The sequence below is a fragment of the Neltuma alba genome, unplaced genomic scaffold (assembly GCF_004799145.2).
Source record: "Neltuma alba isolate B1F8T4 unplaced genomic scaffold, ASM479914v2 tig00011847_pilon, whole genome shotgun sequence".
In the NCBI taxonomy this organism is placed as follows: Eukaryota; Viridiplantae; Streptophyta; class Magnoliopsida; order Fabales; family Fabaceae; genus Neltuma; species Neltuma alba.
Window position 1 is genome coordinate 21,788 of NW_021636452.1, and position 144,179 is coordinate 165,966.

Genomic DNA, 144,179 nt, shown 5'->3' on the forward strand with positions numbered 1-144,179 from the left:
ACAGTGACATGGTTTGTATATGAGAGAAGCTTATGACTTAACCCATGCAGCTCTCTCATAGCGGGTCGGTCCAACACCTTGTACTCTTACATGTGCCTATGACTTTAATTTATATCTCTATATATCTTTAAAGTCATACTGGTCTTATTTCATCTTTGCTCCCACATAGATGACCGACCAGGGACATTTAGGATAAACCATGAGTTATCCAAGGATAGTCATCATAGTAAACATGCAAATAATATGATAACGTAATTAATAAATTCATAAATGAACAATGTTCAAAACATAATGATTGGCCCCTATGGCACAATTTCCAACAGGATTTAATATAAACCGTATTTATTTAATTGTTCTCTTATCTAATTATGCAATATTTGATATTGTATTAATTTCGGAATTAATTTGGGATTAATTTCGAAATTAAAATATCACTCATAATACCTATAGCATCCTATATATTCGATATTAGGGAGCTAGGGTTTGAGAGTGAGAGTGAAAGCACTAAGGAGATAAGGGACGGCCAAAAGTGAGGAGAGAGGACGGATTTTCAAAACCCTAGACGGACATAGATGCTAGCACGCCGTTCGAGGTTGAGGGCTACTCGTGTGGATACCGGTAGAGGAAGCCGACCGGAGTTGTCGACTTCGAACGACAAAGGAGGCGAGCAGAAGCATCCTGAACGGCCGAATCATCGAGTCACCAGGAAATCGAACACCGAAGGTAATGCTTCTTACTACCTGACTTAAACGCGATCGGTAGATCCGGGCAAGGGATTGAAAGTTTTAAAATTTTAAGTTGATTTCCGCTACGCGTCGTCTTTCAATTCCCTACACTTCCAACCACCCAAATTCTTCCTTCTTAATAAATGTTTTCCTTTTCCACCGAATTCGGTGAAAAGGTGTGTGTGGGGTTTTTTCAATTTTTTAATAAAGTATGATTATTTTATTATAATAATAAATATTATTATTTTACATTTTTTTTATTTTTTTTTGCATAAATCTTAAATAAGATTTAGGATATTACACTATTAATGTATGTGATGATAAATAATGATGATGGGATGTATAATTGACTATAATATTGTATGAGAATAGTTATAGATTGATGAAATGAGATTATGCATGGAAATAATTAATTATGAATTGTTAACGTAGGTAAAAAAGATAAATCATCCCTAAAGGAGCCACGAAATGTTGCCAGTGTGGAAGGAAAACAAATGGACGATTTTGCCTATGTAATTTAGCATAATTAAAGTACACATCTGAAGCTTTAAAACAAGTGGTAGATCACTTAAAATGATCATGTATGCTAAGAGTTGCGCTTGATCAAAGTTAGGGCAGAGAAATTAGAAAGTACAGTTTTGACCAAATGAACAATAAAATTCAACAAATAAATTGTATGAATTAGCAAATGTTAGGTTTAGTTTTATAGATTTTTTCCCTATAGAGAATTGAAAGAGCTTCAAATAAAAATTTTGAACAACCTTAATACGATTTTTCTATAATTAGTTATGATTTTTCAAAGTTAGACAAAAAATCTGGAATTTAACTATTAAATAGTAACCCGAAAACTAATTGCAAATTTTTAATCTACGGGCTTGCTTCGTGAATCGCTTGAACCATAATACTTCCAAAATGTGTACTTTGAGGGGTTAAAGGAAAGATTTTTCAGTGTGTCTATATATCTGAAAGTGAAATTAAAAGTACAAAATGCCAAAAAAAAACAAAGCGTAGAAATAAGGTTTTTGGTTTCTGAGGCAATAGAAAGAGAGAAATTGAATAAGAGAGAAATTGAATGAGTACTTAGGAATCCCGATACAACACGCTGGGTCTTTGCAACAGGAGAGAGTAAGAAGATCTAGTAAACTGTAACAAATCACCAGCAGGAAAAGTTTGTATTGCTCTGGGTTGCCACATTCAAAGCTCATTCTTTGGGGGGAAAAAAGAAAATTTAAGGAAGGTACTAAGAACTGAGGGCAAACGGTCTTAAGTGTTGAGGCTTTGAGTGAATCCTGGTGAAACATGCTTAGAACTCGATGGATTGGACCTAATGAACAAGATATAAGTTTTGTCCTTTGATATATTAGCATTTAATTATAAATTTACATGAAATAAAAAAATTTGATGTAATGGATATATAAATTGACGTAAGTCTTTTCCTTAAAAAATAATATGAGGTACCTGCCATAATTTTGACTCATATTCTATGGGCAATTAAACAACTAATATTTTATTATTTATTTAATTGGAAAAAGGTGTACTTGAGTCTTTTATTTGTAAAAAAAATAACTAAAACATATTATATCATTTATTTTAAATTTTTGAACACATATATATCGGGAAAATCAAGCTAAATGGAAATGTTTTAGAAAAAGACATGGAGAAACTAATATGGAAAGTTAACAACAAATATTATATAATTTATTTAAGTGGAAAAAGAGGGTATTCTATTTAAAAAAACAATTAAAAATTTGTCAATCCATCTCGTTCCTCGTTGCGCTACTTGTTGCACTTCTAGATGGCCTTGCTGCAACCTCTTCCTTGTCATATTATTAGATTAGATATGTTCATTTATCTCCTTGTGGTTGCACCACTTGTCGCGCTTCTAGATGATCCTATTGTAATATCTTTCTTATTATACTATTAGATTAGATATGTCTAAAACACTAATGTTCATATTTTTTTAAAGATGATAAAAACTTGTCTTTTAGACATGCTCTAGCATATAAGTATTTTTTGTTGGTGCTAATAACGTTGAAATAAAAAGAAGAAAAAATAGCAAATAAATACCTCCCAATATGTAAAATTGTTAAATGGGTTCTTTAATATGAAAAATGGTTTCAAGAGACCTAGTCCTATATTGCAAATATAAAATGATAGTGAAATATCCAAAATGCCCTTCTTCTTTTTTCTCTTTCTTCCTCTCCAGATCTCCTTTCTTTCCTTATTCTTTTCCTCTCTCTCTTTATCCTCTCTTTCCTCTTGATCTTCCATCATTAACTTCACCCCTCACTCCTTCCCAAAGCATATGGAACTCACAATGTCCTTCGATAATCTTCTCTTCGTTGTCATCCCCTGTCACTTTCTTCTTGTCTTGCCTAGTTGTTCTTTCATTGGCAATGAAACCTCTTCCATCATTCTCTCTGTTGCTACAGAAGGAGAGGAGAGTCGAGGAACTTGAGGGAGAGTTGCAGTCATTTGCGATGCTTATGATGCTTGCTTGGAATGTGTGCGATGATGGCTTGGTGCTAAGACAATACCCAACAAATCTGGATTTTTATTCTTCATTTCTATTTTGATTTTCAGCTTGTGTTCATAATTAAAATAACAAGTTTGGTAAGTTGTTTAAAAATAACAAGTTGATAAGTTTTGATATCTAGTTCATAACAAGTTCAGTAAGACGAATGACAAGCTTAGCAAGGCGAATGACAACTTCTATAAGCAATTCATAGAAATTTGAGTTTCTGTGTTAAAATGATAGAATTTTCAGATTTCTTTAGCAGATGACAAGTTTTGATAAGCAATTCATGACAAGTTCAGTAAGGCGAATGACAAGTTTAGTAAGGCGAATGATAATTCTGATAAACAATTCATAGGAATTTAAGATTCTGTGTTAAAATGACAATGTGCACAATTCCTTGGCAAATGATAAGTTTAATTTGCCTTACTGAACTTCATAGAATTAATTATCAGAACTTGTCATCTGCTAAAGAAATTTAGAAATTCTGTCATTTTTTTAACACAAAAACTTAAATTTCTATGAATTGCTTATCAAAAGTTGTTATTCGCCTTACTGAACTTGTCACGAATTGGGTATCAGAACTTGTTAACTTGTTATTTTCAACAACTTACCAAACTTGTTATTTTCCATTATAAATACAAGATGAAAATCAAAATAGAAATGAAGAAAAAAATCCAAATTTGTTGGGCATTGTCTCAGCACCAAGTAATCATCGCACACATTCCAAGCAAACATCACAAGCATGCAAATGACTGCAACTCTCCCTCAAACTCCCCGACTCTACTCTCCTTTCATAGCAACAGAGAGAATGATAGAAGATGTTTCATTGCCGATGAAAGAACAGCTAGTCAAGACAAGAAGAAAGTGACATCGGATGACAATGAAGAGAGGAGTGCCGAAGGACATTGTGAGTTCCATATATTTTGGAAAGGAGTGAGAGGTGAAGTTAATAATGGAAGATCAAGAGGAAAGAGAGGACGAAGAGAGAGAGGAAAAGAAAAGGGAAAGGGAAGGAGATCTGAAGAGGAAGAAAGAGAAAAAAAGAAGGGCATTTTAGACATTTCACCATTATTTTATATTTGCAATATAGGAGCAAGTCTCTTGAAGCCATTTTTCATATTGAGGAAGCCATTTAGCAATTTTACATATTAGGGGATTTTTATTTGCTATTTTTCCTAAAAAAAAAGGTAATCCACTTTCATCTTTTTTTTTTTTTAAAGTGAAGGAAGGTAATCCACTTTTAATTCACATATAATCTTCCCCGTGAGCCCAATAAAACAAGTTGGCATTTATATCTCTTACCGTAATTGTATGGTGGAACTTGCTTTTTATTAACTCACCGACGCTCTTAACCACCCCACGTCACGTCATCACGTATCTCCGATCTGGCGTTCCCTCTTTCGCTGCGGTGTCCGGAGTCTCTTTTCCGGCTCTTCTTTCGTGCAATCCGTCAGCCTTCCTTCTTCGTCTCTTCTTGTGCTGCTCACTCGCTTCGATCTGCATTTCTATCTTATTTTGCTGCTCCCCTGGTTCGCTGTCTCGTCGTCAGGTTCAATCTGCTCACCTGGTCTCGTCTTTTCCCCCCTGTTTTTTAATTTGGATGTTTGTATCCATTGGATGTGCATGCTGAACCCAAAGGAAGGCTGACATTCTTCTTTGTGCTGTTAGATTTATTTATATATTTTCAGAATTCATAGTAGTTTTCTTGGGTTGAAGGCGCACTCGTGCACACGCTTAAATGAAAATATGTTATAATATATATGCCTTTCTTTGCCTGTTACCCTTTTCAGTTAAGAGTATGTTGAAGGCGCTTCTTGCTTTGTTCTTGATGATCAAGGAAACCGATTTTGTAAACTGAATATATAGATGACTGGAACATATATTGATTAATTGGTGAATACCACAGCAGTTGTTCCCCCCCCCCCGGGGGGAATGACGCCAATATGGACAAGTCAATAATTAATATTTAATTATGTCATATAACTTAATAATTCAGGTAGAGATCATATAACTTAATAATTAATGCAACTAAGAAATTGATTTTGTTAGTTCAATAGGAGAGGAGGACACCGCAGTAGCCCTGGGGAAAGGTCATGTGTTTGATTAATTGATTCTTCTAAGAAGGATTTTGTTAATTTAGTAAATAAAAGGAGACAGTATATTCCTTGATAAATCTTGGTTTGATTCTTGTGCGAAGAATCTCCTTATGTGAGAGATTTTGTTTTGAGTAGATTACATACTACCCATGTTCTGTTATATGGCAACAAAAGAAAACTACAAATTTGTCATAGGAAAACGGAAAGGTATTACATTTTGAAAAAGCAAAGGTCTATTGTATTGATTTTAAACTTGTTATTGGGCTGACTTTTGGTGAAGAAACTTTCATATTGCAAGACACCAAGGAGTTACCTTTTACAACCGATCACATGACAGTTACAAGAATGACCAAAGAATTATGGCTTCTTGTTACTGTGTAAATGACAATGCCAAATTTATTGCCTTTGCATTTATGTAAATATCAACAAAAGCAGGTTATACCATTTAACTTGCTACAAGTCTGGAACACCCTTAAGCCTTATATGAAAATATATTAAATTTCCTTTCTTTTGCTCTACTGCATGTTGTCTGCATAGCTGAAAAGTATTTAAATTTGAAGAAAACGTAGAAATTGTGCATTTTATTCATAGGGTAATGCTGTTTAAATATATACAAGTAAGAGGAAAGATCATTCCATATCAGAGTGATTAGCTGAGATCCTTGGGATCTCAAATAGGAAAAAGTAATAAATATAAAATCACTAAAAATCGGGGATACTAATCAGAATTCAAACTAGGGTGATGGCTGGGAAGAAACCTAGATTATTAACCTTGGGTTTTGGGCCCAACATCCCAACAGTAGTGGCGCTAACAAAAATTGATTTGTTATCTTCTCAAAGAGAGGGGCTGCATTTTGACTATGCTATACCCCAACCCCCTCCCCCACCCAAAAAGGAAAAATTTAATCTTATTTTTGATAGGCACATGCGAAAAAAGTTATTCTTACAAGCTAAAGCATTCTGTCACCATCTATGACATTTCATCCATGCATCATTCTTATTCTTGCTGAAATACCTTTGCATGTTATCAGTTGTGATGTTGCCATGATCATTTTGAGGTCTGTCTTGTTTGTTTTTTTTACCTTCTCTCTTTTGCTTTGGTGGTATATGAGATTCCACTTGTTGGGTACAGAAATTGTGTTTTGGATCTACTGCTCACTGTACCTACTTGTCCCTTCATGTAACATTTTTGTACACTAAGTTATAACTAATTTTTGTGGGTGCTTGAAGTTATGAATTAAAAAGTTGTGCTTATGGTTTGGCTTGTGTTTTGTTGGTTATACACACTGGTTGTCACATATAATTTTGGTATGACGTAATGAGTAACAAATCAAAGGCTACATGAGATAGGAAGGCTAGTATGATTTTTATCAACTTATGCTAAAAATGAGGATTTAAACAAAGTGGTGCTACCTTTACAAAAAATGCTCGGAAAGCTATACAATCTACATTCAATGAGAAAACTGTCAAAGCCCAAGACAATTGAAAAACCAAGTGGGGCAACCTCAAAAAGGAATGGTAAGTGATAGGGTCCAGCGTCCAATGTTAGTATATTCTAGGAAGAATGTAAGGACTAAGGGTAGTTAATGTCGGTTTATGTTTCAGTTTTATGTGTGTTGTCTTATTTTAAGTTATTAGTAATTATTAGGGAGTTCTAGACAGTTATGCAGTTAGTTATTTGTGTTGGTTGTTTAAGTATTGTACGATCAGACAATTATGATATGACAAGTATTATTCAGACAACTTAGCTCTCTTCCTTCTCTTGAGTTTCAGATTCTGATTCTAGAGATTCCCACCTTCCCCCTCTTCCTGTTTCTCCTGTTCTCTTCCACCCTATTCTTCTCTTTTTCACTCTAAATTCTTCCTGGCCCTATCAGCCAGCACGGGATAAGATTTTTTGGTCATGAAATAGGTTTAGGATGGAACTATAAAAAGAATACGGTAGATGCTCTAGATGAGTGGTGACAGAAAACACAATCAATATGAGTTGTGAAGATAAAAATGTAATTGAGCCTAAGGATGAAGATCATGTTGATAAGAATTCATCGTTAGAGATAGATTGTGTTCTTCATTCAATATGAGATCAAATTATAAAGTATATGCAAGACAAGTTGTCACGTACTATCAAAAATTCATGATTAACTTCTTTATATTGGAAATTTTCCTATTTGTAATTTATATATATTTATTAAATAGATCAAATTATATATGCTATGTAGTTTAATTAGTCATGAAGTGTTATAAAATTCATATAATTTCTAATAATCACACATCCAAAAGTTTTTATGATTAAAAACCATCCAAACATCTTTATTTCCTTAAAGTCAATTCTGAAAAAACATCTAAGCACAAGTCTCATTATAATAAAATTAATTTTATCTAAAATCAAGTTTGCATTTCAATTTCGCCCAATCCATTTTGACTGACCTCAATCCAAACACAAGTAATATGTTTGGTGCTATGCTTCATTTATTGTTCAGATCTCTTCACGCATTGCAAGGAAACTGATATAGAATCATAATTCTGTTGAGAGAAAAAGACGGAGAAAGGAGGAGAATAAGATGGAAAGATAGAGCAGTGGGGAAAAAGAAAGATAGAGAGGAAGAGAGGAGACAAGAAGAGAAAGAGGAATGGGGCAATGCGCTAATTCATATCATGTTATCATCTGCCATACAAATGGTTGCTTAATATCTATTTGTAGATAACCATACTTTTAACTACCTCTCATATGCCTCACTCCTATAACCACCCATTGTGTTATTCTGTTATTTATTTATTATGATTGCATAACAGAGACTTCTAGAGGGCACAGATCTGGAGACTATCAAATACACAGAGATGGGTTGCAGAAGAAAATTGTTCTCAGATGACTCTTCTTCCTCTTCTTCACTGTGTGAGGCTTTGTTATTTGCCACATTGTGCATCATTGGCCTTCCTGTCGATGTGTACGTTAAGGATGGTTCTGTCTATTCTGGAATTTTCCACACTGCTTCTGTTGACAAGGATTATGGTGAGTTTTTGTTTTAGGAACACCATCGAATTTTCTACTTATTAATTTTTTTTCCAATTTTTTCGCTGTGGAAACTCCTTTGAATTGATATTTTGTTGGAAGCTTATATCGGTTTTAATGGAATGGGAAATTCCAATGATCCTGCGTGTGCCTGTTTACTATCATATGTGTCATATATTTTGTGTTGCTTGTTTTCTTTTGCCTATTTTCTTAGCTTTTTCCTGTGCCGTAGTCTGTTTACTGAAACATGACTGCGGGATCATGCGTAGATAGATTTTGGTTTTTACATCAAATGTGGGAGTGATCTGATTGGCGACATAAAGTTGGTTTGTGCTGCACTTTCTCTGACTTGCGATTGCTAAATGATATAAAGAAAGGAATTGAATTTAGAATTCAACTACAATACTTTATTTTATATGGGTGCTTCTACCATTGGATCTGGGGTTTTATTATTGGGTCCCATGCAGATAGTTGTGTACAAGAAGTTTCGTTTTCTGGTGGAAACTCAAAAACATGGGGGTCTAATCTCATATTTTAATATTTACATATTATAGATAGACACATTAAAATGATGCTTAGAAAGATCTGATCTGACGTTCTAATAAATTGGAATGTCGAACTACTTGACAGCATTGTTCTTCTTCCCATGACGTTCAGGTATCATTTTGAAGAAAGCAAGGATGACCAAGAAGGGAAAAGGTGACGCAAATGTTGGAAAGGAGGGGTTAATAGATACTCTAGTAATCCAATCAGGTGACCTTGTGCAAGTTGTTGCCAAGGTTAGCCATTTTAGTTTCTCACCATTCATTTTCTAATGTATGTGCCTAAGGCCATACATGTAGAATTTAACTATGGATTTAATGTAAACGTGTTTGTGTAGGGTGTAATGCTTCCCACAGATGGTGTTAATGGAAATATGACTGGTGATGATGAAGAGGCAGCTGAGCATACTGCTTTTAAAGCAGAGAAACCAAAAGGGTCCCTAAAGGATGATAAAGTGCCCGTTAATCAATCAAGGTAACCTTACATTAAGTCCATTCACATGGATACACATGCATCAAGTTAACTGAAGTTGATGGATTGTTATATATTGCAATACTGTGGAGCATTCTTAACTTCCCTGTTGGCATTTCAGATTAACATGTGGTTTATAGGGTAGGCTTTAGATAGAAGCTAAATAGGAGTTTGGTAGTCAAGGGTTTTGGATGGCAGTCGATTTAATGGGTAAGCTGCTGTAAGAATTGCTTCTCCCTAGTAGGTTTTAGGGACATTGTGTGTAAGCATAATGGTTTGGGTTATTTCGAGAAGGTGTCTGTTTTTCCTTTCAGCTGTTCCATTTTGTTGAGATGTGTTGACACAACTGGTTTGATGGATGATACCGTGCTCTTTTAGGTAGGTCTGGGGTGTAGAACTCGTGTTCTGTTCCATTGTTACTGCGAAGGACTTTGATTGAGGCATTGAATTGATTTTGGATCATTTTGTGAAAGTTAATAAAGTTGTTGGTTAAATCAGATTTATCTTTCAAGAGAGAGACCCAGGTAACTCGTGTGTGATTGTCAATTAGTGTAACGAACCATTTTGCATGTGAGATGTTAGGGATACGGGCAGGCCCCCAAATGTCACTATGTATCAATGAGAAAGGTTGAGAATACATATGTGGGTGTGACCGATAAGTGCTTTGGTATGTTTTGATGATTGACAAAACTCATAAGGAATCAAAGATAAATTTTTATTCAACATGGTATTGTTCATGAGATTGAGTGGCCTTGCTAACAGACACAAGACTACATTTTAAATATGGCGCATATAACACTTTTCTGATAGGTTTTTCCCAGAGAACACCAGTAACAAATCGAAATATAAAAGATACGCAAGCAAGTAAAAGGGAAATGTTGAGATTTTTGGTATTAAATCAAAATATCTGAATCAGAGCTACAAATGTTCCAGCGGTGATTCAGTTCAAAAATCCTATTCCCTCACAATAGATAACTGAATATGCAAATAACTAACCAAGCCGGAGCAAGGTCCTACTGGCCTCCCGCGAGAACCAGTCCCAACAGGTATAACCCGCATCAAAAGAAAAACCTCGTACCCCCACAAAAGAAAGCTGGTCCTAATATAAGCAGCAGCGAACAATACAAAAAGTACCTAACGAAACATCAACGTCTACAGCCACCCTAACTGTCATCCCTCTAGCGCTAGTGTCCCTAGACTTTCCTTTTATAGGTCTGAGCAAAAGTGTTGACTCTATCATTTTCTCAAAATGATATTTCCAAATAAGCATGCTTTACCAATCCCCTGAACTCTAAGGTATTTACCATTTGCCACTTTAATAAACATTGGAAAAAGACATGATTTCGAATTCTAATCAAATTCACATTCCCAGTAATATGGTCGGTGGCTATTGAATTAACTATCGACATGTTCTTATGATGTACACTAGTTTTAAGTGCTAGAATTGCATTACCTGTGTATGCAATGTTACCAGAAGATATTTGTTGGTCAGGAGTAGTGTGCTTATCTAGAATTTCTTGGAGTATCTCTAGCTCTTCTCTTGTAAGCTTCAACTCCTCCTTAGTTGTAACATCTGCAGCAAGAACTTTTGCATTTGGTCTGCCCTTTCCTTTTATGTTTGCTAGTTTTCCATGGAGTTTCCAACAAACATCTTTTGTGTGACCTGATTTCTAGCAATGTTCTCACCATTAACCATTCTTCCTATTTTTAGTGTTAGGGCCTTGAGCGCCTTCAGCTGAAATGGCGCTATTTTCTGTTTCCCTTGGAACTAAAGGAAGAGAATTTGGCAATTTCTTCCTGCTTTCCTCATGTTTGATCGTGAAGAACACCTCTCTCAAATATAGAAGAACCTCAAGGCTCATGATCTGGCCCCTAGCTTATATAGGGTTTGGAGCCCCAGGAGGAACTTATAGATCCTTTGCTCTTCCTTGATCTTGTTATATAGTTTGGCATTTGTAAGACAGGACCATTTGTGTGAATGATAGAGGTCCTACTGTTGCCATATGACATTTAGATTAGTCCAATATTCAGTCACATTCAAGGTGCCCTATCTAAGGTTGTCTAGTCGTTCCTCAATTTCGAATGGTTGCCCGGTTCTTGATTGAAGCAAACAGGTCTCAAGTTGCATCCTACACGTCTTTGGCTGATTGGAATAGCAAAAAACTTACACTGATCTTGGGTATCATCGAGTTCACTAGCTAGGATTGAATCATGAAATCCTCGGCTTCCTATTTGGTGTAAGTAGGGTCAGTGCTCGATAGCTGCTTCATTGCTCCATTGAGATGTCCGAATTTGCCTTTGCTGGCAGCTCATTGTAGATAGTTTTGACCGTTTAGTCTATGGATGGTAATTGCCGAAGGGCTCACATCAATCTGGGGCACTTGGTGAGTCGTTGTAAAAAGCCAAATTCCGATCCTCTTTGCTAATTAACAAGTCCTCCAAGTTCTGAGTCGCACATTCACTTCCGTGTAGAGCTGGGAATCAGGGCCGGCCCGGATTGATGTGAGCCCGCGGGTCGTTGTAAAAAGCCCGCAGGTCGGCCCTGGCCCTGTAGCTTAAGGGCCGGGCCTAGTAAATTGGGGTATTTTTAAAATTTCAGCCCTGGAGGGCCGGCCCTTTTAAGCCCTCGGCCCTCCAGGGTTTATTTCTCATTTTAAAAGAAAAATATCAAGCCCGGCCCTCATAATTTCAGGGCCTAAACGGACCGGCCCAACGGGCTCGGCCCGTTTTCCCGGCTCTACTTCTGTGATTAAACAACTTGTAAAAGTGAGTATCTCATCTATCGTTAATATCTCCATCAGTAACTAGAACTTTACCTTCTTCGTCCTTTATACATCTCACACTTGGTTCAAATATCTCTTTTGCCTCTTTTTTGCTTGTAATCTTGTAAATATTTCTTTTCCCCACCTTTGTTCCTAACTCTTATAAAACTCTTCATACACTTTAGAACATGTTTTACTCACTGCTCTCTTCATCTCTTTTTTAGCCACACAATACTTTTTCTAGTTTTCTGCATTATTGCACAAATGTATGACCTTAAAACAATTTCTTTTTTGTTTGACTTTTTTTTATACAATCTTATCCCACCGCCAAGTCTCATCTCTTTGATCACGACCTTTGAATTCTTCCAAAATTGCTTTAGCCATCTCCTAGCCATCTCCTCTCACATGATGTTAGTATTTCCTTGCAACTCCTAGATCCATTTCCCCAAAAGAATATTTTAACTGCCACCACCTAACTCTGGGGTTAACCACTTAATGATACTTTTGTTGGGCAGTCACCCATCCCCAGTGATCACTTTACAATTAGTACAAGGTCTTCTGTTTGGTTTTTTAACCAGAAATAAATCAATCTGTGATCTTGAGATTGTACGCAAGAGAAAAGTCAAAAATAGATTGTCCTCCTTTGTTAAGCTCCTCAAAACCAAAACTAGCAAAGCCCCAATAAATTGTCCTGTCTTCTTGCAGACATGTCCATTAAAATCCCCATCAATAAAAATCTTTTCTTCAAGTGGCATGCTTTGAACCAACCCCTCTATATGATAGAATATAAGAATACCTATATTAGAAGAAAATTTTAAATTTATTATTTGAGATAATTAATCCACAGCTCCTTATAGTTTCAACTAATTTTGAATTAGGTTCTTATAGTTTTTTTTTATCAGGTCCTTATACTTTCACCTATTTTTAATTAGGTCCTTATATTTATTTTTCTTTTTATCAAGTCCTTATAAGTTCACCTTATTTTTAATTAAGTCCCTGAATTTTTATTCTTTATTTTATAAATTCTAATAGTACTATTATATAAACATAAAATAGTATATATTATTTAATATTAGTTTATAAACAATAATATTCTAAAGATATTGAATTATTATAATGATTTTAATTTTTTCAGCAAAAAAATTAATTGTTCTAAAAAATTTTCCTGAATTAATTAATTCTATTACCTTTTTATTACATAATTATTAATTTAATTTAATTATTAATATTTTATATTTCAGTATTAATTTATTTAATTAAGCTTATATTTAATTAATAAATAAAAATTAAAACTACATGGACTTGATTAAAAATTTAGTGAAATTATAAGGAATTAATTAAAAGAAAAATAAATACAAAGACCTAATTAAAAAAAGGTAAAAGTATAAGGACCTAATAAAAAGTAAAAAAACTATGGGGACTTGATTCAAAATTCGTTGAAACTATAAGGACTTGCGGATTAATTAATTCTTATTATTTCTATGCAAGTTGGCTTTTCTTAGTGGTTAAGTTTTAGCAAGTTGTCATTAAGTTTCCGGCTAGTAAAAGAAATCAACTTGGATTTTGCTTTTATATTTTATTAGAAAGTTGTCATTAAGTTTCCTTCTAGTGGAGGAAGTTTGATTTTGCTTCTATATCTTACTAGGAAGTTTTCATTAGGTTTTTTTCTAGTGGAGAAAGCCAAATTTGATTTTACTTCTAATAGCAAGTTGTTATCAAGATTACTTCATAAAGAAGGAAATCTTGATTTGTGAATAAGAAGGGTAGGAAGCATATGTAGAAGAAGACGTTGGATGGAATGAAAATTTGAGTTTATGAATTTAGATTCTCCTTCCCTCCCTAAATTTTGTTCTATTCTCCCTCAATTTCTATTCTCTTCCCCTTGATTTTGTTCCTCACTCTCTATTTCTTCCTCTTCCTTCTTTGTTCTACATCTCCCTCCCTTGTAATCTCTCTACTTTTCTATTTCCTTCACCTAAATCACCTCTATTTGCATAAAAGTTGAGTGTGTGTGGGTGTCTTGCATCAGTTTGGTTTTATTGCAAGGCTTAGAATGCTCCAAGGCTGCTTTTGTTGCCGGAAAACCCTAAAGCACGCTTACTAGAGACTCCATACACTGTGTTTCATGGTACGCAACCCGAAACCCCTATTTCTAGTCACTAACCCCAAAAACCACCACCATTACCACGTTCACAAGGGAAAATCTGGCCTACCACAGGCTCCGCTACTCTGTTTCCACATGCCGCCATGCAAAAACATCTATAGTCCTGATTTTTTGCGTTTCTAGAGTTGTTTTGCAAGGTTTTCTCTGTTCTAGTCTGTCTTAGGGGATCATCAACTAGAAGCTTCATTTTTGGTAAAGTTTAAACCCTTTGCTCTTGAATCTATATTATGACTCATGTAAAGGGACAATGGATGGTAGGCTTGAGAAAATCATAAATAGGCGTCGAAAAGAGAAAGCAACAAGAGTTTTAGAAAGACCAAGGAATATAATAGGTCAAGTTGTAATTATGAGCAATCATATATCCATGATCAACCTAAGAGTGGTCATGCTCTTGGAATCAATGATTATGAGCCTAGTAGACTACTTCCTTGTAAGTTTATTAATCACAATTAGTTTGAGGATGCGGGTGACACTTGGTATGATCAAGACTTGATGGAGCATCGTTACAGGTTATATGAACCAACCTTTAGGAATGGTCACGGAAACTTTAAAAGGTCGGCTAAGGACACCCTAGAATTTGAAGACTAAATCCTAGTGCCTTCCTAGACTAGTTAGCAAGTACGGAAGACGACTTTAAGTGGTATGACATGAATGATGCTCAAAGAGTTTGATTTACAAAGATGAAGCTTGTAGGGTTTGCAAGAAAGTACTAGCAGAATGTAGAAAGAAACATTGAACGGTTAGAAATGAAGGCAAAGTTAAAAGAGAAGTATGTCCTAGTTCATTATTGGAACCAATTGTGTGACAAGTTTCTCAGTTAATAGCATAGCATAAGGAGAATCAATATCATTGATATGAGTATGGTAATTGTGGCCGATATGAATATGACAATGGAGATCATTATTCTAATTGTCCTCGGAATGAATATGTAGATCATTGTCATGAGTATGCCACCCATCACTATGATGGATATGCTAATTATTATCAACATGAGGAAGAAGTTGATGAGCAAAGCAACGATGACTCGTGGAAAGAGCAATTCATGGCTATGATGGATTGTATTCGACAAAGATGGAATTAAGAACAGGATGAATGGAATCATTGATGGGATGCCTCGAAGAATGTCCATCGACAACTAGTGAAGACTATTGACAGTACAGTGACAGGATATTATCCAATAGACAAAAAGGCATCAAAGGAGTCAACAAAGGTAGAAGCTCCTTTCTCGCATCTAGAAGTGATAGGAGCCCAGTCATTATAATTCAATGTAGCTACTAGCATCTTCCTCACAATAGGCTTCCATGAACACTTCAATAATGACTCTCATCTTTTTTTCAATCACAAGAAAGATCCTCCAAGCAATGATCAGGTTGTTGCTATCACACCAATGAAAGTGTCACCATCCCACATTTTGAGCATCAAATGTCAACTTTAGCATGCATCCCTTTTAATACAGGTTGCATTACCTAAGGTTGTCTCATCATCTAACAAGTCTCTCTTTGAATATCTTGCTTGTTGGAAAGGCTTTCTAAATGTTATCAATGAAGCTAACAAAGAAGTTATTAATAAAAGAAGAGAATGAGGCTAAATTGGAAGAAATTTCTATGAAATGTGAAAGCAAAAGTTCTGAATTGATTCAAGATTTTGGATTGATGGCCAAAGACATTGAGTCACAAGTTGTAGATATTCATCATGTTGGAAATCTTGACAAGATGGGTGTCCAAATTCATCATATTTCTCTTGCACATTACACTCCTATTCTTCAAATTCATGATAATCATGCTAGTCATTGTCCTAAAGAAGTTGTGGTTATGGAAGAGCATATATTGTTTTTCCATTTGATGAAAGCCTCTATAATTACCTTGTTCATTGGAAAGGTTTTCCAAATTGACACAATCATAATGCTCACTCTCTGCAATATCTCATTTTTCACTGCCTTATTTGCTGGTAAGGATTTCCGAAGTAGATGCCACTTGGAGGAATTTCCTGCTTTGTGTTCCATTGGAGTTATATCATCAACTTACTCTTTGGAGGAGAGTTCCTTCAAACGGAGAAGAAATGATAGAACATAAGAATACCTATATTAGAAGAAAGTTTCAAATTCATTATTTCTATGTAAGTTGGCTTTTCTCAATGGTTAAGTATTACCAAGTTGTCATTAACTTCCCTTCCAGTAAAGAAAATGATGGAAATTGCTCCAGATTTACTGTATTATTCAGCAAAATAGGAACTGATCCACAGGGAAAATCCTAATGGAGAGGATACAACCACCAGGGAACCCCGTAGCCTGGTGTATTCGAGAACACCACTCTCCTCACAATCCACTCATAATTTCCGTGCCCCCCTCCCATACAACTAACGGAGTCATATATGCATTCCCCATCCTAACTGTCTGTCAGATAATACCACAATTACGCTCGTCATGCAACTCACGCACACACCCTTATAAAATGGGCTACATTTGGTTTTGGGCTTTCTTTCTCACATATGTATACTTGGGTCCGCATTCAACAATACCCCCCCATGAAGGTTAGCCTTGTCCTCAAGGCGGAAATCGAGAAACTGTTGCTGGATTTCATCATATGATTCCCAAGTACTATCGCTGTCCGAGAGGTTGGCCCACCGAATAAGTAACTCAATCTGACCATCGGTAAGACGATGGTGCTTCAGGACAGCAACTGGGTAAACCTGAAGTTCCAGGTCGTTGGTCAAAGATGTCGGCATGGGCTGAGGAACCACTGAGGACGCAAGGGACTTCTTGAGCTGCAAGATGTGAAAAACAGGATGTATCTGTGCTTCGGCCGGCAGTTGCAAGCGATAGGCCATAGAACCCACACGTTCGACAATAGGATATGGACCAAAGAATCGAGGACTCAGTTTCTCGTTGGGTTTCCGAGCCAATGATTTATGGCGATAAGGCTGTAGTCTCAAGTAGACCATATCAAAGAGGGCCATTAACATCTCATAGGTGTTCCCATAATGTGATGGATGGAAACGGAGAATCAGGTCCCGCTTTAGTTCTTTCCAGTTGGCCATCGGTGATCGAGCCTCCTTCCACTGGAACCAGTTCAGGGCCCGTCCTTCAAAACACAAAACTGCAGCGTCCAACTTGTCACATTCCTGTACTTTGTGTACCTTGAAATATCGTTCGATTTTGAAAATCTAGCCCATTGGTTCATCCTCTGAAAACAGAGGCATATCGAGTTTTCTGTAAGATGAAGGAAATGATTCATCGTTACTGTCCTTATCGTCAATCTCAACGACCTTGATTTTCTGCTCCGAACCGCCATCTTTCGAGATAGCTAAACCACTTGGTTCGATGGAATCATCCGGTTGATTGCTCTGATTGCTCTGACCGTCTGGGCGTTTGCTCGAACGTAACTCGGTCAAAACCTCTGACATCATCGTCTTGAGGATTGCTACCTCATCACATAATTGCTCTGCCTTTTATTCGTTCGAAGTTATATGGGAGGTGACGTCTTCCATTTGATTGTCCCGTCGTGTGTAGGACTCGCGATGCTCTGATACCTTTGATGGAAATTGCTCCAGATTTACTGTATCATTCAACAAAATAGGAACTGATCCACAGGGAAAATCCTAATGGAGAGGATACAAATACCAGGGAACCCCGTAGCCTAGTGTATTCGAGAACACCACTCTCCTCACAATCCACTCATAATTTCCGTGCCCCCCTCCCATACAACTAACAGAGCCATATATGCATTCCCCATCCTAACCGTCTGTCAGATAATACCACAATTACCCTCGTCATGCAACTCACGCGCACACCCTTATAAAATGGGCTACATTTGGTTTTGGGCTTTCTTTCTCACATATGTATACTTGGGTCCGCGTTCAACAGAAAATTAACTTGGATTTTGCTTCTATATTTTATTATTAAGAAGTTGTCATCAAGTTTCCTTCTAGTGGAGGAAGCCAAGTTTGATTTTGCTTCTATATCTTGTTAAGAAGTTGTTATCAAGTTTCATTCTAGTGGAGGAAGCCAAATTTGATTTTATTTCTATCAAGTTGTCATCAAGATTACTTCACAAAGAAGGAAATCTTGATTTATGAATAAGAAGAGTAGGAAGCATATGTAGAAGAAGACGTTGGATGGAATGAAAATTTGAGTTTACTAAATCTCTCTCTCTCTCTCTAGATTCTCTCACTTCCTCCCTAAATTTTATTCTATTCTCCCTCAACTTCTATTCTCTCCCCCTTGATTCTGTTCCTCCCTCTCTACTCCTTCTCCCGTCTTTGTTCTACATTTCTCTCTCCCATAATCTCTTTACTTTTCTTTTCCCTTCATCTAAATTACCTCTGTTTGCATTAAATCTGAGTGTGTGTGTGTGTGTTGCATCACCATATCTTCTCAAAACTTATCTTTAAGATGTGCTACTGTCACTACCTAAGGTGCATAGGCGCCAATGATATCGATAATATCCTTTTCAACAATTAATCTTAAAGATATTATTCTGTCTTCAGTCCTTTTATCCTCCACCATATTCTTCTTTCATGCTCCATCAATGATAATACCAATGACATTTCTTGTACTCATTTTTCCTGTGTATCAAAGTTTAAACTCTCCAAATTCCTTAGAAACTCCTCCAACCCATTTACTTTCTTAGAGGCATAAGATGTTAATCCTTCTGTTCTTCATAACTCTTACTACCTCCATAGATTTCTCATTCCAAGTCCCAATATTCTAATTGCCAAATGTAGTCTTGCTCTCATGAACTAACTTTTTTATCCACCTTCGTCCAAAAGATTGCGGCAGCCCTTGTCCATTTAACACTATATTCGGGCAATAATGTAGTGGCTCTAACTCACTTCTCACTGTACTCGAGTTAGACAGTATGTTACTTCCAGGCAACGACCTAGCAATAACACAATTACTTTGTTGATCCATCTTCATAGAATTCGACAGAGTTTTCCTTTATTCGGGCTTGGGACCTACTATACCACATAGGCGGAGTTATAATCAAATAGGAGAGAGAGGAAGGATATTAAGAAAGATGATTATGGTGTTTTAGGAAAAACATATCATATTTCTTATAACTAACTAACTTACCTAACTTTCTTAATCTAATTAAATTAATTAAGTAGGTTTTACATTAAGGACTAGAAGAGTACTTTAGATAAGTGATATTTCATTAGGCTTTTTATAAAACTCATGTTATCTATGGATTTTAAGATTCAACTTTGATGAATATTTGACTTTGGTGGGTACAATTGTTATTAAAAATTTAGTGACAACTAATCCATGAGATTATTTCTTTTTGTACCTGGATGGATGTGTGTCAACTGGTTTTATTAACAGACAGGATGGAGATGACATGGTGAAAAGGCACACTGGTGATTGCAGAGAGAAGTTTGAGTTTGCTGAAGGCAAAATTGTATGTCAACATCAACCTTGTTGACACTTCAATGCTGGATATCTTGTTTCCACAGCATTGATGCATTGTATTTTTGCCTACATAATGTCATTATTTTCTGCAGGTAGAAAAGGTTCAAGGCCATTCTTTGTGCCCTGAAAGTGAGTTGAATATTTATTATTCATACTGGATGTAAAATTATCTGAGACAACATCAATAAAAATATATGTAGCTATTCCTGATGATGGATATTTTGTTTAGTATGTACAAATTCATTTGTATATTTTGTACTGTACAATGGTATACAATATGCTGGGTTCCTTGGTGGAATTTTTATGTCATGCTATTTTTCTAGCCTGACATTGGGAGAGAGATTCTTCTGAGGAAAAAATTTGGTTCAGTGCTTTCTCAATTTATCTCTCAATTTTTATCACTGGACATGAATATAATAAAGGGGAACATAATCATTTAGTCCTTATAGTTTTGACCAAGTTAAAAGTCATTTAGTCCTTATAGTTTTGATCAAGTTAAAAGTCAGTCTCTAAACTGACTTGGTGCAACTCAATCCTATAGTTGTAACCATTTGAAATGTTAGTCCCTAATTTTTAGAAAATAAAATGATAGAACCCTCTCTTAAACAGAGCTGATAACAAGACTAAAACTTGAAATAGACAATAAAGAGTGGACAATAACTCGAGACTGATAACACTATACTGCATAGCTAAATCAGATTACAAGGGATATGATGATTTAAGACAGACCATATAATCAAAATAATGATTTCAAATTAATGACAAACAACACAGACACACAACACAATGGCTCTGGACTTTTGACTACACTCAACTTTATTTTGACTACACTCAACACAGACATACAATTAATTCCCAGTCCTCCCTACACTCACGTCTCAAAGATCCCCCATCCTCCAAAAAGTGACTCTCATAGTCCCCAACTTAACCCTTTCCTAGACTTTGACTACAACAACGCTATAGGTACCCTACTCTATTTCTCTATCCAAAATAGTAGGAATCCGCAAGTCAAAGTTCTGCCTAGCAGAAAGTGGTTTTCCTCTAGGTACCCAACTTCTCTATTTCTTTACCAAAAATAGTAGGAATCTCCAAGTCAAAGTTCTGACTAGCAGAAAGTGGTTTTCATTTTTCATGTATCTCCTGAAGTTTCCTTTTTCATATCTGAGCATCAAAAGCAATTCTATCATAAAACTATAAGGACTAAGGTTATTCCTTAAATATTAGGGACCAATGAATTAAACAGTTAAAGCTATAGAGGCTAAGTTGCATTGATGTAAAGTTCAAGGTCTGAATTTTAATTAGGTCAAAACTATAGACATTGAATTGCATTAAGTCACAGTTCAAGGTAATTTTCTCCACAATAAATTATATGTGCGCAAGTGTCTCTATTTTCTTTTCTTTTCTTTTGTTCTTTTTTTTTTTTTTTTTGGTTTTTTTCGCCAGTACCAACTGTAATTAAAGGCCTGGTGCATGGTATCTTGTATTATTTTAATTTTTTTGTCCTAGAATGAACATGAGCGTAATGCTTTCTTAGTTCTGTTTTTCTTGCTTATTTAACTCCTTGCTATTTATGTTGCAGTGGATGCATGTCCTGGACAAATAGAGTTTGCTGATCATGGACAAGCATACATGACGTTGAAACCTTCTGGGAATGGATCATACTGTGCTCCAGAATCTGTCAAAGCTAATGATCAGCGTCTTGAGAAGTCTAATTTAGCCAACTCTGCTGCTACTGATACCACTAAAGTTGCGGATCATGTCTCAGGGTCGCGTAATATGTCACCAAAATCTGTACCAAGTAGTACAGAATCAATGAAGAATGCTAAGGTAAGTAAGTCAATATGATTTCTGCCTTCATCTGCTGGTTGAAAGGCTCCCCAGGTTGGAGATGCGAGGTCTAATTATGTGTGCAAAAGGTATCAAGTGCATTTCCTTGTCATATCAACCAATAGATCATCAATCAAATTACATTATATCACCTACTTTCTCACTTATGCTATTTCTGGAGACACTTGGATAAATGATCCATTGCCTTCTTGTTTTCATTTTGATACTTCAACATCTTTTAGCCAATTAAGTAACCTTTTTGAAGATTGTAGCTTTAGTGGACAAAGTAGCACAACAGAGTTTCTTGTTAAAAATAATATGACAATTGTTTGCGGCTTGTCAATGAACTCCTAACTATGTTTCGTTTCTGAAATTCTTTTAGGAATTCAAGCTGAACCCAGCTGCCAAAGTTTTCTCTCCATCCTTTGTAAATCCTACTTCAGTTACTCCTACTGGGCCAACTGTACCAGCAGTTGCAAACATGGCTTACTTACCAAATTCCTCTTCCGTTGTACCTATTGGTGCTATTCAATCAGAAGTTGGATTCAATACTCTTTTGTCTCGGCCTTCTTTGCCTGTTAAAGTGGCTCAGTATAGTAATGTGACAGCTGGCAGTGGCTCTCAATTCACCCAGCCTGTATGTTTTGTTTTTTTTTTTTGGTTAATGTTTATGTGCATCAAAATGTGCCTGCAAGGGCGTTTATTTTTCATGTCTAGTGTCACAAGTGCTGGTACGGTTAGAAATCATATGTTACTTATTGTTTCTATTTTTCATCCTTATTTGTCTTCAGATTTTTGAACAACTGACACATCGGACACAACCACTGAGATATGCTGCACATTATAATCCTGTTTTTTCTGAACCAACTTATATGCAACCAAGCTCTCCTGCTGTAAGTAGAAAATTTATCTGCCATCTAACTTTAACTTGTCCTGCTTATTCCTTTGCTCAAGACCATCTATATTCATTTGTTGAACAATTGGCCATCAACAAGATACCCCCTTTCTATTTGCAGGTTGTGGTTGGGCGTTCAGGGCAGTTTGTCTATGTCCATCCTGTTACTCATGTAAGAAAGAATGGCTGGATAACTATAACCCTTTTCAGTTGGAACTTTCATCAATTTAATTAACAAAGCTAAGGTTAAGTCAAGAGGACAAAAAAAGAAACATTGAGAAATTACAAAAAGGATTAGAATATTATCGATAATGAGTGCTTCCCCTGCTAAAACACAAATATGAATCGTTTATAGAGTTTTATCATTTTCCATCATTCCATATGTCAATAATTCAATTCAATATATCATATAAAATCTCTAGGAAGCCAAGGGCAGGAATAGCGTCCGTATGGAGATGGGGCCAGCATCTAGTTTCTTAAAACATTAATTTTCCTTCAGAATTGTTTGATTGTATTATTTAATCATCCTGTGCTACTTTTATTTTTGTGATTGAAGGATCTGGTTCATGGTGGTACGGCTATCTCACCCGTCTCACCACGCACTGTGTTAAATATGAATCATGTTCAATTTCCAAAGCAACAAGGTAAAAACGTCATGGTTTTGTTCAATTAGGAAAATATATCTTTTAAATCAAATAATATCTAACTGCAGTATCTTTATTGCCGTTTTCATTATCATTAACTTCATCTTTTCTGTTAAATGACCCTCAACCACCATATCACTTGAAAAAATGTTTAAAATTTAAGGCTGGTTCATACAGCTATTACAAAACACTTTAATCACGCTGCCGATTAGTGAAACTAAATATTCTGCTCCCGCAAGAAGGACATAAGTATAATTTCTTTCGGAATTGTGGGTATCTTCTAGGTTGTAGTGTGTTGGTAGGAGGATGAAGGGGGTGTGTTTGAACCTTTGTTACATGGGTTATTCACCTAGTTCAACATCTGGAATATTACTACTAATTAAGCAGAAGATTCAAAATGGCTAAAACTCTTGGACACTCGAGATAGCTGGCTTATGTTGATAATCAAGTGATGTTCCTTTTGTACTCATAGCTGAAGAGATTCCAAATTTTGTGCTACTTACCCCTGTTAGATTGCGTCTTTATGCCATTGCAGGTCACTATTTTTTGGGGGCTTTTTCCAATATTTTCCCGCCCATTTTTGTATTGTGCATATGAAAGTAGCAGTTCATCTAATTGTCTGCAAGTCTCGTGGAAAATTTTCAGATTTAGAGGCCATGACATTGACAAGACATGTAGAAAATAACGCATTTGTACAACTTTTGCATCCTTATTGGAAAAGATAAAATCCGCTTTTGTTCTAATTGTTCTATTTTTGAAGCAGGAGGCACAGGGGGTCAAGTGATGCCGCTTTGTGTTCCCTCGCCTGTCCTAGCAACTGGGCAGCAGCCCTTCGCATTACAAAACCACATTCCAGTTTTGCAACCTTCCCTTCCGGCAACTCGACCTGTTCCAGTCGTGGGGCCGAATGGTTTCTACGGCACTAAATTTTGATGAAAATTTGGATTTTCTTTCGCTGTGTTAGTGATCCTATCACTTCCACTTATTTGTTTCTTTTTAACTTTTTCTTTGATTTAAGCTCTTCATAGATTCAAATGTGGCTTCGTTCCTCCTCTTATAGTATCAAATTTTGTTCCTTTCTTTCCACGTCCTCTCTTTATTAGAAGTGTACAGTTTGCTTGTCCTAGCCATATTATGAGATATATTGTGAGAGGAAAAGCTGTATTGAGGCCTGAATTTAAGGGGTGAGGTTTTAATTTGTCTATGAAATTGAGTAAAGCTTCTCCGTATGACATAACATGTTTCCCAATTGAATTAGAATGAGTCGATCACAAACGAAAGTATGTTCTATTTTCAGCAGATTGATCTTAATGTCATATTTTAATTCATTTTTTTTTGGGAGTAAAAGATCTTAGTGTCATATTTTAATTCATGTGAATTCATCATGGCTGTTTATTTCTTGGTGGTTTTATTTTGTTTATCATCTCATCTTATGCACTTGATCGTTTGAAACAGATTGATTGAAAGTACATCCATAACACCTGTTTAGATATTTAATTCTAGTTTTTTTTTTATTCAATATTTATTGGAAACATATCGAACGATAGGCCACATTGCCGTGACACACTTCTGATCATTACTTTAATAAGTGACTAAATTATATAAAAATTTAAACTGTATGTAAATAATCTTTAACATTTGAAACGTCATTAAAAAAAAAGTTCAATGAATTTTTATATTGCTGCCGATAATTTCTATATTATTTGTTATCTTCTTGATTTATTTGTAAATGTGTTAAATTTTAAGAGGTTTATCTGTGTGTAACTCAAAAGTTTGAAAGGGTTGCATGTGTATAACACAAATAAGTTTTTGAAAGGTTAATGAGGTTATTTACATGTAGTTATAAATTCATGGAAGTTTCATGTAATTTAGCATTTATGATCAAGTTTAAACCAAATTTGTCGGCACTCACTTTTTGGTATTTTTATGCTCTAATTTGATGGGGATACAAAATGTGATGGTTCTAGTTTGCTTTGTGTAATTTTATTTCTAGTTTCCAATATTGACCCTCTTCTTGCATGTAATTGAAAACAACGACCGAATATGACCCTCGTTTGACCATTTCTCTATTATTTTAACGTTTAAAATGATTTTTTTTTAACCAACGGATACTGTGGAAGAGGCAAGTTCTTCACAATGTAATGAATTAATATTTGAATTTCTAGTGGCAATGTCTAATAGTGTCTCAAACAGGTCTCCAATAAGAAGATACTTGTGTCCAAAAATTTTTTTGTGTGACTAAATTAGATATTTTTGTGTATGATATTTTTCCACATAGATAGCAAAATGAAATAAATGGAAAAGGTTTGATGACTAATGAACAAATAACATAGTAGAAGATCGTCATGCTTTTCGTCGACTTTGCTTTAACAAGACAATGCTTGAGGTTCTACTAAGTCCTTTCAAGTGTTGTTTTTTTCTTTTCAAATGAAGGCAAAAATATTAATGATAAAATGAAGGGAAAAAAACAAGAGATAAAAACAGAACAAAACAAGTCTGACAAAGCTAATATTAATACTACTTAAAAAAAAAAAAAAGGAAAGAAAGAAAGCATGGAGACATATACGATGCAAACTCAGTCTTGCACCTCCTGTTCGATGACTATTGTCCGTAACCCCATTTCAAAGCAATACGGAGGCATTGTGGACTGAAGAGCTCGTCGTCAGAGCAGCATTGAAGTCCTGTGAATATTAGTGGAGAGGGTGACCGTAAGAAGGCCTTCCCTCCTCGCTTCTTGGACAATGTAACATCCTAACTTTTGAGCTTAGAAGTACTAGAAATAGCCTGAATAGGTCCCAAAGATGAGAAAGGAAGTCAAAGCAGTTTCAGGGACTAAACTGCAAAGTAAAAGTTTTCAACGGTTAAAGTATAATCAAAGATAGAGGCTCTAGTAAAGTCTCAAAGGTCCAAAAAGAGAAGAAAAAAGAAGAAGCTAGAGACAGGTCAAAGGTTAAGTTAGAAACTTCAAAGAGATGGTTTTATGAGGTTGATAGTGATACAGAGATTACAGAGAAAAAGCCCAGATGGAGTTGATAGTTGATAGTGATATATCCTCTATCAATGGTATTAGAAATGTTGGGCAGACAATTGTTCTGGTACGAGCAATGTATTCTCCCACGAGGATAAATCCTAACATGAGGATAGAGAGAAGCAGCTGAGGTAAGGCAGGGGATAGACCTTACCTTAAGGAGAGTGAAACTAGTTAAGAAAACAGAAGTGTGATATGCAAACAGATGCTTCTCGAGCTTAACAGGGTAATATAGGATAGTGAAGGATAATGAGAATATAATGATATAAGTCCTCTCCCGATGCTATCCAAATTATTAAGAGATAGCAAGGACTGCAGAGTCCTAAGGCAAGATAGGTTGGCATTGATACAATGACAAGTTAATAGGCTATAGAGATGAGTCAGTGCCTAGGGATTTAAAAGGCACAAGGAAGAGAAAGTGGCCTAAGGAATTTAAAACTAAGGGCTAAGGAAATATGGAAAGGCTAAGACATCCAGGAATTAACGGAAAGGATTGAGTAAAGCCTAAGAAGACAATATTGATATTTGTGCTCAGTCTTGGAGAATAATCAATCAAGTTACTAACTAAGTGGAGGTGACTTATTTTATTACTCAATCCTATGATCTAAAGTCTCCTGGGGATGGGAACATGGCTCGAGTCGAGGGAAATTCCAGGGTCACGATGGATCCTAAAGAGGCTTACAGTAGAGCGTAGTAGCTCCCGAGGTCATGGTAGACCAAGCGTAAGAGAAAGTGGCTGAGTTGTAAAAGTAAGAGTACAGTACCTCTTTGGGAAGACAATGACCAGGGATTAGTTTAAGATACAGAAATCTCCTTCAGTAGTAGACCAATACAGAGAGAGTACCCTTGAACTGTTTCCAGACACCTTTATTGTTGATTGGATTGAGTTCAATTCCGTTCTAATCAATGAAGGAAAGTGAGAAAAGTAAGAATTAAGAGAACTATGGGCCATAAGTCTTGAATGGTACGTACGTATTCAAGCAAGCTAAATTTGAAATGAGAAGGGAAAAGAAAGGAGACATGCCCTTAAAGTAAAGAGGAATGGTAGGATATACCAAAAAGAACAGATAAAGGCAGTATTAAAAAAAACTCGAAATGCCATGGTATAGTAGAATACCATGAGGACAAGTACATTGTCTTGGCTTTATTATGAAAGAATAAGCCTAAAGTATAGAACAACAAGTTATGCAGAAATGAATTTCAGGATTTGAAACCTGGCAATGAGGTATAATGAAAAGTTGAAGAGGCTAAAGTTAAGTATAAGTGGGACTATTCTCCTCAGTCAACCTCTTATTAAGGGTAAGAATAGAGGTTTGACTCGGAATTTCAAGGACGAAATTCTTTTAAGAGGAGGAGAATCGTAACATCCTGAATTTAGGGCCTAGAAGTAACAGAAATAGCCTAAATTGGATAGGCTACTAGACCCTTTTTAGCAGAGGTCCCAAAGATGAAAAGAGAGGTCAAAGTAGTTTCAGGGACTAAACTGTAAAGTAAAAGTTTTCAGGGGCTAAAGTGTAATCAAAGACAGAGGCTCTAGTAAAGCCTCAAAGGCCCAGAAAGAGAAAAGAGACTAGAGAGGCAGGCCAAATGTTAAGTTAAAAGCCTCAAAGAGATAGTTTTATGAGTTTGAGCTCAAGTAGGAGTAAAACTATAAATTCAGGATACAAGGTTAGTTTTATGTTCTACTTTGTATTTTTGAGTTTGATGGCTAAAAAATGTCGAATCCCCTAAGGGGAGGTGCTTGCCAAAATTTATAAGAAGTAAGGAAGGATGCTTTTGATGTTAAACTTAGTTAGAACACATTGATTACAGGTTGTTTCAAGTGGATCTATGTTGAAATTGGAAAAATTGTATGATATGGTTGTGGGTGTAGTGTTTGGCCAGGTCTAGTTATGCACCCTAGGATGTGATTTTGATGATTCTAAGGCTTCCAATTGGTTTAAAATGAAAAATGGTGTAGGCTAAACCTAAAGAACAAGCATTGGAAGCATTAGAATTAGATTTTTATTAATCTAAGCTCATATTTGGATTCCTTGGGTAAAATTGTGTAGGATTGGCCTAAGAGAATAATTTTTACAAAGTTAGAACATTAATCCAAAAATTAAGAGAAAGAGGTTAAGTTCAAGAAAGCTAGTCTTGAACTTTATGTAATCTCTTAGTCCTAATGGATTGTGTGATCATTATGACTATGTTTAGGTACTTGGAACATCTAAAAAGTTGTTTGGTGATATTGAACGAAAGCCCTTATGGTTGGAAAGTCGAGGGAGTCAAAGGAAAAGCAAAAAGAAAGCTTGAAGTATAAGGTAGTGAACTTACCCTTTATGTGCTTGATGTGGTATGCTTATGTGTTGGTTTGTATTTGTTCACTTTATGATATTGTGACATAATGATTGTTGCTGGAAATGTTGCCCTTAATATGTTTCCATGGCCATGTATTTTTATACGAAGCATAAAGCATGATGGCATGTCACTAGTTAACCTAAGTTTATGGAAAAATTACATACCATACATTAGCATCCATCTTGTGCATGTATGTGGTAATGTTTGCTACTGAGATTCTTTCAAATCTCACCCCTCCCTAACCAACCATTTAAATCAATCAATGATGGGTAACAATGGCATGAGAAGGAAGGAGAAAAAGGTGGTGAATTATTAACGTTAATGAATGAAGTTAATGTTCAATGTATAATTCTCCTATTTTGTAATTTATGCTTATAAATGCCAACAATGCAATGTGTTTAATTGTAATATTGATGGCATGAATGGAAATGTATGAGAATGATGGGAAAAGTAAAGCCATGTATACCAAATTAATAGAAAGAATCAAAGTAAGAAAAGGTAAAGAGGAAACGTAGGTTCTAGAGCAGTTAGTTTCGGATTTCAATTTGACCTACCAAATGAATGAATCAAGTCACAAAATTTGGCAGACTTATAGTACACATCCCCAGCTTTAAAATAAGAGGAAGATCACCTCAATTGGATGTGTACACGAGTTACGAATTTCCAAAATTGAGGTACAGAATCTAAAAGTTTCAAAATTTACTAAATGAATAGTAACGTTTAAGGAATAAACTATATGAATTGGCAAGGGATAAGTCCCATTTGATATTTTTTCCCTATATAGAATCGAAATAGCTTTGAGTAGAATTTTAGAGCACCTTAATGCGATTTTTTTAGAATTAGTTATGATTTTTTGAAGTTGGACCTATAATTTGAAATTTAAACAATGAATATTAATCCACATAATTATGTGTTAATTTTCAATCCACGGGCTTGTTTGGTGATTCGGTTGAACCATAATGCTTATGAATTCATACTCTAAGGGGTAAAAGTAGGGATGGTACAGATAAGAATCATCCAGCCTTTCTTAGGGAGTTGTTGGGAAGGAGAAGGTTTTTTTTGGGGGGGGCTTATGTAAGGATGGAAGGTTGGCACTCTTTAGTGTGAAATACTAGTTGAAACAATAGCCAGTAGAGTATTTCTAAAATAAGAGAACTTTTTTTTGTGATGAGATAAATTTGAGGAGCATAAATTGGATATGACATGATAAAATTAGAAAGACTTCTTTTTTTTGAAAAGAAAGTTGTGAATAATAACTTTGGTGATATAATTCTGAAAATGTTTTGTGTGATGTTAAGGCAGAGTTCTTTGCACAGTTCTCTCCGGCATGTGATAACTTGTTATTTCAAACAAGCTTAACTTGTTAATCATATACTGAACCTGTTATTTTCAGGTCAATACTTGTTATTTCAAATAATTTGACATGTTATTTTTAATTATAAACCTATTAAATGCACATAGTGAACTTGTTATTTTTAAGTTAATAATTGTTATTTGAAATTACAAAATAGGAGCATGAGTATTCACTTCCCTAAAAACAAAGTCAAATGTGAATAGTCACATTTAAGAGCCAAAAAGAATAAGGAAAAATAGAAGATTTATGGTAGAAAATAATTATTATGATTTTTCAAGTCAATTATGAAAATTTTGACTAATTAAGGAAAATTGGTCAAGAATAGTTATGGAAAAATATGAGGTTATATAATTGGTTTTATAACCAAATTGCCCTTACAGAAATTACAAAGGAATTTAAGGTTGATTTAGCTTGGTCTTTTATTTGGAAAATACCAAATAAATATTTGGAAGAAAAATAAAATCCCAAGAAAATTTTTATAATGCCCCAAGAAATTATAGGAGATTATAAAATTAAAAAGAGACCCTCAATTATCCAGGATTTTTCCTACTTATTTAGAAAAGTGAAAAAATCACTAAATAGGAGGAAATTAGTTTTCCTTTTTATTTAATTATTAAGAAATTGATTTTGAGACAAAGAGTGCATCTTGGAAAGAGAAAAATGAGAAGAATAATTTATGGATTTGACAGAAAATAATTACAGAGACCAGAGTACTGTAATTATAGAAAAGAAATTAAACCCGGAGTAAAAGTATACCAATAAAGTGAAAACTTCTAATATTGCACTTTACTTGGCTCACAAGTTGCCACTTGTCAAGCCACTAATGGAGAGGATTTAAAGTTGCCAAGTGTCAAGCCTTGATTAGAGAGGATCTTCACTTTTGAAAATTAATTATGTTTGAGTCTATTTAATTAAGAGAGGGGTTGCAAGATTAATTAGGCAAGTGACACATGGCATCTCATTAAATGGTGGTGGTTGAGATATTTGTGTTGGCATTAAATGAAGTTCATCCTCCCCCTTTCAAGACTCCCTCATTCGGCCAAAGAAGAAAAGAAGAGCAAGTTGGAGTTCTTGAAGAGTGATCAAGAGAAAGACAAACTATTTTGATCCACCAAGTTAAGATCTAAGGTTAGTAAGTGGTTCTATGTTATAGCTTGCTTGTTTTCCTTGAGATTGATGGTTGAAAACCCTTCTTTTTCCTCTTGTTCGTGCTGGCCAAATTGGTTAATGTTAGGGGAGAAAAGTTTTGAAGTTAAATATAGCTAGAACACTATGATTTAAGATGATTTCAAGTGGTTTGGTGTTGTTTTGAAAAGATTTCATGGTTGAACTTTAAGAGGGTGTGGTTCGGCCAAGATGAAAGCTGTAACCTAGGATGAGATTTTCAAAGTTTTGATACTTCTATTGTGTTCAAAATGGAAAATAGTGTAGGATAAACCTAAAGAACAAATGTTGGAAGCATTAAAATCAAAGTTAAAATTTTTGGAAAAACCTAGACCCTATTCGGCCACCCTTGGTTCTTAAGGGAGAAAGTTTCTTTTCTTAAATCCAAGTAGATATTTGGAATCTACATGAAAAATCATGTAGGAATGGGTCAAGAGAGAATTTTTAGGGTTAAGGAAACAAACTCTAAAACTTCAAAGAACAAAGATGGAAGCTTTAAGGGGTTTAGGAGTTACTTGAGCTATGTTGTTCATTTTTATATGAAATTGTTAGTAATCTTGCTGCTTTTTTTGTGATTTATCATGATTAGGGTTTGTTAATTGTGAGAAGACGAAGAAGGTCAGAGAATCAAGGAACATTGGATTAAGGTAGTGGGATCTAATTAGCTACTAATGTTAACTTTGCATTGTTATTTATGGCATGAATGCTTGCTATTGTATGGTTGAACTATGATGATTGTGATATGGTTGCTCCTTGCATTTGTTGTCATGGCCTTGCATATTGAGGTTTCCTATTTATAAGAAGATTAGTTCTCCTATGATAGCTAATGTTGAAATGCTTTATAATGATGTAAGTTGATGTTTTGGTTGATTGATCTTGCTACTGGGATTTCATTGAAATCTCATCCCCCATATGTAACCTAACATTTTAGGGGCTGACTCATCAAAAAGAGGCTACAAATCCAAGGATAAAATGGTGATGAACCATGAGGAAACAATTATGTTTTGGTTATGTATAAGTATGTATGTTTGGTGCTATGACCCTATGCAGGATGCTAAGTTGGAGCTACGTTTTATTAAGTTCCTAGATGAATTTCTTCATGAAATTTGGTATGCTTATAGTTCACATCATGGGCTTCATTTTGATAGGAAGAACATTAAAAATAGCCAACTATATGATTTTTGGTGATTTTTCAAAATTAAGGTCCAGAATCTGGAAAAAGGGTTTTTACCAAAATGATAGAGTTGACTTTCACAAAAATCTGGTACTTTATCATAAGGAATTAAATTCTAATATTATTTTTCATTGAAAGAGAATTCAAAGAGCTTTTCACAAAATTTTGAACCACTCCATTTTGAGTTTTCTAGATTAAGTTATGATTTTTCAAATTTGGACTATAAAACTGGATTTTTATCAAATGAACAATAAAAATCCGAAAAGTAGCGTCCTCAACATCCTAAATGAGATTTTTGAGCCCAAGACCATTCAATGTGGTCTAAAATGATTCTAATTGAACTCTAAGTTGTTCTAGAAGTGAGGTGTAACATGAATGACAGAAGCATGCATGTACACCAATGGTGACAGGACATAGCTATTTCCTAATCTTTCTCATTTCCATGCCTTTATCTTCTTTTCCTCTGTTACCATCTTTGATTAATATCACCATTAACATGTGCTCTTATTGTCACAACTTACTGTTATACCACATTTTATTCCAATTAGAACTATTTGGAATCATTTCTTATGGCTTTAAGTTAGAAAAATTGATGCGATACAGCAAGCTAACTCCTCAACTTCCAATGATCCATTGCAAATCCCAACTGGACCAATCACAAGAGCAAGAGCTAAAAGAATTAAGGAAGCTTTGAGTGGGCTAGTGCAAGACACCTTGACAAAGCAAATGGCATTTATTGGAGTATCAAATCTGGATAAAAATGCTGAGGACGTCACTAATGTCATTTGGGCTGAAAATGGAGCTACTGATCATATCTTGGGCTTGGAGACTTCAATTTAAGGAGCTTGGATCAAGTACAACACATGAGAAGACTCATTTGGGCCTAATTAATCATATTTTGGGCTTGATATGCTGATTATATTTCATTAAATGCATTTGAGCGAAAATTCATAATTAGTTGGTAGATTTGACTTTTGAATTTCCAAGTTACCTAAATCAAGTCCTTATGAATTTATTATATTTTGATTTTCTAGATTACATTTAATGCTTTTTAGGTCAGATCTTGAATGTATCCTCTATAAGATATTGTAACCCTCATTTTGGGAGGCAATTTGGAATTTGAATGAAAAACTTGCATTTTGTAATTTCTGACTTGAGAGGGGTTCTCTCTAGGGTTCTTCATTGAACTAATAGACTTATCAAGGCTTGATCAACATTGTGGCGTCTTTCAACACTTCGGGTCCTTGTTCTCCCGTGTTCAAGGGTTCAAGTGGATCACCAGACCTTTGTTTACGTTCTCGGGGTGCGTATATTCAGATCGGCTGTGGGTTCGTGGGACTTTTTTCTTGTGGGTTCTCACTAAAAATTCAAACTTTAAAATTTCTTAAATTTAAGTTACTATTCATTATAACTGTAATGAAGGCCAAACTTTGAAAATTCATAACTAATTCTAAGAAATTAAAATGAGGTGGTTTCAAGTTTTATTTGAAGATCTTAATATGATCTTTAGAGAGAAATATTCACTCGTATCCAGACTTCACCAATTAATCCCAGATTAAATGCAAAATGATACTATTCATATGGTCATTTTTTAATTTTCTAGAATTTATGCCTAATTTTGGGTAGGCATAATTTTTTGCACAAAACTCCAAATTTGGTGAAATACCAAGTTTCAGCTCAAAACTCAACCAATTGTACAGAATTTTGTTGGTGCCAAATTGTGATATTTTTAGGGTTATTTTATCCCTTTTTCTTGCATTTTCTTAGTTATTCTCCTATTCTAATCTCATATGACCATTCCATACACATACCATAATCTCATATTTTTAGATGATTCCTTTGTCCATTATTCACATGCATGTCACTTTGGTCAATATTACAAATATCCAACATAATTCACAATAATTGATAATAATTCATACAAAATTACAAAGTGTTCATAAAGAGGAATTAAAATTACTTATCTCCCAAGATGATCTCCTTTCCTTTATTCTTGTATGGTCTAACCCCTATTTGGTGAATTTTGAATATAAAGGAATGAGATTTCATAGAAATCTCTGTAGCAATGAATCATAATTTTTATACTAATCATGCTATGTAAAATGTGCTATGTTATCATGAAGCTAACATTGTTATGCAACATTTCATGTGCATACCATTTGCCATGGAAAGAGAAGAACCAGTCAAGCCATTAAACCATTTTACAATACATTTTGCCAAGGCATATTTGACATAAAATTCTGCACATAATGACATAAATTGCTTAATCACATTATGGCAATATAAGTCAAATAACACAGAATTGTTTTCTCTTTGTTTAAATCAATCTCTTGGGTCATTCCTACATAATTTTTCATGTAAAATCTAAATACCAAATTAGATTCAATGAAATCACACTTCTTTTCCTTCAAACTGATTTGGCTGAATAGGGTAGGTTTAGGGTCCAAAATTTTTAATTTTGATTCCAACGATTTTAAGCACTTTTTTTTGGTGTTTTCCTACATAAAAACACCTTTTAAACTCATTAGAATTGTCAAATCACATTGAAACAATCTCTAACATCAAAATTCCTTAGTGGCCAAATAGGCTGCTCAAAACCCTAACTTTGGTTTTCTTTCAAAATTCGATCCAAACATCAATTAAACATACCATTTTAAGCTTATATTCATGGTTTCTATCCTTCCCTAATCCATTCTCAACTTGACCAAAAATTAGCAGCATGTGGACTTAGGATTTGCCATGAAATTTCAACCAAAATAACCCTTAAATCTAACCAAAATCAAGCTTAGACATACCTTAATGGATCCTTGCTTGAAGCTTAATGATTTTCCTTTGATTTGGAAGGTTTTAGGTGTTAAGGGTGAGATTTTAATTGGACAGAATTTCCCCTCTTTTTACTATTTTTAACTGAAATATGCAAATTAAGAGGGTATTTGTAGAGCTCAAAATCTGACCTTAACCTCCTCCAAATAGCCTTATTTTTTGCCACATAAGAGGCCATGTGTCCCTCTTCTTAACCTTTAAATTTTAGCTCATGCCAAGTGTCCCTTCTTCCTGATTTTTCTTTTGGATTTTGGACTTAAATTGGGCTTAAGTTCTGTCTACATAATAGGCCATGGCTACAAGAAAATTTTGGGCTTTCTTCGCCCAACATGAACCCAAAAACTATTTAGAAATGAAGAACAAGTGTGGCCCAATCACAATTATTAATTTCTAACCAAAATTCACTATTTCGATTACTAATTTTAAAATAGTTTTGGGCATCCAAAAATTTATTTCTCTTCATCAAAAAAATCCTCTTTTAATATAGGAAAGTCCCTTGAAATTTTTTTAATTTCTCTCATCCTCTAACTATTTGTTTTGAATTTTCTTCAAACTTTATCGATAAGATTTTGGTAATAAATATTCTAAAATTAATTCCTGTGCTTTCAGGGACTAAAAATAATTTTATAAACTCAAATAAATCCTTAAATAATTTTTTTTGAATTATTGAGGCCTCTACATATTTAAAATAATTATTTCTACTCAATTCCCACTATTTTTTCAAAAAAACCTCTGTTTTCATGAAATTTTGTACTAAGTTGTTTTCGTGCTATTTCCACCTCCTGGCCCTCAAATAAGGTTCTAAACCTTTAATTTACCTTTTTATCATTTTTTTTTTTGGAAATTTTCTAGAATTTTTCTCAAATTTTCCCATTTTGTCATTTCTAGACCGATAATTTAAAAAATATCAGTCTGGACCCAAGTTGGATTTTATGCCTTGCCTGGCTTTATCAGCCAGTCTACTTTGCTTATTGGCCCTTGACTTAATTTTTTGTTCCTATTGTCAGGGTTAAATTTTATAGGATGTGACATTTCCTCCCCCCTAAATAAATTTTATCCTCAAAATTTAAAACGTACCTTATTTGAAGAGCTCTGGGTAACTACTCTTTATGTCGTCTTCCTTCTCCCACATTGCTTCTTCTTGTGTTAAGCCTTTCCAGATCACCTTGACCATTAGAATGGTCTTATTTCGCAGCTGATTGATCTGTCGATCTACGATCTTTAACAGCTTTACTTCGAACGTCAAGTTGTCTTGCAATGCGATATCCTCATATTTCAAAATATGAGAGGGATCTAGCTAGTACTTCTTCAGTTGAGAAAATGGAAGAAGTCATGTATTTGACTGAGGATAAGGAGTAGGGCAAATTTATAAGCTGTCAGTCTTATCTTTAAGAGAATTTGGAAGGGTTTGATGAACTTAGGTGTCAACTTCCTTGCCTTCAATGACCTTACTCTTGTTGTTGGAAATACTTTTAAGAATACACAATCTCCAACCTCAAGTTCTAGAGGCTTCTACTGGACATCAACGTAACTCCTATGCACTGCTTTGGGTTGTAAGTAGCCTCTGTCTAATCATCTTTATTTGTTGTGTCATTTGTTCTACCATGTTTGGTCCATAAATCTTTCTCTCCCCTAATTCTATCTAGCATAGTAGGGATCTGCAGTTATGGCCATTCAATGCTTCATACATAGCCATTTGTATATTGGAACGGTAGCCATTGTTATATGCAAATTTAGCTAACGGCAGGTACTCATCCCAATTTCTTTTGAAGTCCAATACACACATTCTCAGCATATCTTCTAGTATTTGTATTGTACGCTCTGTTTGCCCATACATTTGTGGATGATAGGCCCACCACCTATGTATTGCTTTCCAAAATCTAAAGAGAAATTGAGAGTATCCCATGTAATCTCACAATCTCCTTAATATACAACCTTGCAAGTTTTTCTGGTTGGTATTTTTTTCTTATTGCTAGAAAATGAGCTGATTTTGTTAATCGATCAACTATCACCTAGATCGCATCATATTCTGATAATGTGCAAGGTAATCCCATGATGAAATCTATAGAGATACTATCCCATTTCCATTTAGGGATAATCAAAGGTTATAGAGTTCCTGACGGTTTTTGATGTTTCGTCTTGATTTTCTAACAAGTGAGGCACCTAAACACATACTCTATGATGTCTCTTTTTATATCAGGCTACTGAAATAACTTTCTAATGTCTTGCTACATTTTTTCCATGCCTGGATGCATAGTATACTTGCTTTTATGTGCCTCTTCTAGAATTTGTTCCTTAATATCAGTCATAGAAGGAATATATACTCTCTCTTTTTAAGTATTCCTTTTGGAGAGATCTCAAAATCTAGAGTTTCATTCCTTAATACTTTAGCTCTGAAGATGTCTGCTGACTGATCTTTCCTCTGAGCTTCTTCTATTTTCTTCATCAATTATGCCTCTACCTTTACCACCTTAACTTTTTCTGTCATCAATTGCATCTAACAAATGGGATTCCAATCGCTGATGCCTCTGACGAACTTTTGCTCTGTTATCATTAACGATGCTACCGGCACCACCTTCCAACATAATGTGTTGGCTACTATATTAGCCTTCCTTAAATGGTACTTTATTTGGTAGTCATAATCCTTGAGTAGCTCCGTCCACCTTCTCTGTCCTATGTTCAGTTCTTTCTGGTCCTACAGGTACTTGATATGACACCTTATGTTTAGGATACCTTAGAGTCCAATTAGAACTATCTTTGTCCACATTGGATGGCCTTAAACTCAAAAATATTCATTTTGGATGCTGATTTTTGTAAAACTACTGTTCATTTAGTAAAAATCCAGTATTTCTGTTCAACTTTGAAAATTCATAACTTATTCTAACAAAAAAAATCAAAATAGAGTCCTTCCAAGTTCTATAGAAAGCTCATTGAATTCTCTTTGAAGAAAAAATAATCTTGTGAACCAAAACCTTTTAAATTAGTGCTAGAAATTTTGGAATGTTACCATTGTTGCTTTGGTAAAAACCCTTTTTCCAGATTTCAATACTTAATTTTGAAAAATCACTATAAATAGTACTGATGTCCAATTTTAATGTGATACCTATTGATTTGAAGCTCAGGACATGAACTATTAACATTCTAAATTTTGTGATTAAATTTGTTTGGTAACACAGTCAGAATGCAGCTCCAAGTCAATGGTCTACTTACGGTTACAGCATCTAAACAACCATATTTATACATAACCAAAAGAGAATTGTTTCCATAGTTCATCACCCCATTTACCCTTGAATTTGTAGTTTCCTCTTGGATGACTCGGCCCCTAAAAGGTCAGATTACAGTTGGAAGGAATGAGATTTCAAAGAAATCCTAATAGCAAGATTAACCAACTATAACATCAAGCATGCATAATCATTATCCATATCAATAATAGCTACCATTGGAGAACTAATCCTCTTATAATTAGGAAATCTCTAACATGCAAAAGCCAAGAAAATAAAATGTAAGGAGCAGCCATATCACAATCATCATAGTTCACCCACATAATAGCAAGCATCTATGATGGCATACAATATGGAGGTCATGAAGCCCAAGTAGCACTCATCCAATTAGAGGCCCAACAAGCCCTCCAGAGTATTCAAGAAATTTATAACTCAAGAATGCTTACATGGAGGAGGACATGGATCATTTCTTAGATGATGACATGGACACGTGCGGAGCTTGATGTGACATATGGAAGGCCACCCCGAAAGCCACCATGGCATGTGAGTCGTTGGAGTATAAATACTTGGACCTTGAGCAAGACAAGAGCACGTGTTCTAAGAGCCCAAAAGGAGCATTTGAAGCCAATTCTCATGTTATTAAAGGCCCAACACAATTATATGTGCTTGGAGGAATCCATTAGAGCTATAATCTTTTAAATTGGGGCCCAAATGCATTTTGTTATGGACCATGGGAGTTTCAGAACGTGATTCAAATATATTCAAGCCCAAATGGATGCCTAAAAGGCCCATGCATGCTTATGGACGTGAATAGTAATTATGAAGATCCATTTGGAAGGTCCAAGAATATTCAAGAAGGCGTCTTTATGTATTAGTTATGGTTTAATTTCGTTTTTTTAAGTTTCCATTTTTATTTGCATTAAATAAGGCCTTTTGGTCAAAGATTGCATAAGACTATTTTAGGTTAGTTTCCTATTTTTAGGTAGCAGCCTTTTTCTTCAAGAAAAGGTAATTTCCTATTTCCTTTAGCCTTAATTGGTGCCAACCAAGATAGTCAATCATCATTAAGGCACATTTATGGCATTTATGACCTAGGGTTTTTTGATTCTAGATTGTTCTTTTGCTGCCTATGTAAGGCTACGCTTTTTGTAATTTGATGTGATACAGCAAGCTAACTCCTCAACTTCCAATGATCCATTGGAAATTCCAGCTGGACCAATCACAAGAGCAAGGGCTAAAAGAATTAAGGAAGCTTTGAGCAGGCTAGTGCAAGACACCTTGACAAAGCAAATGGCATTTGTTGGAGCATCAAATCTGGATGAAAATGTTGAGGACGTCTCTAATGTCATTTGGGCTGAAAAAGAAGGCTGCTGATCATATCTTGGGCTTGGAGACTTCAATCTAAGGAGCTTGGATCAAGTATAACACATGAGAAGACTCATTTGGGCCTAATTAATCATATTTTGGGCATGATATGCTGATTATATTTCATTAAATGCATTTGAGCGAAAATTCATAATTAGTTGGCATATTTGAATTTTGAGTTTCCAAGTTACCTAAATCAAGTCCTTATGATTTTATTTAAGTTAGTATTTTATATTTTGATTTTCAAGATTGCATTTAATGCTTTTTAGGTCAGATTTCTAAATGTATCCTCTATAAGATATTGTAACCCTCATTTTGGAGGCACATTGGAATTTGAATGAAAAACTTGCATTTTGCAATTTTTGACTTGAGAGGGGTTCTCTCTAGGGTTCTTCATTGAACTAATAGACTTATCAAGGCTTGATCAACCTTGTGGCGTCTTTCAACACTTCGGGTCCTTGTTCTCCCGTGTTCAAGGGTTCAAGTGGATCACCAGACCTTTGTTTACGTTCTTGGGGTGCGTATATTCAGATCGGTTGTGGGTTCGTGGGATTTTTCCCTTGTGGGTTCTCACCATCTTGGTATCAGAGCCTTGGATCTAAACTCAGGTCATATTTTTCTGTTAGTTTACCTTCATTTTCGTCCTTCATTTGGTGCCTTTTCTTGTGTCTGTTCGTCTTCTGCGTTTCTGTTCGTCACTGAAATTGTCGTCCCTGTTCATTCACTTTCTCGTTGAGTTTTGTAATGTTTAATAGATAATTTTCATAGTTCGGAATCCCTTCTTTCGTCTCGTTTTAGTTTCATCTAAATCTGACCTTTTTAGGGCATGTTATACCCATTTGAAAAAGACGCATTTTCTGGAATTTCTGGGTTCAGATTGCTTGTTCTGTTTTGTTTATGGTATTTTCGTGATTCTCTTTGCATTATTCAGTGAAAACAAAAAAACAAAAAAAAAAAGGGAAAGACAAGAGAAAGAAAAAAAAAAAGGAAAAAAAAAAAGGAACAGAAAAAAAACAAAAAAATTACAGTGCTGGAAGTGTTTTGAGCAAATCATCTTCATATCCAAATTCTGTTTTGGCTTTTGCAATACTTGTGTCAATTGAATTTCTGATTTTCTTGGAAGTCCATATTCAATACTCTTAATTTCTCAAAGTTCCCAAGTGTTGGCTGATTCTACATATTGTGATTGCTTTGTTTAAATTGCTTAGTTCTTTAAAGAGCCTCAAGAGGGATTTCAGAGTGGAAAAAGGCAAGAGTGACATACCTTAATTTAAAAGCCAAGTTTGAGTGAAACACGAGTGTTGAGTGTCATTCTTGAGGGAAACACGTGAGGAAATTTGTGAGGAACTTTACTTCACTAACATAATTAATTTCCCTTGAAGTCACAATGTCTAATGCAGATGGGACATCCGGTGGTCGTGGAAATCCAATGAATATTGAAGACACCCTTAGGGCAATGCAGCAACATTTTCAACGGATGAATGTGGTTTATGGAGAGATAAGGGATAGAATGGATAGACAAGATGAAAGGATTGCAAATCTGCAAAGAGCCCGACCTAAACCTAGAAGGCATGGAAGGCAAAGGGAGGTTTCTATGGATGACTTTGAATCTGAAAATAACAAAGTTGGTGGTAGTGAGGATGAATCCAATTCTGAATCTGAAGTTGAACTGATAAGGAATATGATAGCATACGAAGAGGCATTGAATATGAAGGTCATAAAGCCCAAATAACACTCCCTCTGTTAGAAACCCAGCAAAGGATTTATAGCTCTAGAATGCTTACATGGAGGAGGACATGGATCATTCCTTGGATGATGACACGGATACATACGGAGCTTAACGTGACATATGGAAGGCCACCCCGAAAACCACCATGGCATATAAGTCATTGGAGTATGAACACTTGGATCTTGAGAAAGATAAGAGCACGTTCTAAGAGCCCAAAAGGAGCATTTAAAGCCAGTTTTCATGTTGTTGAAGGCCCAACACAATTATATATGCATGGAGGAGTCCATTGGAGCTATAATCTTTTAAATTGGAGCCCAAATGCATTATGCTATGGACCATGGGAATTCCAGAACGTGATTCAACCACATTCAAGCCCAAATGGATGTCTACAAGGCCCATTTATGGTTTTGGACGTGAATAGCAATGAAGGTCCGTTTGGAAGGTCCAAGAAGATTCAAGAAGCATCAAGAGTGATATTATTAATGTTAATTAGGATTCTGTTTGTTTTAATTAGTTTCCTATTTTACAGTTTCCTATTTTCAAATAGCAGATTTATTCTTGAAGTTTAAGTTATTTCCTTTTATTTCTATGTAAGAAATGATGCCTCCCATAGTCAAATAATCATTAATGAGACATCATCCCTAGCATTTATGTCTTAAGATGCTGATTCTAGAGTGTTCTATGGTTGCCTATATACAGGCTACGTTTTTGTACTTAAAATGAAGATTTGAATGAATGAATTTTAGAGAATTTTATTTCTCTTGAGTGAGCTTTGCTTGCCGCCTCGTATTCTCGTGGGAATACTCGACTGTATCAAGGACTGATCATCCTTGTGGTGTCTCCATGGCTAGGGTTGTAAGAGACAGGTTCTTTTAAGGTCATACCTTCGATCGTTCGTTTAGTTTCCTAACTTGTTTCTAGCCGATCCATATACGTACCTTATATCAGAATAGGCATATAGGGGATAGGTATGGGAGAAGACATGGGAGAAATAACCCAAGGGAGAGAGATAGAGTAGACGGGAACCTTGGGAGCATCAAAATGAAGATACCATCATTCCAAGGTAGAAATGATCCTGAAGCCTATTTAGAGTGGGAAAAGAAAATAGAAATGATTTTTGAGTGCCACAATTATTCTGAAGCTAAAAAGGTGAAGTTGGCAGCAATAGAATTCACTGATTATGCCATTGTTTGGTGGGATAAATTGGGTATTAATAGGAGGAATAATGGAGAGAGGCCCGTAACAACTTGGAGAGAAATGAAAGCTCTAATGAGGAAGAGATTTGTTCCCAACCATTATTTTAGAGAGCTTTATCAAAAGTTGCAGACCCTTACACAAGGTCCTAGGAGTGTGGAGGAGTCCAATAAGGAGATGGAACTGGCCATGATAAGAGCTAATGTGCAAGAAGATAGAGAAGCAACAATGGTCCGATTTCTAAGTGGGTTGAACAAAGATATAGCTGACATAGTTGAATTGCATCATTATGTGGAACTAGAAGAGATGGTGCATATAGCTATTAAGGTGGAAAAGCAACTCAAGCGAAAAGGTGCTTCAAAATTTCATTCTGGATCAACTTCTTCTTTCAAACAGAATTGGAAGAAAGGAGAAAAAGCTATCCAAAAGGAGACCACTAAAGGCAAAGAAGAAGCTTCATCAAAGAGCAAAGGTAAATCTGATTCCCAAACTTCTAGAAATAGGGATATAAAATGTTTCAAGTGTCTGGGTATAGGTCATATTGCTTCTCAATGCCCCAACAAGAGAGTCATGATTCTGAAAAATGATGAAGTTGTGACTGAAAGTGAGAGTGAAAGTGATGACTCCATGCCCCTACTTGAAGACGCTAGTGATGATGGGATTGAGTATGCTGTGGAAGGAGAATGCCTTGTGGTTAGAATTGTCAAGTGAAGGAAGATGACTTGAATGAGCAAAGGGAAAATATTTTCCATACTCGCTGCCTCATTAATAAGAAGGTATGTAGTTTGATAATTGATGGTGGGAGTGTTACAAATGTTGCAAGCACTATAATGGTTGAGAAATTGAATTTGCCTACTGTTAGACACCCTAGACCATACAAGCTGCAATGGTTGAATGAATATGGGGAAATTAAAGTTGATAAGCAAGTTCTTGTTTCTTTCTCAATTGGGAAGTATTGTGATGTGATGTTGTTCCTATGCATGCTAGACATATACTTTTGGGGAGACCTTGGGAATTTAATAGAAAGGTAAAGAAAGATGGGCTTACAAATAGATATTCTTTTGTAATAAGCAATAGACCTATTACTCTTGTACCGTTGACCCCAAAGCAAGTGTATGAGGATCAACTTAAGATGAAAAAAGAGAGAGATAAAAAAGAGTGTGATATGAAAAATAAGAAAAATGTGAGAGAGACATAAAAAAGAAATGAGAGTGAAAAAGAGAGAAAAGATGAGAGTTCAAAAAAAAGAATTTCAGAAAAAAAATGAAGAGAGAAAAGAGAAGAAGAAATTGAGTTTTTATGCAAAAGAAAGTGAAGTGAGGAGTGCCTTTTTGGCCGAACAACACCTGCTTCTCCTTGTTTACAAGGAATCCTTTTTGAGTACTAATGGCATTAACTCTTCCTTTCCAAGTGTTGTTGGTTCTTTATTGCAGGAATATGATGATGTGTTCCCAAGAGAAATTCCACCTGGATTACCACCCAGTAGAGGAATTGAACATCAAATTGATTTCATTCCAGGGGCAACAATTCCTAATAGGCCAGCCTATAGAAGCAATCCAGAAGAGACAAAGGAACTTCAAAAGCAAGTGGAAGAGCTCATGGCAAGGGGATATGTTAGAGAAAGCTTGAGTCCTTGTGCTGTTCCGGTACTTTTGGTCCCAAAGAAAGATGGAACTTGGAGGATGTGCATTGATTGCAGAGCTGTGAATAACATCACTGTAAAGTATCGCCATCCTATTCCTAGATTAGATGATATGCTTGATGAATTGCATGGTTCTATTGTCTTTTCTAAGATTGATTTGAAATCTGGATACCATCAAATTAGAATGAGGGAAGGGGATGAATGGAAAACTGCTTTCAAAACAAAACATGGTTTGTATGAATGGTTAGTTATGCCATTTGGGTTAACTAATGCACCTAGCACTTTCATGAGATTAATGAATCATGTTTTGCGTGCTTTCATTGGGAAATTTGTTGTGGTTTATTTTGATGACATTCTGATTTACAGCAAGAATCTTGATGATCATTTGAATCATTTGCATTGTGTGCTTGATGTTTTGAGAAAGGAAAAATCGTTTGCAAATCTGAAGAAGTGTGATTTTTGTATGAATAAAATTGTCTTTCTTGGCTTTGTGGTGAGTGCTAAAGGGATAGAAGTTGATGAAGAAAAGATAAGAGCTATAAAAGAATGGCCAACACCCAAAAGCATAACTGAGGTGAGGAGTTTTCATGGTCTGGCTAGATTTTATAGGCGCTTTGTGAAGGATTTTAGCATATTTGCTGCACCACTCACTGAGGTCATTAAAAAATCTATTGGTTTCAAATGGGATAAAGCACAAGATGATGCATTCAATAAACTTAAGAAAAAAATTGTGTTCCGCACCTGTGCTAATATTGCCTGACTTTAATAAAACTTTTGAGATTGAATGTGATGCATCTGGAGTTGGAATAGGAGCTGTTTTAATGCAGGAAGGAAAGCCACTAGCATATTTTAGTGAAAAGCTAAACGGAGCAGCCTTGAAATATCCAACTTATGACAAGGAGCTTTATGCACTCAAAAGAGCATTGGAGAATTGGCAACACTACCTTTGGCCTAAACAATTTGTTATTCACACTGATCATCAGTCTTTGAAGCACATCAAGGGTCAAGGTAAGCTGAACAAAAGACATGAAAGGTGGCTGGAATTTATTGAGACATTTCCATATGTCATCAAATACAAGAAAGGTAAAGAAAATGTGGTGGTTGATGCATTGTCAAGAAGGTATACTCTTCTTACTACTCTAAATGCTAGGTTGCTTGGTTTTGAATATATCAAGGAATTGTATGCCACTGATGCTGACTTTGCTAAAGTGTTTCTTGCTTGTGAAAAGAAAGCATTTGAAAAGTTTTATAGGATTGATGGGTACTTGTTTAAAGAAGACAGATTGTGTGCGCCTCAATGTTCTTTACGAGAATTACTTGTAAGAGAAGCACATGGGGGAGGATTAATGGGTCACTTTGGTGTGAAAAAGACATTGGATGTTCTGCATGAACATTTCTTTTGGCCTAAAATGAAATGTGATGTGGAAAGAATGTGTGCTAAATGCATAACTTGTAAAAGGGCTAAATCTAGAGTCTTGCCACATGGTTTGTATACCCCATTACCTGTGCCTAGTGAACCTTGGGTAGATATATCAATGGATTTTGTTTTGGGTTTACCTAGGTCGAGAAAGGGAATGGATTCCATATTTGTGGTTGTTGACAAATTTTCTAAAATGGCACATTTCATTTCTTGCCATAAAACTGATGATGCCACATATATTGCTGACTTGTTCTTTAAAGAAATTGTAAGACTTCATGGTGTTCCTAAAAGTATTGTTTTTGATAGGGATACAAAATTCTTGAGTCATTTTTGGAGGGTTTTGTGGGGTAAGCTTGGTACTAAATTATTGTTTTCTACTGCTTGTCATCCACAAACTGATGGACAAACTGAAGTAGTTAATAGAACTTTAACTCAATTGCTTAGAACTGTGATTCAAAAGAACTTAAAGAATTGGGAAAATTGCTTGTCATTCATTGAATTTGCTTACAATAGGAGTGTGCATTCATCTACTGATTATTCTCCTTTTGAAATAGTGTATGGTTTTAATCCACTAACTCCTTTGGATTTATTACCATTGCCTATTGATGAGAGGGCAAGTCTTGATGGGACAAAGAAAGCTGAAACAGTGAAACAACTTCATCAAAAAGTGAAACAACAAATCGAGAAGAAAAATGAGCAATATGCATCCAAGGCTAACAAAGGAAGAAGGCGTGTTCTCTTTGAACCTGGTGATTGGGTGTGGGTGCATATGAGGAAAGAAAAATTTTCAGCTCAAAGAAAGTCTAAATTAGCTCCAAGAGGAGATGGTCCATTTCAAGTGCTTGAAAGAATGAATGACAATGCTTACAAAATTGATTTACTTGGTGAGTATGATGTTAGTGCTACTTTTAATGTGGCTGATTTATCTCCTTTTGATGCAGGTGATGATTCGAGGTCGAATCCTTTTCAGGAGAGAGGGAATGATGTGATACAGCAAGCTAACTCCTCAACTTCCAATGATCCATTGCAAATTCCAACTGGACCAATCACAAGAGCAAGGGCTAAAAGAATTAAGGAAGCTTTGAGCAGGCTAGTGCAAGACACCTTGACAAAGCAAATGGCATTTGTTGGAGCATCAAATCTGGATGAAAATGCTGAGGACGTCTCTAATGTCATTTGGGCTGAAAAAGAAGGCTGCTGATCATATCTTGGGCTTGGAGACTTCAATCTAAGGAGCTTGGATCAAGTATAACACATGAGAAGACTCATTTGGGCCTAATTAATCATATTTTGGGCATGATATGCTGATTATATTTCATTAAATGCATTTGAGCGAAGATTCATAATTAGTTGGCAGATTTGAATTTTGAGTTTCCAAGTTACCTAAATCAAGTCCTTATGATTTTATTTAAGTTAGTATTTTATATTTTGATTTTCAAGATTGCATTTAATGCTTTTTAGGTCAGATTTCTAAATGTATCCTCTATAAGATATTGTAACCCTCATTTTGGAGGCACATTGGAATTTGAATGAAAAACTTGCATTTTGCAATTTCTGACTTGAGAGGGGTTCTCTCTAGGGTTCTTTATTGAACTAACAGACTTATCAAGGCTTGATCAACCTTGTGGCGTCTTTCAACACTTCGGGTCCTTGTTCTCCCGTGTTCAAGGGTTCAAGTGGATCACCAGACCTTTGTTTACGTTCTTGGGGTGCGTATATTCAGATCGGTTGTGGGTTCGTGGGATTTTTCCCTTGTGATTTCTCACCATAATTGGGCATCAGATTTGAATGAATGAATTTTAGAGAATTTTATTTCTCTTGAGTGAGCTTTGCTTGCCGCCTCGTATTCTCGTGGGAATACTCGACTGTATCAAGGACTGATCATCCTTGTGGTGTCTCCATGGCTAGGGTTGTAAGAGACAGGTTCTCTTAAGGTCCTACCTTCGATCGTTTGTCTAGTTTCCTAACTTGTTTCTAGCCGATCCGTATCCGTACCTTATATCAATCTATGCCATAATAAACAATGCAATGTCAACATTAGTAGTTAATTAAATCTTACTACCTTACTCCAAAGCTCCTTGTTTCTTTTCTCTTCCTCCCTTCCTTCATAAATATCAAATCCTAAACATCACATTGCACAAAAGGGGCAGCCACATTACAATTCAAACCAACAAGAATCAATGGCAAAAACTCAAGTAACCCCTTAACCCTTAACTCTTTGAATTTTGAAGCTTTGTTTTCTTTAACTTAAAAATTCCTTTTTTAGGTCAATTCTACATAGTTTTTCATGTAGAATCTAAATATGAACTTGGATTCAAGAAAAGAAGTTTCTTTCCCCAAGAACTAAAGTTGGCCGAATAGGGGGTCTAAACTTCCAAAAATCACAGCTTTAATTCTAATGCTTCTAATGCTTGTCTTTTAGGTTTTACCCTACACCATTTTTCATTTTAAACACAATGGAAGTATCAAGACTATGAAAATCTCATCCTAGGTTATAGTTTTCCCTTTGGCCAAATAGTATGTCACAAGAACCAACCATGAGATCTTTCAACAACAACTCAAAACCACTTGAAATAGCCTTGAATCAAAGTGTTTTTAACTAGGTTTAACAACAAAACTTCCTTCCCCTAACCATTGTTCATTTTGGCCAGCACATTAAGAGAGAAAAGCAGAATTTCAACCATCAAACCCAAGGAAAATAAGCAAGAGGCAATTTACAACTACTTACTAACCTTGAATCTTAGCTTGGTAGATCAAAGTAGCTTGTTTTTCCCTTCAAGAATCCAAGTTGCAAGAGGTCCCCTTCTTTGGCTGAAAAGAGTGGTCTTGAAATGGGAGGGAAGTGTTCTATTTAATGCAAAATATCCCAACCACTAATATTAATGATATGTTAGGTGTCATTGCCCTAAACCACCTTGTAACCTCTCTCTTAATTAAGTAAATTCCAAATGAAATTAATTTCAAAAGTCAAGATCCTCTCCATTTGAGGCTTGACACTTGAAAACTTTAAATCCTCTTCTTTGGCGGCTTGACAAGTGGCAACTTGTGGGCCATTTAAAGTGCAAGACTCTTTATCAGTGTACTTTCGCTCTGGGTTTAATTCTTCTTCTATAATTACAGTACTTTGGCCTTTGTAATTATTTTCTGTCAGATCCATAATCGATTTTTCTTATTTTTTTCTCTTCCCAAAATGCCCTCCATTGCTAAAATCCCAATTTCCTACTAATTATAAAAATAAAAACCATTTTCTTTTCATAAGGGTTTTTCTACTCGTCATAAGAATTAGGGAATATCTTGGATTTTATATCACTCTTTTTAATCCAATAATCTCTTATAATTCCTTGAGACATCATATAAATTTTTTTAGAATTTTATTTTCTTTCCAAATATTTATTTACAATTTTCCCAAATAAAATGCAATATTGGCCTAATTCCCTTTTAAATTCCTTTGTAATTTTTTTAGGGATGATTTGGGTATAAAACCACTTATACCTTATCATATAATTCTCAAGGCATATTATCCTTATTTTTTCTTAATTTTCTGAGACTTTGAAGTATTTTGTTTCATAATTATTTTTGACCAATTTTCCTAATTAGTTAATATTTAATAATTACTGAAAATTCAATAATTATTGCTTTCCATCATAATTTCAACTTATTGAGCCTAGAATACTATCCAGGGACCCTTTCTCTATTTTTCATAATTATTTGCTAATTTTTACGAATTTCCAACATATTTTTCCCTAAATTTTCATATTTCTTCCACTATTCTAGCCCTTAATTGTCCAGGGATTTCCTTAGTCTTAATTATGAAATTTCTAGATGTGACATTTCTCCCTCCTAAATAATTTTCATTCTCAAAATTTAAAGCGTACCTTATGGAAAAAGTTCAGGGTACTTTTCCTTTATTTCAGTTTCCATCTCCCAAGTAGCTTCTTCTAATGAAAAACCTTTCCAAACGAATTGGACCAGCAGGATCTACTTGCTCCTTAGCTATTTGATCTTTTGATCAATGATCCGCTCTAGTCCGACCTCAAAAGGTAGGTTGTCTCTGAGCACAATGTCATCATACTTTATGACATGCATTGGGTCCGGGTGGTACTTCTTCAACTAGGAGACATAGAAAACATCATGAATTTGGCTCAAATTTGGGGAAAGGGCTAACTTGTAAGCTATTGTTCCAACTTTGGAAAGAATTTAGAACAATCCAACATACTTCAAGCTTAACTTCTTGGTCTTTAAGGATTGACTGACTACCGTCGTTGGTGACACCTTGAGGAATACTTGATCCCCAACTTCAAACTCTAATGGTCTCTTTCTAGTGTCCATGTAGCTCTTTTGTCTACTTTGTGCCGTTAGGAGTCTTTACTGAATCCCCTTGATTTGCTGGGAGGTCTGATCCACTAAATCGGGACCATATATACTTCTTTCACTGAGCTCTGTCCAGCATAAGGGAGATCTTTACTTCCTCCCGTAAAGTGCTTCACATGACGCCATTAATACTTGAATGGAAACTGTTGTTGTAGGCGAATTCAGCTAACGATAAGTACGTATACCAATTACCACCAAAATCAAGCACACATATGCCCATGGCATATCTTCTAATGTCTAAATTGTTCTTTCTGTTTGTCCATCTGTCTACAGATGGTAGGTTGTATTCAACTTGAGAGTAGTGTTCATTTTTTTTGTAAGGACCTCCAAAACTTAGAAGTAAACCTTAGGTCTCAGTCCGAAATAATACTACTCAAGACACCATGCAGCCTAGCTATCTCCTTAATGCAAAGCCTTACTAGCTTTTCAAGAGGGCCTTTAACATTCATCACTAGAAAATGTGTTGAGTTGGTCAAACGGTCCATTATCAGTAACCCCACTATAAAATCCATTGATATACTCTCCCACTTCCATTTAGGGGTATCTAGGGGTTGCAACTCTCCTACAGGTTTCTAATGTTTCGTCTTCACTTTCTGGCAAGTGAGACACTTTGCCACATAATTCGTGACATCTTTCTTCATTCCAGGCCACCAGAAGAGTTCTCTAACATCATGGTACATCTTGGTCATTCTTGGATAAAGAGTATATTGACATTTATGGGCCTCTACTAGTATCCTTTCCCTAAGATCGGCTACTTGAGGAACGTAAGTTCTCCTTCTAAACTTCAATAGTCTCTCCTTAGAAATTTCAAAGTTTCAGGTCTCACCCTTTAACAACTTCTGCTTGAAAATTTCTGCTAATCGATCCTTCAACTATGCTTCCCTGATCTAATCCTCAAGCAGAGCTATAAACTATGTTCTACCTCCTTTCTCTTCTACTGACTGCATCTGATATAGAGGACCCCAATCTCTGAAATCCTCTACTAGCTTTTTGCTCCTTGATCATTAGTGATACTACCAGCACTGCCTTCCTCCACAAGGCATCTGCAACCATATTCACTTTGCCCATGAAACATCCTTCCTTTAACCCCTTAGAGTATACATTCAAAAGCATTATGGTCAATTGATTTACAAAACAAGCCCGTAGATTGAAAATTTACAATTGGTTCCCGGGTTACTGCTCATTGGTTAAATTTTAGATTTTTGGTCTAACTTTGAAAAATCATAACTAATTGTAGAAAAATTGCACTGAGGTGGTTTAAAATTCTATTTAAAGATATTTCAATTCTCCACAAGGAACAAATATAAAACTATACTTAACCCTTGTCGATTTGTATAGTTTATTCATTGAAGCTTACTGTTTATTTGGTCAAAACTGTATGTTTTAATTTCTCTGTCCTAACTTCGATCAAGTATAACTCTTAGCACACACATCATGATAGGTGATCTACCACTGTTTTGAAGCTCATGATACATACTTTAACGATACCAAATTTCATGGGCAGCATCAATCATTTGCTTTACTTTCACTTTGTCTCAATTTTGTTGCTCAATTAGGGATAGTTATTTCTCTTAACTTGTATTAACAATTCATGATTAATTCTTTCCTTGCATAATACCATTCCATCAATCCATAAACTATTCCCATATTATAGTCAATTATCCATGCCATCATCATTATTTGTCATCACATAACATTAATGGCATGTTCATATCATACATTAACATATAAATTATACAATATAATCCAATAAATTTTCTCAATTCTTTTCCTCTTTCCTTGCTTCCACCTCACACATCCTTTGCTTGATCATTATCATCTATTATGGTCAGTTAAGGGAGAGTGAGATTTGGGAGAATCTTAGTAGCAAATATTACCATTTATGCATGCAAGATGGATGCAAGTGTTTGACATGCTTATTTATAACATTTTCTCATGCTCAATATTTCACATAAACATGCATGGCCATGGAAAAGATCAACGAAATAGAGCATCATAATTGCATTTACATCATATATCATCATCAAATCACATAATGCACATCAACAAACAAGCATACACATCAAGCACACAAGAAAGGTGAGTTCACTACCTTGTATCCTTAAGCTTTCTTCTTGCTCCCTTTTTCTTTTAACCATTAACGTTGCTTCCTCAACCTTTACCATTCCTTTTCCTTGATGTCTCATGGCCCTAAATACACCAACACATCAGTTTTATTCATTCATTGGAGCCATGGTAATCAACAACATCAACACTTTGTTTTCTTTAAGCTATATTAACTTCTAACTTTTGAGCTTGATTTTCAACTTTTCTAAAATTAATTTCACATGCTATTCTCACACAATTTTGCATTTAGAATCCATTTACAACATCAAAATAATCATAATCAAGGTCCTTCCCCATGAACTAGCCTTAGTCGAATAGTATGCACTTTAGGGTCTAAAAATTTCATTTTTAATTCCAATGATTCTAAACTTGTTTTCTCACCTTTTCCCCACATAATTTTTCATTTTAAACACATTGGAAGCATCAAAATCCAATCCTACCCTCAAGAACCAATTCTGGCTGAAATATTACTTAAATTACACAATCATGAAATTCAACCAATTTCAACATAAAATCACTTGATTCTTGTTCCTTTCAAGCCTTTAAACATTATTCTAACATCAATTTCATCTTCCCCTACACTTAACCATTTTGTGTAGCATGTCCTCTTAGGGTTTCAAGCTCCCAAAAACCATTAAAATCCATGACCAAGCTCAACAACGATAAGGGTAGCGAAAACTACATCAAAAACCATAAACATACATTGTTTTAGAATTTAATCTTGCATGGTATCATTTGGCCTTTCTCTCCCCTTCTTCTTTCTCTCTCTAGAATCCATTTTGCAAGAGTTTTCCTAAGGTTTCAAGAGCCTTGGACGAAATGAGGGAAGGGTTTAAGAACAAATCCTAGCAATTGATCTTGAAATTACAAGATTAAATCTTAGCCATTGATTTTTGCCTCTTTGTCTTGTGGTGACAAGTGTCCTTATGATATCATGCTCACCTCATCATGCTTACATCATCAAGCCACATGCCTTTAATCCAACCGTACATGTGTCTTGCATCCAACCGTACATTTGTCTTTTATCTAATTATACACTTGTCTCTTCTATGTCCCTTCATCATTTTGGCATTAAAATAGGAAGGACATTAATATAAAATTTGTTCAAAATACTGTACTTAGGCATTCTTCTACCTATTTTGCCATTCTGCACTGCTCCAAGTACTTTTTCAAGTCTTAACTTACCCGGGACCACTAGGACATGTTTTGGCACCATTTTCTCACCTCAAATAAATCCACATGGCACATTATATAATATGCCTAAAGAGAAAGTGATGCTCTTCCCTTGTTCTTCCATTAAAACAATTAACAATATTTTTTTCCTTTTCGGAGTGAACTTGACTGAATTCTTTCTATCAGTCTATGACTCCGAGAATATGTCTTTAGTTACCAATATTATTATTCATTACAGGGAATTTTTCTAATTTTTCTTAAGTCAAAAGTCAATCTCTAGATATTTAACTTTGACTTTTCCCAGATAGTATATAAATGAGCTTTAAATTTGTTAAAGCCAACCTCTTTGCTTTCTGGGGACAGAATTACTTTTAAAACCTGTGATAATTCCTCAAGTGTTTTTTCCCCATTTTTGTCTAATTTTCTGAGGCCTCCCTATACTTTAAATAATTCAATTTCTGCTAATATTCAAAATTAGCCGAAACCCTGAGAATTCCACAATTCCTTCTAGGGGCATTTTTGTCATTTTTACCCTCATACGAGCCTCTACGCCTCATCCCTATTTTTCTAAAATTTTTCTAGAGTATTCAGGCTAACTTTCCATCACTGCCCTTTTTCGGCTTGAAACTTTTCAAATTTGCGTTTTCAGTCCCTACTCGGGTTTAGCCTCAAGAATCCTCTTACTAAGGTTTCTAGCACAACCTTTAGCTCTCAATTATCTCAAATCCTTATGCGGGATCCCAGAACTTCCTAGACAGGCCTTAACATGCCATTTTCCTTTTTCTAGGATTTTTAGGCACGATTTTCATTTTTGCCTTTACTAGCCCGAAACTTTATAAAATTACAATTTTGCCCCTAGTTTGGCTTAACCAATAATTCACCTCCTTGAGGCCGCTAACATAACCTTTGGCCTACATTTACCTCTATTTCTCATTCTTAGGCCTCAAGACTTCACTAGAGTCTCTAACTTTCTCTTTTCTCAGTCCCAGCAAACTTTCCATTGACGATTTAGTCCTTAGGAATCCCTCTGTCCATTCAGGGAACCTCTGGGACCTCTTCTAAAAAGGGTCTAGTAGTCTACCCATTTTAGGCTAATTCTAGTACTTCCAAGCCTAAAATTCAGGTTGCGACAGCCCGGATGGTATTTAATCTGGAAATCATAATCCTGAAGCAAATCCATCTATCTACGTTGCCTCATGTTCAACTCTTTCTAATCTTAGAGGTATTTGAGGCTTTTGTGGTTGTAAAACCACTCTATCATTGCTCCGTACAGGTGATGTCTCTATATCTTTAATACATAAACTATTGTTGCCAATTCCAAGTCATGGATCGGATAATTCTCCTCATGAGATTTCAATTGGCGTGAGACATAGGCTACTACCCGCCTTTACTGCATAAGCACATATCCCAGTCAACATTTGAGCTTTCTCTTTAGCTCCTAAAAACTAGCCGCATTCTTCTCGTCCCGTAAGAACAGCTGGTTCTTCCTAATCAACTTAGTCAGTGGAAGAGCAATCCGAGAGAAGTCCTTAATGAATTTATGTAATACCTTGCTAGTCTGAGAAAACTTCTGATCTTGCTCACTATCTTGGGTCTCTCCGAGTTGAGTATTGCCTCAATCTTGCTGGGGTCAACAACCACTCACTCTCGAGAAATCACATGGCCGAGAAAATAGACTTCCTATAGTCAAAACTCACACTTACTAAGTTTGGCAACAAGCTGTATCTCTTTCAGGGTATTTAGAACAATTCTCAAGTGCATCTCATGCTCTTTAAGAGACTTGGAGTACACCAAGATATCATCAATGAACACTACCATGAACTGGTCTAAGTAAGGCTGAAAGATCTGGTTCATGTAATCCATGAATATCGTAGGCATATTCATCAATCCAAATGGCATCACTAAGAACTCATAGTGCCCATAACAAATTCTAAACATAGTCTTAGGGACATCATCAGGCTTAATCCTGTGTTAGTGGTAGCCAGATCTCAAATCAATCTTAGAAAATACATTGGCACCTGCTAACTGATCCAACAAATCATCTATCCTAGGGAGCGGATACTTGTTCTTAACTACGACCTTATTGAACTCCCTGTAGTCTATGCACAATCTTAGACTACCGTCCTTCTTCTTGACGAACAACACTAGAGCACCCCATGTCAAAATGCTCAGTCTAATGAAACCCTTCTCCATTAACTCCTCTATCTGCTTCTTTAATTTCACCATTTTATTAGGAGCCATTCTATAGGAGCTTTGGAAATCGGTCCTACTCCAGGTATAATGTCAATCGCGAATTCTATTTCTCTGTCTGGAGGTAGTCCTATGATCTCTGTCAGGAATACTTCCAAAAATTCATTAACAACTGGGATTTCTTCTATCCCTTCCTCAACTTCCACTTTCATCGAGATGAAAACAAGGAATCCTTGACAACCTTTTTGTGAGCATTTGCCCGCTTGGGCCTCTGTTACGAAGTTCAACCTAACTTTCAAGCTCAGCTTTACTTCTCGTGGGGGTAAGATTAAGGTTTTGTTCTTACAATCCAGTAGGATGTTATGGGACGACAACCAATTTAACCCAATTATCACATCAAGTTCATGAAAGGGCATACATATTAAATCTAAGGTAGTGCAACAATATTCATATCCAATTATGTAGTTTAAGCCTAGTCTGATATGAGTACCCTAGGGTGCGTTGGTGTGGCCACATGTATATCATAAGGTCGCATGCTGATTAACTAAGCTAAGTCTTTTAACACAAGCATATAAGATGAAAGAATGACTAGTACCCAAGTCAAACATGGCAATCATTAGGGAATTATTAATAATGATTATATCTTGGTTTTGGTGACTTCTGGGCTTCTTCCTCTATGAGAGCAAAGACTCACCCTTGCATTCGTGACCTTGACTTCTTCGCATTCTGCGAGCATTCTCTTGAAAAGTGTCTGGGTTTGCCACAAGTGTAGGAAACATTTTATCTAGTCATACACGGTCAGTCATCGTGATTCTTGCCACAGGTTGCATACTCTTTGCCCTTCTGAGGTTTGCCTCCTCTCTTGCTCTTTCAATTGTCCTATGGCCTTTTCCTCTTCTTATTGGCATTAGAAGAGGTGCCTCCTTAATCTCCTTTCTTTAGCTTGGGGGCAGGCTTGACATCAGATGATAGTTTAGGCTGTTCTCTGTGATTCGACAGGCTTCAACTGCCCTGTTAAAGTTCTCAAACTGCCTAGGGCCAATCATCTCCCTCGAGGACTGCTTCAGTCCTCCAACCATCTTCTCCATCGTCCACCTTTCATCTTCTCAGTAACAGAGGTAACTGGAGTAGTGAGAGAGGCGAATGAATTTGGATAAGTATTCATCAAAAGGTACATTATCTTTCTGCCTCAAGGTTAGGAATTCTGCTTCTCGTTCATCTCTAACTAACCTTGGGAAGTACTTCTCATAAAATTACTCTAGGAATACTTCCCAAGGCACCCTCATGTTACAAGCATCAAGAATTAGCTCGGTGTTCTTCTACCAGCGGTCAGCGTCTTTCTCGAGCTTATGGATTGCCATCTAGGCTTTTCACTTGTCAAACAGTCCAATACTTTAAAAATCTTTTCTAGGCAGTTGATCCAATCTTCTGCCCCTTGAACATTAAACACCGGGTTAAAGGATGTCAGGTTGTGCTTACAGAATCGGGTCATTCATTGTTGGATGCTATCCTGGTTGACGGCTGGTACTGCCAGTCTAGGCAGTTGTTCTGATTCTCAAATTGCAGCTACTTCTTCTTCTCGCTGCCTCTAGTTAAAGTTCACCATTGTCACTACTACCGTTGCAGCAATTACGACATTCCTTTTTTGCTCTTGACGAGCTTGTGCCGCCCTCATATCCTCAATAGTTTTTTGTTGCTGCTCTAAATGATCTAGAATCAATTGTAACGAATCTAGAGGGTCCCTTGCGTCATGTCCTGAGGGTCTCTCTGGAGAAGAATTTCTTTTAGTTCTAACGATCATGATATCTAATCTGAATACGTAATAACAGAACAAGAAGTACATAACATGCTTGAATTCCATTCAACAAAAGGGCATACAACAGTTATTGTTCATCACCCCAAAACAACAAAGTTCAAGGCATACATACTAGCCAAAACAAACATAGCATCCAAGTGCATTAGTCTAACCTACTACGGTTAGCTATGCCAAAATAAATCCTACGTTAGTGCTGTGAGGATCCTAGCTATCTAAAGAAAGTGAATGATAACGAAGTCCTCGAGGCTTCAAATCCAATCCTCCACATCATCTCTGAGTATCTAATCCAATCAGCATATCTCATTCACCCAGAGGGGGGTGATAGGTAATACATGTACCACCTGCTATAGCCGTTAAAAGGCTCCAGATAAGGGTTGCTTGGTCCATAGTCCTGATACAGTGCCCTCACAGTCTGGAAGTAATCTAAGTGCACTGTCAGGTCTATGTCCACATTCCTGATTTGATGCCCTAGAAACCTCAGTCTCTCTCTGCTAATCCACACTACGGATCTCTGGCTCAGGTGGAACTGGGACAGGTGCTACAGGCATTGCAGGTACTAGGGTTACTACCAGTCTGGTATTAGGTCTGGTAATGTCCATCGGTGTATGCCTATATATGAGGGGGTAGACTTCTTATGCTCAGGGAACCTGATAGAGGAGCATGGCATGATCAAGCATCAAAGGAAGACCAAAACACGGAGCGTGGAGCCCAAGCTAAAAGATGGAAGTCCAATATTCTAAAAGACCCATTACAAGGCATTGTAGGCCCAATGATAAGAGCAAGGACCAAATCTATGAAAGAGGCGCTGAATTGTTTGATAAAAGATCTTAGAGAGTTAGAGCCCATTTATTTGGAAGAAGCATCCCTCAATCAGCCCATCAAGGGTCCAAACATGGTGATTACATTGCTAAAAGCCAAACAAGATGATGTACAAGGCCCATGTGTAGTCCAGATTGAAGAATTCACTCAAAATACCATGTGACAAGCATGTGCCTTGGAGAAGGAGCATAAGTGACGTCCAAGAATATTCAAGAAGCATCAAGAAGGCGTCTTTATGTATTAGTTATGGTTTAATTTCGTTTTTTTAAGTTTCCATTTTTATTTGCATTAAATAAGGCCTTTTGGTCAAAGATTGCATAAGAATATTTTAGGTTAGTTTCCTATTTTTAGGTAGCAGCCTTTTTCTTCAAGAAAAGGTAATTTCCTATTTCCTTTAGCCTTAATTGGTGCCAACCAAGATAGTCAATCATCATTAAGGCACATTTATGGCATTTATGACCTAGGGTTTTTTGATTCTAGATTGTTCTTTTACTGCCTATATAAGGCTACGTTTTTTGTAATTGGGGATCAGATTTGAATGAATGAATTTTAGAGAATTTTATTTCTCTTGAGTGAGCTTTGCTTGCCGCCTCGTATTCTCGTGGGAATACTCGACTGTATCAAGGACTGATCATCCTTGTGGTGTCTCCATGGCTAGGGTTGTAAGAGACAGGTTCTCTTAAGGTCCTACCTTCGATCGTTCGTCTAGTTTCCTAACTTGTTTCTAGCCGATCCGTATCCGTACATTATATCATTTGGTATCAGAGCTAAGGTTTGCTAGAATTTAAGTTCTATCCTTTTATCTATTATTTCTGTTTTCTTGTTTCATCTTCTTAATTCTATCATTCGTTCTTCGTCCCTTGCTTTCATCAATTTGTTTCTTCACTTTTCCACCTCCTATTTGTGTTTTTTTTTGTGACTTTCTGTGTTCCTTTGAGCAGCAAAAAAAAAAAAAAAAAGAGAAAAATTCGTGCACCAAAAAAAAGCAAAAAAAAAAGTGTTGTGTTGTGAAAAAAAAAAGGAGTGCTAGAAAAAAAAAGGAAAAAAAATCCGAAAATTCAAAAAAAAAAAAAAAAAAGAGGAGAAGCTGCAGATTTGAGAATTGCAATGTTAAAGATGAGTTTCCTAAAATTGAGAAGAGCTTCCATTACAAGTCACAACTAGTTTCCTAAATCGTTAAACTTGGGTGGTAAGAGTTCTTATTTCCTCTCTTTGCATGTTTCCTAATTTCTTCTTGTTTCCTATTTTTTTTGTTTTCCTTTCCTTTTTTTTTTCCGTATTGCTTAATTTGAGTTTCTTTCCTTTTCCTTCAAGTTTCTATTTGCTTCCTTCCTTCCATATCTCACCTTCCTAACTTGATTTGCTTTTCTTGCAAGGTGCCCAATTTCCTAAATTATTTTCAAGGTAGCACCTTTCCTAAATATTTTTTCCTTTTTTTTCCTTTCTTTTCTAATTCATAGCTTTCCATATTCTCCTTTCTTTTTTTTTTCCTTTTTATGTTTTTTCCCCCTCCTCTTTTCCTTCCTTTTACGTTTTTGGTACCTATCCTTTTCTTTTATCACATATTCCTTTCTTATCTCTTATATTTTCTGGTTCTTGCAATTCTGGTTGTGGAGATTACCATTTACTAACATTGTCTCTTGATTTTGTTGAGTTTCAATCAAGAATACTATAGGAGGCAAGTTTGAGTGGTAAAAGGCGAGAGCGTTATTACATCAATTTAAAAGCCAGATTTGAGTTAAGCACGAGTGACACTACAATTTCTTGAGTGAAACACGCGAGTAGAGTGGTAAGGTCCCTTTTTACTATTTCATTTCTCTTTGATCGCACTAACGTTTCAATTTCAAGATGAGTGACAAAGAAGCCAATATGGAAGAATTCAACACAGATCCTAAGCTATTTATGAGAGCCATGAGAGATGAATTTCTCAAACTCAAGTTGGAGCTAGCAGAGCTAAAAGCATCCAAAGCAAGTAGTGGTGACGAGGAGGTGATTAGATCTGGTTCTTCATCCTCAAAGAATAGGAGCGGACCTGAAAAACGTGATTTGGACACCTATGACCCAAAGATCAAGTACCCTGCCTTCAAGGGTAATATAAATCCAGATGCATACCTTGATTGGGAGATGAAGTTTGAGCAAATCTTCAGAATGAATGACTGGCCAGAAGAAAAGAAGGTAAAAATTGCTTCATATCAATTTTCTGACTATGCTATTGTTTGGTGGGAAGATTTACAGCTTAAAAGGCGCCTTAAGGGCAAAGGACCACCTCATACATGGTCAAAGCTAAAGAAACTCATGCGCAACAAGTATGTCCCTAGTTACTACTACCGAGAGCTAAATAGAAAGTTACGACTGTTTGGCCAAGGCTCTATGACTGTAGATGAATATGTGCATGAACTTGACCTTCTTAAAATGCGAGCTGGAGTACAAGAAGGAGAAGAAGCAAGCATGACCAGAATCATTGATGGGTTAAGGCCTGAAATTAGAGACAAAGTTGAGATGTACACTTTTGTTGATAAAGAAGAGCTAGTGCATAAAGCCATCAAAGTTGAGAAGCGGTATAAAGAAAAACACTCCAAATCCTCATCTCATGGTTGGAGGGACTCTAGATCAGCATCCAAGTGGAAGGATTCTAAGGCTAAAGATGTTGCAAAATTCACACCAAAAGCCAAGGAGGAATCCAAGCCCAAGATTGATGGCGGTAAGAAACTTGACTCTAAAACTTCTTCTACTGATAGAACCTCTTCTCTTCAATGTTTTAGATGTCATGGAAAAGGGCATATTGCTTCCCAATGTCCCAATAAGAGGGCCATGATTCTCAAAGATAATGGCGAGTATGACAGTGTGCATTCTAGCGATGAAAGTGATGATGACATGCCTTCTTTGGTGACTGATTCTGAATTGGAGATTGATGAAGCTGAACCTGTTAAGGGAGAAGCATTAGTGGCTAGAAGAGCCCTAAACATGCAACCAAAGGAAGATAAAGAGCAAGAGCAGCGAGAGCTCATCTTCCACACTAGGTGCTTCATAAAGAATAAGGTATGTAGCATGGTTATTGATAGTGGTAGTGTTACCAATGTTGCTAGTACCTTACTTGTTGAAAAGTTGGATTTACCTACTATGAAGCATCCTAAGCCTTATAAATTGCAATGGTTGAATGATAGTGCTGAAGCTAAGGTCACTAAGCAAGTTTTGGTTTCTTTTTCTGTTGGCAACTACCATGCTGAAGTTTTATGTGATGTAGTCCCAATGCTTGCTGGACATCTTTTGCTTGGAAGACCATGGCAGTTTGATAGTAGAGCTCACCATGATGGTTACAAAAATTGTTATTCTGTACCTTTCAATGGGAAAATCATTGTATTGAAGCCTCTTAGGCCTAAAGAAGCTTATGATGACCAAGTGAGGATTGAGAAAGAATGCAAAAAAAAAAGTGAGTGGAGTGAAAAAGAGAGAGTACAGAAAAAAGAAAAGAAAAGGAATGAATATGAGAAAAATGAACAAAAGAAAGAGAATCTATTTGCTGGAAAAAGGAGGTTAAGAGAGCGAGTGAGCGAGTCTTAGTGCTTGTGTGCAAGGATGCTTATTTTTCTACTAACCAACTTAACCCCTCTTTGCCTTCTAGTGTTGTGGCTTTGTTGCAGGAATTTGGTGACCTATTCCTTGATGAAGTTCCCGATGGGCTTCCTCCCTTAAGAGGAATTGAGCATAGGATTGATTTCATCCCTAGAGCTTCTATACCTAATAGACCAGCTTATAGAGCCAATCCCGAAGAAACTAAAGAGATTCAACGCCAAGTTGATGAACTCATGAGGAAAGGCTTTGTAAGGGAAAGTTTGAGCCCATGTGCTGTTCCAGTACTTCTAGTGCCCAAGAAAGATGGTTCATGGCAAATGTGCATTGATTGTAGAGCCATCAACAAAATAACAATTAAGTATCGCTACCCCATTCCTAGATTAGATGACATGTTGGATGAGTTGCATGGTGCTACTTTATTCTCTAAAATTGACCTAAGGAGTGGTTATCATCAAATTCGCATGAAAGAGGGAGATGAATGGAAAACAGCATTTAAAACTAAATTTGGATTTATGAGTGGTTAGTTATGCCTTTTGGGTTAACTAATGCACCTAGCACTTTCATGAGCTTGATGAATCATGTTTTTCGTTCATTTATTGGGAAGTTTGTGGTTGTCTACTTTGATGATATTCTTGTCTATAGTAGAACAATAGATGACCATGTTATTCACTTGCATGAGGTGTTTCGAACTCTTAGGGAGAATAACTTATATGCTAATTTTCAGAAATGCTCCTTTTGCATGGATTCTGTTGTGTTTCTTGGTTTTGTTGCAGGTGCTCAAGGGATCCATGTGGATGAGGAAAAGGTGAAAGCTATAAGAGATTGGCCAACCCCAAAGAATGCCAATGAAGTCAGGAGTTTTCATGGACTAGCAAGTTTCTATAGGAGGTTTGTCAAAGATTTTTCAACTATTGCTGCACCTCTAAATGAGCTTGTTAAGAAGCATGTGACATTTAAATGGGGTGAAACACAAGAAACAGCTTTTAATACCTTGAAAGAGAAATTAACCAATGCACCACTTTTGTGTTTACCTGATTTTAATAAAGTTTTTGAAGTTGAATGTGATGCTTCTAGGATTGGTATTGGTGCTGTTCTAATGCAAGAGTCTGGGCCTATTGCCTACTTCAGTAAGAAATTAAGTGGAGCTTCTTTGAATTACTCTACTTATGACAAGGAACTCTATGCTTTAAAACGAACTTTAGAAACATGGCAGCATTATTTATGGCCCAAGGAGTTCATTATTCACTTTGATCATGAAAGTTTGAAGTTTCTAAAGTCTCAAGGTAAGCTTAACAAGAGGCATGCTCGCTGGTTGGAATTCATAGAGACGTTTCCTTATGTGATCAAGCATAAGCAAGGTAAAGAGAATGTTGTTGCTGATGCTCTTTCTAGGAGGTATTCTCTTATCACTTCTCTTCATGCTAGATTACTTGGATTTGAATTATTGAAAGGGTTGTATGACTCTGATTGTGATTTTTCCAAAATTTGGCTTTCTTGTGAAAAGCATGGGGTGAATGACTTTTATAGATCTGATGGGTTTCTTTTTAAGAAAGATAAATTGTGCATTCCCAATTGCTCTATGCGTGAGCTGCTTTAAAAGAAACTCATGGTGGTGGTTTGATGGGTCACTTTGGTGTTGACAAAACATTAGCTCTTTTGCATGAACACTTTTATTGGCCTGGTATGCGCAAAGATGTTGTGTCTGTTTGTGCTAAATGTGTGACATGTAGGCATGCAAAGTCTAAGGTTCAACCTCATGGTTTATATTCCCCTCTACCTGTGCCTTCCTAACCTTGGGTAGATATTTCTATAGATTTTGTGTTGGCTTGCCTAGGTCTCAATCTGGGAAAGATAGTATCTTTGTTGTAGTGGATAGATTTAGTAAAATGGCTCATTTTATTGCTTGTTCTAAAACAAATGATGCTGTGCATATTGCTGACTTGTTCTTCAAAGAAATTGTTAGATTGCATGGATTGCCTAAAACCATTGTGAGTGATAGGGATGTAAAGTTTCTTAGCCATTTTTGGAGGACCTTGTGGAGTAAGCTTGGAACTAAGTTGCTGTTTTCTACTGTGGCACATTCCCAAACGGATGGGCAAACTGAGGTCGTCAATAGAACACTCACTACCTTGTTACGTGCAATAATTGAAAAGAACTTGAAGAATTGGGTCAACTGCTTGCCTCATATTGAATTTGCATATAACAGGGCTATTCACTCTTCCACTTCTTTCTCTCCATTGGAGATTGTTTATGGCTTTAATCCTCTATCTCCTTTGGATATTCTGCCTTTGCCTTCTAGTGAACGAGCTAACCTTGATGGCAAGAAAAAGGCTGAGTTTGTGCAGGAATTACATGCTAAGGTGAGGGCCAACATCGAGAGAAAGAATGAGCAATATACAAAGCAAGGGATTGATCAACCTTGTGGTATATTCCATTGCTAGAATCAAGTAATGGACGGACGGTTGATCTAGGTAGGACCTTAAGAGAACCTGTCTCCCATGAAGACACCACAAGGTTGATCAATCCCTTGATACTGTCGAGTATTCTCACGAGAATACAAGGATGCAAGCAAAGCTCACATTGAGAGAGATAAACTCAATTCTCATTCATCTAAATCTGAATTCAATTACAAAAAACGTAGCCTATATATAGGCAACAATAGAACACTCTAGAATCAGCATCCTAAGATATAAATGCTAAGGGTGATGCCTCATTAATGATTATTTGACTATAGGAGGCACCATTTATTACATAGAAATAAAAGGAAATAGCTTAAACTTCAAGAACAAGTCTGCTATTTGAAAATAGAAAACTGTAAAATAGGAAACTAATTAAAGCAAACAAAATCCTAATTGATGTCAATAATATCACACTTGATGCTTCTTGAATCTTCTTGGACCTTCCAAATGGATCTTCATAATTACTATTCACGTCCATAAGCATGCATGGGCCTTTTAGGCATTCATTTGGGCTTGAATATAGTTGAATCACGTTCTGAAACTCCCATGGTCCATAACACAATGCATTTGGGCCCCAATTTAAAACATTATAGCTCTAATGGATTCCTCCAGGCACATATAATGGTGTTGGGCCTTTAATAACACAAGAATTGGCTTCAAATGCTCCTTTTGGGCTCTTAGAACATGCTCTTATCTTTCTCAAAGTCCAAATATTCATACTCTGATGACTTATCTACCATGGTGGTTTTTGGGGCGGCCTTCCATATGTCATGTTAAGCTCCATATGTATCCATGTCATCATCCAAGGAATGATCCATGTTCTCCTCCACGTAAGTATTCTTGAGCTATAAATCCCTTGAACACTCTGGAGGGCTTGTTGGGCTTCTAACTGAAGGAGTGCTATTTGGGCTTCATGACCTCCATATTCAATGCCTCCTGGTATGCTATCAAACTTACTGATGAATGGCCTAGGCTAGCATCTCCTATGATCTATTCCACTAGATCCTCCTCCTCAATCACTTCAATCAAGTCAACATCCCCTTGGTTGACTGACCTCTCTAACGTAGCATCCCAATTCATGGTATTTTCGATTTTGAATCCTACAAAAACCCTATTGATATGTCAACTCCTCCTTAATTGACACATCTTCTAATAGGTTGATCTAGTAGAATGTTCTATCTTATGCCAAAACATCTGCTCTGATACCAAAAATATTATACCTTATGTTTAGGATACCTTAAGGTCCAATTAGAATTATCTTTTGTTACACCTTACTTCTAGTATAGTTTAGAATTTATTTTGAGGTATTTTAGACCACATTGGATGGTCTTGGGCTCAAAAATATCTAAACATGCTGATTTTAGATTTTTTACGGCTCATGTGGTAAAAATCCAGTTTTTTAGTCTGACTTCGAAAAATCATAACTTAATCTAGAAAAATCAAAATGGAGTGGTTCAAAATTCTATGAAAATTTATTTGAATTCTATTTCAAGGAAAAATAATCTTAGAAATTAATTCCTTATGAGAAAGTGCTAGATTTTTGTAAAAGTCAACTCTGTCATTTTGGTAAAAACCCTTTTCCAGATTCTAGACCTTAATTTTGAAAAATCACCAAAAATCGTATATTTGTCCATTTTTAACATACTCCCTATTGATCTGAAGCTTATAATGTGAGCTTTAAGCATACCAAATTTCATGAAGAAATTCATTCAAGAACTTAATAAAACGTAGCTCCAAGTTGGTGTCTTGCTTGGGGGCTACAACATCCCATTATCATACATTTACATGACCAAATATAATTGTTTCCTCATGGTTCATCACCATTTTTATCCTTGGATTTGCAGCCTCTCTTTTGATGATTCAGCCCTAGGTTACATATGGGGGATGAGATTTCAATAAAATCCCAGTAGCAAGATCAATCAACCAAAACATCAACATGCATCATTATAAAGCATTTCAACATTAGCTATCATAGGAGAACTAATCTTCTTATAAATAGGCAACCTCAACATGCAAGGCCATGGCAACAAATACAAGGAGCAACCATATCACAATCATCAGAGTTCAACCATACAATAGCAAGTATTCATGCCATAAATAACAATGCAAAGTTAACATTAGTGGCTAATTAGATCCCACTACCTTAATCCAATGCTCTATGATTCTTTGACCTTCTTCCTCTTCTCCATAATTAACAACCCCTAACATGATAAATCACAAAAAGGGAAGCAAGATTACTAATCATTCCACATAAAAATTAACAACATAGCTCAAGTAACTCTTAAACCCCGTAAAGCTTCCGTCTTTGTTCTTAGAATTTTTAGAGTTTGTTCCTTTAACCCTGAAAATTCTTTCTTATTTCCTTCCTACATAATTTTTCATGAAGAATCCAAATATGCTCTTGGATTTAAGAAAATAAAATTCCTTCTTCTAGTTTCAGCTTGGCCAAACCAAAAGGGTTCATTATCCAAAAATTACAACCTTGATTTTAATGCTTCCAACACTTGTTCTTTAAGTTTATTTTAATACTACACTGTTTCTCATTTTGAATATCATGGAAGCATCAAACTTTGAAAATCTCATCCTAGGGTTGAGTTCTTGACTTGGCCAAAACATTCATCTAAAAACCCAACCATAAAATCTTTCAAATACAACACCAAACCACTTGGAATAACCATGATTTAAGGTGTTCTAACTAGGTTAAAAAACAAAACTCCCCTCCCCCCACCATTGTTCAATTTAGCCAGCAACCAAAAGAGGAACAAGAAGAGTTTTCAACCATCAATCTCAAGGAAAACAAGCAAGCTACAACATGGAACCACTTACTGACCTTAGATCTTAACTTGGTGGATCAAAATAGCTTGTCTTTATCTTGATCACTCTTCAAGAACTCCAACTTGCTCTTGTTTTCTTCTTTAAACGAAAGAGGGAGTCTTGAAAGGGGGAGGATGAACTTCATTTAATGCCAACACAAATATCTCAACCACCACCATTTAATGAGATGCGATGTGTCACTTACCTATTCCCTCTTGAAACTTCTCTCTTAATTATTTAATTCCAATTGTAATTAATTTTCAAAAGTCAAACTCTCCTCCACTTGAAGCTTGACACTTGGAAAGTTTTAATTACTTTCTGATAGGGGCTTGACAAGTGGCAACTTGTGAGCCAAGTAAAGTGCAAAACTCTAGTCTTCACTTTATCGGTGTACTTTTACTCCGAGTTTAATTTCTTTTGTATAATTACAGTACTTTGGCCTCTGTAATTATTTTCTGTTAGATCTATAATTTATTCTTCTTATTTTTCTCTTCTCAAAATGCCCTCTTTGGCTCAAACTCAATTTTCCATTAATTAAATAAAAAGGAAAAGTATTTTCCTTCTCATTATTGATTTTTTCACTTGTCCAAATGATTAGGAAAAATCTTGGACATTTGAGGGTCTCTTTTTAATCTCATAATTTCTTATAATTCCTTGGGATATCATAAAATTTTTTTTGAGATTTTATTCTCCTTCCAAATATTTATTTAGAATTTTTCAAATAAAAGACCTTAAACTAGCTTAAATCACCCTTAAATTCCTTTATAACTTTTTCAAGGGTAATTTGGCCACAAAACCAATTATACAACCTCATATAATTCTCAAAGAATATTATCTTTATTTTTTTAAATTTTTTGAGACTTGAAATATTTTTTCATAATTATTTTTGAACAATTTTTCTTAATTTGTCAAACCTTCATAATTGCCTTGGAAAATCATACTAATTATTTTCTACCATAATTCTCCTATTTCTCCTTATCCTTTTTGACCCTTGAATATTTGGGAGTATCCTTATTCCTAATTGTCATATTACTGGATGTGACATCTTTGATCACATTGGATGGCCTTAAACTCAAAAATATTCATTCTAGACGCTGATTTTGGTAAAATTACTGTTCATTTGGTAAAAATCCAGTATTTCTATCCAACTTAAAAAATTCATAACTTATTCTAACAAAATCAAAGTAGAGTGCTTCCAAGTTCTACAGAAAGCTCATTGAATTCTCTTTGAAGAAAATATAATCTTGTGAACCAAAACCTTTTGAATTAGTGCTAGAAATTTTGGAAAGTTACCACTGTTGCTTTGGTAAAAATCCTTTTTCCAGATTTCAATCCTTAATTTTGAAAAATCGTCATAAATTGTACCAATGTCCAATTTTAATGTGCTACCTATTGATTTGAAGCTTAGAAGATAAACTATAAGCATGCCAAATTTTGTGATTAAATTCGTTCGGTAACACAGTCAGAATACAGCTCCAAGTCAACAGTCTACTTAGGGTTAAAACATCTAAACAACCATATTTATATGTAACCAAAAGAGAGTTGTTTCCATGGTTCATCACCCCCATTTACCCTTGAATTCGTAGCTTTCTGTTGGATGACACGGTGCCTAGATGATATAAGGAATGGATATGGATCGGCTAGAAACAAGTTAGGAAACTAGACGAACGATCGAAGGTACGACCTTAAGAGAACCTGTCTCTTACAACCCTAGCCATGGAGACACCACAAGGATGATCAGTCCTTGATACAGTCGAGTATTCTCATGAGAATACGAGGCGGCAAGCAAAGCTCACTCAAGAGAAATAAAATTCTCTAAAATTCATTCATTCAAATCTGATTCAATTACAAAAAACGTAGCCTAGGTCAATTACAAAAAAGTTAGGCAACAATAGAACACTCTAGAATCAAAAAACCCTAGGTCATAAATGCCATAAATGTGCCTTAATGATGATTGACTATCTTGGTTGGCACCAATTAAGGCTAAAGGAAATAGGAAATTACCTTTTCTTGAAGAAAAAGGCTACTACCTAAAAATAGGAAACTAACCTAAAATATTCTTATGCAATCTTTGACCAAAAGGTCTTATTTAATGCAAATAAAAATGGAAACTTAAAAAAAAATGAAATTAAACCATAACTAATACATAAAGACGCCTTCTTGATGCTTCTTGAATATTCTTGGACGTCACTTATGCTCCTCCTCCAAGGCACATGCTTGTCACATGGTATTTTGAGTGAATTCTTCAATCTGGACTACACATGGGCCTTGTACATCATCTTGTTTGGCTTCTAGCAATGTAATCACCATGTTTGGACCCTTGATGGGCTGATTGAGGGATGCTTCTTCCAAATAAATGGGCTCTAACTCTTTAAGATCTTTTATCAAACAATTCAGCGCCTCTTTCATAGATTTGGTCCTTGCTCTTGTCATTAGGCCTACAATGCCTTGTAATGGGTCTTTTAGAATATTGGACTTCCATCTTTTAGCTTGGGCTCCACGCTCCGTGTTTTGGTCTTCCTTTGATGCTTGATCATGCCATGCTCCTCTATCACTAGAAGGTCAGATTACATTTGGAAGGAATGAGATTTCAAAGAAACCCCAATAGCAAGATTAACCAACTATAACATCAAGCATGCATCATCATTATGCATATCAACAGTAGCTACCATAGGAGAACTAATCCTCTTATAATTAGGAAATCTCTAACATGCAAAAGACAAGGAAATAAAATGCAAAGAGTAGCCACATCACAATCATCATAGTTCACCCACATAATAGCAAGCATCCATGCCATAATAAACAATGCAATGTCAACATTAGTAATTAATTAAATCTTACTACCTTACTCTAAAGCTCATTGTTTCTTTGCTCTTCCTCCTTTCCTTCACAAATATCAAACCCTAAACATCACATTGCAGAAAAGGGGTAGCCACATTACAATTCAAACCAACAAGAATCAATGGCAAAAACTCAAGTAACCCCTTAGCCCCTAAATCTTTGAATTTTGAAGCTAAAATTCCTTGTTTCTTTCTTTAACCTAAAAATTCCTTTTTTTAGGTAAATCCTACATAGTTTTTCATGTAGAATCCAAATATGAACTTGGATTCATGAAAAGAAGTGTCTTTCCCTAAGAACTGAAGTTGGCCGAATAGGGGGTCTAAACTTCCAAAAATCACAACTTTAATTCTAATACTTCTAATGCTTATCCTTTAGGTTTACCCTACACCAATTTTTATTTTAAATACAATGGAAGCACAGTACCGCTTCAATTTTACTTGGGTCTACTTGAAACAACCTTCCTAAATAAATCGAAAAACTTAACCTTTTTTTTTATATAGTAACTTTAAGAAATAGCTTTTTATAATGAAACCAGCTAAATACAAACCCAAATTATATCACAGTCATCTACACTAACTAACTATATCATAATGTTATCCGTGATAGAAAAGAGCAGCACCCGATCATACATCCTATCACGGATAAAAGAACTTTTCTTAACTCATTCAAATACAACCTATGTAAGAAATGATCAATCTCATCTAATATGGTTACAAAACAACATATAATATAGCTCATAGATCAAAATATTAAGAATTAAATGAGAAATTCATATTTTATAATAAATTCATAAACAAATCACATGCAATCCTAGGTCTCTGGCCAACTACCAGCACGCATATCACAACAGTACAACTCAAAGGATATAACACATCATAATGCATGAATCAACTAAACACAGTTTATCCTAGGGTTGCAATATATAGGATACAACATAGCTCATAAACCGAGGAGACGCTACCAGTTGCTAATGTAGCTTTACTCCTCCTGAGCCTTCCCTGACATCCCTCCTTTAAAGCTTTCACCTAAAAAATGTTAAACAATAGGGATGAGACAACGTCTCAGTAACTAAATCCTACCTATCACACACACTAGCATGGGCTAACGAGGTTTCAGGTGGGATATACCAAGTCAAAACAATCAATCGACATTAATTAACAGTTAAACTCACAGTAACCATATAAGTCGAATATTTCTGCCACTCTCATACAGCTGATAAATTTCAAAAAGAGATAACATACTTTTCATTTATTCAAAAGATATAAATATCAAATGAAGATATCATGTCATATGAAATCCATGAACCCAAATCCATCCTTATATCCTCCTTATTTCCGCCGACTGGACCCATGGGCTAAGTTCTTTCCATTTGACTGGCTACTCTGACAAGCTCACCACTCAAGTGATATGGACCGGCCAAAGACCACAGAGCACTCGATGGACCATAGGTCCCCCCTCAAAGAACTAGTGGGGTGTCACAATCCCTTGAAGAACTAGTGGGACAATAATGGTGGCCAACCATAGAGCTCCGTATGGAGGCCGATACCACGTGGTAAGTATATACATCTCAATAGCTCCAATCATCTCCTTCCCCCACCCAAACTAGATGCACATGGTTCAAAATAACACATTTATATACATAATCAACCGAATTCCAGAATAACACCTCATGGTCATAATCATTAATTTCTAACAATACAAATGATTTCAATCCTTTTCAAAACAGTATCCCACATGACAGTTCATACAAAACATAATATATGTATATGAAACTTGGTTATAAAATCACTCACCAACCTCATACCAATGCATGTAACAGATAGAAATTTAGTTATCTGGTCTCCTAGCTAACAATCAAGCACAAACGAGGCCCGTACTCGAAAATGCCACAATAGGATTTATATCTACAAGTGAAATTAAAACATTATTTCTACAGTATTAGAGTAAACTACTCACAGATTTCTAACCTTTAACGCTCCCTCTAATACATTCAGCTGTTACTTGAAATTTTAGCTTGAAAGGCTTTTTCTAAGGTTTGGGGTAAGAACATATATATGATGATTTATATTCAATTCCTAGGCTCCCTTAACTTATGTTATCTTTAATTATTAAATTATATCATTTGAAGCACCAAATTCACAACCTAGATAGAGAACCCTCAATTTATAACTTATGTTCCATCTTCAAAGAATTTAGATGGATAACCTCAATATGAGTTAATTTATTCTTACTGTAGAAGTGTAATTATTAATCCAATCGTTGAATTTAATGTCTTACATGTCACAAGACTACTCTCTAAATTTTGGGTTAATCCAACGGTGAACAAATTTAAAAACACTAACTTACTATCTAGTATTCTATCTACCAAATCTAAAAAAAATAAATGAAAAACATACCTAATAACTTGTAACTCAGACATTGAATTGACAATCCAACCGTTAAAACTAACGAGTTTGAAGTCTAAGATCAGCTGACCAAATTGCAGCCTGATCCAACGGTTTACAAATTCGTAAATAGCACTTTACTGAGACTGTTTCAGTTTTGTGCGAAAATTATTTAATTCATCTTTAACTCTCCTACTACCACCTATATATAGGCTCCTAGAGCTTCCTCTTCCCATCATTTAGTTGATGTGGGACTTCTTGACATCGCTATTTAATCAAGTAATTTTATCCATCTTCCTATCATTTAATCAATGTGGGACTTCTTAACATCGCTATTTTATTCTTTTTCTCATACACATACACACACAAAAATCAGAATTATTTTAATTACATATATTTATATTTAACCTCTACCCATTCTATAAAAATTTGTTTAAATATTAGATATATGAAAATTAGGATGTTACACTACTGCTACTCCTTCTCGGGTGATTACATGACCCAAAAATCTCACTTCGTTCAGTCAGAATTTACAATTACTAAGTCTAGCATACAATTGTTTTTCCTTTAAGGTATTCAGGACAATCCGTAAATGTTGCTCATGCTCTTCTAGTGACTTTGAGTACACCAAAATATCATCAATAATGACTATGACAAATCAATCGAGGTATGGCTAGAAGATTCTATTCATATAATCTATGAAAATTATAGGTGCATTGGTCAATCCAAATGGCATCACTAGAAACTCGTAGTGTCCGTAACGGGTTCAAAAAGCAGTCTTTGATATATCTTCTACTTTTATTCTCAGCTAGTGATAGCCTGATCTTAGATCAATCTTAGAAAATATAGTAGCACTAGCTAATTGATCTAGCAAATCTTCAATTCGAGAAATGGGTATTTGTTCTTGACCATCACTTTATTCAACTTTCGGTAATCTATGCATAGTCACAAACTGCCATCCTTTTTTTTCACGAATAATACCAATGTGCCCCATGGAGAAATACTAGGTCAGATAAAACCCTTTTCCAATAGCTCTTCTAATTGTTTCATTAGCTCTGCCATTTTATTTGGAGCCATTCGATATTAGATTAATGGTAAACTCCACTTCTCTTTCCAGTGGTAATCCACTGATCTCTATGAGAAAGACCTTTAACTTTAAAAAATCATTAAAATTCGTATACTTGGCCATTTTTAACGTATTAGATATCAAATTGAAGCTCAAGACATTATCTTTCATCATACCAAATTTCGTGATTAAACGCATTCGGGAGCATAATCAAAAAGTTGCACGAACATGGCAGTGTCAATGTGCTTACAGCACTGTTAGCTTAATATATACATTACCAAAAAGGGTCCACGAAATTTTATGGCAAAACACCATACTTTAGCCTCCAATCTGCAGCTTGCTTATAGTAGTTTCAGGCCCTAAAATGTTAGATTATATTTGGGGGATGAGATTTTAAGAAAATCCCAGTAGCAAGATCAATCAACCAAACATTAACATGCATCATTATAAAGCATTTCAACATTAGCTATCATAGGAGAACTAATCTTTTATAAATAGGCAACCTCAACATGTAAGGCCATGACAACAAATGCAAGGAGCAACCATATCACAACATCATAGTTCAACCATATAATAGTAAGCATACATGCCATAAATAATAATGCAAAGTTAACATTAATGGCTAATTAGATCCCACTACCTTAATCCAATGCTTTTTGTTTTTCTTGTTGTTCCTTCTTGCTTCCATAAGTTCTAAACCCTAACATGGCAATCCACAAAAAGGGTAGCAAGAATCATCAACCATTCCTTATAAAATCAATTGCATAACTCAAGTAACTCCTAAACCCCTTAAAGCTTCCATATTTGTTCTTGAATTTTTAGAGTTGGTTTCCATAAACCCTAAAAATTCCCTCTTGATTCAACCCCACATGATTTTCATGTAGATTCCAAATATCTACTTGGATTTAACAAAATAAATTTTCCTCTTCCAGTTTCAGCTTGACCGAACCCTTAGGGTTTAAAACTCAAAAATTGCAACTTTGATTCTATGGCTTCCAACACTTGTTCTTTAAGTTTTTCCTACACTATTCTTCATTTTGAACACAATGGAAGCCTCAAAACTTTGAAAAACATATCCTAGGGTTCAGATCTTGCTTTGGCCGAAAATAACACTTAAGGAAATAACCATGAAAAATGCTTCAAAACCAACTATAATCACTTGCAAACACTAGGATCTAACTTGTGTTGTTGTGTCTTAGCAAGTGTGATGAACAAAACTCCCTTCCCCTTTTATTATTCAGTTCGGCCAACCATTAGAGAGAGAGGGGACAGATTTTTCAACCATAAAAGAGAAGGAAAACAAGGCAAGAACACATCTAGAACTAAGAACTCACCTTGAATCCTTGATTCAATGACCAAAGTTGATGCCTTTCTCTTGGTTTTCCTTTGAAACTCTTCCTTTTTCCTCTGTAACTCTCCTTGCATGAAATATGGATCAGATTTAGGGAAGGAGAAGCTCATTCAAATGCACACAAAATATCCCATCAACCATCATTGATGTTGTGCCAAGTGTCAAGAGCCTACTTAGTCTTAATCTTCTCTCTTAATTAACTTAAATCATAATGTAATTAAATTTCAAAGTTAAGATCCTCTCCATTGATAGCTTGACACTTGGAAAGCTTTAATTACCATCCATTAGAGGCTTGACACATGGCTAAGTGTGAACCATTTGAATTGCAAGACTCTAGTCTTGCTTTATCGGTGCACTTTTACTCTGAGTTTAACTTCTTTTCTATAATTACAGTATCTGGTCCTTGTAATTATTTTTTGTCAGATCCATCTGGTCCTTGTAATTATTTTTTGTCAGATCCATAAATTATTCTCCTCATTTTTATCTTCCCAAATTGCCCTCTTTGTCTCAAATTAAATTTTCCAATAATTAAATAAAATAGAAAACTAATTTCCTTCTCTTTAGTGATTTTTCCACTTTTCTGAGGAATTGGGAAAAATCTTGGATACTTGAGGGCCTTCTTTTAATTTCCTTGGGATATCATAGAAATTTTCTTGGAATTTTATTCTCCTTAAATATATTTATTTGGAATTTTCAAAATAATGACCTTAAATTGGCTTAAATTCCTTTGTAATCTCTTTAGGGGCAGTTTGGTCATAAAACCAATTTTATAATCCCATATAATTCTCAAGGAACCTTATCCTTATTTTTCCTTAATTTTCTGAGGCTTGGAAATATTTTTCCATAATTATCCTTGACCAATTTTCCTTAATTAGTCAAACTTTTCATAATTGGCTTGGAAAACTATAATAATTATTTTCCACCAAAACTCTTCTATTTCTCCTCATCATTTTTGGCCTTTAAATATTTAGGAATACCCTTATTTTCAATTGCCATATTACTGGATGTGACATTTCTCCCCCTCTAAATAAATTTCGTCCTCGAAATTTAAAGTGTATCTTATTGAAAAAGTTCAGGATACTTTTCCTCTGTCTTAGTCTCTGTCTCCCTCATAGCTTCTAGTGTAAGACCTTTCCAGACAACCTCGACTAATGGAAACTGCCTGTTTCTCAGCTGTTCAACTTTCTGATCAATGATTCGCTTTAGTCTGATCTCAAAGACGGGTTGTTTTAGAGCACAATGTCATCATAGTTTATGACATGTGTCGAGTCTAAATGGTATTTCTTTCATTGGGAGTTATAGAAGACATCATGAATTTGACTTACATTCGGGAGAATGGTCGCTCATAACCTACTGGTCCAGTCTTGGACAAAATTTGAAATAGTCCATCGTAGTTTGAACTTAACTTCTTAAGCTTTAGGGATCGACCGACTTCCATTGTTGGTTACACTTTTGGTGAGAACCCACAAGAAAAAATCCCACGAACCCACAGCCGATCTGAATATACGCATCCCGAGAATGTAAACAAAGGTCTGGTGATCCACTTGAACCCTTGAACACGGGAGAACAAGGACCCGAAGTGTTGAAAGACGCCACAAGGTTGATCAAGCCTTGATAACTCTATTAGTTCAATGAAGAACCCTAGAGAGAACCCCTCTCAAGTCAGAAATTACAAAATGCAAGTTTTTCATTCAAATTCCAAAATCCCTGCCAAAATGAGGGTTACAATATCTTATAGAGGATACATTCAAGATCTGACCTAAAAAGCATTAAATGCAATCTAGAAAATCAAAATATAATAAATTCATAAGGACTTGATTTAGGTAGCTTGGAAATTTAAAAGTCAAATCTACCAACTAATTATGAATTTTCGCTCAAATGCATTTAATGAAATATAATCAGCATATCAAGCCCAAAATATGATTAATTAGGCCCAAATGAGTCTTCTCATGTGTTGTACTTGATCCAAGCTCCTTAAATTGAAGTCTCCAAGCCCAAGATATGATCAGTAGCTCCATTTTCAGCCCAAATGACATTAGTGACGTCCTCAGCATTTTTATCCAGATTTGATACTCCAATAAATGCCATTTGCTTTGTCAAGGTGTCTTGCACTAGCCCACTCAAAGCTTCCTTAATTCTTTTAGCTCTTGCTCTTGTGATTGGTCCAGTTGGGATTTGATGCGATACAGCAAGCTAACTCCTCAACTTCCAATGATCCATTGCAAATCCCAACTGGACCAATCACAAGAGCAAGAGCTAAAAGAATTAAGGAAGCTTTGAGTGGGCTAGTGCAAGACACCTTGACAAAGCAAATGGCATTTATTGGAGTATCAAATCTGGATAAAAATGCTGAGGATGTCACTAATGTCATTTGGGCTGAAAATGGAGCTACTAATCATATCTTGGGCTTGGAGACTTCAATTTAAGGAGCTTGGATCAAGTACAACACATGAGAAGACTCATTTGGGCCTAATTAATCATATTTTGGGCTTGATATGCTGATTATATTTCATTAAATGCATTTGTGCGAAAATTCATAATTAGTTGGCAGATTTGACTTTTGAATTTCCAAGTTACCTAAATCAAGTCCTTATGAATTTATTATGTTTTGATTTTCTAGATTGCATTTAATGCTTTTTAGGTCAGATCTTGAATGTATCCTCTATAAGATATTGTAACCCTCATTTTGGGAGGAGATTTTTGGGAATTTTGAATGAAAACTTGCATTTTGCAATTTCTGATTGAGAGGAGTTCTCTCTAGGGTTCTTCATTGAACTAACAGACTTATCAAGGCTTGATCAATCTTGTGGCGTCTTTCAACACTTCGGGTCCTTGTTCTTCCGTGTTCAAGGGTTCAAGTAGATCACCAGACCTTTGTTTACGTTCTTGGGGTGCGTATATTCAGATCGGTTGTGGGTTCGTGGGATTTTTCCCTTGTGGGTTCTCACCATCTTGGTATCAGAGCTTTGGATCTAAACTCAGGTCATATTTTTCTGTTAGTTTACCTTCATTTTCGTTCTTCATTTGGTGCCTTTTCTTGTGTCTGTTCGTCTTCTGCGTTTCTGTTCATCACCGAAATTGTCATCCTTGTCCATTCACTTTTCCGTTGAGTTTTGTGAAGTTTAATAGGTCATTTTCATAGTTCGGAATCCCTTCTTTCGTCTCGTTTTGGTTTCATCTAAATCCGACTTTTGTAGGGCAAGTTATACCCATTTGAAAAGGACGCGTTTTCTGGAATTTCTGGGTTCAGATTGCTTGTTCTGTTTTGTTTATGGTATTTTTGTGATTTTCCTTGCATTATTCAGTGAAAAAAAAAAAGAAAAGAAAAGGGAAAAGACAAGAAAAAAAAAAGGAAAAAAAAAGGTACCCAAAAAGAAAGGGACAGAAAAAAAGAAACGAAAAGAAATTATAGTGCTGGCAGTGTTCTGAGCAAATCATCTTCATATCCAAATTCTATTTTGGCTTTTGCAATACTTGTGTCAATTGAGTTTCTGACTTTTCTTGAAGGTCCATATTCAATACTCTTAATTTCTCAAAGTTCCTAAGTGTTGGCTGATTCTGCATATTGTGATTGCTTTGTTTAAATTGTTTAGTTCTTTAAAGAGCCTCAAGATTTCAGAGCGGAAAAAGGCAAGAGTGATATACCTCAATTTAAAAGCCAAGTTTGAGTGAAACACGAGTGTTGAGTGTCATTCTTGAGGGAAACACGTGAGGAAATTTGTGAGGAACTTTACTTCACTAACATAATTAATTTTCCTTGAAGTCACAATGTCTAATGCAGATGGGACATCTGGTGGTAGTGGAAATCCAATGAATATTGAAGACACCCTTAGGGCAATGCAGCAACATTTTCAACGGATGAATGTGGTTTATGGAGAGATAAGGGATAGAATGGATAGACAAGATGAAAGGATTGTAAATCTGCAAAGAGCCCAACCTAAACCTAGAAGGCATGGAAGGCAAAGGGAGGTTTCTATGGATGACTTTGAATCTGAAAATAACAAAGTTGGTGGTAGTGAGGATGAAGTCAATTCTGAATCTGAAGTTGAACTGATAAGGAATAGGCATAGAGGGGATAGGTATGGGAGAAGATATGGGAGAAATAACCCAAGGGAGAGAGATAGAGTAGATGGGAACCTTGGGAGCATCAAAATGAAGATACCATCATTCCAAGGTAGAAATGATCCTGAAGCCTACTTAGAGTGGGAAAAGAAAATAGAAATGATCTTTGAGTGTCATAATTATTCTGAAGCTAAAAAGGTGAAGTTGGCAGCAATAGAATTCACTGATTATGCCATTGTTTGGTGGGATAAATTGGGTATTAATAGGAGGAATAATGGAGAGAGGCCTGTAACAACTTGGAGCGAAATGAAAGCTCTAATGAAGAAGAGATTTGTTCCCAACCATTATTTTAGAGAGCTTTATCAAAAGTTGCAGACCCTTACACAAGGTCCTAGGAGTGTAGAGGAGTACAATAAGGAGATGGAATTGGCCATGATAAGAGCTAATGTGCAAGAAGATAGAGAAGCAACAATGGCCCGATTTCTAAGTGGGTTGAACAAAGATATAGCTGATATAGTTGAATTGCATCATTATGTAGAACTAGAAGACATGGTGCATATGGCTATTAAGGTGGAAAAGCAACTCAAGCGAAAAGGTGCTTCAAAATTTCATTCTGGATCAACTTCTTCTTTCAAACAGAATTGGAAGAAAGGAGAAAAAGCTATCCAAAAGGAGACCACTAGAGGCAAAGAAGAAGCTTCATCAAAGAGCAAAGGTAAATCTGATTCCCAAACTTCTAGAAATAGGGATATAAAATGTTTCAAGTGTTTGGGTACAGGTCATATTGCTTCTCAATGCCCCAACAAGAGAGTTATGATTCTGAAAAATAATGAAGTTGTGACTGAAAGTGAGAGTGAAAGTGATGACTCCATGCCCCTACTTGAAGATGCTAGTGATGATGGGATTGAGTATGCTGTGGAAGGAGAATGCCTTGTGGTTAGAAGAGCCTTGAATTGTCAAGTGAAGGAAGATGAGTTGAATGAGCAAAGGGAAAATATTTTCCATACTCGCTGCCTCATTAATAACAAGGTATGTAGTTTGATAATTGATGGTGGGAGTGTTACAAATGTTGCAAGCACTACAATGGTTGAGAAATTACATTTGCCCACTGTTAGACACCCTAGACCATACAAGCTGCAATGGCTGAATGAATGTGGGGAGATTAAAGTTGATAAGCAAGTTCTTGTTTCTTTTTCAATTGGGAAGTATTGTGATGAAGTATTATGTGATGTTGTTCCTATGCATGCTGGACATATACTTTTGGGAAGACCTTGGGAATTTGATAGAAAGGTAAAGAAAGATGGGCTTACAAATAGATATTCTTTTGTAATGAACAACAGACCCATTACTCTTGTACCATTGACCCCAAAGCAAGTGTATGAGGATCAACTTAAGATGAAAAAAGAGAGAGATAAAAAAGAGAGTGATATGAAAAATGTGAGAGAGACATCAAAAAGAAATGGGAGTGAAAAGGAGAGAAAAGATGAGAGTTCAAAAAAAGAATTTCAGAAAAAAAATGAAGAGAGAAAAGAGAAATAGAAATTGAGTTTTTATGCAAAAGAAAGTGAAGTGAGGAATGCCTTTTTGGCTGAACAACATTTGCTTCTCCTTGTTTACAAGGAATCCTTTTTGGATACTAATGACATTAACTCTTCCTTTCCAAGTGTTGTTAGTTCTTTATTGCAGGAATATGTTGATGTGTTCCCAGAGGAGATTCCACCTGGATTACCACCCATTAGAGGAATTGAGCATCAAATTGATTTCATTCCAGGAGCAACAATTCCTAATAGGCCAGCCTATAGAAGCAATCCAGAAGAGACAAAGGAACTTCAAAGGCAAGTGGAAGAGCTCATGGCAAGGGGATATGTTAGAGAAAGCTTGAGTCCTTGTGCTGTTCCGGTACTTTTGGTCCCAAAGAAAGATGGAACTTGGAGGATGTGCATTGATTGCAGAGCTGTGAATAACATCACTATAAAGTATCGCCATCCCATTCCTAGATTAGATGATATGCTTGATGAATTGCATGGTTCTATTGTCTTTTCTAAGATTGATTTGAAATCTGGATACCATCAAATTAGAATGAGGGAAGGGGATGAATGGAAAACTGCTTTCAAAACAAAACATGGTTTGTATGAATGGTTAGTTATGCCATTTGGGTTAACTAATGCACCTAGTACTTTCATGAGATTAATGAATCATGTTTTGCGTGCTTTCATTGGGAAATTTGTTGTGGTTTATTTTGATGACATTCTGATTTACAGCAAGAATCTTGATGAGCATTTGAATCATTTGCATTGTGTGCTTGATGTTTTGAGAAAGGAAAAATTGTTTGCAAATATGAAGAAGTGTGATTTTTGTATGGATAAAATTGTTTTTCTTGGCTTTGTGGTGAGTGCTAAAGGAATAGAAGTTGATGAAGAAAAGATAAGAGCTATTAAAGAATGGCCAACACCTAAAAGCATAACTGAGGTGAGAAGCTTTCATGGTTTGGCTAGTTTTTATAGGCGCTTTGTCAAAGATTTTAGCACACTTGCTGCACCACTCACTGAAGTTATTAAAAAGTCTGTTGGTTTTAAATGGGATAAAGAACAAGATGTTGCATTCATTAGGCTTAAGGATAAATTGTGTTCTGCACCTGTATTAGTATTGCCTAACTTTAACAAAACTTTTGAGATTGAATGTGATGCATCTGGAGTTGGAATAGGAGCTGTTTTGATGCAGGAAGGAAAGCCAATTGCTTATTTTAGTGAAAAGTTGAATGGAGCAGCCTTGAAGTATCCAACATATGACAAGGAGCTCTATGCACTTAAAAGAGCATTAGAGAATTGGCAACACTACCTTTGGCCTAAACAATTTGTAATTCATACTGATCATCAATCTTTGAAGCACATTAAGGGTCAAGGTAAGCTGAACAAGAGACATGCAAGGTGGCTGGAATTTATTGAGACATTTCCGTATGTCATCAGATACAAGAAAGGTAAAGAAAATGTGGTGGCTGATGCATTGTCAAGAAGGTATACTCTTCTTACTACTCTAAATGCTAGGTTGCTTGGTTTTGAATATATCAAGGAATTGTATGCCATTGATGCTGATTTTGCTGAAGTGTTTCTTGCTTGTGAAAAGAAAGCATTTGAAAAGTTTTATAGGATTGATGGGTACTTGTTTAAAGAAAACAGATTGTGTGTGCCTCAATGTTCTTTGCGAGAATTACTTGTGAGAGAAGCACATGGGGGAGGATTAATGGGTCACTTTGGTGTGAAAAAGACTTTGGATGTTTTGCATGAACATTTCTTTTGGCCTAAAATGAAACGTGATGTGGAAAGAATCTGTGCTAAATGCATAACTTGTAAAAAGGCTAAATCTAGAGTCTTGCCACATGGTTTGTACACCCCATTACCTGTGCCTAGTGAACCTTGGGTAGATATATCAATGGATTTTATTTTGGGTTTACCTAGGTCAAGAAAGGGTATGGATTCCATATTTGTGGTTGTCGATAGATTTTCTAAAATGGCACATTTCATTGCTTGCCATAAAACTGATGATGCCACATACATTGCTGATTTGTTCTTTAAGGAAATTGTAAGACTTCATGGTTGTTCCTAAAAGTATTGTTTCTGATAGGGATACAAAATTCTTGAGTCATTTTTGGAGGATTTTGTGGGGTAAGCTGGGTACTAAATTATTGTTTTCTACTGCTTGTCATCCACAAACTGATGGACAAACTGAGGTAGTTAATAGAACTTTAACTCAATTGCTTAGAACTGTGATTCAAAAGAACTTGAAGAATTGGGAAAATTGCTTGTCATTCATTGAATTTGCTTACAATAGGAGTGTGCACTCATCTACTGATTATTCTCCTTTTGAAATAGTGTATGGTTTTAATCCACTAACTCCCTTGGATTTATTACCATTGCCTATTGATGAGAGGGCCAGTCTTGATGGGACAAAAAAGCTGAAACAGTGAAACAACTTCATCAAAAAGTGAAACAACAAATTGAAAAGAAAAATGAGCAATATGCATCCAAGGCTAACAAAGGAAGAAGGCGTGTTCTCTTTGAACCTGGTGATTGGGTGTGGGTGCATATGAGGAAAGAAAGATTTCCAGCTCAAAGAAAGTCCAAATTAGCTCCAAGAGGAGATGGTCCATTTCAAGTGCTTGAAAGAATCAATGACAATGCTTACAAAATTGATTTACTTGGTAAGTATAATGTTAGTGCTACTTTCAATGTGGCTGATTTATCTCCTTTTGATGCAGGTGATGATTCGAGGTCGAATCCTTTTGAGGAGAGGGGGAATGATGCGATACAGCAAGCTAACTCCTCAACTTCCAATGATCCATTGCAAATCCCAACTGGACCAATCACAAGAGCAAGAGCTAAAAGAATTAAGGAAGCTTTGAGTGGGCTAGTGCAAGACACCTTGACAAAGCAAATGGCATTTATTGGAGTATCAAATCTGGATAAAAATGCTGAGGATGTCACTAATGTCATTTGGGCTGAAAATGGAGCTACTGATCATATCTTGGGCTTGGAGACTTCAATTTAAGGAGCTTGGATCAAGTACAACACATGAGAAGACTCATTTGGGCCTAATTAATCATATTTTGGGCTTGATATGCTGATTATATTTCATTAAATGCATTTGTGCGAAAATTCATAATTAGTTGGCAGATTTGACTTTTGAATTTCCAAGTTACCTAAATCAAGTCCTTATGAATTTATTATGTTTTGATTTCTAGATTGCATTTAATGCTTTTTAGGTCAGATCTTGAATGTATCCTCTATAAGATATTGTAACCCTCATTTTGGGGGGATTTTTGGAATTTTGAATGAAAACTTGCATTTTGCAATTTCTGATTGAGAGGAGTTCTCTCTAGGGTTCTTCATTGAACTAACAGACTTATCAAGGCTTGATCAATCTTGTGGCGTCTTTCAACACTTCGGGTCCTTGTTCTTCCGTGTTCAAGGGTTCAAGTAGATCACCAGACCTTTGTTTACGTTCTTGGGGTGCGTATATTCAGATCGGTTGTGGGTTCGTGGGGTTTTTCCTTGTGGGTTCTCACCATGATCCAAAATGAAATTTTGAAGCACCTTTACGCTTGAGTTGCTTTTCCACCTTAATAGCCATATGCACCATGTCTTCTAGCTCCACATAATGATGCAATTCCACTATGTCAGCGATATCTTTGTTCAATACCCAATTTATCCCACCAAACAATGGCATAATCAGTGAATTCTATTGCTGCCAACTTCACCCTTTTAGCTTCAGAATAATTATGACACTCAAAAATCATTTCTATTTTCTTTTCCCACTCTAAATAGGCTTTAGGATCATTTCTACCTTGGAATGATGGTATATTCATTTTGATGCTCCCAAGGTTCCCATCTACTCTATCTCTCTCCCTTGGGTTATTTCTCCCATGTCTTCTCCCATACCTATCCCCTTTATGCCTATTCCTTATCAGTTCAACTTCAGATTCATAATTGACTTCATCCTTACTACCACCAACTTCGTTATTTTCAGATTCAAAGTCATCCATAGAAACCTCCCTTTGCCTTCCATGCCTTCTAGGTTTAGGTTGGGCTCTTTGCAGATTTGCAATCCTTTCATCTTGTCTATCCATTCTATCCCTTATCTCTCCATAAACCACATTCATCCGTTGAAAATGTTGCTGCATTGGCCTAAGGGTGTCTTCAATATTCATTGGATTTCCACCACCACCGGATGTCCCATCTGCATTAGACATTGTGACTTCAAGGGAAATTAATTATGTTGGTGAAGTAAAGTTCCTCACAAATTTCCTCACGTGCTTCCCTCAAGAATGACACTCAACACTCGTGTTTCACTCAAACTTGGCTTTTAAATTGAGGTATGTCACTATTGCCTTTTTCCACTCTGAAATCCCTCTTGAGGCTCTTTAAAGAACTAAGCAATTTAAACAAAGCAATCACAATATGTAGAATCAGCCAACACTTAGGAACTTTGAGAAATTAAGAGTATTGAATATGGACTTCCAAGAAAAAATCAGAAATTCAATTGACACAAGTATTGCAAAAGCCAAAACAGAATTTGGATATGAAGATGATTTTGCTCAAAACACTTCCAGCACTATAAATTTTTTGTTTTTTTTTTCTGTTCCTTTTTTTTTTCTCTTGTCTTTCCTTTTTTTTTTTTGTTTTCACTGAATAATGCAAAGAGAATCACGAAAATACCATAAAAAAAACAGAACAAGCAATCTGAACCCAGAAATTCCAGAAAACGCATCTTTTTCAAATGGGTATAACTTGCCCTAGAAAAGTCAGATCTAGATGAAACCAAAACGAGAAGAAAGAAGGGATTCCAAACTATGAAACTGACCTATTAAAGATTACAAAACTCAAAGGGAAAGTGAATGAACACGGACGAAAATTTCAGTGACGGACAAAAACGCAGAAGACGAACAGACACGAGAAGGTAAACGAAATGAAGGACGAAAATGAAGGTAAACTAACAGAAAAATATGACCTGAGTTTAGATCCTAGGTTCTGATACCAAGATGGTGAGAACCCACAAGAAAAAATCCCACGAACCCACAATCGATCTGAATATACGCACCCCGAGAACATAAACAAAGGTCTGGTGATCCACTTGAACCCTTGAACACGGGAAAACAAGGACCCGAAGTGTTGAAAGACACCATAAGGTTGATCAAGCCTTGATAAGTCTGTTAGTTCAATGAAGAACCCTAGGGAGAACCCCTCTCAAGTCAGAAATTACAAAATACAAGTTTTTCATTCAAATTCCAAAATCCTTGCCAAAATGAGAGTTACAATATTTTATAGAGGATACATTCAAGATCTGACCTAAAAAGCATTAAATGCAATCTAGAAAATCAAAATATAATAAATACATAAGGACTTGATTTAGGTAACTTGGAAATTTAAAAGTCAAATCTGCCAACTAATTATGAATTTTCGCTTAAATGCATTTAATGAAATATAATCAGCATATCAAGCCCAAAATATGATTAATTAGGCCCAAATGAGTCTTCTCACGTGTTGTACTTGATCCAAGCTCCTTAAATTGAAGTCTCCAAGCCCAAGATATGATCAGTAGCTCCATTTTCAGCCCAAATGACATTAGTGATGTCCTCAGCATTTTTATCCAGATTTGATACTCCAATAAATGCCATTTGCTTTGTCAAGGTGTCTTGCACTAGCCCACTCAAAGCTTCCTTAATTCTTTTAGCTCTTGCTCTTGTGATTGGTCCAGTTGGGATTTGTAATGGATCATTGGAAGTTGAGGAGTTAGCTTGCTGTATCGCATCTCCAGACAACCTCGACTAATGGAAACTGCCTGTTTCTCAGCTGTTCAACTTTCTGATCAATGATTCGCTTTAGTCTGATCTCAAAGACAGGTTGTCTTGGAGCACAATGTCATCATAGTTTATGACATGTGTCGAGTCTAAATGGTATTTCTTTCATTGGGAGTTATAGAAGACATCATGAATTTGACTTACATTCGGGAGAATGGTCACTTATAACCTACTGGTCCAGTCTTGGACAAAATTTGAAATAGTCCATCGTAGTTTGAACTTAACTTCTTAAGCTTTAGGGATCGACTGACTTCCATTGTTGGTTACACTTTAATCACCAACCTCAATCTTTAACGGTCTCCTTTAATATCTGAGTAGCTTTTTTGTCTATTTTGAGCCGTTAGAAGTCTTTACTAAATAACTTTAGGGCCTGTTTGGTTTGAGGGGAGGGTAGGGGAGGGAAGGGAGGGAGGGGTAGGGGACGGGAGGGAAGGTTTCATCCTCACCTTGTTTGGTTTAATTAAAAAAGAGGGGAGGGGAGGATATTTAATGATCCCTTGTTTGGTTCAAGGAGGGGAGGGAAGGGATAGTAATAATCAATTTACCATTTTACCCTTACATATTAGTTTATGTTTTTTATTGATATATTATATAAATTAATTTACATCTTAATTTAAATCATATAATTTAATAAAAATTCAGTCTTATCATATTAATATGTGTATTAAAAAATTGGTACAGTAATTTTTTATTCTAATTAATATAATAATATATTTAAAATAATCAAATTAACAAATTTTATATGGTCTAAGAAAAATGAAATTTTATTCTCTTTATGCTATCTTTTTTTCCAGCTTTAAAATATATTTAATAAATAATATATTTATAAAAAATTAATTTTATAATATTATAATTTTTTATTTAAATAATTTTTTAATATATTTTTAATTATAATAATGTATATATTTTTTATTTTTTTACTTAGGATAATATATTTTTTATTTCAAATAAATATTATAATAATATATTTTATGGGTAGAAGTGGAATATTAAAAAAACTATAAGGGCATAATGGTCCAAAAATTTGGCTCCCCTCCAAAAACTCCCAATTTGGAGGGGAGCCAAAATGGGGGGAGGGAGGGGAGGGGAGGGGACATTTTAGCTCCCCTCCCTCCAAAATTTTTAACCAAATGAGGGGAGGGGCTCATTTCCCCTCCCCTCCCCTCCCCTCCCTCCAACCAAACAAACCCTTAGTCTACTGGGAAGTCTGATCCACTATATTAGGACTATACTTCTTTCATTGAACTCTATCTAGCACAAGGGGGATCTATGTTTCCTCCCATAGAGTGCTTCATATGGCACCATTCAAATACTTACATGGAAACAGTCATCTTAAGCGAATTCGGCTAACGGTAAGTACATACCCTAATTACTGCCAAAATCACGTACATATGCGTGTAGCATATCTTCTAACATCCATATCATTCTCTGTGTTGCCCATCCTTCTCAGGATGGTAGGCTATACTAAAGTTGAGAGTAGTATCTATTTCTTTCATAAGGACTTCTAAAACTTCATGTAAATTTCAGGTCTTAGCCTGAAACCATACTGCTTAGGCTATTCGATAGCCTAACAGCTTCCTTAACTTTCATCTTCCATTATCTGCTAAACTTAGTGCATCCTTGCCAAAATGGCTAACATTTCTGGCTTTTGCACTTTCTCACATTTTTTTCCAGGGTCACACTCTCTTGGGCTACTCTTGCCTGAAACACCTAACTAAACAGTGCTGACGAGAAACTGAAGCACTGATTCTGATAAGCTTAACCCTGGTACTTTATTGTCTTAGACCCCTTTTTCTGATCTATCTTTAGTCGGGTCTTTTCAGCTTACATTCTTGTCTCTTACCTCATCTTAAGGATTTGCTTGTCGATACCCAGTCTGTTTCTGTGTCACATGGAGTTCTTCCTGTATCTAGAGCTAGCCTGAATGTCTCTTTTCCAGGTCTTATGTGATAGAGGAGCATGGCATGATCAAGCATCAAAGGAAGACCAAAACACGGAGCGTGGAGCCCAAGCTAAAAGATGGAAGTCCAATATTCTAAAAGACCCATTACAAGGCATTGTAGGCCCAATGACCAGAGCAAGGACCAAATCTATGAAAGAGGCGCTGAATTGTTTGATAAAAGATCTTAAAGAGTTAGAGCCCATTTATTTGGAAGAAGCATCCCTCAATCAGCCCATCAAGGGTCCAAACATGGTGATTACATTGCTAGAAGCCAAACAAGATGATGTACAAGGCCTATGTGCAGTCCAGATTGAAGAATTCACTCAAAATACCATGTGACAAGCATGTGCCTTGGAGGAGGAGCATAAGTGACGTCCAAGAATATTCAAGAAGCATCAAGAAGGCATCTTTATGTATTAGTTATGGTTTAATTTCGTTTTTTTAAGTTTTCATTTTTATTTGCATTAAATAAGGCCTTTTGGTCAAAGATTGCATAAGAATATTTTAGGTTAGTTTCCTATTTTTAGGTAACAGCCTTTTTCTTCAAGAAAAGGTAATTTCCTATTCCTTTAGCCTTAATTGGTGCCAACCAAGATAGTCAATCATCATTAAGGCACATTTATGGCATTTATGACCTAGGGTTTTTTGATTCTAGATTGTTCTTTTGCTGCCTATATAAGGCTACGTTTTTTGTAATTGGGGATCAGATTTGAATGAATGAATTTTAGAGAATTTTATTTCTCTTAAGTGAGCTTTGCTTGCCACCTCGTATTCTTGTGGAAATACTCGATTGTATCAAGGACTGATCATCCTTGTGATGTCTCCATGGCTAGGGTTCTAAGAGACAGGTTCTCTTAAGGTCCTACCTTTGATTGTTCGTCTAGTTTCCTAACTTGTTTCTAGCCGATCCGTATCCGTTCTTTATATCATTTGGTATCAGAGCTAAGGTTTGCTAGAATTTCAAGTTCTACCCTTTTATCTATTATTTCTGTTTTCTTGTTTCATCTTCTTAATTCTATCATTCATTCTTCGTCTCTTGCTTCCATCAATTTGTTTCTTCGCCTTTCCACCTCCTATTTGTGTTTTTTTTTTTGACTTTCTGTGTTCCTTTGAGCAGCAAAAAGAAAAAAAAGAAAAAAATTCATTCACAAAAAAAAAGAAAAAAAAAAAGTGTTGTGTTGTATAAAAAAAAAAGGAGTGCTAGAAAAAAAAAAGAAAAAAATCCGAAAATTCAAAAAAAAAAAGGAGAAGCTGCAGATTTGAGAATTGCAATGTTAAAGATGAGTTTCCTAAAATTGAGAAGAGCTTCCATTACAAGTCACAACTAGTTTCCTAAATTGTTAAACTTGGGCGGTAAGAGTTCTTATTTCCTCTCTTTGCATGTTTCCTAATTTCTTCTTGTTTCCTATTTTGTTGTTTTCCTTTCCTTTTTTTTTTTCCGTATTGCTTAATTTGAGTTTCTTTCCTTTTCCTTCAAGTTTCCTATTTGCTTCCTTCCTTCCATATCTCGCCTTCTTAACTTGATTTGCTTTTCTTGCAAGGTGCCCAATTTCCTAAATTATTTTCAAGGTAGCACCTTTCCTAAATATTTTTTTCCTTTTTTTTTTCCCTTTCTTTTCTAGTTCATAACTTTCCATATTCTCCTTTCTTTCTTTTTTTTCCTTTTTACGTTTTTCCCCTCCTCTTTTCCTTCCTTTTCATTTTTTTGGTACCTATCCTTCTTCTTTTATCACATATTCCTTTCTTATCTCTTATATTTTTTGGTTCTTGCAATTCTGGTTGTGGAGATTACCATTTACTAACATTGTCTCTTGATTTTGTTAAGTTTCAATCAAGAATACTATAGGAGGAAAGTTTGAGTGGTAAAAGGAGAGAGAGTGTTAGTGTTATTACGTCAATTTAAAAGCCAGATTTCTTGAGTGAAACACGCGAGTAGAGTAGTAAGGTCCCTTCTTACTATTTCATTTCTCTTTGATCACACTAACGTTTCAATTTCAAGATGAGTGACAAAGAAGCCAATATGGAAGAATTCAACACAGATCCTAAGCTATTCATGAGAGCCATGAGAGATTAATTTCTCAAACTTAAGTTGGAGCTAGCGGAGCTAAAAGCATCCAAAGCAAGTAGTGGTGACGAGGAGGTGATTACATCTGGTTCTTCATCCTCAAAGAATAGGAGCGGACCTGAAAAAGTGATTTGGACACCTATGACCCAAAGATCAAGTACCCTACCTTCAAGGGTAATATAAATCCTGATGCGATACAGCAAGCTAACTCCTCAACTTCCAATGATCCATTGCAAATCCCAACTGGACCAATCACAAGAGCAAGAGCTAAAAGAATTAAGGAAGCTTTGAGTGGGCTAGTGCAAGACACCTTGACAAAGCAAATGGCATTTATTGGAGTATCAAATCTGGATAAAAATGCTGAGGATGTCACTAATGTCATTTGGGCTGAAAATGGAGCTACTAATCATATCTTGGGCTTGGAGACTTCAATTTAAGGAGCTTGGATCAAGTACAACACATGAGAAGACTCATTTGGGCCTAATTAATCATATTTTGGGCTTGATATGCTGATTATATTTCATTAAATGCATTTGTGCGAAAATTCATAATTAGTTGGCAGATTTGACTTTTGAATTTCCAAGTTACCTAAATCAAGTCCTTATGAATTTATTATGTTTTGATTTTCTAGATTGCATTTAATGCTTTTTAGGTCAGATCTTGAATGTATCCTCTATAAGATATTGTAACCCTCATTTTGGGAGGAGATTTGGGAATTTTGAATGAAAACTTGCATTTTGCAATTTCTGATTGAGAGGAGTTCTCTCTAGGGTTCTTCATTGAACTAACAGACTTATCAAGGCTTGATCAATCTTGTGGCGTCTTTCAACACTTCGGGTCCTTGTTCTTCCGTGTTCAAGGGTTCAAGTAGATCACCAGACCTTTGTTTACGTTCTTGGGGTGCGTATATTCAGATCGGTTGTGGGTTCGTGGGATTTTTCCCTTGTGGGTTCTCACCATCTTGGTATCAGAGCTTTGGATCTAAACTCAGGTCATATTTTTCTGTTAGTTTACCTTCATTTTCGTTCTTCATTTGGTGCCTTTTCTTGTGTCTGTTCGTCTTCTGCGTTTCTGTTCATCACCGAAATTGTCATCCTTGTCCATTCACTTTTCCGTTGAGTTTTGTGAAGTTTAATAGGTCATTTTCATAGTTCGGAATCCCTTCTTTCGTCTCGTTTTGGTTTCATCTAAATCCGACTTTTGTAGGGCAAGTTATACCCATTTGAAAAGGACGCGTTTTCTGGAATTTCTGGGTTCAGATTGCTTGTTCTGTTTTGTTTATGGTATTTTTGTGATTTTCCTTGCATTATTCAGTGAAAAAAAAAAAGAAAAGAAAAGGGAAAAGACAAGAAAAAAAAAAGGAAAAAAAAAGGTACCCAAAAAGAAAGGGACAGAAAAAAAAAACGAAAAGAAATTATAGTGCTGGCAGTGTTCTGAGCAAATCATCTTCATATCCAAATTCTATTTTGGCTTTTGCAATACTTGTGTCAATTGAGTTTCTGACTTTTCTTGAAGGTCCATATTCAATACTCTTAATTTCTCAAAGTTCCTAAGTGTTGGCTGATTCTGCATATTGTGATTGCTTTGTTTAAATTGTTTAGTTCTTTAAAGAGCCTCAAGATTTCAGAGTGGAAAAAGGCAAGAGTGATATACCTCAATTTAAAAGCCAAGTTTGAGTGAAACACGAGTGTTGAGTGTCATTCTTGAGGGAAACACGTGAGGAAATTTGTGAGGAACTTTACTTCACTAACATAATTAATTTTCCTTGAAGTCACAATGTCTAATGCAGATGGGACATCTGGTGGTAGTGGAAATCCAATGAATATTGAAGACACCCTTAGGGCAATGCAGCAACATTTTCAACGGATGAATGTGGTTTATGGAGAGATAAGGGATAGAATGGATAGACAAGATGAAAGGATTGTAAATCTGCAAAGAGCCCAACCTAAACCTAGAAGGCATGGAAGGCAAAGGGAGGTTTCTATGGATGACTTTGAATCTGAAAATAACAAAGTTGGTGGTAGTGAGGATGAAGTCAATTCTGAATCTGAAGTTGAACTGATAAGGAATAGGCATAGAGGGGATAGGTATGGGAGAAGATATGGGAGAAATAACCCAAGGGAGAGAGATAGAGTAGATGGGAACCTTGGGAGCATCAAAATGAAGATACCATCATTCCAAGGTAGAAATGATCCTGAAGCCTACTTAGAGTGGGAAAAGAAAATAGAAATGATCTTTGAGTGTCATAATTATTCTGAAGCTAAAAAGGTGAAGTTGGCAGCAATAGAATTCACTGATTATGCCATTGTTTGGTGGGATAAATTGGGTATTAATAGGAGGAATAATGGAGAGAGGCCTGTAACAACTTGGAGCGAAATGAAAGCTCTAATGAAGAAGAGATTTGTTCCCAACCATTATTTTAGAGAGCTTTATCAAAAGTTGCAGACCCTTACACAAGGTCCTAGGAGTGTAGAGGAGTACAATAAGGAGATGGAATTGGCCATGATAAGAGCTAATGTGCAAGAAGATAGAGAAGCAACAATGGCCCGATTTCTAAGTGGGTTGAACAAAGATATAGCTGATATAGTTGAATTGCATCATTATGTAGAACTAGAAGACATGGTGCATATGGCTATTAAGGTGGAAAAGCAACTCAAGCGAAAAGGTGCTTCAAAATTTCATTCTGGATCAACTTCTTCTTTCAAACAGAATTGGAAGAAAGGAGAAAAAGCTATCCAAAAGGAGACCACTAGAGGCAAAGAAGAAGCTTCATCAAAGAGCAAAGGTAAATCTGATTCCCAAACTTCTAGAAATAGGGATATAAAATGTTTCAAGTGTTTGGGTACAGGTCATATTGCTTCTCAATGCCCCAACAAGAGAGTTATGATTCTGAAAAATAATGAAGTTGTGACTGAAAGTGAGAGTGAAAGTGATGACTCCATGCCCCTACTTGAAGATGCTAGTGATGATGGGATTGAGTATGCTGTGGAAGGAGAATGCCTTGTGGTTAGAAGAGCCTTGAATTGTCAAGTGAAGGAAGATGAGTTGAATGAGCAAAGGGAAAATATTTTCCATACTCGCTGCCTCATTAATAACAAGGTATGTAGTTTGATAATTGATGGTGGGAGTGTTACAAATGTTGCAAGCACTACAATGGTTGAGAAATTACATTTGCCCACTGTTAGACACCCTAGACCATACAAGCTGCAATGGCTGAATGAATGTGGGGAGATTAAAGTTGATAAGCAAGTTCTTGTTTCTTTTTCAATTGGGAAGTATTGTGATGAAGTATTATGTGATGTTGTTCCTATGCATGCTGGACATATACTTTTGGGAAGACCTTGGGAATTTGATAGAAAGGTAAAGAAAGATGGGCTTACAAATAGATATTCTTTTGTAATGAACAACAGACCCATTACTCTTGTACCATTGACCCCAAAGCAAGTGTATGAGGATCAACTTAAGATGAAAAAAGAGAGAGATAAAAAAGAGAGTGATATGAAAAATGTGAGAGAGACATCAAAAAGAAATGGGAGTGAAAAGGAGAGAAAAGATGAGAGTTCAAAAAAAGAATTTCAGAAAAAAAATGAAGAGAGAAAAGAGAAAAAGAAATTGAGTTTTTATGCAAAAGAAAGTGAAGTGAGGAATGCCTTTTTGGCTGAACAACATTTGCTTCTCCTTGTTTACAAGGAATCCTTTTTGGATACTAATGACATTAACTCTTCCTTTCCAAGTGTTGTTAGTTCTTTATTGCAGGAATATGTTGATGTGTTCCCAGAGGAGATTCCACCTGGATTACCACCCATTAGAGGAATTGAGCATCAAATTGATTTCATTCCAGAGCAACAATTCCTAATAGGCCAGCCTATAGAAGCAATCCAGAAGAGACAAAGGAACTTCAAAGGCAAGTGGAAGAGCTCATGGCAAGGGGATATGTTAGAGAAAGCTTGAGTCCTTGTGCTGTTCCGGTACTTTTGGTCCCAAAGAAAGATGGAACTTGGAGGATGTGCATTGATTGCAGAGCTGTGAATAACATCACTATAAAGTATCGCCATCCCATTCCTAGATTAGATGATATGCTTGATGAATTGCATGGTTCTATTGTCTTTTCTAAGATTGATTTGAAATCTGGATACCATCAAATTAGAATGAGGGAAGGGGATGAATGGAAAACTGCTTTCAAAACAAAACATGGTTTGTATGAATGGTTAGTTATGCCATTTGGGTTAACTAATGCACCTAGTACTTTCATGAGATTAATGAATCATGTTTTGCGTGCTTTCATTGGGAAATTTGTTGTGGTTTATTTTGATGACATTCTGATTTACAGCAAGAATCTTGATGAGCATTTGAATCATTTGCATTGTGTGCTTGATGTTTTGAGAAAGGAAAAATTGTTTGCAAATATGAAGAAGTGTGATTTTTGTATGGATAAAATTGTTTTTCTTGGCTTTGTGGTGAGTGCTAAAGGAATAGAAGTTGATGAAGAAAAGATAAGAGCTATTAAAGAATGGCCAACACCTAAAAGCATAACTGAGGTGAGAAGCTTTCATGGTTTGGCTAGTTTTTATAGGCGCTTTGTCAAAGATTTTAGCACACTTGCTGCACCACTCACTGAAGTTATTAAAAAGTCTGTTGGTTTTAAATGGGATAAAGAACAAGATGTTGCATTCATTAGGCTTAAGGATAAATTGTGTTCTGCACCTGTATTAGTATTGCCTAACTTTAACAAAACTTTTGAGATTGAATGTGATGCATCTGGAGTTGGAATAGGAGCTGTTTTGATGCAGGAAGGAAAGCCAATTGCTTATTTTAGTGAAAAGTTGAATGGAGCAGCCTTGAAGTATCCAACATATGACAAGGAGCTCTATGCACTTAAAAGAGCATTAGAGAATTGGCAACACTACCTTTGGCCTAAACAATTTGTAATTCATACTGATCATCAATCTTTGAAGCACATTAAGGGTCAAGGTAAGCTGAACAAGAGACATGCAAGGTGGCTGGAATTTATTGAGACATTTCCGTATGTCATCAGATACAAGAAAGGTAAAGAAAATGTGGTGGCTGATGCATTGTCAAGAAGGTATACTCTTCTTACTACTCTAAATGCTAGGTTGCTTGGTTTTGAATATATCAAGGAATTGTATGCCATTGATGCTGATTTTGCTGAAGTGTTTCTTGCTTGTGAAAAGAAAGCATTTGAAAAGTTTTATAGGATTGATGGGTACTTGTTTAAAGAAAACAGATTGTGTGTGCCTCAATGTTCTTTGCGAGAATTACTTGTGAGAGAAGCACATGGGGGAGGATTAATGGGTCACTTTGGTGTGAAAAAGACTTTGGATGTTTTGCATGAACATTTCTTTTGGCCTAAAATGAAACGTGATGTGGAAAGAATCTATGCTAAATGCATAACTTGTAAAAAGGCTAAATCTAGAGTCTTGCCACATGGTTTGTACACCCCATTACCTGTGCCTAGTGAACCTTGGGTAGATATATCAATGGATTTTATTTTGGGTTTACCTAGGTCAAGAAAGGGTATGGATTCCATATTTGTGGTTGTCGATAGATTTTCTAAAATGGCACATTTCATTGCTTGCCATAAAACTGATGATGCCACATACATTGCTGATTTGTTCTTTAAGGAAATTGTAAGACTTCATGGTGTTCCTAAAAGTATTGTTTCTGATAGGGATACAAAATTCTTGAGTCATTTTTGGAGGATTTTGTGGGGTAAGCTGGGTACTAAATTATTGTTTTCTACTGCTTGTCATCCACAAACTGATGGACAAACTGAGGTAGTTAATAGAACTTTAACTCAATTGCTTAGAACTGTGATTCAAAAGAACTTGAAGAATTGGGAAAATTGCTTGTCATTCATTGAATTTGCTTACAATAGGAGTGTGCACTCATCTACTGATTATTCTCCTTTTGAAATAGTGTATGGTTTTAATCCACTAACTCCCTTGGATTTATTACCATTGCCTATTGATGAGAGGGCCAGTCTTGATGGGACAAAAAAAGCTGAAACAGTGAAACAACTTCATCAAAAAGTGAAACAACAAATTGAAAAGAAAAATGAGCAATATGCATCCAAGGCTAACAAAGGAAGAAGGCGTGTTCTCTTTGAACCTGGTGATTGGGTGTGGGTGCATATGAGGAAAGAAAGATTTCCAGCTCAAAGAAAGTCCAAATTAGCTCCAAGAGGAGATGGTCCATTTCAAGTGCTTGAAAGAATCAATGACAATGCTTACAAAATTGATTTACTTGGTAAGTATAATGTTAGTGCTACTTTCAATGTGGCTGATTTATCTCCTTTTGATGCAGGTGATGATTCGAGGTCGAATCCTTTTGAGGAGAGGGGGAATGATGCGATACAGCAAGCTAACTCCTCAACTTCCAATGATCCATTGCAAATCCCAACTGGACCAATCACAAGAGCAAGAGCTAAAAGAATTAAGGAAGCTTTGAGTGGGCTAGTGCAAGACACCTTGACAAAGCAAATGGCATTTATTGGAGTATCAAATCTGGATAAAAATGCTGAGGATGTCACTAATGTCATTTGGGCTGAAAATGGAGCTACTAATCATATCTTGGGCTTGGAGACTTCAATTTAAGGAGCTTGGATCAAGTACAACACATGAGAAGACTCATTTGGGCCTAATTAATCATATTTTGGGCTTGATATGCTGATTATATTTCATTAAATGCATTTGTGCGAAAATTCATAATTAGTTGGCAGATTTGACTTTTGAATTTCCAAGTTACCTAAATCAAGTCCTTATGAATTTATTATGTTTTGATTTTCTAGATTGCATTTAATGCTTTTTAGGTCAGATCTTGAATGTATCCTCTATAAGATATTGTAACCCTCATTTTGGGAGGAGATTTTGGGAATTTTGAATGAAAACTTGCATTTTGCAATTTCTGATTGAGAGGAGTTCTCTCTAGGGTTCTTCATTGAACTAACAGACTTATCAAGGCTTGATCAATCTTGTGGCGTCTTTCAACACTTCGGGTCCTTGTTCTTCCGTGTTCAAGGGTTCAAGTAGATCACCAGACCTTTGTTTACGTTCTTGGGGTGCGTATATTCAGATCGGTTGTGGGTTCGTGAGATTTTTCCCTTGTGGGTTCTCACCAAATCCAGATGCATACCTTGATTGGGAGATGAAGTTTGAGCAAATCTTCAGAATGAATGATTGGCCAGAGGAAAAGAAGGTAAAAATTGCTTCATATCAATTTTCTGACTATGCTATTGTTTGGTGGGAAAATTTACAGCTTAAAAGGCGCCTTAAGGGCAAAGGACCACCTTATACATGGTCAAAGCTAAAGAAACTCATGCACAACAAGTATGTCCCTAGTTACTACTACCGAAAGCTAAATAGAAAGTTACGACTGTTTAGCCAAGGCTCTAAGACTGTAGATGAATATGTGCATGAACTTGACCTTCTTAAAATGCGAGCTAGAGTACAAGAAGGAGAAGAAGCAAGCATGACCAGAATCATTGATGGGTTAAGGCCTGAAATTAGAGACAAGGTTGAGATGTACACTTTTGTTGATAAACAAGAGCTAGTGCATAAAGCCATCAAAGTTGAGAAGCGGTATAAAGGAAAACACTCCAAATCCTCATCTCATGGTTGGAGGGACTCTAGATCAGCATCCAAGTGGAAGGATTCTAAGGCTAAAGATGTTGCAAAATTCACACCAAAAGCCAAGGAGGAATCCAAGCCCAAGATTGATGGCGGTAAGAAACTTGACTCTAAAACTTCTTCTACTGATAGAACCTCTTCTCTTCAATGTTTTAGATGTCATGGAAAAGGGCATATTGCTTCCCAATGTCCCAATAAGAGGGCCATGATTCTCAAAGATAATGGCGAGTATGACAGTGTGCATTCTAGCGATGAAAGTGATGATGACATGCCTTCTTTGGTGATTGATTATGAATTGGAGATTGATGAAGCTGAACCTGTTAAGGGAGAAGCATTAGTGGCTAGAAGAGCCCTAAACATGCAACCAAAGGAAGATAAAGAGCAAGACCAGCGAGAGCTCATCTTCCACACTAGGTGCTTCATAAAGAATAAGGTATGTAGCATGGTTATTGATAGTAGTAGTGTTACCAATGTTGCTAGTACCTTACTTGTTGAAAAGTTGGATTTACCTACTATGAAGCATCCTAAGCCATATAAATTGCAATGGTTGAATGATAGTGCTGAAGCTAAGGTCACTAAGCAAGTTTTGGTTTCTTTTTTTGTTGGCAACTACTATGCTGAAGTTTTATGTGATGTAGTCCTAATGCTTGCTGGACATCTCTTGCTTGGAAGACCATGGCAGTTTGATAGTAGAGCTCACCATTATGGTTACAAAAATTGTTATTCTGTTCCTTTCAATGGAAAAATCATTGTATTGAAGCCTCTTAGGCCTAAAGAAGCTTATGATGACCAAGTGAGGATTGAGAAAGAATGCAAAAAAATAAGTGAGTGGAGTGAAAAAGAGAGAGTACAAAAAAAAGAAAAGAAAAGAAAAGGAATGAATATGAGAAAAATGAACAAAAGAAAGAGAGTCTATTTGCTGGAAAAAGTGAGGTTAAGAGAGCATTAGTGAGTGAGCGAGTCTTGGTGCTTGTGTGCAAGGATACTTATTTTCTACTAACCAACTTAACCCCTCTTTGCCTTCTAGTGTTGTGGCTTTGTTGCAGAAATTTGGTGACCTATTCCCTGATGAAGTTCCCGATGGGCTTCCTCCCTTAAGAGGAATTGAGCATAGGATTGATTTCATCCCTGGAGCTTCTATACCTAATAGACCAGCTTATAGAGCCAATCCCGAAGAAACTAAAGAGATTCAACGCCAAGTTGATGAACTCATAAGGAAAGGCTTTGTAAGGGAAAGTTTGAGCCCATGTGCTGTTCCAGTACTTCTAGTGCCCAAGAAAGATAGTTCATGGCGAATGTGCATTGATTGTAGAGCCATCAACAAAATAACAGTTAAGTATCGTTACCCCATTCCTAGATTAGATGACATGTTGGATGAGTTGCATGGTGCTACTTTATTCTCTAAAATTGACCTAAGGAGTGGTTATCATCAAATTTGCATGAAAGAGGGAGATGAATGGAAAACAGCATTTAAAACTAAATTTGGATTGTATGAATGGTTAGTTATGCCTTTTGGGTTAACTAATGCACCTAGCACTTTCATGAGCTTGATGAATCATGTTTTTCGTTCATTTATTGGGAAGTTTGTGGTTGTCTACTTTGATGATATTTTTGTCTATAGTAGAACAATAGATGACCATGTTATTCACTTGCATAAGGTGTTTCGAACTCTTATAGGGAGAATAGCTTATATGCTAATTTTCAGAAATGCTCCTTTTGCATGGATTCTGTTGTGTTTCTTGGTTTTGTTGTAGGTGCTTAAGGGATCCATATGGATGAGGAAAAGGTGAAAGCTATAAGAGATTGGCTAACTCCAAAGAATGCCAATGAAGTCAGAAGTTTTCATGGACTAGCAAGTTTCTATAAGAGGTTTGTCAAAGATTTTTCAACTATTGCTGCACCTCTAAATGAGCTTGTTAAGAAGCATGTGACATTTAAATGGGGTGAAACACAAGAAACAGCTTTTGTGTTTACCTGATTTTAATAAAGTTTTTGAAATTGAATGTGATGCTTTTGGGATTGGTATTGGTGCTGTTCTAATGCAAGAGTCTAGGCCTATTGCCTACTTCAGTGAGAAATTAAGTGGAACTTCTTTGAATTACTCTACTTATGACAAGGAACTCTATGCTTTAAAACGAACTTTAGAAACATGGCAGCATTATTTATGGCCCAAGGAATTCATTATTCACTCTGATCATGAAAGTTTGAAGTTTCTAAAGTCTCAAGGTAAGCTTAATAAGAGGCATGCTCGCTGGTTGGAATTCATAGAGACGTTTCCTTATAAGCAAGGTAAAGAGAATGTTGTTGCTGATGCTCTTTCTAGGAGGTATTCTCTTATCACTTCTCTTCATGCTAGATTACTTGGATTTGAATTATTGAAAGGGTTGTATGACTCTGATTGTGATTTTTCCAAAATTTGGCTTTCTTGTGAAAAGCATGGGGTGAGTGAATGACTTTTATAGATTTGATGGGTTTCTTTTTAAGAAAGATAAATTGTGCATTCCCAATTGCTCGATGTGTGAGCTGCTTGTAAAAGAAACTCATGGTGGTGGTTTGATGGGTCACTTTGGTGTTGACAAAACATTAGCTCTTTTGCATGAACACTTTTATTGGCTTGGTATGCGCAAAGATGTTGTGTCTGTTTGTACTAAATGTGTGACATGTAGGCATGTAAAGTCTAAGGTTCAACCTCATGGTTTATACTCCCCTCTACTTGTGCCTTCCCAACCTTGGGTAGATATTTCTATGGATTTTGTGTTGGGCTTGCCTAGGTCTCAATCTGGGAAAGATAGCATCTTTGTTGTAGTGGATAGATTTAGTAAAATGGCTCATTTTATTGCTTGTTCTAAAACAAATGATGCTGTGCATATTGCTGACTTGTTCTTCAAAGAAATTGTTAGATTGCATGGATTGCCTAAAACCATTGTGAGTGATAGGGATGTAAAGTTTCTTAGCCATTTTTGGAGGACCTTATGGAGTAAGCTTGGAACTAAGTTGCTGTTTTCTACTGTGGCACATCCCCAAACGGATGGGCAAACTGAGGTCGTCAATAGAACACTCACTACCCTGTTACGTACAATAATTCAAAAGAACTTGAAGAATTGGGTCAACTGCTTGCCTCATATTGAATTTGCATATAACAGGGCTATTCACTCTTCCACTTCTTTCTCTCCATTTGAGATTGTTTATGGCTTTAATCCTCTATCTCCTTTGGATATTCTGCCTTTGCCTTCTAGTGAACGAGCTAACCTTGATGGCAAGAAAAAGGCTGAGTTTGTGCAGGAATTACATGCTAAGGTGAGGGCCAACATCGAGAGAAAGACTGAGCAATATACAAAGCAAGCTAACAAAGGTCGTAGGAAGGTTGTCTTTGAGCCTGGAGATTGGGTTTAGGTACACTTGCGAAAGGAGAGGTTTCCAGAACAACGAAAGTTTAAGTTGCAGCCAAGAGGAGATGACCCTTTCCAAGTCTTGGAGCGAATCAATGATAATGCTTATAAAATAGATTTGCCTAGCTCCTACGGTAATGTAAGTGCTACATTTAATGTGACTGATTTATCTCTCTTTGATGCTGCAGATTCGAGGACAAATCCTTTTGAGCAGGGAGGGAATGATAGAGGAGCATGGCATGATCAAGCATCAAAGGAAGACCAAAACACGGAGCGTGGAGCCCAAGCTAAAAGATGGAAGTCCAATATTCTAAAAGACCCATTACAAGGCATTGTAGGCCCAATGACAAGAGCAAGGACCAAATCTATGAAAGAGGCATTGAATTGTTTGATAAAAGATCTTAAAGAGTTAGAGCCCATTTATTTGGAAGAAGCATCCCTCAATCAGCCCATCAAGGGTCCAAACATGGTGATTACATTGCTAGAAGCCAAACAAGATGATGTACAAGGCCTATGTGCAGTCCAGATTGAAGAATTCACTCAAAATACCATGTGACAAGCATGTGCCTTGGAGGAGGAGCATAAGTGACGTCCAAGAATATTCAAGAAGCATCAAGAAGGCATCTTTATGTATTAGTTATGGTTTAATTTCGTTTTTTTAAGTTTCCATTTTTATTTGCATTAAATAAGGCCTTTTGGTCAAAGATTGCGTAAGAATATTTTAGGTTAGTTTCCTATTTTTAGGTAGCAGCCTTTTTCTTCAAGAAAAGGTAATTTCCTATTTCCTTTAGCCTTAATTGGTGCCAACCAAGATAGTCAATCATCATTAAGGCACATTTATGGCATTTATGACCTAGGGTTTTTTGATTCTAGATTGTTCTTTTGCTACCTATATAAGGCTACGTTTTTTGTAATTGAGGATCAGATTTGAATGAATGAATTTTAGAGAATTTTATTTCTCTTGAGTGAGTTTTGCTTACCGCCTCGTATTCTCGTGGGAATACTCAACTGTATCAAGGACTGATCATCCTTGTGGTGTTTCCATGGCTAGGGTTGTAAGAGACAGGTTCTCTTAAGGTCCTACCTTTGATTGTTCGTCTAGTTTCCTAACTTGTTTCTAGCCGATCCGTATCCGTACCTCATATCATTATGGCTCTAACTCCTCTAACTTTGGCTTTCCTCTGCTAGTCGGAAGGAAATTGAATCCAACCTAATCAATGATAAGGTTATCTGGAAGGAAATTATAGGTACTCTCTCAGTACTGGTTTACAACCGAAGGAGGTTTTCACATCTTCAACTCATCCCTGGTCCTCATCTTCCCAAATAGGTACCAATCTCTGGGAGACTTAGACCATAGGACTAAGTGAAGTCATCTCCACTCAGTTGGTCACCAAACCAATAATTCCCCAAAACTATTCCAAGAACTAATACCATTTTCTTAAGCCTCCTGTCAATTCCCCAGGCCACCTATTCGTCTCTTTAGGTGCCTAAGCCAATTTGTCCTAGAGTTCTCTTACTTCTCCAGCTGCTCTTACCGTCTCTTACTACTTTAGAATGGTACAAAAAGAGGACTTATGCAACTTCTCTTTTCTCTACTTTACTTTTCAGTACGAGCATACTCTAACATGCATAATGTCTGGCATTTTAATGCAAGGAGTGTAAGCTCTTACTGGTTGCTATATTCGTAGCATGCCAACCGGACATCTTATCCCTTCAAGAGGGAGCCTCTTTTCTGTTTGCAGCTGCTTCTGGAAGTCACAGGGAGAGGGCTCTTGAGGTTCTTTTTCTTTCTGCTTACTCTAGTACTCTGCTAAGCTCAAGTACATCTAAGCGTAGCTTTGTTCTTGGCTAGTCATACTCCCATTGGGTAAGGTCAACTCCACTTGCCTTGCCTTGGCTGCTTCCCTTTTCCCTCTCGGATAGGGCATTTTGCTCCATCTTGAGCAACATCAATTCTAACTTGGAGGACCAATTCCCATTTTCTCTAGGAAGATTCCTGGCCAAGAACTTATCCCTTGAAAAGGGTGCCTCTCAACCTAAACTCCAAGCGACTGAGTATCTCTTAACATTAAGGGGAACATGCCAACCTCTAAGCTAGTTCCCTACATAGTCATTTGTCTCGTCCTCTTCTTCTTGATCCTTAAGACATTTCACTAGGGATCTCCATCTTAACTTCACTATCTCCAGGTTCCTATTCTTCTCTTCCAGAACTTGAGATAGCTATTCTATCATGGAGTCCTAGCCCTAATAAGGCTGTAAGAGTTTGTCTAGCTTAGATTGCCACTTACACCTCCTTATTGGTGTAAAGACTTAATCCCTAACTGACTCATTTAACTCCTCATCATTACTCTTCCTCTTGAGAGGGAATCTAATAATTCTAATTAGTGGCTACCTCTCTCTTTCTTACTTCTACTAATCTCACTCTTTGCGACCTCTGAGAGTCGTTGTGTCTCGTTGAGATACCATCTCAACATTTGAGATTTATTGTGTTCATCCGTCATGACTAGAACTCTTGTTGCAGCGATAGAAGTTACCACCTACTTTGGTAATCACTCTGTATTCGTCCATCCCCACTAAGTCCCTTAGTTTTAGAGCCTAAAACACTAAGTAAATAAAATGCATCAAAAATAGATGCAAAAATACAACAAAATTAGGAAAATCAAAAGACTTTCTAGAATACTCTAACTTGCTAGTCAAGATAGAATAATCTAGATCACACACTACCTAGTAGGGTACCTTCATTAATGAGAAGGATATTATTTGACTCTCTACTCATTAATGCAATATAAAATAAGTAAGTCTTTGCCTTCAAGAAGCAATCAATACAAAATAGGAAACTAATTAAAACAAATAGAATCCTGTTTAATATCATATAAGATCACTCTTGATGCTTCTTGAATCTTCTGTTGGAAATTGTGCCCTAGGGGCCAATCATTATGTTTTGAACATTGTTCATTTATGAATTTATTAATTACGTTATCATATTATTTGCATGTTTACTGTGATGACTATCCTTGGATAACTCATGGTTTATCCTAAATGTCCCTGGTCGGTCATCTATGTGGGAGCAAAGATGAAATAAGACCAGTATGACTTTAAAGATATATAGAGATATAAATTAAAGTCATAGGCACATGTAAGAGTACAAGGTGTTGGACCGACCCGCTATGAGAGAGCTGCATGGGTTAAGTCATAAGCTTCTCTCATATACAAACCATGTCACTATGCCCTTTGACCTGAGATCATCATGGATTCCTACATGAGAGACGCTTAGCTTTGACCTAGTCAAAAGTCACTTTTGACCGAGTAATCATAAAGACTATGTTCAGGCTTAATGGTTTTTTCATGTGGAGGAATGTGAATGGTCAAGATGGAATTTGTCCCTCACATTCGTAGAGAGACATTACTGGGCCCCTCGATGAGTGAGTCTGAGAAATGTATGGCCATACTATAATGGAAAGGTAGTTCCGTTTCTATACTCAGACTACTCAGGGATCGAGAAAGTAACGGTCATGAATAGGAGGATGACGTTCTCCATGCCTCGTCCATGACCAAAATGTCGTGTGACAAAAGGGACGCGATATCGTTGTATGAAAGGTTGCATCGTTCAATGATCCTCATATGTTTTGGGTAGTCGTGATGTCTTGCTAGAGACCGCTTACGGCTTGTGAGTCATTATAGTTAATGGCCCACTGCCAACTTCATATGGGCCTACAGGGTCGCACACAAAATAGCCCAACACGAGTTATGATATCCAGATTCATTGAATCTAGGATATGTCTAGATTCAATGAATAAATAGGGTGGACGTGTATATATATATATATATATTCATATATATATATTATATATAAATATAAGAGATATTAATTGTTAGATTTAATTTATAAGGATAAATTAGATCTATGTAAATTAATTCCGTCATATCTTTATTTTTGAATTAGATAAATAGGTGAATTAAATCTGTGAGACGGATTTAATATAAACCGTATTTATTTAATTGTTCTCCTATCTAATTATGCAATATTTGATATTGTATTAATTTCGGAATTAATTTGGGACTAATTTCGAAATTAAAATATCACTCATAATACCTATAGCATCCTATATATTCGATATTAGGGAGCTAGGGTTTGAAGAGTGAGAGTGAAAGCACCAACAGATAAGAGACGGCCTAAGAGAGATAAGAGTGGACGGATTCTCTGAAAACCCTAGACGGACATAGACGCTAGCACGTCGTTCGAGGTTGAGGGCTACTCGTGTGGATACCGGTAGAGGAAGCCGACCGGAGTTGTCGACTTCGAACGATAAAGGAGGCGAGCAGAGGCATCCTGAACGGCGGAATCACCAAGCCACTCGGAAACCGAACACCGAAGGTAATACTTCTTACTACCTGACTTAAACGCGATCGGTAGATCCGGGCAAGGGATTGAAAAGTTTTAAAATTTTGTGTTGTTTTTCCGCTGCGCGTCGTCTTTCAATTCCCTTCATCTTCTTGGACCTTCCAAATGGGTCTTCATAACACAATGCATTTGGACCCCAATTTAAAAGATTATAGCTCTAATAGACTCCTCCAAGCACATATAATTGTGTTGGGCCTTTAATTACACAGGAATTGGCTTAAATCTCCTTTTGGGCTCTTAGAACGCACTCTTGTTTTTTTCTTAAGGTCCAAGTATTTACAGTCTAATGACTCACATGCCATGGTGGCTTTTGGGGTGGCCTTCCATATGTGTCATGTCAAGCTCCGCATGTGTCCAAGCAATAATCCATATCATCCTCCATGTAAGCATTCTGAAGCTATAAATCCTTTGAGCACTTTGGAGGGCTAGTTGGGCCTCTAATTGGATGAGCATCTCTTGCGCTTCAAGACCTCCATATTGAACACTTCTTGGTATGCTATCATTATAGCTCTAATGGACTCCTCCAGGTTCATATAATTGTGTTGGGCCTTTAATTACATAGGAATTGGCTTTAAATCTCCTTTTAGGCTCTTAGAACGCGCTCTTGTTTTTCTTAAGGTCCAAGTATTTACACTCTAATGACTCACATGCCATGGTGGCTTTCGGGTTGGCCTTCCATATGTCACGTCAAGCTTTGCATGTATCTATGTCATCGTCCAAGCAATGATCCATATCATCCTCCATGTAAGCATTCTGAAACTATAAATCCTTTGAGCACTTTGGAGGGCTGGTTGGGCCTCTAACTGGATGAGCATTTCTTGGGCTTCAATACCTCCATATTGAACACTTCTTGGTATGCTATCACTTAGTAGGAATAGGGAGGCTTTGGGTTGGCAATTAACTGATATTAATGGAATTGACTCTACTGTTTGTACCTTTAGGATTTTGTTAACCGAGGGTTCCAAGCCAATTAAACAAAACCAGATGAGGCTAAATCCTCTAATTTCTGATGTGGTTAGGAAAGAAGTTGATAAACTTTTGAGAGCTGGAATCATATATACTATATCTGATAACGAGTAGGTGTCACTGGTATAAGTTGCACCAAAGAAGAGTGGGATCATAGTAGCTAAGAATGAGAATAATGAATTCATACCAACTAGGGTACAAAACTCATGGAGAGTTTGCATTGACTATAGGAAGCTGAATGAGTCCACTAGGAAGGATCACTTTTCCTTACCTTTTATTGATCAAATGCTTGAACAGTAAGTAGGGAAAAGTCACTACTGTTTCCTAGATGGGTACTCCAGATATTTCCAAATAAGTAGGGAAAGTAGGGAAAAGTCATCAAAAGATATTTCCAAAAAGTCACTATAGAACCTAGTGACTAGGTCCAAGATAAGACTACTTTCACTTATCCATCTAGAACCTATGCTTATAAAATAATGCCTTTTGGTCTTTGTAATGCACCTGGCATATTTCAACGTTGCATGTTATCTATTTTTGTTGAGTTTATTGAAAAATGCATGGATGTGTTCACGGATGATTATACTATCTATGGCAATTCTTTTGATAAGTGTTTACAAAGCCTTGACAAAATTCTAGCATGATGTATTGAGAAAAAGCTTGTTTTGAATTATGAAAAATGCCATTTTATGGTTAATCATTGTGTTATGCTAGGTCATTTGATTTCTAATAAGGGAATAGAGATAGATAAAGCTAAAATTGCAGTGATTTCTTTTTTGCTCTATCCTACCAACTTGAAAGAATTGAGATCCTTTTTAGGATATGTAGGGTTTTATAGAAGATTCATCAAAGACTTCAGAAAAATTGCTCTACCTCTTTCTAAACTATTGCAAAAGGATGTTCATTTTCAATTTGATCATGAATGTGAGATAGCTTTTGATGAATGAAGGAATAGGCTAGTTACTCCTCCCATTTTGACCTCTTTTAACTAGGAAATGCCTTTTAAAATTTCATGTGATGCTTCAAATTTAAGTGTGGGGGCAATATTGGGTTAAAGGGATGGTTCTGCTTCTAAAGTAATTGCCTATGCTTCTAAAACTTTAGATGCAGCTTACAGAAATTACACCACTACTGAAAAGGAATTATTTGCTATTGTCTTTGGACTTGACAAATTTAGACCTTATCTCATAAATTCCAAAGTGGTTGTATATACAGATCATGCAGCAGTAAAGTATCTTTTCCACAAACCTCAATCAAAGCTAAGGCTCTTAAGGTAGATGTTGCTATTCTAAGAGTTTGATGTAGAAGTAAAAGATAGAGCTGGCAATATGAACCGTGTTATGGATCACTTAAGTAAACTGCCACTAGAGACTAGGGGAGTATTAGATTCTGATGATGTTTGTGATTTATTTCCTGATTAGTCTTTATGTGCTTTGTCTATTTGTCAGCCATGGTTTGCTCATTTAGTGAACTATCTTGTGACCTGTCTAATCCCTTCTCATTTGACTCCTTTTTAGATTCAGAAGCTTAAGAGTGAAGCTTCCTACTACATTTGGGATCCACCGTATTTATGGAGAATATACTCTGACCAAGTAATCATAAGGTGCATTCCTGAAGTTGAGGCTAGGGCTATATTGGAAGCTTGCCATAATACTTTGTGTGGGGGACACTTTAGTGCTAAGAAAACAGCTAGGAAAGTGTTGGATGCTAGTTTTTATTAGCCCACCCTATTTAGAGATGATTTTACTTATTGTAAGGCATGTGATAAATGCCAAAGATTTAGGGGGTAAGTAGGAGAAATGAAATGCCACAACAACAAATGCTTGGGGGATAGAGTTCATAGGACTATTCCCACCTTCTTATGGTTACGCTTATATTCTTTTTGCCGTAGACTATCTTTCTAGATGGGTAGAAGCAATTTCCACAAGAAAAGATGATGCACCTATGGTTTCCAAGTGTCTAAAGTCTAATATCTTCAGTAGATTTAGGGTACCCAAGGTGTTAATAAGTGATTAGGGAACCCATTTCTACAACAAGTTGCTCACTAACTTGTTGGCTAAATATAAGGTTTCCAACAAAATGTCTATCCCATACCACTCCCAAACTATAACATCCCAAAAATCTTAACCCTGAGAGTAAGAAAATCTCGGGACATTTAAGGGCCAGAATAGTGGAAAGAAATAGGAAAATTTTGAAAAAATATGTTAGAAATTCCCAAACATTTAACAAATAATTATGGAAGGTAAAGAAAAGGTCCCTGGACAATATTCAAGGCTTAAAGGTTGAAATTATGATGGAAAGCAATAATTATTGAATTTTCAGTCATTATTGAGGAAAACATTTTAGACGGTTCATTAATGAGTTTCTTTGATCATTAGAATTACAGAAAACTTAGGTGATGGCTGTCTGTGATAGTGGAAATGGAAAATCAGGAGAGACCATTAGCAAGGTCATGCCCGGTGTGCCATATCCTTGGTGGTACGATGAGACATGGTGGTATGAAGATATTGAGAGGTACGGAGGGCTTAGCACCAAACTCCCAACAATCCATATAGATTACTTCGGCTTCAAGGGGAAGGCTCCAGACAGAGACATAGCCACAATTATCTCTAATGATGTACCAACAATCATTGGGATACCTAGTGATGATGGAGAGGGTCCGAGTCAAATCCCTATACCTAAAATTAAGAAAGAGTTCCAGTGCCTTGCTTAACTAGTTTAGGAGTTCCAGTTTAGAAGCTATTTCATTAAGCCGTATGAGCACCAGGAGGCTAATGTATACTTGAGGTTCTTAGAGGACATTAAGAGCCTCTATTATTAGGTTATTAGGGAGGATCATACCTTGGGGGATGATGACCGGATCCTAGTCCTTGTATCACGTAATCCCTAGGACATGGAAATGGGATGAAGGAGTCAATGAGATATGTGATCGCCTACCCAGATGTACCTTCCTGGAGATGGTCGAGGCCATAGAGACCTTTGTATGGGCTACTTTTCTGTGAGTTGGTCATGGCTAGTATTAGACTTACAATGTACACAGTGTAAATACTTTTAGGCTGTATGTAAGATAAGCTAACTGCTAAAGTCCCTGCATAATCTTTTGTTGCTGTACAAATGCTAATTATATAAATATAAGAAGTATGTTTACGATAAATGATTGAAAAGTTCCTTTATTCTCCCATAATTAACTAAAGAACAAACAAAATGGTAAGAACATGGAGAGGAGCAAGAAACACTCCTGAGGAATCATATAGGGATCCTATCCAGCAAGTAATGAATAGGTTGGATGAATAGCAACGAGTCGTATAGCAAATACAAGAGGCGCAGTTACAGCAGCAAGAAGAGAGAGATGCTATTATAGCAGCGGCGATTGCTCAGCTACGACAACCTGAGCAAGCACAAGCTGAAGCAGCTCCACCAGTCCAATAGCAAGTACTTGAAGAACAAGCAGGACTGGCTGAGAACCAAGGAGATATCCAGCAGTGGATTGTGAAATTCTGCAAGTACAATCCACTAGAGTTCAAGGGTTCACTAGAACCACAAATAGCTAAAGATTGGATCAGCTGACTGGAGAAGATCTTTTGGGTAATGGGATGTTCGTCTGAGATTAAAGCTCAGATAGCAATTTATAAGCTGGAAAAAGAAGCGGATCAGTGGTGGAACAACACTGAGTTGGTACTACAAGCCAACAACACTCCAATAACTTGGGAGGTGTTCAAGGAAAGGTTCTCCCATAAGTACTTTCCCCGATCAGCGCAAGATAAAATGGAAGCTAATTTCCTAGTGTTGCAGCAGGGGAATAATGAAACTTTTGATGACTACCTAGTAAAGCACATTTGGTTGTCCGTTATTCTGCTTATCTAAAATGTCTTAGCAATGAATGTTGGAATACGGAGAAGTTGGTCAGAGGATTAAAGCTGACACTAAGAGAGGTCGTGGTGCCTCAACAGATAGAGAGTTTCAATAAGGCAGTGGAACTTTGCCGTATTACTGAATCGAGTCAAAATCATTGAGGGATGATGCCAGTAGCTTTGAGAACTGAGAGACCTCTATCGAGGCCGAGTCAAGAAGGAACCTCTTATGTTAATAAGAAGAGGAAGAGGCCTGGCTCTGGCAGAAAATGAAAAAAGGGAACAGATGTCCAGAGGGGTTGGATATCACACAGAAGGCCAAGGAATGTGAGAAGTGTGGCAAGAATCATAGGGACAGGCCATGTTTATTTAGCCAAAATGTGTGCTATAGATGTGGGAGATCGGGACACTTTTCAAAGGAATGCCCACAAGAGGCAGAAGGGGCAAGAGAGCAGACCCAAGGCAGAGTGTTTGCCCTTACACATTAAGAGGCTTGTAAGTCACCTGACATGATCCAAGGTATGATCACTGTTAATGATTGCCTTGTGTATGCCATGTTTGAATCAGGTGCTAGTCATTCCTTTATATCGCATGACTGTGGTGGGTGATTGGGTTTGACTATTGATACCTTGCCATATGATATTGCTGTTTCTACTCCCACTAGTCCTAAAGTTGTGACTTCTAAAGTGGTCTGTTATGAGCATTGCTGCACAGCCATTGACTTGATATGCATGCCTTTTCGTGGTATTGATATGATAATTGGTTTGAATTGGTTGTCTGCCAATAACATACTTCTAGATTGTGGTAAGAAAACATTAGTATTACCCTCTAAGGAAGTAATCCCTAGAAAAGAAGTAAGTTTAAATTACATAACTGAAGCCGAAGCGAGTAGATGTTTACAGCACGGATGTTAGGGATATTTCGTATTCTTCTCGATTCAAGCAGAGGTAGAAGAGGGAATCGAAGAACTACCAGTGGTGAAAGACTTTCCGGAGGTATTTCCAACAGAGATCAGTGGAATTCTGCCTGAGCGAGAAGTGGAGTTCGCAATTGACCTTGTACCAAGGACAGGACTGATATCCAAAGCTCCATATCGAATGGCTCCCAACAAAATGGTTGAGCTAAAGAGACAAATCGAGGAGCTGTTGGAGAAGGGTTTCATAAGACCAAGTATATCTCCCTGGAATGCTCCAGTACTCTTTGTGAAAAAGAAAGACGGTAGTCTGAGACTATGCATCGACTATCGAGAGCTAAACAAGGTGACGATAAAGAATAAATATCCTTTGCCGCGAATCGATGATCTGTTAGATCAACTGGCAGGAGCAACGATATTCTTGAAGATCGATCTATGATCGGGATATCATGAACTGAGGATAAAGACAGGAGATGTTTTGAAGATTGCATTTAGGACCTGATACGAACACTACGAGTTCCTAGTGATGCCATTTGGATTGACAAATGCGCCTGCTATTTTCATGGACTACATGAATTGGATTTTTAGACCATACTTAGATCTGTTTGTAGTAGTTTTTATTGACGACATACTAGTGTACTCTAAAACTCAAGAAGAGCACAAGCAGCCCTTGAGAATTGTGCTAAGTACACTGAAAGAGAAACAACTCTATGCCAAGCTTAGTAAATGTGAGTTTTGGTTAAAAGAAGTTAAATTTCTAGGCCATGTGATTAACCATGAAGGTGTGGTCGTAGATCCTAGTAAAGTTGAATCAGTACTAAACTAGGAGCAGCCTAAGACAGTGACAGAGATACGAAGTTTCTTAGGGTTGGCAGGTTACTATAGGAGATTTATCCAAGACTTCTCTAGAATTGCCCAAGCGCTGATAAAGCTGACCAGGAAGAACCAGCAGTTCTTGTGGGACGAGAAATGTGAGGCAAGTTTTCAGGAACTAAAGCGAAGGCTAACCTCTACCCCAGTATTAGTTATCCCTGATCCGACACTACCATATGTAGTGTACACAAATGCTAGCAAACAGGGATTGGGATGTGTACTGATGCAGCAAGGGAGAGTTGTCGCCTACGCCTCACTCCAATTAAAGTCTCACGAGGAAAATTACCCCCCTCATGACCTAGAGCTTGCAGCAATAGTGTATGCCTTGAAGATATGGAGGCATTATTTGTATGGGGCAACTATAGAATTGTTCTGTGATCACAAGAGTCTCAAGTACCTGCAAGATCAGAAAGAACTTAGCATGAGACAAAGAAGATGGATGGAGTTGCTGAAAGATTATGACTACCAGATCAAGTATTATCCAGGAAAGGCCAATGTAGTGGCTAATGCCTTGAGCAGAAAAGTGGTGCACGTAGCCACCCTCATGATCAAAGAGGGTGATCTGTTAGAAGATATAAGGGATTGGGGTCCTATTTATCATATGCAGTTGACAGCAAATGATGTGGCTAATGAGCCATTAGTGCAGAGTACAACTGCTGATATGATAAAACAAATTAAAGAAGCTCAAAGAGGGGATCCTTTAGCAAAGACCCTTCGAGCTAAAGTCTTGAGCAACGAGACAAGAGATTTCGAGATCTCAACAAAAGGAGTGATAGAATTCAGAGGAAGACTGTATGTCCCTCCTGTAGATGATCTCAGGAAGCAGATTTTAGACGAAGCACATAAAAGCAAGTATACGATTCATCCAAGAATAACCAAGATGTATCAAGACATCAAGTTATTGTTTTAGTGGCCTGGTATGAAACGATATGTCACTGAGTACGTGACAAAGTGCCTTACGTGCCAGAAAGTGAAGACGGAACACTAGAAGCTGTCAGAATCTTTACAACCCCTTAATATTCCGGAATGGAAATGGGATAGTATCTCTATGGACTTTATAGTAGGACTACCTCGTACGTCGTCAGGGTATCAATATGGGTTATAGTTGATAGACTGACAAAGTCAGCCCATTTCCTGGCTATGAAAGTTAAATATTCACTAGAGAAGTTAGCAAGGTTGTACATTAAAGAGATCGTAAGATTACATGGGGTTCCAGAGTACATTGTGTCAAACAGGGATCCAAGATTCATGTCAAGATTTTAGAAAGCGGTACAAGAAGCCATGGGCACGGTACTAAGTTTTAGTACTGCTTACCATCTGCAGACGGACGGACAAACAGAATGAACAATACAGACACTAGAAGATATGCTGAGAACATGCGTTTTGGATTTTAAAGGGAGCTGAGATGAATATCTGCCTTTAGCAGAATTCGTGTACAACAACAGTTACCATTCTAGTATCCAAATGGCGCCATATGAGGCATTATACGGGAGAAAGTGTAGATCCCTGCTTTGTTGGACAGAACTCGGAGAGAGAAAAGTTTGGGGTCCAGATATTGTGGATCGTACCTCTGAACAGATTAAACAGATCAAACAGAGGTTACTCATAGCTCAAAGTAGACAGAAGAGTTACACCGATAGTAGGAGAAAGCTGTTAGAGTTTGAGGTTGGGGACCATGTATTCCTGAAAGTATCTGCAACTACTGGAGTAGGATGATCCATTAAGGCAAGAAAGTTGATGCCTAAATATGTGGGACCATTCCAAATTCTCTCAAAAGTAGGACCAGTAGCCTATCAACTGGCCTTAACCCAAATTTGAGTCAGTTGCATAACGTCTTCCACGTTTCTCAATTAAAGAAGTACAATCCGGATCCAGAGCATGTGCTAGAATATGATCAGATTAAGCTAAAGAACAATTTGACATTTGAAGCAAGGCTAGAATGAATAGTGGATCAGAAAGTCAAGCAGCTGAGGAACAAGGGAATTCCTTTGGTCAAGGTGATTTGGAAAGAACTAAACCAAGAAGAGGCCATGTGGGAAAAGGAAGACGAGATGAGGAGCAAGTATCTAGAGCTCTTCACTTAAAATATGTGTTAAAATTTCGAGGACGAAATTTATTTTAAGAGGATAGAAATGTAACATCCCAAAATTTCTAACCTAGAAATAGGGAAATATGTCATACCCTGATGTCTTTAGCATGACTAATGAAAGATTTAGGGTTGACTAAGGCCAGGTGAGATAAAAAAAAAAAAATAAACAGCACAATAATTGAAGTGAGTACTGAAAAAGGACCAAATTGTCATTTTTAAAATGATTGGTCTATAAAAGGCATTATCGTAATTAGTATCCAGAAATCCTAAAAATTTCTAGTAAATCATGAAAATAGAATTAATGCTGTAGAATGGTATTTGAGATCTAAAAAGCAAATACAGATTAAAAATAATTTGTTAAAAGTTATTTTAATTATTAATATTCTGGCTAAATTAAGGAAAATTAGCCAATATTAATTATTAAAAATATCTAGAGATCTCAGAAAATTATGAAAATTTATAAAATTATTTCCAACCCTAAATGATGAGGAGGTTAGCTTTAATTGAATTTAGAGCTAAATTCATATCGGTAGATTGTCTGTTTTTATAGAAACGGCAATTTAAAGAGTTATAGAGGGAGAAAAATTATGAAATTAATCAGGAAAGTTTCCTCTTTTTTTTTTAATAAGAGAATAGGAAAATAGTATAAAAAGGAAAGGAATTCAAAATAGGAAACTAGATAAAAGAAAGGAAAATAGAAATGGGAAAGTCAGAGTCTTACCACCCAAGCATAAAGATTTAGGATATTAATTGACTTGTAATGGAAGCTCTTCAAATTAGGAAACTTGCCTCTTATGTTGCAATCTTGAAAACCTAAAGCTCTTTCCCTTTTTTTTTTTTTTTAAATTTTCGTATTTGTTTTTTTCAACAATTTTGCAGCCTTTTCTTTCTCCTGACATAACTGAACTTTTTTTTCTTTTTTTTGGACGATTTTTTTTTCTTTGCTCAACACAACTGGACCTTTTTTTTTTTCTTTTTCTTTTGCACGAATTTTTTCTTTTTTTTTTTTTTTTTTTATATGCTACCCAAAAGAACAAAAGCAAGTCAAATGAACATAAACAATGAGTGGGAAGAAGATGAAATGGAAAAATATAAACAAAAGAGATGGAAATAAGGAAGAAATGAAGAAGACAGAAAAAGGAGAACGGAACAAAAGGAAAATGGAAGCAATAGGGAACAAAAGAATGAAAACACAAAAGAATAAAACTTGAAATCTAGCAAACCTTAGCTCTGATATCACTTGATATGAGAGGGGACGTACGAACTGGCTAAAATCAAGTAACAGACAGACGGTTGATCTAGGTAGGACCTTAAAAGAACCTGTCTCTTCCAACCCTAGCCATGAAGACACCACAAGGTTGATCAATCCTTTGGTACTGTCGAGTATTCTCACGAGAATGCAAGGATGCAAGCAAAGCTCAGACTGAGAGAGATAAACTCAATTCTCATTCATCTAAATCTTAATTCAATTACAAAAAACGTAGCCTATATATAGGCAACAATAGAACACTCTAGAATCAGCATCATAAGACATAAATTCTAAGGGTGATGCCTCATTAATGATTATTTGACTATGGGAGGCACCATTTATTACATAGAAATAAAAGGAAATAACTTAAACTTCAAAAACAAGTCTGCTATTTGAAAATAGGAAACTAATTAAAGCAAACAAAATCCTAATTGATGTAAATAATATCACACTTGATGCTTCTTGAATCTTCTTGGACCTTCCAAATGGATCTTCATAATTACTATTCACGTCCATAAGCATGCATGGGCCTTTTAGGCATCCATTTGGGCTTGAATATAGTTGAATCACGTTCTGAAACTCCCATGGTCCATAACACAATGCATTTGGGCCCCAATTTAAAAGATTATAGCTCTAATAGATTCCTCCAAGCACATATAATTGTGTTGGGCCTTTAATAACATAAGAATTGGCTTCAAATGCTCCTTTTGGGCTCTTAGAACACGTGCTCTTGTCTTTCTCAAGGTCCAAGTATTTATACTCAACAACTCACATGCCATGGTGGCTTTCGGGGTGGCCTCCCATATGTCACATCAAGCTCCGCACGTGTCCATGTCATCATCCAAGAAATGATCCATGTCCTCCTCCATGTAAGCATTCTTGAGTTATAAATTTCCTGAATGCTCTGGAGGGCTTGTTGGGCCTCTAATTGGATGAGTGCTACTTGGGCTTCATGACCTCCATATTGTATGCTATCACTTCCATTGTGATAAATCCTTCCTTCAAACTGATAACATTGTTTGCTGTTCTTAAAAAGGGTCTTCCTAGAATTAGTGGTTCTTCAATGGATGAATCTCTAGACATATCTAAAATGTAAAAATCTACTGGAATTACTAGCCCCTTTACCTTAACTAAAATATCCTCTAAGAATCCGTAAGGTGTCTAGTACTTCTATCAGCCAATTGAAGAATGACATTTGTGGGTACTGCAATGGTGATCCCCAAAGAGTTATAAACAGATTTTGGCATCACATTTATAGTGGCACCTAAATCCAAGAGGGCATGACCAAAATTGAGCTTACCAATTTGACAAGGAATTGTAAAGGACACATTTAATGGGAATTTCAAGCTTAAATATAGCAGAGACATTAGAACCAAGTTACACCCTTTTATTAGGTCTACAAATCCTCTTATGTGTACACAATTCTTTGAGGAATTTAGCATAACTGGGCATTTGTTTGATCAATAACAGCATAGGTACATTTACTTCCAGCTGACTAAACAAATCCATCATTTCCTTTTCAAGTGAATCATTGATTTTCTTTTTACTTAGCATATATGATTTAGGAAAAGGAAGTTCATTCAGGTTTAGCTCCTTACCTTTGTTGTCCAAATCTGCTGGTTTGGAATCTTGACGTACTCTCTTAGGGTTTGTTTTACCTTGATCCCATTTAGCTTGTGAATCAGGAGTTGGTAAGACCTTATCTTGTGCAGCATACTCCTCAGACTCAGTGACAGCGTCCTCTTGTTCTACTTTATGTTCTATCTTATATTTTGCTTTGTATTCTTGAGTTTGATGGCTGAAAAATGTGAAATCCCCTAAGGGGAGGTGCTGGCCAAAATTAATAAGAGTTAGGGGACAATGATTTTGATGTTAAACTTGGTTAGAACACATTGATTATAGGTTGTTTCAAGTGGATATATGTTGAACTTGGAAGAATTATATGATGGTTGTTAGGTATAGTGTTCAGCCAAACCTAGTTACGCACCCTAGGATGTAATTTTGATGATTCTAAGGCTTTCAATAAATTTAAAATGGAAAATGGTGTAGGATAAACCTAAAGAACAAGTATTAGAAACATTAGAATTAAAGTTGGAATTTTTAGATTTCAAATCCTCCTATTCGGTCAACACTGTTTCTTTGCGAATGAGTTTTCTTTTCATAAATCTAAGCTAATCTTTGGATTTATTGGACAAAATTATATAGGATTAGCCTAAGAGAATAATTTTTACAAAGCTAGAACATTAATCCAAAAACTAAGAGAAAAGGGTTAATAGATTGTATGATCAATGTGACTATGTTTAAGACCTTGAAACATCCAAGAGAATATTTGATGATGTTGACCGAAGGTACATATGGTTGGGAAGTCAAGGGAGTCAAAGGGAAAACTTGAAGTGCAAGGTAGTGAACTTACCTATTGTTATTGTTTGATGTTGTATACTTGTGTGTTGCTGTGTACACTATTTGAATGTTATTGTGACATATTTTGGCTACTTTAGTTGCTACTATGATGAGTAGATTATGTCTCCATGGCTATGCATTACAAGATATCTTCAAGCATACTAATATATCACTAATTGACAAGAGAATAAACAAGTTGCGTGTATTGTATTAGCATCCATCTAACATGATTAATATGGTATTGTTTGCTAATGAGATTCTCTCAAATCTCACCCCCTCCCTAACCAACCATTTAGATCAATCAATGATGGGCAATAACGGCATGATAAGCAATGAGAAGAAAGTGGAGAATTATTGTTGTTAGTGAATGAGATTAATGTTCAATGTATAATTCTCCTATGTTGTAAATTATGCTTATGAATGCCATCAATGCAATGTATGTGCTTAGAATGTTTTAGAATATTTATGGTGTGAATGAAAATATATGAGAGTGAATGGAAAAGAGTAAACCCATGTTATGTATGCCAAAAAATAAAAAGAATTGAAGTAAAGAGTGGTTAAGGGTAAAACGTAGGTTCTAGAGCAGTTAGATTCAAGCTTCAGTTTGACCTATCAAATGAATAAATTAAGCCATGAAATTTGACAAGCTTATAGTATACATCCCAAGCTTTAAAATGAGAGATAGATCACCTCAATTGGATATGTACACAAGGAGATACGAATTTCCAAATTTGAGGCATAGAATCTGGAAGTTCCAGATTTTACCAAATGAACAGTAATATTTATTAATTAAACTATATGAATTGGTTAAGCAAGGATAAGTCTAATTGGATGTTTTTTCCTTAAAGAGAATTGAAAGAGCTTTCTGTAGAATTTTAGAACATCTCCATACAATTTTTCTAGAATTAGTTATGATTTTTCAAAGTTGGACATGTAATCTGAAAAATGCACAATGAACAGAAATTTCCGTAAATCAACATCCAGTTATGTTTTTATGAGCTTAAGGCCATCCAAAGTAGTCCAAAATGGCTCTAAATGGACTCTAAGATATGATATAAGTAAGGTGATACCGAGAAGTTCTTGTCACTCAAACCAAAAGAAGATGGCAAAGTGAGCTTTGACGGAAATCATTCTGGGAGACTTGTTAGAATCAAAGAAATAGGAAGTGACAAAGGAATAAAAGTTGAAGATGTCCACTAGAAGGCCTATGTGTCAGTCAAAGTACTAACAAAAACAACTAGGTGATCTTCGATTCAGAAGAATGTCTAGTCATAAGCAAGGATGATTTGCCACTGAAGAAGGAAGAATTGAATGTAAAGCCGAGAGCTCCAAGGGACAATAACTACTATACTATTCAAATTGATTCCAAACTTTCTGAGAACTGTTTTGTCAGCAAAAATGAGAAAAGTTGGCTTTGGCATAAACGTCTTGCTCATATTAATCTGAATCAGCTTTCAAAATTAATGAAAAAGGATTTAGTTATTGGTTTACCCAAAATTCAATTTAAACATTGATAGAGGAGCATGGCATGATCAAGCATCAAAGGAAGACCAAAACACGGAGCGTGGAGCCCAAGCTAAAAGATGGAAGTCCAATATTCTAAAAGACTCATTACAAGGCATTGCAAGTCTAATGACAAGAGCAAGGACCAAATCTATTAAAGAGGCGCTGAATTGTTTGATAAAAGATCTTAAAGAGTTAGAGCCCATTTATTTGGAAGAAGCATCCCTCAATCAGCCCATCAAGGGTCCAAACATGGTGATTAGGTTGCTAGAAGCCAAACAAGATGATGTACAAGGCCTATGTGCAGTCCAGATTGAAGAATTCACTCAAAATACCATGTGACAAGCATGTGCCTTGGAGGAGGAGCATAAGTGACGTTCAAGAATATTCAAGAAGCATCAAGAAGGCGTCTTTATGTATTAGTTATGGTTTAATTTCGTTTTTTTTAAGTTTCCATTTTTATTTGCATTAAATAAGGCCTTTTAGTCAAAGATTGCATAAGAATATTTTAGGTTAGTTTCCTATTTTTTGGTAGCAGCCTTTTTCTTCAAGAAAAGGTAATTTCCTATTTCCTTTAGCCTTAATTGGTACCAACCAAGATAGTCAATCATCATTAAGGCACATTATGACATTTATGACCTAGGGTTTTTTTGATTCTAGATTGTTCTTTTGCTGCCTATGTAAGGCTACGTTTTTTGTAATTGGGGATCAGATTTGAATGAATGAATTTTAGAGAATTTTATTTCTCTTGGGTGAGCTTTGCTTGCCGCCTCGTATTCTCGTGGGAATACTCGACAGTATCAAGGACTGATCATCCTTGTGGTGTCTCCATGGCTAGGGTTGTAAGAGACAGGTTCTCTTAAGATCCTACCTTCGATCGTTTGTCTAGTTTCCTAACTTGTTTCTAGCCGATCCGTATCCGTACCTTATATCAAACATGATATTGTTTGCGATGCTTGTCAGAAGGGTAAACAAATAAAGTCCTCATTTAAATCAAAGAAGACAGTGTCAACTGAAAGATCACTCCAAATGCTTCACATGGATTTGGTTAGTCCATCAAGAGTCAAAAGTTTTCAGTGAAATTTATATACTCTTGTAATGGTTGATGACTATTAAAGATTCACCTGAACTCTATTTCTTTCCTCTAAAGATGAGACCTTTAGTGCATTTATCATTTTTGCTAACAAGGTCCAAAATGGGAAAGGTAGACCTATTTTGTCAATCAGGACAAACCATGGAGAAGAATTCAAGAACAACAAATTCGTGGACTATTGTGACGAGTATGAGATTGACCACAATTTCTCAGCACCGAGAACTCCTCAACAGAATGGATTTGTAGAAAGAAAGAATAGAGTGCTCACGAAAATGGCAAGAGCAATGCTGAATGAAAAAGGGATTTCTCAAGTGTTCTGGGTTGAAGCAATAAGCACGGCTTGCTATATCTCTAACAGAGCTTACATCAGAACATTGCTCGGGAAAACTCTGTATGAGCTGTACAAAGAAAGGAAGCCTAACCTGGCTCATCTAAAGATCTTCAGAAGCAAGTGCTACATTCTCAACAACAACAAAGAAAATCTCGGTAAATTCTATCTTAAAGCTAATGAAGTTTTATTCCTCAGTTACTCTAACCATAGTAAATCCCATAGAGTTTTCAACAAATGAACTTTTACTATTAAAGAGTCAATACATGTTTTGTTTGTTGAAACTGAGTTGATTTCAAAATCTCTGGATGATGACGCTGAGATCATTCAAAGTTTTCAAAAACTAAATTTGAACAAATCTTTAAACAAAGTGCCTTCTGAAGAAATTTTAGAAAATAAGGATGATTTAAATGAACCCCTTTCTCAAGAAAATCTGGAACAACCTAAGGCTTAGAGGCATAATAGGAACTGTCCTCTGGAACAAGTCATTGGTGAAGTCAATGAAGGGGTTAAATCCGAAGACAAGTGTTCAATGAAGTGTGTTTGTCTACATTTATTTCACATATTAAACTAACCAATATTGACGAAGCTCTATTCGACAAATTCTAGATACTAGCAATGTAGGAAGAGCTGAACTAATTTGAGAGGAATCAAGTTTAGGATTTGGTACCCTGACTTGATGACCATCTAGTCATAGGTGCCCAAATAGGTATTCAAAAATAAGCTCAATGAATCTGCAAAAATTGTCAGAAACAAAGCCAGATTAGTGGCTAAGGGCTATAATCAGGAAGAAGGTATTGATTATGAGGAAACATATGCTCCAGTAACTAGATGGAAAGCCATAAGAGTACTCTTAGCCTTTGCTTGCACTAAAAGATTTCAAATTATATCAAATAGATGTTAAAAGTGCATTTTTAAATGGTTATATTATGGAAGAAGTTTTCATTGAACAACCTCCTGGTTTGAAGATCCTAATTTCCCTGATCATATATTTACAAACTGAAAAAAGCTTTATTTGGTTTAAAACAAGCACCTAAAGCTTGGTATAAATGACTTAGCAATTTCCTGATAGAAAAAGGTTTTGAAAGAGGCAAAGTGGACGCTATCCTTTTTATCAAAAGAAATAGAAAAGAACTATTAATTTTTTAAATTTATGAGGATGATATTATATTCGGAGTTACTAATGAGGATCTTTGCCAAGAGTTTGCTAAGTTAATGCAGGGTGAGTTTGAGATGTCAATGATGGGAGAATTGAACTTCTTCCTAGGATTGCAAATTAAGCAGAAGAGAAACAGAATATTCATATCCCAGATGAAGTATCTCAAGGAGTTACTAAAGAAATATGGCTTGGAAAATGTAAAAAGTGTAAAGACTCTTATGAGCTCAACCATTTCACTGGATGCAGATGAGAAAGTCAAAGACGTGAATTTGACTAAGTATAAAGGAATGATTAGATCACTACTCTACCTCACAACAAGCAGACCAGACATTCAATTTAGTGTGGGAATGTGTGCAAGATACCAATCAGGTCCTAAGGAATCACATGAAGAAGCCAACAAGAGAATCCTTAGATAGGAAAAGAAAGAAGCAGAATATCTAATGGAATACTCAGATGCTGATCATGGAGGCTATAAAACGGATAGGAAAAGTACTAGTGGACAATGTCAATTTCTGGGAGAATGCCTTGTCTCGTGGTCAAGCAAAAAGTAGAATACTGTGGTAATATCCTCTACAGAATCAGAGTATGTTGCTACTGCTAGCATTTATGCTCAGATTCGATGGTTAAAGCAACAACTACAAGATTTGAGAATCAATTTGAAGGAAATCCCAATCTTATGTGACAATACGAGCACAATATGTTTGTCTAAGAATCCAGTTCATCATGCCCAAACCAAGCACATTGATGTTCAACATCACTTCATTCGGGACCATGTTCAAAAGAAAGATGTGAATATAGAATTCATTCCCACTGAATATCAAATAATAGACATATTCACAAAACCTATTGATCAACAAAAATTCAATTACTTTAGAAGAGAATTGTGAATGGTAAATCCCAATTAGTTGTAAGAAATCTCATGTTACTCCTTTAATTTGAGCATTTAGATTTAAAGTTTTGATGATTGGAAGACTAACTTAAGCATTAGAGTGGATAGAAATTTGTTTTGCAAGAAGCTTTATTCGGACATCGAAAAATAGAGGTGAACAGAGTATGGTGTGATTGATGAAGACATTGATAATTATGTATTGAAGTTGGCATGAATTATTGATCACCTGATCGATAAACACAAATTATGGATCGGTTGATTGATAAACAAGGCATATGGAGCTGACCAGAGATGATGGGAGGAGAATTATCAATGAGTTGATCAATCACTCAATTATTGATCAACATATCGATCAACAGCAACATGGAACCCTCAATCAAATCAGTCAAATGGTAAGAATTATCGATAAGCTGATCGATAAATTGTTAATCGATCAAATGATCGATAAACCAGACCAGGTATGAGCTTTTACTTAACATTTATCGATAATGTGATCAATTATCCATTGTTTGATAACTTGATCGATAATTGCCTTCAATGTTCTTGTTTGTTCTTCTTATTTATCAAACACGTGATCGATCATGTATTGATCGATAACTTGATCGATTAATTTTGTGTTTATAACGTTCAGAATTTGAAAAAACCCCCGTCAGTTTCAGAACCCTAACTTGATAAACGTTCTCTCCTGTGTTTACGCAACGGTAAAAAATCTACTGTTCTATTAAATTACCCACTTCACTTCACTGGAAATCACTCCCTAAACCTCTCAAAATCACAAATCACCGAGCATTCTCTCAAATTTCTCCTACGCAACAAGAAATGGCAAGAGTTGCAAGCAGGAAGTGACCAAGAAGAAAGCACTGAGAAGCAACCACAGTCCAAGAAAATGGCTCAGACGACTGCTAAAAAGTGATATAGACCTAAAGTAAGGGAAGATTTTCTTCAAAGAAGAGAGGGGTGCTCAGAATCAGAGAAAGCCGAGCAGAGAGTACTGAGCAACCACAGAGGAGGTCTCCACGGTCCAAGTCAAAACTACCAGTGGTAACTAAGGAATCAGAGACCGAGTTTGATGAGGAGGTATCAGTTCAGGAAGCTGTGGATGCAGCCTTGAACATCCCAGTACCAAGACAATTGAGACACAAAAAATAGAGAACAAGTGAAGGAGTGTCTCAAGCTGCTCAAGGTATTCCCTCTGCATCTGACTTCTTAGTGGGGAATCTGGATAAGGACGTAAACCTGGGCAAGTATAAATCTGATTTTGCCACTAGAAAACTCTGTCTTGTGGTCTCTATAAACTTAGACAGCCTGAACGCCAATAAAAAGATTCAGCTGGATTTAAGTGACCCCCTAAAATATTATTCTAACTAGTTAAGTATTGGAGGGGAATACTGTCCTAAGGTAGTTAAGAGATTCTACTGCAATATGAAATCGATTGAAGAGTTTGATGACCAAGACAATCTGATAAATGAGTATCTCAGAATCAAACTCAGAGGAAGATCCTTCATTCTCACTCCTGCTAAGTTGAATGAATTACTAAGTACTCAAGACCATATGAGAGGAGGACATAAATGACATTAAGGCTTATAAGATCCTGATGCACAGTGATAATTATCTTGGTAAGCTGAGTTTTACCCCCAAGCAAATGTGCGATTATTACAGAATAATCCACTACACCAAGGAGCATGGTCAACAAATCTGGCAATTTTTCGCACTTAAACCAAGATGACTATCTCCTGTTGGCCAAAATTATCAGTGGAGAAAAGATCAACATAGGAGCCTTGATTTACAGTAAGATAAGGACTTTGTTCTCAACAAGTCTAAATCTACTCCTATTCCATATCCTCAGTTGGCTACTTATCTACTCTAAGTGCACAATATTACACCCCTTGAGCCTGGAGAAGTTAAAGTGAAGGTCCCCACTTTTGGCATCAATCAACTGAATAAGATGAAGACCTCTGTGCCCTTTAGACCCTCACAGAAACTGGCACACGAAGAAAAGGGAAAACAACCAATTGCTCGCACCTTTAGACCCTAAGATGAAGCAGAATCTACTGTAGCTTCCTCTCACACCTGTGGACCATCATTTATAGAAAGGTTAATTAAGGAAATGTTCCAGTCAGAACTCCAAGACTTTCAGAGGAGAGTGTATGCCACAGCTAAGGACTATGGGGAAATTTTAGATAAGAAATTTAAGGGCCTTTACACGATATTAGATCTCTACCATCAAGCCATGGTAGTTCTAGAAAGGGAAGTTTCACAAAGATTTGACTCTAGGGACAAGGAGATCAAGGAACTCAAAGGACTAGTCGCCTCTCTTTGCACTAACTTTTTTGTACCTAGCACTTCTTTCAGTTTCGAGGACCTTCTTTTCCATCTACCCTCTCCTCCTCACCCTAATCCTGAACCACCTTCTTTACCTATCCCTACCTCTCCCACATTTGTTTCTCCCTCTGTCCCTCCCACATCTTCTCCTACCCCTCCTCCTATCACCTTAGCCATTATTCCAGTTCCTCAACGCTGATTCTTCATAGCAATGAAGGGGGAGGATATGCTCAACTCTTTAGTACAAGATAAGGAGTTTTCTGACCTTATTTCTCCTCGAATTGATGCTATTTTGGAGAGGCATGCATCATTTGATTCATCTTGTAATCATGCATATTGCCCACACATACCTTCAACATATTTAGCTATTTTGAAGCTTACGGAGTTGATACCTTCTATTATTAAACCACGAGATTTGGAACTTTTCCATTGCCTTCTCAATTGAAATATGCATATCTAGCTGAAAATGATAAATTGCATGTTATCATAGCTAGCACCTTATCTAATATTGAGGAGAAGAAATTGCTCACTGTTTTGAAAAGAAATAAGAAGGCAATAGGTTGGTCTATGGCTGATATCCCTGGTATTACTCCCTCTATCTGCACACATAAAATTTTACTTCATGAAGGAGCAAAACCAGTGAGACAACCACAACGTAGGCTTAATCCACTCATCTTAGATGTTATGAAAAAGGAAGTGAATAAACTTTTGAGTGCTGGAATTATATATCCAATTTTAGATAGTGAGTGGGTTAGCCCTGTGCAAGTGGTTCCTAAGAAAAGCGGTACCATTGTTGTTAAGAATGAAAAGAATGAATTAATTCCAACAAGGGTCCAAAACTCATGGAGGGTATGCAGTGATTATAGGAAGTTGAATGATGATGCACGTAAAGATCACTTTCCACTACCTTTTATTGACCAAATACTTGAGAGATTGGCTGGAAGAACTAACTACTGCTTTCTAGATGGTTTTTCAGGTTATTTCCAGATTCCTATTGCCCCGAAAGACCAAGACAAGACCACATTCACTTGTTCATTTGGGACATTTGCCTATAGGAGGATGCCCTTTGGGCTATGCAATGCCCCGGGTACTTTAAAAAAGGCTATGTTGTCCATTTTTAGTGAATTTCTAGTCTCATCTATGGAAGTGTTTATGGATAATTTTACTGTGTATGGTGACATATTTGATGACTATCTGGAAAGTCTAGATAGGGTTTTGTCTAAGTGTATTGATACGAATTTGATCCTGAATTTTGAAAAATGCCATTTTATGGTTGACAATGGAATTGTCTTGGGTCATCTAGTCTCTAGGAAAGGAATTGAAGTAGACAAAGCTAAAATTGAAGTTATTGCTTCTTTGCCTTATCCAACTAACTTGAAGAAACTTAGATCATTCCTTGGACATACTGGCTTTTATAGAAGATTTGTAAAAGATTTCAGCAAAATAGCAAATCCTCTGTTTTTGATGTGTGGCATTTGTTTTTGATGATGCTTGCAAAAAGGCTTTTGATTCATTAAAAAGCATACTTGTTTCTCGACCTATACTTTCTGCACCTGATTGGAGCTTAGATTTTGAACTTACTTGTGATGCATCTCATACTTCCATTGGTGTTATGCTAGGTCAAAAAGTGAATAAGCTATCTCAAGTCATTGCATATCATCCAAAACCCTTAACTATGCACAAATTAATTACACAACCACTAAAAAGGAACTTTATGATATTGTATTTGCTTTAGACAAATTTAGACCTTATCTTCTTGCATCAAAAGTGGTTGTCTATACTGATCATGCTGCTGTCAAGTTTTTCTTTAGCAAGCCACACACTAAACCTAGACTTTTAAGATGGGTTTTGCTTCTCCAAGAGTTTAACATAGAGATCAAAGACCAAAGTGGAGCTAAAAACCATGTTGCAGACCAGTTGAGTCGATTGCCAGTGGGAACTATGGGAGTTTTTGACCCTAATCTAATTTGTGATGAATTTCCAACTGCTCTTCTTTGTTCTATAGCTTCTCATGACATGGTTTGCTAACATGGTCAATTTTCTTGCTACTGGTTTAATCCCTGCTATATTGTCTCATTTTCAGACTCAAAAGCTTGAAAGTGAAGCCAAGTATTACATTTGGGAACCACTTCACTTATGGAGGATGGGCAATGACCAATTGATTAGGCGCTGTGTCCCAAATGAAGAAATTCAAGGCATCTTGGTGGATTTGAATAAGCATTGCGGCGGATTTTCACAGAAAGTCTTGCCACTTTTGCACCAAGTCCTTAAATGTTTGTTTCTTTGATTTTGGGACCTGAGTTCTTATGAAATTACAAAACACTACTTCCAAGCAATTATTAGTATTCTATCAAAATCAATTTCAAAATCAAACATATAATTTGATAAAAATCATGCTAGAATCAATGAAAGATAGAGAGATATCAAATTCCCCCACACTAGCATTTCGCACTCTGAGCAAAGAATCATCAATTCATTCCCCAAAACACATTCAACAAAAATGTCAATCCAAGTGTAATCAAAATCAAAATCCATACACTAGTTGTATCAATGATAAGAAAATTAATGCTAAACATAGCTCAATCATTACAAGTGAAATGAGGGACCCTTAGATTAAAGTGTTTTCTCTATACTCACCAAGGGTTAGATTTTCTCTCCTCTCTATTAGTCTATGTCCTACCATAGGCTTGTCAAAATTCTCAACATCTCTACCACTGTACCATATGAATTCAATGCATCAAGAGTTCTTTTTTAAGGTTGTAATGTTAGAAAAGACTAAGATGGGATGAATAAACTAACAAGTGAAATGCATAAGTAACGAAGCATCAACTTAAAGTGAGCTAAAGTATAATCATGAAAAGACACCAATATGCAGATTTAAACTTTTGGAACAAAAATCCTTGTTCTTCAAATCACCATGGAATGCCTTATTTCAAATTTTATTCTTTTGTTGCAATTTATTTTCTTTGTTTTTTCCCAAATCACCATGATCCCTAATTACCACATTCAAACACATTGTACAACCATGGGTATAAGGCAATACAAACCATAATCCATTACAACATTGTCATAAAGTTGTCAATATATATTACATATTTCATAATATTCCTTCAACTCAACACCAACTCTTTGCCCTTGTCCATGAATGAGCCACTCCCTATTTAGTACATAAATTGACATGGGGGAATGAGATTTCATAGAAATTCCAGTAGCAACGAAGTAGAATTCTCATGCAAATCAAACAAGTTATAACATGACATGTTTTGGAACTTTAAGACATTCTCAAGTCACATAAAATCATACTTTACATTATAGCAAGAGAGGAATATTAGCACTTTCACAATAACATATTTTCATGCATTTGGCCGAAGTACAGTCGAACATCATCCTATTAACAACAATCACAACACAAGTTCCTCAATCAAAGTAACCAACATAATCACATTAAACAAGCAAGATAAACATTCAAATTATAATTCAATGCTACATTTCACACTTGAACAATTCGGTCTCTTTGATGTAACTTGCCTCCCTTTGTTTCCTCCTCACAAAACCTATTATTTCAAGCATGAATACAAACTACATTAACAACTAAACAACTTAAACACACACTTTAACTTTAACCTATACACTTTCCCCCTTTTTCTTTGATTTTTAACAATATTGTTCCTCTTTTGGAATCAATTCGATCAAGGGTAGTGCATGGTGAAGGAGTTTGTTTTGCATTAATTTGATGATTCCAATGGGCTTAAAATGTGTTTTTGTGTAGGGATATACTAAAAGAAAGTATTTAAAATCATTGGAACAAGCTTATTCTATATCATATTTAAGGTTTCTATCCTTCCCTAATGCATGAAGGTTTAGACCAAAAGTGGACAGCATCTCATCTTAAGATTTCATGCCAAAAACCCAACCAAAACTAGCTTAGATCTTAGTGATAGGAAAACTTGAACATTCCTTGATGATTCCTTAATGAAAACTACTAATTCCTGTCCAAACTCCCTCTTAATTTTGGTCTAATGGTCAGGTATTCAAAGTGACAGCACCCCCCTTGATTTTCCAATTTTACTACCGTTTTCTTGTATTTTAGGAGGGTATTTATAGACAAAATTTTTTTGTCATTCCCCCTCCATTTCGACAACCAGCCTGCCACCTAAGGGGGCTATTTGTGAGCCATCAAGTGCAAGAAGCCTTAAGATTTATTGATGTGGCTTTTCACTAGAATATTCTATGATTATCTTATGAAAATTGAATTTTATTTTAATTAAATAGTAGGGCCTAGAAGCTGCACGAATTTGGGCCTTAATTGGGCTTAATGTGGCTCCCACAAATAGTTTAGGATGACCCCAAAAAATGGCCTACAAATTAAATCACAATCCCAATCTCTAATTTGTATTTTTCCCTTTTTTTTGGAAATTTTTAGAATTTTCTCAAATTTTCCTATTTTGCCCTTCCTAGACCGATAATTATGAAAATGCTAGCTCAGATCTTATCGGGATTTCATATCAGAAGTTGTTTTGTCTCCCTGTCTAGTTTCTACATTGGCCCTGATCCTAATTTTTAACTTTCTATATCCAAGTGAAATTTCTCGGGATGTGACATTTATGGATTAATAGATAGGTTAAAGACGTAGTTGATGGAGGAGCATGGTGTGATCAGAAGCACAGGCAAGGAGCCCAAACAAAGAAGTCCAACATTCCAAAAGGTCCACTACAAGGCATTGGAGGCCCAATGACAAAAGCAAGGACCAAAGCTATGAAGGAGGCCTTAAATTGTCTAATAAGAGAGCTAAAAGAGCTGGAGCCCATTTATTTCAAAGAATCACATTTTAATGAGCCTAAAAGGAGTCCAAAAATGTTGATCACATTACTAGAAGCCCAACAAGATGATGTATAAGGCCCATGTGAGGTTCAGATTGAAGAATTCACTTAAAATACCATGTGACAAGCATGGTCATAAGTGACGTCCAAGAATCTTCAAGAAGGATCAAGAAGGCCTCATTATGAATTGATTATGATTTAAATTTGTTGTTTTGGTCAAGGAGTGTTCTAGAAGATTATGTTTTGATCTACTTTCCTATTTTTAAATAGCAGACTTGAGAATTGAGTTATCTCTCTCAGTGTGAGGTTTGCTTGCATCCTTGTATTCTCGTGAGAATACTCAACAGTATCAAGGGATTGATCAACCTTGTGGTGTCTTCATGGCTAGGGTTGTAAGAGACAGGTTCTCTTAAGGTCCTACCTAGATCAACTATCCGTCCATTACTTGATTCTAGCCGATCCGTACGTCCCCTCATATCAAGTGGTACTAGAGCTAAGGTTTGCTAGATTTCAAGTTCTATCTTTTGGTGTTTTAATTTTTTTCCCCTCTGTTGATTCTATTTTTCTTTCGTTTCCATTCTCCTCATTCTGTTTTCCTCCTTTCTTCCTTATTTCCATCCCTTTTTTTGTTTTTTTTTCTTTTCCTTTTCATCTCCTTTCCACCCTTTTTCTTTTGTTCATTTGACTTGCTTTGTTCTTTTGAGTGGCAAAAAAAAATTCGTGAAAAAAAAAGAAAAAAAAGTGCTGTTGTGTTGAAACCAAAAAAAAAAAAAGGCTGCAGAATTGCTGAAAAAAATTCAAAAATTGAAAAAAAAAGGAAAGAGTTTTAGATTTTGGAGATTGCAGCATAAGAGGCAAGTTTCCTAATTTGAAAGAGTTTCCATTGCAAGTCACAATTAATTTTCTAAATCTTTATACTTGGGTGGTAAGACTCCTACTTTCCTATTTCTACTTTCCTTTATCTAGTTTCCTATTTTGAATTCCTTTCCTTTTCATATTACTTTCCTATTTTCTTTCTTCAAGTTTCCTTCTTTCTTTTGTTTCCTATTCATTTTCCTTCCTTTTCATACTACTTGCTTAATTTCAGTTCTTTTCTTGCAAGGTACTCACTTTCCTAAAGTTTTTTCAAGATAGTACCTTTCCTAATTACTTTGTTTCCTATTTTCCTTTACTTTCACAACCTATTTTCATTTTGCAATTTCTGCCTCCCTTTTGCACGTTTTTTTTTCTATCCATTTTTTTTCATCATAAACTTCTTCTCTCCTCATTTTTCCCCTCCTTTCATCCCATCCTCATGTTTGGCCTATCCTTCTTCTTTCATATCTTATCTTTTCTCCTCTTTCACATAGTTGCTGGCTCTTATAATATCTGGTTGTGAAGGTTACCGCTTTCTAATATTGTCTCTTGGTTTTTGTTGAGTTTCAATCAAGAATACTATAGGAGACAAGCTTGAGTGGTAAAAGGCAAGAGTGTTTTACTTCAATATAAAAGCCAAAGTTGAGAGAAACACGAGTGGCACCAAATTGATTGAGTGGAACACGCGAGCAGAGTGGTGAGGTCCTTTATTTCTATTTCTTTTCTCTTTGCTTCAAATAAACATCTCAAGTTAAAGATGAGCGGGAAAGAATCCAATAATGAAGAATTCAATACAGATATCAAAGTATTCATGAGGGCTATGAGAGATGAGTTTCTCAAACTCAAGATGGAAATGGAAGAGTTAAAGATATCCAAAGCAGATAGTAGTGATGACGAGGTGATTAGATCTGGTTCGTCAACTTCAAAGAGCAGGAGCAAACATTCCAAAAAATGACAGGGCCATAATTGATCTGAAGATCAAGTATCCTACTTTCAAGGGTAATACCGATCCAGATAAATATCTTGATTGGGAGATGAAGTTCGAGCAGATTTTCAAATTGAATGATTGTCCTGAAGAAAAGAAGGTAAAATTAGCTTCATTTCAGTTTTTTGACTATGCTACTATTTGGTGGGAAGATTTGCAGCTTAAGAGACGCCTTAAGGGCAAAGGTCCCTCGTACGTGGGAGAAGCTAAAGAAACTCATGTGCAAGAAGTATGTTCCTAGTTTCTACTATCAAGAGCTTAATAGAAAGTTGCAACTGTTTAGCCAAGACTCTATGACAGTAGAAGAGTATGTACATGAGCTTGATCTTCTTAAGATGTGTGCTGGAGTACAAGAAGATGAAGAATCAAGCATGAGCAGAATTATTGATGGTCTGAGACCTGAAATTAGAGACACTTTTGTTGATAAGGAGGAGTTGGTGCACAAAGCCATCAAAGTTGAAAAATGGTTTAAAGAGAAACACTTCAAATCCTCATCCCATGGCTGGAGGGACTCTAAACCAACCTCTAAGTGGAAGGATTCCAAGGCTAAGGATGCAGCAAGATTTACCCCTAAGGCCAAGGAGGAATCAAAGCCCAAGGGTGATGGTGGTAAGAAACTTGACTCTAAAACTTCTTTCACTAATAAAACCTCTTCTCTTCAATGTTTTAATGTCATGGAAAGGGGCATATTGCTTCCAAATGTCCCAATAAAAGAGCTGTCATTATCAAAGACAATGGAGAGTATGATAGTGAACATTCTAGTGATGATGACATGCCCTCTTTGGTGACTAACTCTGAATTAGAGATTGATGAAGCTGAACCTGTGACGGGAGAAGCATTGGTGGCTAGAAGATCCCTAAATATTCATGTAAAGGAAGATGATGAGAAAGAGCAGCGAGAGCTTATCTTCCACACTAGGTATTTCATAAAGAATAAGGTATGCAGCATGGTTATTGATAGTGGTAGTGTTACCAATGTTGCTAGTACCTTACTTGTTGAAAAGCTGGACTTGCCTTCTATGAAGCATCCTAAACCTTATACATTGCAATGGTTGAATGATAGTGCTGAGGCTAAAGTCACTAAGCAGGTTTTGGTTTCTTTTTCTATTGGGAACTATCATACTGAAGTTCTATGTGATGTGGTTCCAATGCTTGCTGGACATCTCTTACTCGAAAGGCCATGGCAATTTGATAGCAAAGCTCACCATGATTGTTACAAAAATTGTTATTCTATCCCATTCCATGGAAAAATCATTGTATTGAAGCCTCTTAGGCCAAAAGAAGCTAATGAGGACCAAGTGAGGATTGAGCAGGATTGCAAAAGAATGAATGAGTTGAAAGAAAAGGAGAGAGTGGAAAAGAAAGAAACTAAAGAGAGAGAAAAGAAAAAGAAAGAACATGAGAAAAGTGAAAAAAAGATAGAGTTTAACTTCTGGAAAAAGGGAGGTTAAGAGAGAGCACTATTGAGTGAGCAAGTCTTGGTGCTTGTGTTTAAGGATGCTTATTTTTCCACTAACGATCTTAACCCCTCTTTGCCCTCTAGTGTTGTGTCTTTGTTGCAGGAATTTAGTGATTTATTCTAAGATGAGATACCTGATGGGCTTCCTCCCTTAAGAGGAATTGAGCATAGGATTGATTTTATTCCCGGAGCTTCTCTACCTAATAGACCTGCTTATAGAGCCAATCTTGAGGAAACTAAAGAAATTCAACGCCAAGTAGATGAGCTTATGAGGAAAGGCTTTGTGAGAGAAAGCTTGAGCCCATGTGCTATTCCAGTACTCTTAGTGCCTAAGAAAGATGGTTCATGGCGAATGTGCGTTGATTGTAGAGCCATAAACAAAATAACAATTAAGTATCGCTACCCCATTCCTAGATTAGATGACATGTTGGATGAGTTGCATGGTGCTACTTTATTCTCTAAAATTGATCTTAGGAGTGGTTATCATCAAATTCGCATGAAAGAGGGAGATGAATGGAAAACAGCATTTAAAACTAAATTTGGATTGTATGAATGGTTAGTTATGCCTTTTGGGTTAACTAATGCACCTAGGACTTTCATGAGCTTGATGAATCATGTTTTTCGTTCATTTATTGGGAAGTTTGTGGGTGTATACTTTGATGATATTCTTATCTATAGTAGAACAATAGATGACCATGTTATTCACTTGCATGAGGTGTTTCGAACTCTTAGGGAGAATAGCTTATATGCTAATTTTCAAAAATGCTCATTTTGCATGGATTCTGTTGTGTTTCTTGGTTTTGTTGTAGGTGCTCAAGGGATCAGTGTGGATGAGGAAAAGGTGAAAGCTATAAGAGATTGGCACACCCCAAAGAATGCCAATGAAGTCAGGAGTTTCCATGGACTAGCAAGTTTCTATAGGAGGTTTGTCAAAGATTTTTCAACTATTGCTGCACCTCTAAATGAGTTTGTTAAGAAGCAGCTTTTAATATTTAAATGGGGTGAAACGCAAGAAACAGCTTTTAATACCTTGAAAGAGAAATTAACCAATGCACCACTTTTGTGTTTACCTGATTTTAATAAAGTTTTTGAAGTTGAATGTGATGCTTCTGGGATTGGTATTGGTGCTGTTCTAATGCAAGAGTCTAGGCTTATTGCCTACTTCAGTGAGAAATTAAGTGGAGCTTCTTTGAATTACTCTATGATATGAGAGGGGAGAACGGACGGACCAGCTAGAATCAAGTATAAGAATGGAATGAGATCCCAAGAGAACTGCCTCTTGTAACCCCAAACACAAGAAATCAGGCGGATGATCGAGGTAGGACCTTAAGAGAACCTGTCTCTTACAACCCTAGCCATGAAGACACCACAAGGTTGATCAATTCCTTGATACTGTCGAGTATTCTCACAAGAACACAAAGATGCAAGCAAGGCTCACACAAAGAGAAATAAAATTCTCATTTTTATTAATTATTCAAAATCATCTCCCTGAAAAGAATACATACTGAATTATTTATAGGCTAAGATTCTTGAAAACCCTAATTGATAACCTAAGCCCTAAAAGCCCAATATAAGTTTTGAAAGCCTAAGACACTAACTAAATAAAATGCATCAAAAATAGATGCGAAAATACAACAAAATTAGGAAAATCAAAAGACTTTCTAGAATACTCTAACTTGCTAGTCAAGATAGAATAATCTAGATCACACACCACCTAGCAGGATCCCTTTATTAATGAGAAGGATATTATTTGACTCTACTAATTAATACAATACAAAATAAGTAAGTCTTTGCCTTCAAGAAGCAATCAATACAAAATAGGAAATTGTAAAATAGGAAACTAATTAAAACAAATAGAATCCCATTTAATATCATATAAGATCACTCTTGATGCTTCTTCAATCTTCTTGGACCTTCCAAATAGATCTTCATAATTGCTATTCACGTCCATAAGCATGTATGGGCCTTTAAGACACCCATTTGGGCTTGAATATGGCTGAATCACGTTCTGGAACTCCTATGGTCCATAACACAATGCATTTGAGCCCCAATTTAAAAGATTATAGCTCTAATGGACTCCTCCAGGTACATATGATTGTGTTGGGCCTTTAATTACATAGGAATTGGCTTCAAATCTCCTTTTAGTCTCTTAGAATGCGCTCTTGTCGTTCTTAAGGTCCAAGTGTTTACACTCTAATGACTCACATGCCATGGTGGCTTTCGGAGTGGCCTTCCATATGTCACGTCAAGCTCCGCATGTGTCCATGTCATCGTCCAAGCAATAATCCATATCATTCTCCATGTAAGCATTCTGAAGCTATAAATCCTTTGAGCGCTTTGGAGGGCTGGTTGGGCCTCTAATTGGATGAGCATTTCTTGGGCTTCAAGACCTCCATATTGAACACTTCTTGGTATGCTACTTATGATAAGGAACTCTATGATTTAAAACAAACTTTAGAAACATGGCAGCATTATTTATGGCCCAAGGAGTTCATTATTCACTCTAATCATTAAAGTTTGAAGTTTCTAAAGTCTCAAGGTAAGCTTAACAAGAGGCATGCTTGCTGGTTGGAATTCATAGAGACGTTTCCTTATGTGATCAAGCATAAACAAGGTAAAGAGAATGTTGCTGCTGATGCTCTTTCTAGGAGGTATTCTCTTATCACTTCTCTTCATGCTAGATTACTTGGATTTGAATTATTGAAAGGGTTGTTTGACTCTGATTATGATTTTTTCAAAATTTGGCTTTCTTGTGAAAAGCATGGGGTGAATGACTTTTATAGATCTGATGGGTTTCTTTTTAAGAAAGATAAATTGTGCATTCCTAATTGCTCTATGTGTGAGCTGCTTGTAAAAGAAACTCATGGTGATGGTTTGATGGGTCACTTTGGTGTTGACAAAACATTAGCTATTTTGCATGAACACTTTTATTGGCCTCATATGAGGAAAGATGTCATTTTTGTTTGTACCAAATGTGTCACATGTAAGCATGCAAAGTCTAAGGTTTAACCTCATGGCTTGTATTCCCCTTTACCTGTGCCTTCCCAACCTTGGGTAGATATTTCTATGGATTTTGTGTTGGGTTTGTCTAGGTCTCAGTCTGGAAAGGATAGTGTCTTTGTTGTGGTTGATAGATTTAGTAAAATGACTCATTTTATTGCATGTTCTAAAACAAATGATGCAGTTCATATTACTGACTTGTTTTTCAAGGAAATTGTTAGGTTGCATAGATTGCCCAAAACCATTATGAGTGACAGGAATGTGAAGTTTCTTAGCTAGTTTTAGAGGACTTTATGGAGTAAGCTAGGAACTAAGTTGTTATTTTCTACTGTGGCACATCCCCAAACTGATAAGCAAACTGAGGTAGTCAACAGAACACTTACTACCTTGTTGCGTGCAATAATCCAAAAAGAACTTAAAGAATTGGGTCAATTGTCTGCCTCATATTGAGTTTGCATATAATAGAGCTGTTCACTCTTCTACTTCCTTCTCTCAATTTGAGGTTGTCTATGGCTTTAATCCTTTGTGATATGAGAAGTTGTACGGACCGGCTAGAATCAAGTAACGAATAGGCAGTTGATCTAGGTAGGACCTTAAGAGAACCCGTCTCTTACAACCCTAGCCATGAAGACACCACAAGGTTGATCAATCCCTTGATACTGTCGAGTATTCTCACAAGAATACTAGGATGCAAGCAAAGCTCACACTGAGAGAAATAAACTCAATTCTCATTTATCTAAATCTTAATTCAATTACAAAAAAAAACGTAGCCTATATATAGGCAACAATAGAACACTCTAGAATCAGCATCCTAAGACATAAATCCTAGGGATGATGCCTCATTAAATGATTATTTGACTATAGGAGGCATCATTTATTACATAGATATAAAAGAAAATAACTTAAACTTCAAGAACAAGTCTGCTATTTGAAAATAGGAAACTAATTAAAACAAACAGAATCCTAATTAATGTCAATAATATCACTCTTGATGCTTCTTGAATCTTCTTGGACCTTCCAAATGAACCTTCATTGCTATTCACGTCCAAAAGCATAAATGGGCATTTTAGACATCTATTTGGGCTTGAATGTGGTTGAATCACGTTCTGGAATTCCCATGGTCCATAGCACAATGCATTTGGGCCCCAATTTAAATGGTTATAGCTCCAATGGACTCCTCCATGCACATATAATTGTGTTGGGCCTTCAACAACATGAAAATTGGCTTCAAATGCTCCTTTTGGTCTCTTAGAATGTGCTCTTATCTTTCTCAAAATCTGAATGTTCATACTCAAATGACTTATATACCATGGTGGTTTTCGAGGTGGCCTTCCATATGTCACGTTAAGCTTCGTATGTATCCATGTCATCATCCAAGGAATGATCCATGTCCTCCTCCACATAAGTATTCTCGAGCTATAAATCCCTTGAACACTTTGGAGGGTTCATTGGCCTTCTAACTGAAGGAGTGCTGTTTGGGCTTCATGACCTTCATATTCAATACCTCCTGGTATGCTATCACTCATGCATTCTCATTACATCCCATACTCATTCTTACATACCACCAATGTCATATACAGCTAAATTACATAAATTGGCATGTTCGATAATTATTACATAACTAGAGAATTTAAGCATCACATGGTAATACTAACAATTCTCTACTTCTTTGCATCAATCTTTTAGCTTCTCTTCATGGAACCATTGACCTAAATAGTTGATTAGGGAGGAGTGAGATTCAGAAAAATCTCAATAGTAAATAATACCATATTAATCATGCTAGATGGGTGCTAATGTATTATATGCAACTTGTCAATTTTCTTGTTAATTAGTGACATATTAGCATGCTTAATGCTACTACTTAATACATGGCCATGGAGACATAATCTACTCATCATAAATAGTAATTACAATAGCCAAAACATGTCACAACATCAACTAATCATTATGTACATATCAATACATAAGCATACAACATTAAGTAATGTTAATAGGAAATTTCACTACTTTGCATCATAAGTTTTCTCTTGTTCTTCAACTTGCTCTCTAAGCTTCCAAACCATCTAGCTTTTGGTCAACCACATCCAAACTTGCTCTTGGATGTCTCAAGGTCCTAATCACAGTCACAAGAGTCACATTACTCACTAGAACCAAGAGATCACACAAAGTTTAAGACTTGCTTCGTGGGTACTGTTCATCAGTATTTCTAGAATTTTTACTCAACTTTAAAAATTCATAATTAATTTTAAAAAAATAAAAACTAAGTGGTTCCAAATCCTACTGAAAGATCCTTAAGTGCTTTTTAAAGGAAAATGGTTTCAGGGACCAATTCTGTGTGAAATAGTACCAAAATTGTACAGAAGTTTCCTACTGCTCTAGTGATCAAAACTATTTTCAGATTTTAAACCCTAATTTTGAAAAATTCTATGAAAAGCTCTTTGAATGATCTTTAAGGAAAAAATATCAAACTGGACTTATCTCTTACCAATTAGTACTGTTTATTTGGTAAATTCTAAAACTTCTAAATTCTGTGCCTCAACTTTGAAAATTTATATCTCCTTGTGTACACATCCAATTATAGTGATCCACTCTGATTTCAAAGTTTGGGATGTGTACTATAAGCCTGTCAAATTTCATGGCTTAATTCATTCAATTGTTAGGTCAAACTGGAGCTCAAAACTAACTGCTCTAGGACCTATGTTTTATCCCTTAACCATTTCTTACTTCGATTCTTTTTATTAATTGGCATATATAACTTGGGTTTACCCTTTCCCATTCATTCTCATGTATTTTCATTCATGCCATAGACATTCTAAACACGTATATTGCATCATGGGCATCCATAAACATAATTTACAAAATAGGAGAATTATACATTCATCAACCATCTCATTCATTAACATGAATAATTCTCCACTTTCTTCTCCTTCCTTCTCGTGCCATTATTGCCCATTGTTGATTGACCTAAATGGTTGGCTAGGGAGAGGTGAGATTTGGGGGAATCTTAATAGCAAACAATACCATATTAATCATGCTAGATGGATACTAATGCACTACATGCAACTTGCTTATTCTCTTGTTAATTAGTGACATATTAGCATGCTCAAAGCTACCTTCTTGATGTATGGCCATGGAGACATAATCTACTCATCATAAATAGCAATTACAGTAGCCAAAACATGTCATAATAACATTGTGTACATAGCAACACACAAGCATACATCAAACAATGATAATAGGTAAGTTTACAAACTTGTACCAAGCTTTCCTCTTACTTTTCTTTTGATTCCCTTGACTTCCCAACCATGTAGGCCTTCAGTCAACATCATCAAACATCCTCTTGGATAACATAGCCATAATGATCATACTATCTATTAAGACTAAGAAATTACATAAGGTTCAAGACTAGCTCTCTTGAACTTAACCTCCTTCTCTTAATTTTTGGATTAAGGTTCTATCTTTGTAAAAATTATTCTCTTAGACCAATCCTACACAATTTTGCCCAAAGAATACAAATATGAGCTTGGATTCTTAAAAATCCAACTCCTTCCCCATAATCAATGGTGGCCGAATATTATGGATTAAAATCTAACTTTTCAACATTGATTATAATGCTTCCAAAGCTTGTGCTTTAGGTTTACCTTACACAAATTTCCATTTTAAAACCATTAGAAGCCTTAGAATCATCAACATCACATCCTAGGGTGCCTAAACAGATCTAGCTGATCAGCACACTTGGATTCCATAACATGCAATCTTTCAAATTTCAATATAATACCACTTGTAACAACCTTGAACCAATGTGTATTAACTAAGTTTAACATCAAAATATCCTCCCCTAGCTCTTATAAATTTCTGCTAGCATCTTTTTCAGCCATCAAACTCAAGAATACAAAGCAAAATACACATTGGTGTTATCCTCCCCTTGAGTTGTATTCTTGTATTCATGTCAAAGGTCAAGTGAAAAATATCTTCAAAGGACCTAAGTTCGAGAAAATTACAGTTTAGGCCTAACAAATTGCAAGACTTCCAAAAAAGGCCCAACTAAATACAGCTGTTTGTTTTGACTATTTAGTCACAACGAAATGTATGTTTGGTCATGACGAAAAGGATGCTGACACAAAATCAGGTTTTAAACCTCAAATTGTGATTTTGGGATAGATACCACACATGAGCCAGCCACCATTCGCCATCCATACACTCCCATTTTCATCTCCTAGGGTTCTTGGGGTTCTCCTATTGTGTTCTACTGATTTTCACCTCTTTCTCACTTCATTCCATTAGTTTTCTGCATCATTCATCTTCCACCTTCATCTGTTATGGCTGGTGCTGTGATTTCAAAGCTTGGAGGAGCTGTTTCTGAGGCCACGAGAGGCTAGAACGTTTTGCTTTGAGGAGTATTGATGGGGGCCTGAGCTTGGAGCTTAATTTGGGGAGTTTCACTTTATCTTTTCTATTACTTTAATAGCATTTCAGTTATTCTTGGTTAGAATTTTTGTGATGTTGTTAAAATTGAACTTCAATATTGTAATCTCTGCATTTTGGATTGGATGTTGAGCATTTATGCCTTGGTATTTGTTCTGTAATGAGAATCTTATATTTAGTCATGTGACTATTGGTTGTTGTTCAATCTAAATTCGATTTGATTAAACGTGGTGCCTTGCTAGCATAATTGGTTATTGTGCTCAAGTTAAGATTGCATCAATCTCACCAAGTGTTCATTCATGAGGGTAGTTAGTTTTGTTGTGAGTCTTTAGGTCAAAGGTTTCATTAACATACTAATTTACCTAAGTTTAGAAGGTTTTCTAAACTAATTAAGATTGATTTTAAGTAAACTTCCCCCATATTTCGAAGTGATGAAGGCTTAATCAATTCTCCAAGGGGCATTTTATCAATTAAGTTTACAACTTATCCTTTTGATTGTTATCTTGCACTGTTGTTTTATTTATAAGCTAAGCCATAGCTAATTGCCCTCTAAGCTCACTTAAATTACAATGCTTAGGTGTCACAATTTTATAGCTTCTTGGACCATTTTCCACCCTTAAATTAAATCCAAATGAAATTTATTTTCAAAGTTGAAATCATCTCAATTAGTAGCTTGACAAGTGGTATCCTAATCCCTACTAATCATAATTACTTCACCTAATGTATTAATGAGCAATCATTGCTTTTGTCTTTTCCTTAGATATTTCCCTCTATTTACTTGGTTCTCTTTTGTCAAAATTTCTTTCTGACCTTCTGGAGCTCTAAAATTTTTTCTGTCTATTCTATAAATTCTTTTTATCGTTTAGAGAAAATATATGAATTTTTTCAAGCCATAACTCATCTTGTAGGCCCCATTACACTGGCCTTCTGGGAGCAAAACTAATTTTATAAATTAGTACAACCTTTTAACTATTTAACCACATTTTTGTGTACATTTTAAATAATTACCTCAAACAGTGTACTTTTTACCGGTCATAATCTTATATATTCTATTTAAGCTGCCTTAGGGGTATTTTGATCATTTCTCTTTATAAAAGAGTCTTAGAATATTATTTTCCATTTTTTGGTATTTTTTCTGAGATTTTTTGTATACTTTCTATTTTTACCCCTATTGGCCTGTATCTTTCTGAATTTACGGTTTCACCCCTGCTTAGGCTCAACTTCATAGAACATTTTTTTGAGGATTCTAACTTAACCTTTGGCCTGTATCTAGCCTATTTTTCCTTTCTGGGTCATAAGCCTTTACTGAAGCCTCTAACTTTGATTACACTTTAGCCCCTGAAACTTTCACTTTGCAGTTTAGTCCCTATCCTTGTTCTAGCTTTCTTTCATATCTTTTGGACCTCTGCTCAAATGGCTCTTTAGACTACTTTATGGGTGTTTACACCTAATATTTGGGATGTTACACTTGCTTGACAATCCCTGCCTATAAATGCTGGGGTTGTTGGACTGGTTGATGTTAGACTAGTTGGGTTACTCCGGGCAGTCTTTAGCTGGGTTGTTGCAAGTGTGCTACTGCTACTACTACTGCTTTAGCTATAGCAGCATCCCATTCTATTCTTAGTAAACCTGTGCAGCTTGTATTTTCTGCATATTCTGTTGCTCTTCCTCAAGTCTAGGAAATGTTCTCTTGCACGACCCCTTCCATGTCTGGTTCTTGCCATTTTTCTTTATCTTCTTTAACTACAAAAAGAATGGGGACATTAGCGATATGTAAAAGTATTTCATATGTTACTTAACTATACACAACAGTCTAGTACAGTCAGATCAATAGTTAACCAGTCATAACTATAAGCACGTACAGTCATCCAGTTAAGGTGTAAAAGAAAAAGGGAAAGTCGAAACAACAAAAACTTCTAAATCATCCAATAGCTGGTTAAAAGTATGGTAAGCTGGGCTCTCACAGATCTTCTCGATCTAGAGCTGCCATATATGAGTCCCGGGTAGTGAATCTATCAATACGTGTCCCCATAACGTGTCATCGGTATTCTAGGGATCCTCTTCCGCTACCTCATCATGCAGCAGCTAAACATAATAAGAATAGTTCAAGTAGACCAAGGTATACTGGTTTTAAGACCTTTCCATGTTCCTTCCCAGCTCTATGAACTCCTGGAAGATATCATCATAGCTCTTGAATTCTTTCTTTACTAACAGTGGTCTTTTCTTGATAGGTAAATCTTTAGTTCTGACGTCACTTAGACCTACAACAGTTATTAGCACAACCTCAATCCCACTAGGACCTGCCTTATCCGGTTTAGGCCTGGGTCCTATAGCACTTTGTGTATCGTCCTGTAGCTCTCCCTCTCTAACCCTGTTAGAGGCTACATACCTTGCCCTATCCTCAGGCCTGTCATAATATTTAGGAGTTGTAGGGTCCTCCTTTGGTTCTAGCCATCGTAGGAACAGTCAGGAAAGTCTTCCCCGGCATCTTTTGATTAATGGTGATCCTAGAGTCACTTTGTTCACATCAGGCCATTTTCTTTTCCCTACACTTAATTTAACTTATACCATACAATCTAACTACTGCATATAACACATAATCCAAATCACTTAACAACCAGTAACGTATACAATATACAATGTTCATAGTATCAAACAACTATCCAGAACCTTTACTCTGATACCAAAAATGACACATCTTATGTTTAAACCAAAAATGTCACACCTTATGTTTATACTTCATTTGAACTCTATTGGAAATATTTAGAACCATTTCTTATTGCTCAAAGTTGAAAAAAATTTAAACTTTAGGTTTTGTTAAATTTGGGTTACTATTCATTGTAACATTTATAAAGGTCAAATTTTGAAAATTCATAACTATTTCTAGAAAAATTGAAATAAGATGGTTCTAAGTTCTATAGAAAGCTCTCAGTATGCTTTTTAAAGAAAAAATACTCATTGCCATGCAGAACTCATGCATCAATCCCAGATTTTATTCAAAGTGGTACTATTCATTTGGTTATTTTTCAATTTTTCAGGATTTATGCGCAACTTTGGAAGAGCATAACTTTCTATACAAAACTCCAAATTTAATGAATTGTCACTTGTTTTAAAGTTAAAAATGAGATCTATAACATCCCAAATTTCAACTCTAGACTCAATCAATTGCTCAAAATCTCATTGGTCAAACTTGGCCCTTAAAAGTCAACTTTTATCCCTTAAGTCACCATTCTTGATTTTTCCTTTCTTTCTCGATTCAAATCATCAATCCACTCAACAATTCAATACTAAAACAGAGCCTTTGATCAAATATTCACATGTCTTTAGTCATTAATGCAAATATTCAACATAATTCATAATAATCCACATTAATTATAAACATTGTTTAAAGAGGCACATTAATCAATTTTCTCCCAAAATGACTTCCTTTATCAAATCTGCAGCTTCTCCTTCTTCTTTTTTTTTTTGAATTTTCGGATTTTTTTTCTTTTTTTTTTTAGGACTCCCTTTTTTTTTCACAACACAACACTTTTTTTTTTTTGGTGCACCAATTTTTTTCTCTTTTTTTTTTTTTTTGCTGCTCAAAGGAACACAGAAAGTCACAAAAAAAAAACACAAATAGGAGGTGGAAAGGCGAAGAAACAAATTGATGGAAGCAAGGGACGA

At 36.1% G+C, this 144,179-nt stretch overlaps 2 protein-coding genes and 1 pseudogene across 5 annotated transcripts; all 3 read left to right on the top strand.

Annotated features, from left to right (window-relative positions):
- The first annotated feature begins 4,590 nt into the window (after positions 1–4,590).
- LOC114718400 (uncharacterized) lies at positions 4,591–24,341 on the top strand. Of its 4 annotated transcripts, none has more exons than XM_028903691.1 (12): positions 4,591–4,810; positions 8,132–8,348; positions 9,006–9,127; positions 9,229–9,365; positions 19,609–19,684; positions 19,788–19,824; positions 21,275–21,522; positions 21,905–22,159; positions 22,314–22,415; positions 22,539–22,589; positions 22,974–23,061; positions 23,825–24,341. In XM_028903691.1, the coding sequence occupies exons 2-12, from the start codon at positions 8,177–8,179 to the stop codon at positions 23,992–23,994; spliced, it is 1,458 nt and encodes a 485-aa protein (XP_028759524.1). In that variant the 5' UTR covers positions 4,591–4,810; positions 8,132–8,176; the 3' UTR covers positions 23,995–24,341. The 4 variants fall into 4 exon arrangements, with proteins under 4 accessions (XP_028759524.1, XP_028759523.1, XP_028759525.1 ...); XM_028903690.1 differs by lacking the exon at positions 4,591–4,810 and adding an exon at positions 6,821–6,856; XM_028903692.1 differs by lacking the exons at positions 4,591–4,810; positions 23,825–24,341 and adding exons at positions 6,821–6,856; positions 23,597–23,725.
- Positions 24,342–42,291: 17,950 nt separating this feature from the next.
- On the top strand, positions 42,292–46,611 carry LOC114718397 (uncharacterized; annotated as a pseudogene).
- An 8,834-nt stretch (positions 46,612–55,445) lies between these two features.
- On the top strand, positions 55,446–89,910 carry LOC114718401 (uncharacterized). Its single transcript, XM_028903694.1, is given in 11 exon segments — positions 55,446–55,479; positions 56,355–56,473; positions 57,644–57,724; positions 59,839–60,414; positions 78,727–79,830; positions 80,227–80,475; positions 80,923–81,554; positions 81,687–82,134; positions 82,136–82,458; positions 82,611–82,947; positions 89,836–89,910. Coding segments are annotated over 11 exon segments (3,978 nt in total).
- The last annotated feature ends 54,269 nt before the right edge of the window (positions 89,911–144,179 follow it).

Bases quoted from the DNA above. Each gene is read 5' to 3' on its own strand.
- LOC114718400 (XM_028903690.1), top strand. The intron at 21,523-21,904 runs GTAAGTAAGTCA...AAATTCTTTTAG, and splicing joins AATCAATGAAGAATGCTAAG to GAATTCAAGCTGAACCCAGC. The intron at 22,416-22,538 runs GTAAGTAGAAAA...TTCTATTTGCAG, and splicing joins TGCAACCAAGCTCTCCTGCT to GTTGTGGTTGGGCGTTCAGG.